The sequence below is a fragment of the Carettochelys insculpta genome, chromosome 3, assembly GCF_033958435.1.
Source record: "Carettochelys insculpta isolate YL-2023 chromosome 3, ASM3395843v1, whole genome shotgun sequence".
Lineage (NCBI taxonomy): Eukaryota > Metazoa > Chordata > Testudines > Carettochelyidae > Carettochelys > Carettochelys insculpta.
Window position 1 is genome coordinate 2,255,859 of NC_134139.1, and position 141,159 is coordinate 2,397,017.

Sequence of the window (141,159 nt, forward strand, 5' to 3'; positions counted from 1 at the left end):
GGCAGTGCCTAGGGACAGTGTGTCCGTCAGTCCCCAGCAGCAGAGCGAGGCAGTGCCTAGGGAGTGTGTCCGTCAGTCCCCAGCAGCAGGGCGAGGCAGTGCCTAGAGGGTGTGTCCGTCAGTCCCCAGCAGCAGGGCGAGGCAGTGCCTAGAGAGTGTGTCCGTCAGTCCCCAGCAGCAGGGCGAGGCAGTGCCTAGAGAGTGTGTCCGTCAGTCCCCAGCAGCAGGGCGAGGCAGTGCCTGGAGACAGTGTGTCCGTCAGTCCCCAGCAGCAGGGCGAGGCAGTGCCTAGAGAGTGTGTCCGTCAGTCCCCACGAGCTGGGCGAGGCAGTGCCGAGAGAGTGTGTCCGTCAGTCCCCAGCAGCAGGGCGAGGCAGTGCCTGGAGACAGTGTGTCCGTCAGTCCCCAGCAGCAGGGCGAGGCAGTGCCTAGAGACAGTGTGTCCGTCAGTCCCCAGCAGCAGGGCGAGGCAGTGCCTAGGGAGTGTGTCCGTCAGTCCCCAGCAGCAGGGCGAGGCAGTGCCTAGGGAGTGTGTCCGTCAGTCCCCAGCAGCAGGGCGAGGCAGTGCCTAGAGGGTGTGTCCGTCAGTCCCCAGCAGCAGGGCGAGGCAGTGCCTAGAGGGTGTGTCCGTCAGTCCCCAGCAGCAGGGCGAGGCAGTGCCTAGAGAGTGTGTCCGTCACTCCCCAGCAGCAGGGCGAGGCAGTGCCTAGAGAGTGTGTCCGTCAGTCCCCAGCAGCAGGGCGAGGCAGTGCCTGGAGACAGTGTGTCCGTCAGTCCCCAGCAGCAGGGCGAGGCAGTGCCTAGAGAGTGTGTCCGTCAGTCCCCACGAGCAGGGCGAGGCAGTGCCGAGAGAGTGTGTCCGTCAGTCCCCAGCAGCAGGGCGAGGCAGTGCCTGGAGACAGTGTGTGCGTCAGTCCCCAGCAGCAGGGCGAGGCAGTGCCTAGAGACAGTGTGTCCGTCAGTCCCAAGCAGCAGGGCGAGGCAGTGCCTAGGGAGTGTGTCCGTCAGTCCCCAGCAGCAGGGCGAGGCAGTGCCTAGGGAGTGTGTCCGTCAGTCCCCAGCAGCAGGGCGAGGCAGTGCCGAGAGACAGTGTGTCCGTCAGTCCCCAGCAGCAGGGCGAGGCAGTGCCTAGAGACAGTGTGTCCGTCAGTCCCCAGCAGCAGGGCGAGGCAGTGCCTAGGGAGTGTGTGTCCGTCAGTCCCCAGCAGCAGGGCGAGGCAGTGCCGAGAGACAGTGTGTCCGTCAGTCCCCAGCAGCAGGGCGAGGCAGTGCCTAGAGAGTGTGTCCGTCAGTCCCCAGCAGCAGGGCGAGGCAGTGCCTAGGGAGTGTGTCCGTCAGTCCCCAGCAGCAGGGCGAGGCAGTTCCTGGAGACAGTGTGTCCGTCAGTCCCCAGCAGCAGGGCGAGGCAGTGCCTAGAGACAGTGTGTCCGTCAGTCCCCAGCAGCAGGGCGAGGCAGTGCCGAGACAGTGTGTCCGTCAGTCCCCAGCAGCAGGGCGAGGCAGTGCCTAGAGACAGTGTGTCCGTCAGTCCCCAGCAGCAGGGCGAGGCAGTGCCTAGGGAGTGTGTCCGTCAGTCCCCAGCAGCAGGGCGAGGCAGTGCCTAGAGAGTGTGTCCGTCAGTCCCCAGCAGCAGGGTGAGGCAGTGCCTAGAGACAGTGTGTCCGTCAGTCCCCAGCAGCAGGGCGAGGCAGTGCCTAGGGAGTGTGTCCGTCAGTCCCCAGCAGCAGGGCGAGGCAGTGCCTAGGGAGTGTGTCCGTCAGTCCCCAGCAGCAGGGTGAGGCAGTGCCTAGAGACAGTGTTTCCGTCAGTCCCCAACAGCAGGGCGAGGCAGTGCCTAGAGACAGTGTGTCCATCAGTCCCCAGCAGCAGGGCGAGGCAGTGCCTAGGGACAGTGTGTCCGTAAGTCCCCAGCAGCAGAGCGAGGCAGTGCCTAGGGAGTGTGTCCGTCAGTCCCCAGCAGCAGGGCGAGGCAGTGCCTAGGGACAGTGTGTCCGTCAGTCCCCAGCAGCAGGGCGATGCAGTGCCTGGAGACAGTGTGTCCGTCAGTCCCCAGCAGCAGGGCGAGGCAGTGCCTAGAGACAGTGTGTCCGTCAGTCCCCAGCAGCAGGGCGAGGCAGTGCCGAGACAGTGTGTCCGTCAGTCCCCAGCAGCAGGGCGAGGCAGTGCCTAGAGACAGTGTGTCCGTCAGTCCCCAGCAGCAGGGCGAGGCAGTGCCTAGGGAGTGTGTCCGTCAGTCCCCAGCAGCAGGGCGAGGCAGTGCCGAGAGACAGTGTGTCCGTCAGTCCCCAGCAGCAGGGCGAGGCAGTGCCTAGGGAGTGTGTCCGTCAGTCCCCAGCAGCAGGGCGAGGCAGTGCCTAGGGAGTGTGTGTCCGTCAGTCCCCAGCAGCAGGGCGAGGCAGTGCCTAGGGAGTGTGTCCGTCAGTCCCCAGCAGCAGGGCGAGGCAGTGCCTAGAGACAGTGTGTCCGTCAGTCCCCAGCAGCAGGGCGAGGCAGTGCCTAGAGAGTGTGTCCGTCAGTCCCCAGCAGCAGGGCGAGGCAGTGCCGAGAGACAGTGTGTCCGTCAGTCCCCAGCAGCAGGGCGAGGCAGTGCCTAGAGAGTGTGTCCGTCAGTCCCCAGCAGCAGGGCGAGGCAGTGCCTAGGGAGTGTGTCCGTCAGTCCCCAGCAGCAGGGCGAGGCAGTGCCTGGAGACAGTGTGTCCGTCAGTCCCCAGCAGCAGGGCGAGGCAGTGCCTAGAGAGTGTGTCCGTCAGTCCCCAGCAGCAGGGCGAGGCAGTGCCTAGAGACAGTGTGTCCGTCAGTCCCCAGCAGCAGGGCGAGGCAGTGCCTAGGGACAGTGTGTCCGTCAGTCCCCAGCAGCAGAGCGAGGCAGTGCCTAGGGAGTGTGTCCGTCAGTCCCCAGCAGCAGGGCGAGGCAGTGCCTAGAGGGTGTGTCCGTCAGTCCCCAGCAGCAGGGCGAGGCAGTGCCTAGAGAGTGTGTCCGTCAGTCCCCAGCAGCAGGGCGAGGCAGTGCCTAGAGAGTGTGTCCGTCAGTCCCCAGCAGCAGGGCGAGGCAGTGCCTGGAGACAGTGTGTCCGTCAGTCCCCAGCAGCAGGGCGAGGCAGTGCCTAGAGAGTGTGTCCGTCAGTCCCCACGAGCTGGGCGAGGCAGTGCCGAGAGAGTGTGTCCGTCAGTCCCCAGCAGCAGGGCGAGGCAGTGCCTGGAGACAGTGTGTCCGTCAGTCCCCAGCAGCAGGGCGAGGCAGTGCCTAGAGACAGTGTGTCCGTCAGTCCCCAGCAGCAGGGCGAGGCAGTGCCTAGGGAGTGTGTCCGTCAGTCCCCAGCAGCAGGGCGAGGCAGTGCCTTGGGAGTGTGTCCGTCAGTCCCCAGCAGCAGGGCGAGGCTGTGCCTAGAGGGTGTGTCCGTCAGTCCCCAGCAGCAGGGCGAGGCAGTGCCTAGAGGGTGTGTCCGTCAGTCCCCAGCAGCAGGGCGAGGCAGTGCCTAGAGAGTGTGTCCGTCAGTCCCCACGAGCAGGGCGAGGCAGTGCCTAGGGAGTGTGTCCGTCAGTCCCCAGCAGCAGGGCGAGGCAGTGCCTAGGGAGTGTGTCCGTCAGTCCCCAGCAGCAGGGCGAGGCAGTGCCGAGAGACAGTGTGTCCGTCAGTCCCCAGCAGCAGGGCGAGGCACTGCCTAGAGACAGTGTGTCCGTCAGTCCCCAGCAGCAGGGCGAGGCAGTGCCTAGGGAGTGTGTGTCCGTCAGTCCCCAGCAGCAGGGCGAGGCAGTGCCGAGAGACAGTGTGTCCGTCAGTCCCCAGCAGCAGGGCGAGGCAGTGCCTAGAGAGTGTGTCCGTCAGTCCCCAGCAGCAGGGCGAGGCAGTGCCTAGGGAGTGTGTCCGTCAGTCCCCAGCAGCAGGGCGAGGCAGTTCCTGGAGACAGTGTGTCCGTCAGTCCCCAGCAGCAGGGCGAGGCAGTGCCTAGAGACAGTGTGTCCGTCAGTCCCCAGCAGCAGGGCGAGGCAGTGCCGAGACAGTGTGTCCGTCAGTCCCCAGCAGCAGGGCGAGGCAGTGCCTAGAGACAGTGTGTCCGTCAGTCCCCAGCAGCAGGGCGAGGCAGTGCCTAGGGAGTGTGTCCGTCAGTCCCCAGCAGCAGGGCGAGGCAGTGCCTAGAGGGTGTGTCCGTCAGTCCCCAGCAGCAGGGCGAGGCAGTGCCTAGAGACAGTGTGTCCGTCAGTCCCAAGCAGCAGGGCGAGGCAGTGCCTAGGGAGTGTGTCCGTCAGTCCCCAGCAGCAGGGCGAGGCAGTGCCTAGGGAGTGTGTCCGTCAGTCCCCAGCAGCAGGGCGAGGCAGTGCCGAGAGACAGTGTGTCCGTCAGTCCCCAGCAGCAGGGCGAGGCAGTGCCTAGAGACAGTGTGTCCGTCAGTCCCCAGCAGCAGGGCGAGGCAGTGCCTAGGGAGTGTGTGTCCGTCAGTCCCCAGCAGCAGGGCGAGGCAGTGCCGAGAGACAGTGTGTCCGTCAGTCCCCAGCAGCAGGGCGAGGCAGTGCCTAGAGAGTGTGTCCGTCAGTCCCCAGCAGCAGGGCGAGGCAGTGCCTAGGGAGTGTGTCCGTCAGTCCCCAGCAGCAGGGCGAGGCAGTTCCTGGAGACAGTGTGTCCGTCAGTCCCCAGCAGCAGGGCGAGGCAGTGCCTAGAGACAGTGTGTCCGTCAGTCCCCAGCAGCAGGGCGAGGCAGTGCCGAGACAGTGTGTCCGTCAGTCCCTAGCAGCAGGGCGAGGCAGTGCCTAGAGACAGTGTGTCCGTCAGTCCCCAGCAGCAGGGCGAGGCAGTGCCTAGGGAGTGTGTCCGTCAGTCCCCAGCAGCAGGGCGAGGCAGTGCCTAGAGAGTGTGTCCGTCAGTCCCCAGCAGCAGGGTGAGGCAGTGCCTAGAGACAGTGTGTCCGTCAGTCCCCAGCAGCAGGGCGAGGCAGTGCCTAGGGAGTGTGTCCGTCAGTCCCCAGCAGCAGGGCGAGGCAGTGCCTAGGGAGTGTGTCCGTCAGTCCCCAGCAGCAGGGTGAGGCAGTGCCTAGAGACAGTGTTTCCGTCAGTCCCCAACAGCAGGGCGAGGCAGTGCCTAGAGACAGTGTGTCCATCAGTCCCCAGCAGCAGGGCGAGGCAGTGCCTAGGGACAGTGTGTCCGTAAGTCCCCAGCAGCAGAGCGAGGCAGTGCCTAGGGAGTGTGTCCGTCAGTCCCCAGCAGCAGGGCGAGGCAGTGCCTAGGGACAGTGTGTCCGTCAGTCCCCAGCAGCAGGGCGATGCAGTGCCTGGAGACAGTGTGTCCGTCAGTCCCCAGCAGCAGGGCGAGGCAGTGCCTAGAGACAGTGTGTCCGTCAGTCCCCAGCAGCAGGGCGAGGCAGTGCCGAGACAGTGTGTCCGTCAGTCCCCAGCAGCAGGGCGAGGCAGTGCCTAGAGACAGTGTGTCCGTCAGTCCCCAGCAGCAGGGCGAGGCAGTGCCTAGGGAGTGTGTCCGTCAGTCCCCAGCAGCAGGGCGAGGCAGTGCCGAGAGACAGTGTGTCCGTCAGTCCCCAGCAGCAGGGCGAGGCAGTGCCTAGGGAGTGTGTCCGTCAGTCCCCAGCAGCAGGGCGAGGCAGTGCCTAGGGAGTGTGTGTCCGTCAGTCCCCAGCAGCAGGGCGAGGCAGTGCCTAGGGAGTGTGTCCGTCAGTCCCCAGCAGCAGGGCGAGGCAGTGCCTAGAGACAGTGTGTCCGTCAGTCCCCAGCAGCAGGGCGAGGCAGTGCCTAGAGAGTGTGTCCGTCAGTCCCCAGCAGCAGGGCGAGGCAGTGCCGAGAGACAGTGTGTCCGTCAGTCCCCAGCAGCAGGGCGAGGCAGTGCCTAGAGAGTGTGTCCGTCAGTCCCCAGCAGCAGGGCGAGGCAGTGCCTAGGGAGTGTGTCCGTCAGTCCCCAGCAGCAGGGCGAGGCAGTGCCTGGAGACAGTGTGTCCGTCAGTCCCCAGCAGCAGGGCGAGGCAGTGCCTAGAGAGTGTGTCCGTCAGTCCCCAGCAGCAGGGCGAGGCAGTGCCTAGAGACAGTGTGTCCGTCAGTCCCCAGCAGCAGGGCGAGGCAGTGCCTAGGGACAGTGTGTCCGTCAGTCCCCAGCAGCAGAGCGAGGCAGTGCCTAGGGAGTGTGTCCGTCAGTCCCCAGCAGCAGGGCGAGGCAGTGCCTAGAGGGTGTGTCCGTCAGTCCCCAGCAGCAGGGCGAGGCAGTGCCTAGAGAGTGTGTCCGTCAGTCCCCAGCAGCAGGGCGAGGCAGTGCCTAGAGAGTGTGTCCGTCAGTCCCCAGCAGCAGGGCGAGGCAGTGCCTGGAGACAGTGTGTCCGTCAGTCCCCAGCAGCAGGGCGAGGCAGTGCCTAGAGAGTGTGTCCGTCAGTCCCCACGAGCTGGGCGAGGCAGTGCCGAGAGAGTGTGTCCGTCAGTCCCCAGCAGCAGGGCGAGGCAGTGCCTGGAGACAGTGTGTCCGTCAGTCCCCAGCAGCAGGGCGAGGCAGTGCCTAGAGACAGTGTGTCCGTCAGTCCCCAGCAGCAGGGCGAGGCAGTGCCTAGGGAGTGTGTCCGTCAGTCCCCAGCAGCAGGGCGAGGCAGTGCCTTGGGAGTGTGTCCGTCAGTCCCCAGCAGCAGGGCGAGGCTGTGCCTAGAGGGTGTGTCCGTCAGTCCCCAGCAGCAGGGCGAGGCAGTGCCTAGAGGGTGTGTCCGTCAGTCCCCAGCAGCAGGGCGAGGCAGTGCCTAGAGAGTGTGTCCGTCAGTCCCCACGAGCAGGGCGAGGCAGTGCCTAGGGAGTGTGTCCGTCAGTCCCCAGCAGCAGGGCGAGGCAGTGCCTAGGGAGTGTGTCCGTCAGTCCCCAGCAGCAGGGCGAGGCAGTGCCGAGAGACAGTGTGTCCGTCAGTCCCCAGCAGCAGGGCGAGGCACTGCCTAGAGACAGTGTGTCCGTCAGTCCCCAGCAGCAGGGCGAGGCAGTGCCTAGGGAGTGTGTGTCTGTCAGTCCCCAGCAGCAGGGCGAGGCAGTGCCGAGAGACAGTGTGTCCGTCAGTCCCCAGCAGCAGGGCGAGGCAGTGCCTAGAGAGTGTGTCCGTCAGTCCCCAGCAGCAGGGCGAGGCAGTGCCTAGGGAGTGTGTCCGTCAGTCCCCAGCAGCAGGGCGAGGCAGTTCCTGGAGACAGTGTGTCCGTCAGTCCCCAGCAGCAGGGCGAGGCAGTGCCTAGAGACAGTGTGTCCGTCAGTCCCCAGCAGCAGGGCGAGGCAGTGCCGAGACAGTGTGTCCGTCAGTCCCCAGCAGCAGGGCGAGGCAGTGCCTAGAGACAGTGTGTCCGTCAGTCCCCAGCAGCAGGGCGAGGCAGTGCCTAGGGAGTGTGTCCGTCAGTCCCCAGCAGCAGGGCGAGGCAGTGCCTAGAGAGTGTGTCCGTCAGTCCCCAGCAGCAGGGTGAGGCAGTGCCTAGAGACAGTGTGTCCGTCAGTCCCCAGCAGCAGGGCGAGGCAGTGCCTAGGGAGTGTGTCCGTCAGTCCCCAGCAGCAGGGCGAGGCAGTGCCTAGGGAGTGTGTCCGTCAGTCCCCAGCAGCAGGGTGAGGCAGTGCCTAGAGACAGTGTTTCCGTCAGTCCCCAACAGCAGGGCGAGGCAGTGCCTAGAGACAGTGTGTCCATCAGTCCCCAGCAGCAGGGCGAGGCAGTGCCTAGGGACAGTGTGTCCGTAAGTCCCCAGCAGCAGAGCGAGGCAGTGCCTAGGGAGTGTGTCCGTCAGTCCCCAGCAGCAGGGCGAGGCAGTGCCTAGGGACAGTGTGTCCGTAAGTCCCCAGCAGCAGAGCGAGGCAGTGCCTAGGGAGTGTGTCCGTCAGTCCCCAGCAACAGGGCGAGGCAGTGCCTAGAGAGTGTGTCCGTCAGTCCCCAGCAGCAGGGTGAGGCAGTGCCTAGAGACAGTGTGTCCGTCAGTCCCCAGCAGCAGGGCGAGGCAGTGCCTAGGGAGTGTGTCCGTCAGTCCCCAGCAGCAGGGCGAGGCAGTGCCTAGAGAGTGTGTCCGTCAGTCCCCAGCAGCAGGGTGAGGCAGTGCCTAGAGACAGTGTGTCCGTCAGTCCCCAGCAGCAGGGCGAGGCAGTGCCTAGGGAGTGTGTCCGTCAGTCCCCAGGAGCAGGGCGAGGCAGTGCCTAGGGAGTGTGTCCGTCAGTCCCCAGCAGCAGGGTGAGGCAGTGCCTAGAGACAGTGTTTACGTCAGTCCCCAACAGCAGGGCGAGGCAGTGCCTAGAGACAGTGTGTCCATCAGTCCCCAGCAGCAGGGCGAGGCAGTGCCTAGGGACAGTGTGTCCGTAAGTCCCCAGCAGCAGAGCGAGGCAGTGCCTAGGGAGTGTGTCCGTCAGTCCCCAGCAGCAGGGCGAGGCAGTGCCTAGGGACAGTGTGTCCGTAAGTCCCCAGCAGCAGAGCGAGGCAGTGCCTAGGGAGTGTGTCCGTCAGTCCCCAGCAACAGGGCGAGGCAGTGCCTAGAGAGTGTGTCCGTCAGTCCCCAGCAGCAGGGTGAGGCAGTGCCTAGAGACAGTGTGTCCGTCAGTCCCCAGCAGCAGGGCGAGGCAGTGCCTAGGGAGTGTGTCCGTCAGTCCCCAGCAGCAGGGCGAGGCAGTGCCGAGAGACAGTGTGTCCGTCAGTTGCCAGCAGCAGGGCGAGGCAGTGCCTAGAGAGTGTGTCCGTCAGTCGCCAGCAGCAGGGCGAGGCAGTGCCTAGGGAGTGTGTCCGTCAGTCCCCAGCAGCAGGGCGAGGCAGTGCCTGGAGACAGTGTGTCCGTCAGTCCCCAGCAGCAGGGCGAGGCAGTGCCTAGAGACAGTGTGTCCGTCAGTCCCCAACAGCAGGGCGAGGCAGTGCTTAGAGACAGTGTGTCCATCAGTCCCCAGCAGCAGGGCGAGGCAGTGCCTAGAGACAGTGTGTCCGTCAGTCCCCAGCAGCAGGGCGAGGCAGTGCCTAGAGACAGTGTGTCCGTCAGTCCCCAACAGCAGGGCGAGGCAGTGCCTAGAGACAGTGTGTCCGTCAGTCCCCAGCAGCAGGGTGAGGCAGTGCCTAGAGACAGTGTGTCCGTCAGTCCCCAACAGCAGGGCGAGGCAGTGCCTAGGGACAGTGTGTCCGTAAGTCCCCAGCAGCAGAGCGAGGCAGTGCCTAGGGAGTGTGTCCGTCAGTCCCCAGCAGCAGGGCGAGGCAGTGCCTAGGGACAGTGTGTCCGTAAGTCCCCAGCAGCAGAGCGAGGCAGTGCCTAGGGAGTGTGTCCGTCAGTCCCCAGCAGCAGGGCGAGGCAGTGCCTAGAGAGTGTGTCCGTCAGTCCCCAGCAGCAGGGTGAGGCACTGCCTAGAGACAGTGTGTCCGTCAGTCCCCAGCAGCAGGGCGAGGCAGTGCCTAGAGAGTGTGTCCGTCAGTCCCCAGCAGCAGGGCGAGGCAGTGCCTAGGGAGTGTGTCCGTCAGTCCCCAGCAGCAGGGCGAGGCAGTGCCTAGAAAGTGTGTCCGTCAGTCCCCAGCAGCAGGGCGAGGCAGTGCCTAGAGAGTGTGTCCGTCAGTCCCCAGCAGCAGGGCGAGGCAGTGCCTAGGGACAGTGTGTCCGTCAGTCCCCAGCAGCAGGGCGAGGCAGTGCCTAGGGAGTGTGTCCGTCAGTCCCCAGCAGCAGGGCGAGGCAGTGCCTAGAGAGTGTGTCCGTCAGTCCCCAGCAGCAGGGTGAGGCAGTGCCTAGAGACAGTGTGTCCGTCAGTCCCCAGCAGCAGGGCGAGGCAGTGCCTAGGGAGTGTGTCCGTCAGTCCCCAGCAGCAGGGCGAGGCAGTGCCGAGAGACAGTGTGTCCGTCAGTCCCCAGCAGCAGGGCGAGGCAGTGCCTAGAGAGTGTGTCCGTCAGTCCCCAGCAGCAGGGCGAGGCAGTGCCTAGGGACAGTGTGTCCGTCAGTCCCCAGCAGCAGGGCGAGGCAGTGCCTAGACAGTGTGTCCGTCAGTCCCCAGCAGCAGGGCGAGGCAGTGCCTAGAGAGTGTGTCCGTCAGTCCCCAGCAGCAGGGCGAGGCAGTGCCTAGAGAGTGTGTCCGTCAGTCCCCAGCAGCAGGGCGAGGCAGTGCCGAGAGACAGTGTGTCCGTCAGTCCCCAGCAGCAGGGCGAGGCAGTGCCTAGATACAGTGTGTCCATCAGTCCCCAGCAGCAGGGCGAGGCAGTGCCTAGAGAGTGTGTCCGTCAGTCCCCAGCAGCAGGGCGAGGCAGTGCCTAGCCAGTGTGTCCGTCAGTCCCCAGCAGCAGGGCGAGGCAGTGCCTAGGGAGTGTGTCCGTCAGTCCCCAGCAGCAGGGCGAGGCAGTGCCTAGGGAGTGTGTCCGTCAGTCCCCAGCAGCAGGGCGAGGCAGTGCCTGGAGACAGTGTGTCCGTCAGTCCCCAGCAGCAGGGCGAGGCAGTGCCTAGAGACAGTGTTTCCGTCAGTCCCCAGCAGCAGGGCGAGGCAGTGCCTAGAGAGTGTGTCCGTCAGTCCCCAGCAGCAGGGCGAGGCAGTGCCTAGAGACAGTGTGTCCGTCAGTCCCCAGCAGCAGGGCGAGGCAGTGCCTAGAGAGTGTGTCCGTCAGTCCCCAGCAGCAGGGCGAGGCAGTGCCTAGGGAGTGTGTCCGTCAGTCCCCAGCAGCAGGGCGAGGCAGTGCCTAGGGAGTGTGTCCGTCAGTCCCCAGCAGCAGGACGAGGCAGTGCCTAGAGGGTGTGTCCGTCAGTCCCCAGCAGCAGGGCGAGGCAGTGCCTAGAGGATGTGTCCGTCAGTCCCCAGCAGCAGGGCGAGGCAGTGCCTAGAGAGTGTGTCCGTCAGTCCCCAGCAGCAGGGCGAGGCAGTGCCTAGAGAGTGTGTCCGTCAGTCCCCAGCAGCAGGGTGAGGCAGTGCCTGGAGACAGTGTGTCCGTCAGTCCCCAGCAGCAGGGCGAGGCAGTGCCTAGAGAGTGTGTCCGTCAGTCCCCACCAGCAGGGCGAGGCAGTGCCTAGAGAGTGTGTCCGTCAGTCCCCAGCAGCAGGGCGAGGCAGTGCCTGGAGACAGTGTGTCCGTCAGTCCCCAGCAGCAGGGCGAGGCAGTGCCGAGACAGTGTGTCCGTCAGTCCCCAGCAGCAGGGCGAGGCAGTGCCTAGGGATTGTGTCCGTCAGTCCCCAGCAGCAGGGCGAGGCAGTGCCTGGAGACAGTGTGTCCGTCAGTCCCCAGCAGCAGGGCGAGGCAGTGCCGAGACAGTGTGTCCGTCAGTCCCCAGCAGCAGGGCGAGGCAGTGCCTAGGGAGTGTGTCCGTCAGTCCCCAGCAGCAGGGCGAGGCAGTGCCTGGAGACAGTGTGTCCGTCAGTCCCCAGCAGCAGGGCGAGGCAGTGCCTAGGGAGTGTGTCCGTCAGTCCCCAGCAGCAGGGCGAGGCAGTGCCTAGGGAGTGTGTCCGTCAGTCCCCAGCAGCAGGGCGAGGCAGTGCCTAGAGACAGTGTGTCCGTCAGTCCCCAGCAGCAGGGCGATGCAGTGCCTAGGGAGTGTGTCCGTCAGTCCCCAGCAGCAGGGCGAGGCAGTGCCTAGGGAGTGTGTCCGTCAGTCCCCAGCAGCAGGGCGAGGCAGTGCCGAGAGACAGTGTGTCCGTCAGTCCCCAGCAGCAGGGCGAGGCAGTGCCTAGAGACAGTGTGTCCGTCAGTGCCCAGCAGCAGGGCGAGGCAGTGCCTAGGGAGTGTGTGTCCGTCAGTCCCCAGCAGCAGGGCGATGCAGTGCCGAGAGACAGTGTGTCCGTCAGTCCCCAGCAGCAGGGCGAGGCAGTGCCTAGAGAGTGTGTCCGTCAGTCCCCAGCAGCAGGGCGAGGCAGTGCCTAGGGAGTGTGTCCGTCAGTCCCCAGCAGCAGGGCGAGGCAGTGCCTGGAGACAGTGTGTCCGTCAGTCCCCAGCAGCAGGGCGAGGCAGTGCCTAGAGACAGTGTGTCCGTCAGTCCCCAGCAGCAGGGCGAGGCAGTGCCGAGACAGTGTGTCCGTCAGTCCCCAGCAGCAGGGCGAGGCAGTGCCTAGGGAGTGTGTCCGTCAGTCCCCAGCAGCAGGGCGAGGCAGTGCCTAGAGAGTGTGTCCGTCAGTCCCCAGCAGCAGGGTGAGGCAGTGCCTAGAGACAGTGTGTCCGTCAGTCCCCAGCAGCAGGGCGAGGCAGTGCCTAGGGAGTGTGTCCGTCAGTCCCCAGCAGCAGGGCGAGGCAGTGCCTAGGGAGTGTGTCCGTCAGTCCCCAGCAGCAGGGTGAGGCAGTGCCTAGAGACAGTGTGTCCGTCAGTCCCCAGCAGCAGGGCGAGGCAGTGCCTAGGGACAGTGTGTCCGTCAGTCCCCAGCAGCAGGGCGAGGCAGTGCCTAGAGACAGTGTGTCCGTCAGTCCCCAGCAGCAGGGCGAGGCAGTGCCTAGAGAGTGTGTCCGTCAGTCCGCAGCAGCAGGGTGAGGCAGTGCCTAGAGACAGTGTGTCCGTCAGTCCCCAGCAGCAGGGCGAGGCAGTGCCTAGGGAGTGTGTCCCTCAGTCCCCAGCAGCAGGGCGAGGCAGTGCCTGGAGACAGTGTGTCCGTCAGTCCCCAGCAGCAGGGCGAGGCAGTGCCTAGGGAGAGTGTGTCCGTCAGTCCCCAGCAGCAGGGCGAGGCAGTGCCTAGACAGTGTGTCCGTCAGTCCCCAGCAGCAGGGCGAGGCAGTGCCTAGAGAGTGTGTCCGTCAGTCCCCAGCAGCAGGGCGAGGCAGTGCCGAGAGACAGTGTGTCTGTCAGTCCCCAGCAGCAGGGCGAGGCACTGCCTAGAAAGTGTGTCCGTCAGTCCCCAGCAGCAGGGCGAGGCAGTGCCTAGAGAGTGTGTCCGTCAGTCCCCAGCAGCAGGGCGAGGCAGTGTCTAGGGACAGTGTGTCCGTCAGTCCCCAGCAGCAGGGCGAGGCAGTGCCTAGGGAGTGTGTCCGTCATTCCCCAGCAGCAGGGCGAGGCAGTGCCTAGAGAGTGTGTCCGTCAGTCCCCAGCAGCAGGGTGAGGCAGTGCCTAGAGACAGTGTGTCCGTCAGTCCCCAGCAGCAGGGCGAGGCAGTGCCTAGGGAGTGTGTCCGTCAGTCCCCAGCAGCAGGGCGAGGCAGTGCCTAGAGAGTGTGTCCGTCAGTCCCCAGCAGCAGGGCGAGGCAGTGCCTAGGGAGTGTGTCCGTCAGTCCCCAACAGCAGGGCGAGGCAGTGCCTAGAGACAGTGTGTCCGTCAGTCCCCAGCAGCAGGGCGAGGCAGTGCCTAGGGAGTGTGTCCGTCAGTCCCCAGCAGCAGGGCGAGGCAGTGCCTAGAGAGTGTGTCCGTCAGTCCCCAGCAGCAGGGCGAGGCAGTGCCTAGAGAGTGTGTCCGTCAGTCCCCAGCAGCAGGGCGAGGCAGTGCCGAGAGACAGTGTGTCCGTCAGTCCCCAGCAGCAGGGCGAGGCACTGCCTAGAAAGTGTGTCCGTCAGTCCCCAGCAGCAGGGCGAGGCAGTGCCTAGGGAGTGTGTCCGTCAGTCCCCAGCAGCAGGGCGAGGCAGTGCCTAGGGAGTGTGTCCGTCAGTCCCCAGCAGCAGGGCAAGGCAGTGCCTAGGGAGTGTGTCCGTCAGTCCCCAGCAGCAGGGCGAGGCAGTGCCTAGGGACAGTGTGTCCGTCAGTCCCCAGCAGCAGGGCGAGGCAGTGCCTAGGGAGTGTGTGTCCGTCAGTCCCCAGCAGCAGGGCGAGGCAGTGCCTAGAGACAGTGCGTCCGTCAGTCCCCAGCAGCAGGGCGAGGCAGTGCCTAGAGACAGTGTGTCCGTCAGTCCCCAGCAGCAGGGCGAGGCAGTGCCTAGGGAGAGTGTGTCCGTCAGTCCCCAGCAGCAGGGTGAGGCAGTGCCTAGAGACAGTGTGTCCGTCAGTCCCCAGCAGCAGGGCGAGGCAGTGCCTAGGGAGTGTGTCCGTCAGTCCCCAGCAGCAGGGCGAGGCAGTGCCGAGAGACAGTGTGTCCGTCAGTCGCCAGCAGCAGGGCGAGGCAGTGCCTAGAGCGTGTGTCCGTCAGTCCCCAGCAGCAGGGCGAGGCAGTGCCTAGGGAGTGTGTCCGTCAGTCCCCAGCAGCAGGGCGAGGCAGTGCCTGGAGACAGTGTGTCCGTCAGTCCCCAGCAGCAGGGCGAGGCAGTGCCTAGAGACAGTGTGTCCGTCAGTCCCCAACAGCAGGGCGAGGCAGTGCCTAGAGACAGTGTGTCCATCAGTCCCCAGCAGCAGGGCGAGGCAGTGCCTAGAGACAGTGTGTCCGTCAGTCCCCAGCAGCAGGGCGAGGCAGTGCCTAGAGAGTGTGTCCGTCAGTCCCCAGCAGCAGGGCGAGGCAGTGCCTAGAGACAGTGTGTCCGTCAGTCCCCAGCAGCAGGGCGAGGCAGTGCCTAGAGAGTGTGTCCGTCAGTCCCCAGCAGCAGGGCGAGGCAGTGCCTAGAGAGTGTGTCCGTCAGTCCCCAGCAGCAGGGCGAGGCAGTGCCTAGAGACAGTGTGTCCGTCAGTCCCCAGCAGCAGGGCGAGGCAGTGCCTAGAGAGTGTGTCCGTCAGTCCCCAGCAGCAGGGCGAGGCAGTGCCTAGGGAGTGTGTCCGTCAGTCCCCAGCAGCAGGGCGAGGCAGTGCCTAGGGAGTGTGTCCGTCAGTCCCCAGCAGCAGGACGAGGCAGTGCCTAGAGGGTGTGTCCGTCAGTCCCCAGCAGCAGGGCGAGGCAGTGCCTAGAGGATGTGTCCGTCAGTCCCCAGCAGCAGGGCGAGGCAGTGCCTAGAGAGTGTGTCCGTCAGTCCCCAGCAGCAGGGCGAGGCAGTGCCTAGAGAGTGTGTCCGTCAGTCCCCAGCAGCAGGGTGAGGCAGTGCCTGGAGACAGTGTGTCCGTCAGTCCCCAGCAGCAGGGCGAGGCAGTGCCTAGAGAGTGTGTCCGTCAGTCCCCACCAGCAGGGCGAGGCAGTGCCTAGAGAGTGTGTCCGTCAGTCCCCAGCAGCAGGGCGAGGCAGTGCCTGGAGACAGTGTGTCCGTCAGTCCCCAGCAGCAGGGCGAGGCAGTGCCGAGACAGTGTGTCCGTCAGTCCCCAGCAGCAGGGCGAGGCAGTGCCTAGGGATTGTGTCCGTCAGTCCCCAGCAGCAGGGCGAGGCAGTGCCTGGAGACAGTGTGTCCGTCAGTCCCCAGCAGCAGGGCGAGGCAGTGCCGAGACAGTGTGTCCGTCAGTCCCCAGCAGCAGGGCGAGGCAGTGCCTAGGGAGTGTGTCCGTCAGTCCCCAGCAGCAGGGCGAGGCAGTGCCTGGAGACAGTGTGTCCGTCAGTCCCCAGCAGCAGGGCGAGGCAGTGCCTAGGGAGTGTGTCCGTCAGTCCCCAGCAGCAGGGCGAGGCAGTGCCTAGGGAGTGTGTCCGTCAGTCCCCAGCAGCAGGGCGAGGCAGTGCCTAGAGACAGTGTGTCCGTCAGTCCCCAGCAGCAGGGCGATGCAGTGCCTAGGGAGTGTGTCCGTCAGTCCCCAGCAGCAGGGCGAGGCAGTGCCTAGGGAGTGTGTCCGTCAGTCCCCAGCAGCAGGGCGAGGCAGTGCCGAGAGACAGTGTGTCCGTCAGTCCCCAGCAGCAGGGCGAGGCAGTGCCTAGAGACAGTGTGTCCGTCAGTGCCCAGCAGCAGGGCGAGGCAGTGCCTAGGGAGTGTGTGTCCGTCAGTCCCCAGCAGCAGGGCGATGCAGTGCCGAGAGACAGTGTGTCCGTCAGTCCCCAGCAGCAGGGCGAGGCAGTGCCTAGAGAGTGTGTCCGTCAGTCCCCAGCAGCAGGGCGAGGCAGTGCCTAGGGAGTGTGTCCGTCAGTCCCCAGCAGCAGGGCGAGGCAGTGCCTGGAGACAGTGTGTCCGTCAGTCCCCAGCAGCAGGGCGAGGCAGTGCCTAGAGACAGTGTGTCCGTCAGTCCCCAGCAGCAGGGCGAGGCAGTGCCGAGACAGTGTGTCCGTCAGTCCCCAGCAGCAGGGCGAGGCAGTGCCTAGGGAGTGTGTCCGTCAGTCCCCAGCAGCAGGGCGAGGCAGTGCCTAGAGAGTGTGTCCGTCAGTCCCCAGCAGCAGGGTGAGGCAGTGCCTAGAGACAGTGTGTCCGTCAGTCCCCAGCAGCAGGGCGAGGCAGTGCCTAGGGAGTGTGTCCGTCAGTCCCCAGCAGCAGGGCGAGGCAGTGCCTAGGGAGTGTGTCCGTCAGTCCCCAGCAGCAGGGTGAGGCAGTGCCTAGAGACAGTGTGTCCGTCAGTCCCCAGCAGCAGGGCGAGGCAGTGCCTAGGGACAGTGTGTCCGTCAGTCCCCAGCAGCAGGGCGAGGCAGTGCCTAGAGACAGTGTGTCCGTCAGTCCCCAGCAGCAGGGCGAGGCAGTGCCTAGAGAGTGTGTCCGTCAGTCCGCAGCAGCAGGGTGAGGCAGTGCCTAGAGACAGTGTGTCCGTCAGTCCCCAGCAGCAGGGCGAGGCAGTGCCTAGGGAGTGTGTCCGTCAGTCCCCAGCAGCAGGGCGAGGCAGTGCCTGGAGACAGTGTGTCCGTCAGTCCCCAGCAGCAGGGCGAGGCAGTGCCTAGGGAGAGTGTGTCCGTCAGTCCCCAGCAGCAGGGCGAGGCAGTGCCTAGACAGTGTGTCCGTCAGTCCCCAGCAGCAGGGCGAGGCAGTGCCTAGAGAGTGTGTCCGTCAGTCCCCAGCAGCAGGGCGAGGCAGTGCCGAGAGACAGTGTGTCTGTCAGTCCCCAGCAGCAGGGCGAGGCACTGCCTAGAAAGTGTGTCCGTCAGTCCCCAGCAGCAGGGCGAGGCAGTGCCTAGAGAGTGTGTCCGTCAGTCCCCAGCAGCAGGGCGAGGCAGTGTCTAGGGACAGTGTGTCCGTCAGTCCCCAGCAGCAGGGCGAGGCAGTGCCTAGGGAGTGTGTCCGTCATTCCCCAGCAGCAGGGCGAGGCAGTGCCTAGAGAGTGTGTCCGTCAGTCCCCAGCAGCAGGGTGAGGCAGTGCCTAGAGACAGTGTGTCCGTCAGTCCCCAGCAGCAGGGCGAGGCAGTGCCTAGGGAGTGTGTCCGTCAGTCCCCAGCAGCAGGGCGAGGCAGTGCCTAGAGAGTGTGTCCGTCAGTCCCCAGCAGCAGGGCGAGGCAGTGCCTAGGGAGTGTGTCCGTCAGTCCCCAACAGCAGGGCGAGGCAGTGCCTAGAGACAGTGTGTCCATCAGTCCCCAGCAGCAGGGCGAGGCAGTGCCTAGGGAGTGTGTCCGTCAGTCCCCAGCAGCAGGGCGAGGCAGTGCCTAGAGAGTGTGTCCGTCAGTCCCCAGCAGCAGGGCGAGGCAGTGCCTAGAGAGTGTGTCCGTCAGTCCCCAGCAGCAGGGCGAGGCAGTGCCGAGAGACAGTGTGTCCGTCAGTCCCCAGCAGCAGGGCGAGGCACTGCCTAGAAAGTGTGTCCGTCAGTCCCCAGCAGCAGGGCGAGGCAGTGCCTAGGGAGTGTGTCCGTCAGTCCCCAGCAGCAGGGCGAGGCAGTGCCTAGGGAGTGTGTCCGTCAGTCCCCAGCAGCAGGGCAAGGCAGTGCCTAGGGAGTGTGTCCGTCAGTCCCCAGCAGCAGGGCGAGGCAGTGCCTAGGGACAGTGTGTCCGTCAGTCCCCAGCAGCAGGGCGAGGCAGTGCCTAGGGAGTGTGTGTCCGTCAGTCCCCAGCAGCAGGGCGAGGCAGTGCCTAGAGACAGTGCGTCCGTCAGTCCCCAGCAGCAGGGCGAGGCAGTGCCTAGAGACAGTGTGTCCGTCAGTCCCCAGCAGCAGGGCGAGGCAGTGCCTAGGGAGAGTGTGTCCGTCAGTCCCCAGCAGCAGGGTGAGGCAGTGCCTAGAGACAGTGTGTCCGTCAGTCCCCAGCAGCAGGGCGAGGCAGTGCCTAGGGAGTGTGTCCGTCAGTCCCCAGCAGCAGGGCGAGGCAGTGCCGAGAGACAGTGTGTCCGTCAGTCGCCAGCAGCAGGGCGAGGCAGTGCCTAGAGCGTGTGTCCGTCAGTCCCCAGCAGCAGGGCGAGGCAGTGCCTAGGGAGTGTGTCCGTCAGTCCCCAGCAGCAGGGCGAGGCAGTGCCTGGAGACAGTGTGTCCGTCAGTCCCCAGCAGCAGGGCGAGGCAGTGCCTAGAGACAGTGTGTCCGTCAGTCCCCAACAGCAGGGCGAGGCAGTGCCTAGAGACAGTGTGTCCATCAGTCCCCAGCAGCAGGGCGAGGCAGTGCCTAGAGACAGTGTGTCCGTCAGTCCCCAGCAGCAGGGCGAGGCAGTGCCTAGAGAGTGTGTCCGTCAGTCCCCAGCAGCAGGGTGAGGCAGTGCCTAGAGACAGTGTGTCCGTCAGTCCCCAGCAGCAGGGCGAGGCAGTGCCTAGAGACAGTGTGTCCGTCAGTCCCCAGCAGCAGGGTGAGGCAGTGCCTAGAGACAGTGTGTCCGTCAGTCCCCAACAGCAGGGCGAGGCAGTGCCTAGAGACAGTGTGTCCATCAGTCCCCAGCAGCAGGGCGAGGCAGTGCCTAGGGACAGTGTGTCCGTAAGTCCCCAGCAGCAGAGCGAGGCAGTGCCTAGGGAGTGTGTCCGTCAGTCCCCAGCAGCAGGGCGAGGCAGTGCCTAGGGACAGTGTGTCCGTCAGTTCCCAGCAGCAGGGCGAGGCAGTGCCTAGACAGTGTGTCCGTCAGTCCCCAGCAGCAGGGCGAGGCAGTGCCGAGAGACAGTGTGTCCGTCAGTCCCCAGCGGCAGGGCGAGGCAGTGCCTAGGGAGTGTGTCCGTCAGTCCCCAGCAGCAGGGCGAGGCAGTGCCTAGAAAGTGTGTCCGTCAGTCCCCAGCAGCAGGGCGAGGCAGTGCCTAGAGAGTGTGTCCGTCAGTCCCCAGCAGCAGGGCGAGGCAGTGCCTAGGGACAGTGTGTCCGTCAGTCCCCAGCAGCAGGGCGAGGCAGTGCCTAGGGAGTGTGTCCGTCAGTCCCCAGCAGCAGGGCGAGGCAGTGCCTAGAGAGTGTGTCCGTCAGTCCCCAGCAGCAGGGTGAGGCAGTGCCTAGAGACAGTGTGTCCGTCAGTCCCCAGCAGCAGGGCGAGGCAGTGCCTAGGGAGTGTGTCCGTCAGTCCCCAGCAGCAGGGCGAGGCAGTGCCGAGAGACAGTGTGTCCGTCAGTCCCCAGCAGCAGGGCGAGGCAGTGCCTAGAGAGTGTGTCCGTCAGTCCCCAGCAGCAGGGCGAGGCAGTGCCTAGAGAGTGTGTCCGTCAGTCCCCAGCAGCAGGGCGAGGCAGTGCCGAGAGACAGTGTGTCCGTCAGTCCCCAGCAGCAGGGCGAGGCAGTGCCTAGAGACAGTGTGTCCATCAGTCCCCAGCAGCAGGGCGAGGCAGTGCCTAGAGAGTGTGTCCGTCAGTCCCCAGCAGCAGGGCGAGGCAGTGCCTAGGGAGTGTGTCCGTCAGTCCCCAGCAGCAGGGCGAGGCAGTGCCTAGGGAGTGTGTCCGTCAGTCCCCAGCAGCAGGGCGAGGCAGTGCCTGGAGACAGTGTGTCCGTCAGTCCCCAGCAGCAGGGCGAGGCACTGCCTAGAGACAGTGTTTCCGTCAGTCCCCAGCAGCAGGGCGAGGCAGTGCCTAGAGAGTGTGTCCGTCAGTCCCCAGCAGCAGGGCGAGGCAGTGCCTAGAGACAGTGTGTCCGTCAGTCCCCAGCAGCAGGGCGAGGCAGTGCCTAGGGAGTGTGTCCGTCAGTCCCCAGCAGCAGGGCGAGGCAGTGCCTAGGGAGTGTGTCCGTCAGTCCCCAGCAGCAGGGCGAGGCAGTGCCTAGAGGGTGTGTCCGTCAGTCCCCAGCAGCAGGGCGAGGCAGTGCCTAGAGGATGTGTCCGTCAGTCCCCAGCAGCAGGGCGAGGCAGTGCCTAGAGAGTGTGTCCGTCAGTCCCCAGCAGCAGGGCGAGGCAGTGCCTAGAGAGTGTGTCCGTCAGTCCCCAGCAGCAGGGTGAGGCAGTGCCTGGAGACAGTGTGTCCGTCAGTCCCCAGCAGCAGGGCGAGGCAGTGCCTAGAGAGTGTGTCCGTCAGTCCCCACCAGCAGGGCGAGGCAGTGCCTAGAGAGTGTGTCCGTCAGTCCCCAGCAGCAGGGCGAGGCAGTGCCTGGAGACAGTGTGTCCATCAGTCCCCAGCATCAGGGCGAGGCAGTGCCGAGACAGTGTGTCCGTCAGTCCCCAGCAGCAGGGCGAGGCAGTGCCTAGGGAGTGTGTCCGTCAGTCCCCAGCAGCAGGGCGAGGCAGTGCCTGGAGACAGTGTGTCCGTCAGTCCCCAGCAGCAGGGCGAGGCAGTGCCTAGGGAGTGTGTCCGTCAGTCCCCAGCAGCAGGGCGAGGCAGTGCCTAGGGAGTGTGTCCGTCAGTCCCCAGCAGCAGGGCGAGGCAGTGCCTAGGGAGTGTGTCCGTCAGTCCCCAGCAGCAGGGCGAGGCAGTGCCGAGAGACAGTGTGTCCGTCAGTCCCCAGCAGCAGGGCGAGGCAGTGCCTAGAGACAGTGTGTCCGTCAGTGCCCAGCAGCAGGGCGAGGCAGTGCCTAGGGAGTGTGTGTCCGTCAGTCCCCAGCAGCAGGGCGATGCAGTGCCGAGAGACAGTGTGTCCGTCAGTCCCCAGCAGCAGGGCGAGGCAGTGCCTAGAGAGTGTGTCCGTCAGTCCCCAGCAGCAGGGCGAGGCAGTGCCTAGGGAGTGTGTCCGTCAGTCCCCAGCAGCAGGGCGAGGCAGTGCCTGGAGACAGTGTGTCCGTCAGTCCCCAGCAGCAGGGCGAGGCAGTGCCTAGAGACAGTGTGTCCGTCAGTCCCCAGCAGCAGGGCGAGGCAGTGCCGAGACAGTGTGTCCGTCAGTCCCCAGCAGCAGGGCGAGGCAGTGCCTAGGGAGTGTGTCCGTCAGTCCCCAGCAGCAGGGCGAGGCAGTGCCTAGAGAGTGTGTCCGTCAGTCCCCAGCAGCAGGGTGAGGCAGTGCCTAGAGACAGTGTGTCCGTCAGTCCCCAGCAGCAGGGCGAGGCAGTGCCTAGGGAGTGTGTCCGTCAGTCCCCAGCAGCAGGGCGAGGCAGTGCCTAGGGAGTGTGTCCGTCAGTCCCCAGCAGCAGGGTGAGGCAGTGCCTAGAGACAGTGTGTCCGTCAGTCCCCAGCAGCAGGGCGAGGCAGTGCCTAGGGAGTGTGTCCGTCAGTCCCCAGCAGCAGGGCGAGGCAGTGCCTAGAGAGTGTGTCCGTCAGTCCCCAGTAGCAGGGTGAGGCAGTGCCTAGAGACAGTGTGTCCGTCAGTCCCCAGCAGCAGGGCGAGGCAGTGCCTAGGGAGTGTGTCCGTCAGTCCCCAGCAGCAGGGCGAGGCAGTGCCTGGAGACAGTGTGTCCGTCAGTCCCCAGCAGCAGGGCGAGGCAGTGCCTAGGGAGAGTGTGTCCGTCAGTCCCCAGCAGCAGGGCGAGGCAGTGCCTAGACAGTGTGTCCGTCAGTCCCCAGCAGCAGGGCGAGGCAGTGCCTAGAGAGTGTGTCCGTCAGTCCCCAGCAGCAGGGCGAGGCAGTGCCGAGAGACAGTGTGTCTGTCAGTCCCCAGCAGCAGGGCGAGGCACTGCCTAGAAAGTGTGTCCGTCAGTCCCCAGCAGCAGGGCGAGGCAGTGCCTAGAGAGTGTGTCCGTCAGTCCCCAGCAGCAGGGCGAGGCAGTGCCTAGGGACAGTGTGTCCGTCAGTCCCCAGCAGCAGGGCGAGGCAGTGCCTAGGGAGTGTGTCCGTCATTCCCCAGCAGCAGGGCGAGGCAGTGCCTAGAGAGTGTGTCCGTCAGTCCCCAGCAGCAGGGCGAGGCAGTGCCTAGAGACAGTGTGTCCGTCAGTCCCCAGCAGCAGGGCGAGGCAGTGCCTAGGGAGTGTGTCCGTCAGTCCCCAGCAGCAGGGCGAGGCAGTGCCTAGAGAGTGTGTCCGTCAGTCCCCAGCAGCAGGGCGAGGCAGTGCCTAGGGAGTGTGTCCGTCAGTCCCCAACAGCAGGGCGAGGCAGTGCCTAGAGACAGTGTGTCCGTCAGTCCCCAGCAGCAGGGCGAGGCAGTGCCTAGGGAGTGTGTCCGTCAGTCCCCAGCAGCAGGGCGAGGCAGTGCCTAGAGAGTGTGTCCGTCAGTCCCCAGCAGCAGGGCGAGGCAGTGCCTAGAGAGTGTGTCCGTCAGTCCCCAGCAGCAGGGCGAGGCAGTGCTGAGAGACAGTGTGTCCGTCAGTCCCCAGCAGCAGGGCGAGGCAGTGCCTAGGGAGTGTGTCCGTCAGTCCCCAGCAGCAGGGCGAGGCAGTGCCTAGGGAGTGTGTCCGTCAGTCCCCAGCAGCAGGGCGAGGCTGTGCCTAGAGGGTGTGTCCGTCAGTCCCCAGCAGCAGGGCGATGCAGTGCCGAGAGACAGTGTGTCCGTCAGTCCCCAGCAGCAGGGCGAGGCAGTGCCTAGAGAGTGTGTCCGTCAGTCCCCAGCAGCAGGGCGAGGCAGTGCCTAGGGAGTGTGTCCGTCAGTCCCCAGCAGCAGGGCGAGGCAGTGCCTGGAGACAGTGTGTCCGTCAGTCCCCAGCAGCAGGGTGAGGCAGTGCCTAGAGACAGTGTGTCCGTCAGTCCCCAGCAGCAGGGCGAGGCAGTGCCTAGGGAGTGTGTCCGTCAGTCCCCAGCAGCAGGGCGAGGCAGTGCCTAGGGAGTGTGTCCGTCAGTCCCCAGCAGCAGGGTGAGGCAGTGCCTAGAGACAGTGTGTCCGTCAGTCCCCAGCAGCAGGGCGAGGCAGTGCCTAGGGACAGTGTGTCCGTCAGTCCCCAGCAGCAGGGCGAGGCAGTGCCTAGGGAGTGTGTCCGTCAGTCCCCAGCAGCAGGGCGAGGCAGTGCCTAGAGAGTGTGTCCGTCAGTCCCCAGCAGCAGGGTGAGGCAGTGCCTAGAGACAGTGTGTCCGTCAGTCCCCAGCAGCAGGGCGAGGCAGTGCCTAGGGAGTGTGTGCGTCAGTCCCCAGCAGCAGGGCGAGGCAGTGCCTGGAGACAGTGTGTCCGTCAGTCCCCAGCAGCAGGGCGAGGCAGTGCCTAGGGAGAGTGTGTCCGTCAGTCCCCAGCAGCAGGGCGAGGCAGTGCCTAGACAGTGTGTCCGTCAGTCCCCAGCAGCAGGGCGAGGCAGTGCCTAGAGAGTGTGTCCGTCAGTCCCCAGCAGCAGGGCGAGGCAGTGCCGAGAGACAGTGTGTCTGTCAGTCCCCAGCAGCAGGGCGAGGCACTGCCTAGAAAGTGTGTCCGTCAGTCCCCAGCAGCAGGGCGAGGCAGTGCCTAGAGAGTGTGTCCGTCAGTCCCCAGCAGCAGGGCGAGGCAGTGCCTAGGGACAGTGTGTCCGTCAGTCCCCAGCAGCAGGGCGAGGCAGTGCCTAGGGAGTGTGTCCGTCATTCCCCAGCAGCAGGGCGAGGCAGTGCCTAGAGAGTGTGTCCGTCAGTCCCCAGCAGCAGGGTGAGGCAGTGCCTAGAGACAGTGTGTCCGTCAGTCCCCAGCAGCAGGGCGAGGCAGTGCCTAGGGAGTGTGTCCGTCAGTCCCCAGCAGCAGGGCGAGGCAGTGCCTAGAGAGTGTGTCCGTCAGTCCCCAGCAGCAGGGCGAGGCAGTGCCTAGGGAGTGTGTCCGTCAGTCCCCAACAGCAGGGCGAGGCAGTGCCTAGAGACAGTGTGTCCGTCAGTCCCCAGCAGCAGGGCGAGGCAGTGCCTAGGGAGTGTGTCCGTCAGTCCCCAGCAGCAGGGCGAGGCAGTGCCTAGAGAGTGTGTCCGTCAGTCCCCAGCAGCAGGGCGAGGCAGTGCCTAGAGAGTGTGTCCGTCAGTCCCCAGCAGCAGGGCGAGGCAGTGCCTAGAGAGTGTGTCCGTCAGTCCCCAGCAGCAGGGCGAGGCAGTGCCGAGAGACAGTGTGTCCGTCAGTCCCCAGGAGCAGGCTCTGGGCCAGCTGGGGTCAGGAGGTCAGGGTGTGGGCCCTGCCACTGGCTCCCATCACCAACCCTCTGCTCAGCAGAACGGGGCAGGTTCCAGCCAGCCCAGAGCAGTGGCAGGGGGGCGCTGGGCTTGGCCTGGCGTGGTAAAGGCAAAGGGCAAGTGTTTGGAGCAGCCCTGCCCTTCTCTCTGGGCATGGCCCTGGCACTAGGCTCTGTCTCCGGGGGTCGTTCGTGCTCACCAGCCCGCTGACCACCGTGAAGCAGCACACGGTGTGTGCCCCACGCCTGTGGTTCAACAAGCCGCGCTCTTGCAGCCCACAGGCTCACTTCGGGCTTGATTCCGCTGCTTGCTGCAGCCACCCAGGGCTTTACCCAGGAAAAGAGCATCAAGCTGCCTCCCTCTCCCAGTGGCTGCTCCTGTGCAGCGGGCGGGAGAGAGCAGAACGCAGGCCTGGGGGACGGAGGACAGCTCACCGCCGCTGAAGGAACGGAAGGGAACGTGGTAGAAGCGGAAAGTGGACAAAACAATTGATGGGAATAAGTCAGCAACGTTAAGAGACAATGGCCCAAACCCTTCCGGGTGTAAATCCAGCTGTTCCCACTGACGGCAGTGGAGCTAGGCTGGTTTTCCTCAGGGAGGATCTTGCCTGGGACGCTTAGCTGGGCCAACAGAGACGTGCAGAGGTGGCGAGGAGGAGCAGCCAGAGTGGACTGTGCGCACTGGGAAGGCCCCGCAGGACTGGGAGGAGGCATCTGGTCCTTTCGTAGGGGAGGATCCAGCCTATGGCAAAGGCCGCTGCTTTCTGTCAGGCCCTTGGAGGCGGCTGTGCTGGGCAGGCCGGCCATGCTGGGGAGAAGGGGGGTGCTGCCCGTGGCGAGCATGGCCCAGAGTGGTGGGAGGGGCTGGCAGAACTGGTAAGAATGGTGGCAGGCACAAGAAAGGTTGCAACCCTTTCTGTTCCCCCTCGTACAGCTGTGGGGCCCCAGCTCAGGGTGGGAATCCAGTCCCTCCCAGCTCTCCCCATCCAAAGTCAGCATTTCCAGTTGCTCGCTGACATCTCAGCCAGGGCTCGTCCTTTGCGCCCTCTCCCCGCCAGCCGGGACCTCCCGGTGAGCCTGGCTGCGATCTGAGCCCCTCGGAGAGCGTGTACGCCACTAGGACAGCTTTGGAGCTGCAGCCCAGTGGGGAGAGACTTACGGAAGCTCCCTGATAAATGACACTGCTACTCCCAGCTGAGCCTTAGGCCCGTGAAAGTGCAGCTTCTTTCCTCTCCTTGATGCTACCAGAGGCTTTTAGCAGGAGAGAATTTATCCTTCCACTGGCATAAAAGTGGCTGTTGCTAGACTGCATTCGGGCCAGGACAGCTGCGTCTCTGTCAGGAGCCTCACGCGATGGGGGCTTGCACAGGTTGGCTTCCAAGTCCCACTGCAGTATAAATATTATAGCATCATCCCCACCACTGACACTCTGCTCTGCCACCCCTCGCATTCCTCCTCTAAATATTGCTTACGGCTGGTTGGAAAAGGTTTCTTTATGCCCCGGAAAACTTGATTTTTGTACTTCCATTTGAGGGCCAGGTCATTCCTTTTGTCAGTAGTTTTTTGGCTGAAAAAATATCTGCTTAGTCAAAAGAAAGAGTTTGCAAATCCAGGTAAAATTCAGCTAAGGGTTTCTGCCAAAGGAACGAGAAAGAAATACATTTAAAAATGGGAAGAAAATATTGGAGAAAGCTGAAATGATTCACCTTGGCATTTTATGAGAGAAAACTTTCAGCTTTGTCTCAGAATGGTGTTCGTTTCAAATTCACATAGACTTGGACGTTTCAAAAGTACCCCAATGAAACTGCCCTCTGCCAGCCTCTTTTCCGGTCAAAGGAAAGGTTAAAGTGTTTGTCTCCCCTAACAAGGCTGCTGCAGCAGCTCACCTATGGCTCTGACTGCAGGGCAGATGCTGCCTCCATCAGCGATGGGATTCTTCCCTTCCCAAAATAAAACCCACCTCCCCCAGAGGCAGTAGCTTGGGTGAGAGGAGAATTCTTTTGCTGTCCTAGCAAATAACAAGCAGGCCAGTGGCACCTTAGAGACTAGGAAACGTATTAGGCCAGGAGCTTTTGTGGGTAAAATCCTCTTCAGAGGTGAGAAACACGTAAGGGTTCTTTCATCTCAGGAAGTGGATTTTTACCCACAAAAGCTCATGACCTAATAAAAGCTTTAGTCTCACAGGTGCCACAGGACTGCTTGTTCTTACAGACTAATGCAGCTGCCCCACTGCAGCTGTTGACTTAGTGCCCAGGTGGGCGTAATTCCGTGTCTCCTGGGTTTGAATGTTTGTGAGTGATGCAGCCAGGTTGGCCTGACTTTCTAGCAAAGGCCAGGCCTCGGGTTAGACTTTAAACAACTGGGGTTTTCCAGTTCAGTAATGAACCGAGGGGACGGGGGAGAAACACTGGTGATTTGCTCAGTTCTAGGACTGTAGAATCTCAGCTGCGGCTGTCTCTGCTGTCCTGGTTGGCTGGGCATCCTCCTTCCCTACTTTAGTCCTGGCCAGGGCTGTCAGCCTGGCTGCGGGGTGGGAGCAGAGCCCAGATGCTCCTCTCTCCCAAGCACCCTCTTGACTCCTCATCTGCTTTTCCATTCTCCTTTTCTCCTCACTACAGCTCTCCACACACCTCCACCTCCTCTCTGTCGCTCTCCTCCCAGCTCCCTTTGCCTCGGCTGCTTTTAAGCCTGCCAGCAGGCGATCACCAGGCTCTCGTAAATTGATTGCCTGATGTCTCGCCCTACTGCCTCCACCTGGGAGCTTAATTAGCTCTTTCTGCTCTTCCCCTAGCCCAGGCTGAGTCCCCAGCTGCCTTCCACCAGGGAGCTGCTGGCCCGACCCTGTGACACAGGACTCAACCCAGCAAGTCAAGAGAAGGTTCTTCTTAGATACGAAATTAAAGAGCCCACTCTGTGACGCACCCCCACTCCCACCAGCACACACCACATATGCAATTTCATACATTTACAGAGCAGCTCTGTCAGAGACACGGGGATCACACATCACCATGGTTCTTTTTCTCAGCCATGACTAGACAAAAAGGTTTGGACGAAATGAAAGAAAACCACAAGATTGGTCCATGCTTGTGTGACACCATGGCCTTGGCAGGAGAATGAACCAACAGGTGACGGCCAAGGAACCTGCTCCTGAAGCTGTCGGGGGCACATGGGTTTGCTCGCTTCCAAAAGCCTGGTGAAGACTCATCCTGATTAAAGAGAGTCTTGCAAGAAAAGAAGAGATTGAGTTTGCGGGCTGATGGCAAAGATTACACGGCCAATCAGCAAAGGAGGTGACTAACGCCAAGCTGGTACCTCGTACATTTCATCCAAAGGTTTCAAATCAGTTTGCATAAGAACTCCCGATTGTTCTTCCTATTTTACAGATGGGGAAACAGAGGCAGTCGTATTGTCTACCCTCTCCCTGGCATTGGCCTGCACTGCTCCATCTCTTCATATGCCCCAGGTCCTGCTGCAGACTCTTAGCCTCCTCCTGACTCTTCTTCTCCTACCCCACACATCCCGCTGCATTAGAGTTGTGTCCCGCAGGCTCTTACTTGGCATTCGAGCCATTGCGGCTCCTGTTTTCAAGTTCTCTCCCCAACCAAAGGGCTGGAAGGTTACTTCTAGATGAAAGAAAGTTGAAATTCTCCTGGTCTCCCCTGGCTCTGGGAGCTGGGGCTCCCCAAGAGAGCCCGGCAGCTGGAGGAGCAGACACCCTGGCAATGCGGTAGCGAAATGCTCTCTGGCTAGGGGGACAGGCATGCTGGAAAGACCAGGAATATTTGATTAGAATTGTGGCTCTGCATTACAAAGGGCTCTCATTAAGCAGTCTCCTGTTGACTAAGTAGCTAGCCTGGAAATTACTACAGACGAATGTGTGTTTCAGTTCTTCAGTCTGTCTGCAAGCCAGTGGAGCAACGCAGAGCTTACCGCAGCTCTGAACTCCCCAGTGAGCCTGCTGGCTGGCGTGCTGCTCGCTCAGCAAGCCCACCCTCTTTGGACGGTTGCCGCCCATGTGGTGAACCGAGCCAGCCACGGGCTGCTGGGAGAAGGCAGCGAGCCCATGTCAGTCCTGTGGCCAAAAACCCATGGTGCATTGCTTCTGGGTGGGAGCGCTGCTGGGAAGCTGAGGCCTGTTCTGTCTCCCAGGGCAACTGCTGCTGGACATGGGGTCTCCTGTCACTGAGTGGGATGCTGTCCTGGGTTCTCTGGCTGGGGGACGCGTCACAGCCCAGACCATGTGGGTGTGGGATGTGGGGATCCCCTGGGCTCACCATGCGGTGAGCAGGGAGGAGCTCGTGTTCTGCCTCTGCGGCAGGAACGGGGCTGAAGGAACGGAAGTTGACTCTGTGTAGATTCAAGCACAAGGCCTTTATTACGCACAGCTGGCGGCATGTCGCTGCACTTGCTAGGCTCAGCGAGACTGACAAACAGCTGATGACAATGAATTATATAGGGTGCCAATGGGCAGAGGGAAGCAAAGCCCCTGGGCAGATGCTAGCAGCAGGACAGAACAAGTGCAAATAAGCCACTCATGTAAAAGGTAACATGAGCGCTCTACCCATGGCTCAGGTTTATGTGTGGCTACAAAGGTATTATCCCTGAAGTTCTCTCTTGTAGATCGGTCAAATTCCAATTCCTAGTCTGTAGGACTGTCAGGTGGCACCTCCTGGCAGGTCTTTTCTGCAGCTACATTCCTATCTGGTCTCAAGACATAAAGCAACAAATAAGCAATATGTATATTGGTACACTTATAAATGCTGCCCCCTTTCTGGGCTCAGATTGGTATCTGGGAAGGGTGAAGTGCTAAGACCTTTTCTTGAACTGGGCTGCAGAAGAGTAGTTCTCTCCCTTTCTGACTGGGATGCGGCTCTGGGACACCTCTCCTGGGACTTACGATGCTATAATTCAGGATAAGCCCCCATTACTGCTTTCACACCCAACGTTTATCCTAAGTAACCACAACAAGCTTTGTGGAAATGGGCCGTGTCTGGCTCACTTCAAATGAAAGGTTTGGGGATGGTTTTTGCAGCTTTATGTTAAAGCTTTTTGAGCAAAGACTGGCCAGAACCTAGCACAATACAACAGCAGGATCTTGGCCCCTCAGGGACGGTCACATTCCTGCATTAACATCTCCCTGCCCAGGCTGCTCCTCACCCCCCAGGTAGTGGAGTCTCATTCTGCCCTCCTCTGGGTCCTGGTGGGGACCAGGGGCCCTGAGGTTCTTAGCACTCCGCAGCTGGCTGCATTCAACACAGGCACCTCCTGAGCTTTGCTGGCCAGGGAAGTTGGACCCATGTGACCAAAACAGGTTTTCACAAAGCTAAACACCAGGTCCTTCCCCAGCTCCAAAGCTTGCAGGTCACCCCTGCAATGGGCAAGCCATGGCTCAGAGAAGGACTTAGGGGTCATGCTGGGCATGCTGCAGTGCAAACAGCTAAAGCCACCCTCGGGCACATGAGCAGAGGGGTGAGCAGGGCAGGCAGGTGACACAGCATCGGTGAAACTGAGCTTGGGCCCTGCTGCCTGGTCTAGGGGCCACATTGTAAGAAGATGTTGAAAAACTGGAGAAGGGGCAGAGGGCTGAAGAAAAACACCTCCCTGGGAGCTCCCAGAAGGAGCCCAGTTGGTTTAGCCTCTGTGAAGGAAGGCTGAGAGGCGACTTCGTCGACGTGGCTGAGTGCCTTCCTGGAGAGAAAGCGTCAGGTACTAACTCGCTGTTTAATGTTGCAGAAAAAGGCAGAATGAGCCCAGTGGCTGGAAGGTGAATGCAGACACATTCGTACTAGGAATGAGGCACCAATATTTCACAGGGAGGATGATTCGCCATTGGAACAAACTATCACAGCAAGAGACAGATTCTCCATTTCGTGCTGTCTTCTGATGAAGACCAGATGCCTTTCTGGTGTGTGACTTGATCAACACTTAGCTTCTGTGATATGCAGGAGGGCTGGGAGATGCGGGGTCAGATTTGAGGCTCTAATAGGTACATCTGACCTTGAAGTCTGCTAACTAATGAAAACCTGAGTGTGGCCTAGGGAGCAGCCTCCTGGGCTTTACTTTGCAGCCAGCTTGCTCCCCAGAATCAACTGTCATTAAGAGGGGTGATACGGAGAAGCCACTCAAACCTCCTGGGAGGCTGGCCAGGGGCAGGACACCAGGCTTAGCAGGGAGGGCTGGGGGTGGCAGTGACACCACAAAGGCCTGGTGCAGGACCTCAGCCTCATGGGGACAGTGGTGGGGCGGTGGTGACCCCACAGAGCGCCCCTGACCTCAGCCAGGCAGGACAGAGGTGCGAGGCAGGACCGACCCCAGAGGACCGCCCCCCTTGGCTTTGTGGGAGGGTGTCCCAAAGAGGTGGCTCTGGAAGTGCTCTGAGAATGATCCCCTGGCAGTGACCTGGGCCATCCTCTGGGACGTCCCACTTCTCAGAGTCTCGATGCTGATTGGCCGATCAGGGGCTAGTGACAGGGCGGAGGCGTTTTCCCAATTTCCCAGCTGTGACCATGGCCGTCCCTTCCTTTGCAGGCTCTGCACGGGGCCTTGTCTGACCTCAGGCCGGCCATGCTGGGGAACCCGCCGGCACAGGCCCCAGCCACAGACGGGCTCCACGCCCCCGGGAGCTGAGCGTGGCCGGGAGGGGCAGCGCAGTTTTACCTTGGTACTGGGGAGAACTGGAAACCCATTTCCCAGTCTGTCCTCCCCGCCTGCACACCCGTGGACCATCCTTGGTCAGGGCGGTGCTGTGCTGGGCCCTTCCTCCTTCAGGGACAGGGGCTTCCTTCACCCCCTGCCTCTGACCACAGGCTATGGAGCCAGGGAGGGGCAAGGGGCCCGTCTCCATCCCGATGGGCTGTTCATGACTCAGGAGTTCAGAAAGGTCGGGGCCAGCCCAGGCACTGACCATTGTCCCCATCTAGAGAGACAAAGACACCTGGTGCCAATCCCATCCTCCAGCCCCACGGCCACTGGATCGGCTATTCCCCACCCCCAGCCCAAACCCGCCCGGGGCCCAACGTCTCAGCCCCAGGGATGGGGGGTGGGCTTGTTTGCACAGTCGTGCACCAGCCTCATCAGGGCAGAAGAGGTTCTCCCGATCCCCAGGGCCAACCACACTCCCAGGTCAATTTCCACCGCAGCTCTGCCCACGGAGCTCGTGCTGCCAGCGCTGCGGAGCTACGATCGGAAAGGGAGGAAGGTTGGCAAAGGAATCAGCTTCCCTCCACCAGCTGCGGGGCCGTGGTGCAGCCTCGCAGCAGTGCTGGCGTAATCTGCTGCCGCAGGCTGAGGCTCTGGAATACACCCTCTGTTAGCGGGTCAGTCCTGGGGAGCTCACTTCATAGCAGAGGCCCTTCAGCGGTGATTGGCCGGATTGAAGACAAGCGGAGGAACCCCCAGGGCCTTCGTTATACCCCTGGCCACGTGGAGGGAATCCCATTGTTCTCGCTGTGTGAACGGACGACTGTCCCAAGGTGGAGTTTGTCACCTGAGCAAGGCTCCATCCATGCCGGCCTCGGGCCGTTTTGCACAGATGCCCTGGCCCGCATCCCAGACAGAGGGTTCGCAGAAAAGTCCATTCAGTGAAGTCGGTGCCTCCCCTGCTCTCTTGTTCGCTGAATGTTCCTTGATGGGCCAAGACGCCGGAGCAGCCCTTTCCGGACTGGCTGGCGAGCTGCCGGCAGGTGGCACTGCCGCGGCTGACATTGGAAGGACAGACACACAGCTCATGTTTGTATGGCGAAGTACAAAAATGACCCATGGACACAAGGAGGATCAGCTGAGTCAGTGAATCCCCAGACACCTCACTTGATCCAAGCTTTGGTGCAAACGTTATAGAACAGTGGCGGCGGCAATGCCCCATTTCCTCACGCCAGACGGCTTCTGATGCGGGGAGAGAGCAGAGGTCAGCGACTGAGCTGGGGAGATGCTCCAGAGGTGCAGCAGGACACCTGGCTGCAGGAGAGCGTCTGCCCACAGCAGCTGCCCCAGGCCTGACAGCAGGGGCCAGCCTTGTCCAAAGACTCAGCCCCCTTTCCTCTCACATCTGAAGGGTCCTGGCTGAGCCATGTGGACATACGCCCAGTAGAGAGGGAGGGCCCAGGCTCCCACCTCAACCACTCATACGATGGGGGACCCAGACCCCTTTTCCCTCCACTGGGGAGGCAGCTGGGAGCGGCACTGCCGGCAGCAGCAGTGCCAGAGGAGGGGTGGCACTGCGTGGTACTGACCCTCTGCCTGCACCACCATTGCTGGTGGCAGCTCTGCCTTTCAAGCTGGGCAGCCAGAAAGTCAGAACTGTTGGCGGTAGCAACAAAGAAGGAGAGTGGCCTGGTGTGGTCTGACCTCCCTTCCGCACCGCTGCTGCTGGCACCATCGCCTTCTAAGGAGGGTGGCCAGGATCCGGTGGTAACGGGTTAGACACCCGGCCTGGATGACAGCCCAGCCGCCAGCAGCCGCGCAGAAGGAAGGGTGCTGTGGGTTGGTATCGCAGCCTTCCCTCTGTGCTGCAGCTGGTGGCATTTGTACATTCCAAGGTGGGTGGCCAGAGTACGAAGGAGCCCGGCCTTGAAATCAGTGTCACCACCAGCAGCAGGGGCACAGGAGGAGGCGTAGCAAGCTGGGGTATTGCTACCCTTTGTTCTGTGCCGCTGCTGGCAGGGGCAGTCCTTGCCGGGCTGGGCAGCTCCAGCACCTGGCTCTGAAGGCCAGGCCTATTTCCTAATCATCAATCAATACTTCACAAAATTCTTAACAAACCCTCCGCTCTACAAGCTCCTCCTCACCAAGCCCTCCACACCCCTGTGTTTGCCTCAGCACAGAACCTGCTAAACCGCCAAACAAACAAACCAAAATATATTTCATTAAGTTTCAACCATCTGTCAGCTGTTACCACTGGCGACGCTTCCTTTTCAGCTGTCTTTCTGGTCGCTTTTGAGCTTGTTAACATCGCAGCTGAAGGAGGAGCACTCTTGTGTTGGCCTTGTTGAGTGGGACGACCTTATTCCAGAGCACACAAGCCAGCCTTATCAAACAGGCAAAGAAAATATTAATCAGGGTGGTTTTCTCCCTTTTAAAGGAGTCATTGCTTTACACACATCCGTGGCAGCTGTGAAACAAACACCTACACAAACCCCACACGGGGGTTGGTTTAGCTCTACCACTAACGTGTCTGCAGAAGAGACATTGTTAATACAAGCCCATGTTTCACTAATGTGTTCAGAAACAAAGTCTGCAACTGAATGTGTCTCAAGCCACACACTTGTGCATCTCCCTTTCCTGCGGGGCCGTGGCGCCACGGGGGGTGGGAAGGCTGTTGAGGCAACAGTCCCTTGAATTTTCGCCATCCGGGGGTGGAATAAATTTTGTTATGTGCACCACCCATAGAAATGCCTGCTGCCAGCAGTGGGCACTCTGTTTATTGGCTGGGCAGCACCTGAAGCTGTCCCGGCCAGCTGCCCAAGCACCCAGCCGACAGGGAACGCTGGCAGGGGACAGGTGGCATATGCCCCTAGATTACAAACAACTCAAACATCAAAGATGCCAACTTTTTTAGCCCTTTTACACACAACCCGCCCCCCAACACACTTCATATAGAGTAAAACGACCCCGGGTTTGACACATTCTGCTCAAGCTGCTGCAACAAAATACTTTTTAAAAAGCCCCCACGCCCAGCCACCTCCTTTCCTGAAGGCGCGTGCTCTGTCCCGGGGGCTGGCGCTACCTTGCCCTGGGGAACAAGCTTGCTGCTGCTGTTTCCATGTTGAGCAGCTCACCCTTCAGTAGCAGCAGGTCTCATTGTTAGCGCGGACACAGTAAGAAGACAGAGCCTGTACTTGTCAGAGTTATAAAACCAGCCATATACCTCGTCCAGCAGCTGCTGCTCTGCTCCAGGCAGCGTCTGTTGTGAAAAGGCGAGTCGTAAGGAAGCTCCAGCTCTTAGCATCCTGCCTCTTCCTCCAACACCACTTCCAGTGTTTGCTGTTGGCAGGTTGATTTGATCACTGCGGCAATTCATGACGCAATAGGTGTGGAAGGTGTATACCCTTCCCCGGCCGCTGCTGCCTTCTGTGCTCTGTGCGTGCCAATGAGATTGGCTTCACAACACGGCAGCTTTAAAATATAGATTTCTGTCTCAATTAAAAGCAGAACTACGGAGCCGTCTCACAGCATTAAATACGGGCCTGAAAGTAACTGTCCCCCTTCCTGACTGCGGAGCTTGCAGAGGTGAATGTGTGACTCTCTTTTTCCATTTTAAATATGCTTCTTTTCTAGCCTAGTTTGTTTCTAAATGAAGGTTGTTGTACCCAGAGAGCCCGACTTAGAGGGTGGCTGTTCTTACAGCAGCCTCTCACTTGACAAACGAGGCAGAGGGCTGGGAACCCTGGCAACATTTCCTTACTGGGTTCCAGCAGTGGTTACTTTGGAAGTTTTTTTGCTTTTAATGCGTTTGAGTTGCTAGAAAGACACACACACACACACACACACACACACACACACACACACCTGCCCCTGAGGGTTTCTTTTTCACACTGTAATATTAACCAGACCTTGCCCCATCCCCTTTACTGTGGGTGAACCCCACCAAACCTAATTAGTGACCATTTTGCCAGCCCTTACCTTATTAGGGGCTGATACTTTTAATGTTGATGGAATGTAAAGGAAGCTTGAGTGAGTGACTGCAGCTGAAGGAAACAGCCCTACCCAGCTCCATTGTTAAACCAACATCTCAGCCAGACATGTCATAGACAAAATACAGGAGATTTTGCTCTGTTGTAAACAGATTTGTTTTGGGTTGTCACGTCCCCTGCACTGTGCTACATGCATCTGGCATCTCACTGAAAACAGGTCTCTTTCCCTCGTGCGAAGTGTGCTTGGGTTCCGCGCAGACAGGCGGAAGCCCTAGGCAGGCTCCTTGGATTTAGGCCTGAACAATCTGGGTGCATTTGTTCTGTGTATGGCAGAAGGTTAAATGCAGTGCTGCAGTTTCAAACAGCCTCTAGCCAGGGAGTGATCACAGGGCTCTGACAGCCTCTCCAGGGCAGGCCACTTCCAGGTTCTCTGGAGAGGAATGGGGAACTCTCCCAGGTTCTCCTAGCGGTCTCCTGCATTCCCAGCCATCCCACCAGCACCAGGGTGTTTATGAACAGGCTGGACAAACCCAGTCAGGGCTGGCCTCAATTTACTGGTCCTGCAGTCAAGACCCATGGCAACTGACTCACCAACTTCCTGACGAAGGAGAAATCAGGACAAAAAGATGGCAAGGGATTGCACACACCCTCAGAGAACCAACCGCCAACATCACCAGACAAGTCTCACACTGGAGCCCACAAGGAAAAAGGAAAAGGAACAGCTGGCACAGAGACCTGAAGGCAGACACTAAAGCTGGGATGCAGCTGGGATGCAGCTGGGATCGCCCAGGACAGGGGATGCTAGTGAATGGTCATCAATGGCCTATGCTCCAAGAGCTCGGAGAGGAAGAGGCTCGATTAGTTTGTTTGCCCCAATGCGGGGAGACACCCCAGAGGACCTCTTGGGATCCCCTACAGCCCCACATTTCTCCGATTCGAAGGCCGATGCTCATCGACACCCACACTCCACCTCCAGGGGCGTGGCCAGCCCCACACCAAGGGCCTTAGTTTGCAAACAGCACAGGAGAGGACACGGTGCAAAGCGTTTCGTGACGGCCAAGCCCTGCTTGCAGCTCACTGCACTCAGCCCACAGGCTAGAGCGACGGGACTCGGGCTTTGTGCAGTGTGCCTGAGAGCAGAGCACTGACTGCTGCCTGAATTCTGCCCCCACGGGAGCTGCAGATGGAAAGCGCTTCCCATCACAGTGTCACCAGGGTTTCCATAGTAACTAATGTACTTCAAACGGCAATGAACAGGAAGGGAAGTGAACGAAGCAAGAGCCAGGTGGCTAGCCAGGTAAGATCACTACACAGTGCCTGCGGCGACCCACGCTCACTGCTCAATTGCTGGGGCTAATGCCGGCCCCCGGACACGTGGCAGCACTACCTGTCACACAGGCTGATCGCCAGAGCAGGATGGAGGCGAAGGATGATGCGTGGAGAGCCAGAGCCGCAGCCCACGGCTCCACTGGCGTGTGGATACCCCTGTAGCAGGCAGCCCAGCCGGGGGCCCGATTCTGCACTTGGAGCTCTGTTGACTTGCAATTAGCGCTGCAGGCTGGCTGCAGGACAAGCACCAGGCAAGCGCTTTACAATAATAACAGAACCTGCCCAGATGCAAATAAGCCACGCAGTGTTAGCACCAGCCCTTACGTGGACTCTGGCTGGAACATCCCGTCACACCCCCAGCCAAGGGGGATGTTTTGAGGCTACTAGCTCAGCACAGTTTCAGCCCAGAACATGCCCCCAGTCTGTCCTACCCCACCCTGAGGATTGGGACCCCCATGGACCAGGGATCCTGTCTGTGGGCTGAATCAGAAAGAAGGTCCTAAGCTCTTTATCCAAAACCCCTTCCTTTGACTCTTGGTCCCTGGGGAAGCCAGTCTGAACCAGTGTACGCACCCCTTACCAGGCGGGTGCCTTGTCCGGAGCGGTTAGTACCCGCCTTATCGTCCCCGGCATTCTCCTGGTCACCCTTGCCATGGCAATACACCCAGCCCCACAATAACATTAGTACAACGCACCCCAGGGATGCTAATTGAGCACAACTCAGCAGTGCTCCTATGGGATGTGGCAGGACATTGTCACTCTGGCACACTGGAGTTTGGCGCCTAAAGACCTGGGTGGGTCTGGGCCTTTGGAAAATGATACCCACACTCCTCCCCAGGCCTTTGTCCCCTCGGCCAGCAGGCTGAAGCCCACTGGAGTGCCAAATAAGAAGCTGCAATTAGAGGCAACTGAGACTAGTGCTACGTCTTCACAACCCCCAGCCGTGCCCTGCTCTTTTGATCAGCAACTTGCACAGATTTATTACCTTTGCTGACCGGTCTGCTGTATGTGCAATCAACCCCCATGGCTTTGGGCCACAGAGCCACCAAACCTTTCATTAGCCGCTGTTGCTAAGCCAGGCCAAGTGGGGAGACATGATGCCTCGCATGTCGTGAGCTGGGTTAATCCCAGCTGTCCACTGAGCACTGCAGTCTGGGAATGACGTGAGCAAATGTCTTGCAGGAGTCGGCTGTAAACAGCTGCGCCCTAATCTGGTGCCATTCCCAGAGCCCTCAGGTCCAATGAAATCGGCACAAGCTGGGGGCGTTCAGCACATAGCATTTCCCAAGGTCAGGGACCTTCCAAGCAAACGGATGTATGCATAGACCCCACTGCACTCAGTGGGAGCTTTCCATTGGCTGGGGTTGGACCTGTCCCTGGGAAATCTGTATTTGTCTCATTGTGATAGAAAATATTTGAGGAAAGTTGTTTATATTGGTGAAAACACTGGGGTGCCATTGGGGTGTTTTTTGTAGTCATTAGTGTGCTTGGTCTTATTTACCCACCAGACATGTCTATATGGCCCCGCTGTTCCAATCATTCAAGTATTTATCCTCACAGCATCCTATGGGGCAGGGCAGTGCTGTTATCCCCATGGCACAGGTGGGGCTCTGAGGCACGGAGAGATTGGGAGAGTTGGCCAAGGTCTCACACACAGGAAATCTAGGCTCCAGGAGTTATTGTGGGGCAGTGTGATGGGGTGGACTAGGCTCCAAAGACCCCTGCTGGAGACTTGTGGCCTTACCACCACGACTCTGGCCCCAGGAAAAGGGCAGTAGAGAGGTCTTGTAAGATTCCTGGAGCCGCGGTGTGAGGGGCAGCCAATCAGGGCTCAGCAAACCAGTATAAAAAAAGCTGCTGGGCCAGCGCCTGGCAGCTCTTGGCGCTCAAGGAGCGAGCCCTGGGTGACAGTACCATGGACAGCTCACTGTGCAGAGCCTATTGACTGCGGACCAGGGCCTGGGTCAGCTACCTTAATGAATGGGAACAGCGGACAACTGCTAGTTACTGGGTCACTGGGCTGGGACCCAGAGTAGTGGGTGGGCTGGGATCCCTCCACCCCCCAGATCTGCATAGCTGTTGTCGGGGAGAAGGAAGCCTGGTCTAAGGCAACCCTGAAGTGGGAGGGAGCTCGGGGACACCGCCCTGTTGCAGAGTGGGAGGAAGTAGCAAGAGCGAGCAGGCACACGGCCTCGCCAAAAGGGGCGCGCACGAGACGAGAGCAAACACGTTGGCTAGAGGCCATTTCTGGCCAGTGCTAGACAGGAGATCCGACCAGAGATCCCAGTGGTCTCTTTTGGCCTTGGAATCTACAGGCAGGGAATTCTCCTTGGGGCTCCAGGAATCCAGTAGGGCCTTTAGTCCTGCTACTGACTTGCAGAGGAAAGTGTGCAGATACTGCGGGGATGGGGAGCAGGATAAAACCCTGAGACAGGCAGACAGCTCTCCCAGGACAGTGCTCTGTCCTTGCTTGCTAGCAGTGCCATGGCCAGGTGCTTGCGGCACTCGGACGCAATAACACCACTGCATGTCATTTCTGCCGTCGCCTTTTAAAGTCGCTTCTCAGGTTCTAATATTTTTCAGCTCTGTCTGTGGGGGAGTCCCCCCGGCTCCATTCTCTACCTCTTTCAGAATAGCTGTGCATTTCTCAACAGCACTTGATTGTTGCTTTTGTAGTGCTATCAAATGGAAACAGCTACCTGTGATGGCAAACGAGCACCAAAAACACAGTCCAGAAGAAGTCTGAGCACAAACCAATTTCCCAGGCAAGAGAGCTTAAAGGGCAGCCTGGTTCTCAGGCTATCAGTCCTCAGGCTCAGACCTCTGTGCAGCTGGGTAAGATCAGTGAGCGTCTAGCTCATAAGGGGCTATTTGTAACACTGCTGATAAGAAATGTTTTCTCTTAGAGAATTGTAAAGCTGACAGCATCCCATGACAAAGTTCTGGCATTAGGATGTGACACTTCCCTGACAGCTACAGTCTTCAGACAAAGAGAAGGAGCTGGATTTTGCCAACTCTCTCACATTAAGGATTGCTGCACTCCACATTTATTCCTATGACATCAAAGGGACTGCTCCCAACGTATGGTGCTGCTCAGCACAAGCCCTTCCAGCACAGCCATAAAAGCGACTCTGAGGCTTTTCCACTGAGAGATGCCTCTTGAATTGCACGTACGTCTCTGATTGCCTTTCTTCGCTAGCTGCCATGAGCTCCAAGAAGAAGTGGGTGCTACAAGGATAAAAATAGCTTTGAAAGAGTTTCCTTGGCCCACGTAATTCCACCCCCAGCGCTTGGTTAATTTCCCACATTTAACGTTGCTGCCTTTGTACTCAGGCAAGGAATGGAATAAGGATATCTGGAGGGTGTGAAGTCACATTTCTGTTTGCATAAGAAATACAGTGCCTCTGGCAAGATTAGTCATGCTAGCGGTAGCAGCTACAGTCTTTGGGGCTCAGGTGGCCCAGTCAACACACATCATGCTGAAATTTCCATTTGGACACACATTGGGCAACACCAGTGACCATTCCTGTTTTCAGTTTCTTTCTCATTCTATCGATGACACCAACATTTTCAACAATTCCAGCATCTTCGATTCCTCTGAGCCGGCTATTCTTATGCTGCGCTCTCAGACTGCAGAAATGGCCCCTAATGGCCAGCCAACGTATGTTTTTCTTCATCTTCCATTCATGACATGCTCTCCTGCTGTGGGTAGCTTTGAAAGCAGTTAATATGATTGGGATAAATAAGTCTTCAGATGAGACAGAGCAGGAGAATGTATGGGTACGTTATTTTACAATATAATTATTGTTATTAATATGAATCGACTAATCTCAATAATCACTATATTTCACAGGGGAAATGTACCCTCAGGTCTACTTCAGAATTCTATTTAAACAGAGCAAAGGGCAGACGTGAAAGAGCAGAGGCTTGAAACTATTAAACCAATTACTATTATTCAGTATTTGTAAAACAAGAAGAAGTCCTGTGGCACCTTATAGACTAACAGATATTTTGGAGCATAAGCTTTCGTGGGCAAAGACCCGCTTCGTCAGATGCATGAGTTGGTGGGGGGTGTTCAGAGGAGGATTTAAAGAGAGGGGGTCTCAGTCAAGGGGAGGGCCAAAGAGGACAAGGTCAGTAGCAGTCCTACAAAAAATAACTTCAAAAATAAACTCCAAAGAGAAATCTCTGAGCTGCAATTCATTTGCAAATTTGCCTCCATCAACCAAAGATTGAACAGAGACTGGGAGTGGCTCCTTACAAAAGCAGTTTCTCCTCTCTTGATGTTCACACCTCCACATTAGCTACTGATAATGGGCCACATCCCTCCTAATGAACTGACCTTGTCAGCTCTGGCCCTCCCCTTGACTGAGACTCCCTCTTTAAACCCTCCTCCCCCCACAAACTCACACATCTGATGAAGTAGGTCTTTGCCCACGAAAGCTTATGCTCCAACATATCTGTTACTCTATAAGGTGCCACAGGACTTGTTGTTGTTTTTGAAGATACAGACTAACTCGGCTACCCCTCTGATACTCAGTGACCAACACCGCCGTCCTCAAGCAAGCTGGAATCCCAACCATGCACACTCTCCTCAGGCAGTGTCGGCTCCGCTGGCTTGGCCACGTCCACAGGATGAATGATGGAAGGATTCCAAAAGACATCCTGTATGGTGAGCTAGCCTCTGGCAAAAGACCCCCCCGGACGCCCCCAGTTGCGCTACAAAGATGTCTGCAAGAGAGACCTCAGAGAGGCAGACATCGAGCTGGACAACTGGGAAGAACTAGCAGACGACCACAGCAGATGGAGGCAGGGGTTACACAAGGGCCTTCAGAAGGGCGAGATGAGGATCAGACAGCTAGCAGAGGAGAAGCGAGCGCACAGAAAGCACAATAAGGACTTGCCAGACACCCACCACATCTGCAAGAGATGCAGCAAGGACTGTCACTCTCGTGTGGGTCTTCATAGTCACAATAGACGCTGTAAATGAAGTCCTCAATTGAAACTATAAAGGGCACGATCCATAGTCTATGCAGACTGAAGGATGCCTACTGTTGGTACTAAAAGGCCCCATGATGGTGGCCAGTCTCAGAAGACCACTTGGGGTGTTCCTTAGTTTGCTAATCATGCCACTGAGGTTCACTTGCTTGCTCTCTGGGGCTCCCCACCACACTGCTAAGCCAGATCCTCTGGTTTCCCCCAGTCAAGCCACAGAGTTGGAGTTACTGTTCACCCCACCGCCGTAGAGCAATGCAGACACTGTTCAACCACAGCTCTCAGCAGATGTAGTTCTAGGGTACAGCACCTGGGAAATCAACCCCTGAAAGGGTCAAAACCCCAGATAAGTTTCCCTCCCTCTGTACAAAAGACCTGCATAGGGAGGGCTCATTAGCCCCTTGCCCATGAATGGGAGAGATGCACAGGGCAGCCCTCCCCAGGTAATACCAATTTACACAGGGCTTTATTATAAACAAAAAGGTTTTTATGAAGCAAAGCAGTGTGACTGAAGTGGTTACAGATAAGCACAAGCAGATCAAAGTCAGTTACCGAATCAAAGACAAGAGAAAATGCATCACTAATTCTATTCTTGCGAGTTCTTATCCTAAACAACTGCCTCTAGATCAAGTGAAATCTTCTGATCAGAATTGCTCTTATCCTGACCTGGATCTCCAGTAAAGTCCTCTGCCTTCCTTAGAGCTGAAGAACTGATGAGAGCTGGTCAGTAAGTTTTCTACTAACCATCTTTTTGCCAAAAAGTGCCAATTAATCAAAACTGAAACTGAGTGAAGCACATTTAATTTTGACAAAACTCTCGAAGCAGAAAAGGTGGGAATTTTTTTCTTCACTATTGTCAAACTGTCTCATTTCTGACAGTTTTAAAAAGAAACATTCTGGTTTTTTTTTGTCAAAATGACTTTTTTGTTTAAATGCTTGAGATTAAAACTAAAAAAAGACAAGAGGCTGAAAGTAAAATTAAATGTTTTATAATGATCACAACAAAACACTGGGATTTACACAAACTGCATTTCTTTTGTCAGTTTGCAAAAATCTTGACATTTCCTCCAAATGGCGAATAGGAACATTTTTCACAATCTCAAAAAGCCTTGTGGACCAGGAAAGCCACATCTCCTCACTCCCCAGAGGGACATGCAGGGACAATGTAACCCAGCCATAATCACACAGGGACAGTCAGCCAGGAGTAGGAACTGAACTCATGTATCTGGAGGGCTGCCTTCAGTACAAGGCCATCCTTCCTCACCCAAAGAAACCTGACAACCACCGTACTGTACACAAATTGCTTGTAGCTCCATAGCTCCCAGGCACGGCTCTTTACAGTTGTAGCCACAGATTGACTGAGGCCCCCCATGTGAATGTGAGGCAGCCTGCCCTTTAGAATGGCAAATTCACCTCCAAAATGTGGAGTCCTTAGCCCTCCCCCAGACCTAACCTGGGCTAGCAAGCAACCAGAATTCTCACCTGCCTGTCCTCTCCCCACCTGCCCCACTGGGAGCAATCACTGGTGCTGTGCTAATTTACGCACAAGGGAGATCAGCCGCAACTCCCTATGTGGCTGGTTGTTTCCAGCTCACAGCTAGGCTATTGTAAGCCCAAGTGAGCGGCGAATAGCTGGGAAGGAGTTGGTCTGAAAGTTGCTGTGAAACAGATGCTTACATCCCAAAGCAACTAAGAGCACCCCCAGCTGCCCACTCCTGGGCTGGCTCATTTGGGCTACGTCTACACGTGAAGCCTACATCGAAGTAGCCTATTCTGATGTGGCGACATCGAAATAGGCTATTTCAATGAATAATGTCTACACGTCCTCCAGTGCTGGCAACGTCGATGTTCAACATCGACGTTGCGCAGCAGCACATCGAAATAGGCGCTGCGAGGGAACGTCTACACGCCAAAGTAGCACACATCGAAATAAGGGTGCCAGGCACAGCTGCAGACAGGGTCACAGGGCAGACTCAACAGCAAGCCGCTCCCTTAAAGGGCCCCTCCCAGACACAGTTGCACTACACAACACAAGATCCAGAGAGCCGACAACTGGTTGCAGACCCTGTGCATGCAGCATGGATCTCCAGCTGCAGCAGCAGCAGCCAGAAGCCCTGGGCTAAGGGCTGCTGGACACGGTGACCATAGAGCCCCGCAGGGGCTGGAGAGAGAGCGTCTCTCAACCCCTCAGCTGATGGCTGCCATGGCGGACCCCGCTATTTAGATGGTGCGGGACGCGCAACGACTACACGGTCCCTACTGCGACGTTGAACGTCGAAGTAGGGCGCTATTCCCATCCCCTCATGGGGTTAGCGGCTTTGACGTCTCGCCACCTAACGTCGATGTTAACATCGAAATAGCGCCCGACGCGTGTAGCCATGACGGGCGCTATTTCAAAGTTAGTGCCGCTACTCCGAAGTCGCGTGCACGTGTAGACGCGGCTTTGATGAGTTACATCCTGTGGTTAATTATATCAATACGTCATCCTAAAACCTGCCGCAGTCATGAGTGAAATGTGACAGCAGAGGTACAGTCTTTGCACTCAACCGCAAGCCAGATTTCCCTCCTGTCTTAAAGGCCAGTCCCAGGGAATATATATGCCTTGCTAATGCATGGCAAACTGTGCTGTAACACCAGCCGATCCCGCGTGCTACACGCATTCCCGATTATTATAGCTCGTTGGCTGCATTGCAAAAACTTTTTATTATAAGCTCAGTAAATGTCAAGCTCTACAATTGCATTCGCTTGATTTTTCTTAAAATCAACATGCAGTGAAAACCCCAAACCTGTAAATAGCCATATATACAAGACAAGTAAGTTTAGATGCTAAGAAAAATTAGCTTGCTTAGAGGGAAGCTGTGGCTCATAACCCCAATCTTGAATTTTTCCGGGGGGGAATATATTGGTAGGAGACAAGGAGCTTATATGGGAATATTTATTTATCTGAATGCAAAAGGAAATTGTTTCCCCATTAATGTCTCCCAATTTACATATTCAAATACTTTTAATCTAGCATTTTACCTTCCAAAATTTATCACCGAACCAAACCATTGGAGCAAAAACTGTACTGCAAACGGCTGCACTTTGTATTAAGCTCTGAGGAAATCATTAGTGTGAGACAAAATGTTTACTTGTTCTGAGGGGAAAGCAGGCAATGGTTTCCAGGAAAGAATAAACAGCAGTTCAGAACTCTGCGGGTTAGATTGTTGCTGGAGTCACACAGCCCTGCATAAACAGCACCACACCAGACTCAGCTGCAGCAAGGAGCACTGCAGAAAGGGATCGAGGGGTCAGAGTGAACCACAAGCTGAGTATGAGTCAGCAGGGTGACACTGCTGCAAAAAAGCCAACCCTCACCTGTGGTGTATGAACAGGAGTGTTGTGTGCAAGAAACGAAATGTCCTTCTTCCGCTCTGCTCAGAGCTAGTTAGACCTCAACTGAGGAGTAGTGTCTCCGGTTCTGGGTGCCACCTTCCAGGAAAGATGTGGGCAAACTGAAAAAGGCCCAGAGAAGAGCAACAAAAATGATGAAGCTTGTAGAATGCATGGCCTTGAAAGAACTGGGTTCATTTACTTTGGGAAAGAGAAGGCTGAGAAGGGGCATGATCACTACCTAAAAGGTTGGTACAGAGGGGAAGGAGAAAAATATTTTCTTTAATGTCTGAGGACAGAACAAGATGCAATTGGCTTAAACTGCAGCAAGAGAGGTGTAGGGTGGACATTAGGAAAAACTTCCTAACTGTCATGTTGAATAGTAACAGAGAGAAGCCGTGCTAGTCTATATACTAACAAAACAAAACAGCAGTCCAGGAGCACTTTAAAGACTAACAGAATAATTTATTAGGTGATGAGCTTTCGTGGGACAGACCCACTTCTTCAGATCGATCTGAAGAAGTGGGTCTGTCCCACAAGCGCTCATCACCTAATAAATTATTCTGTTAGTCTTTAAAGTGCTACTGGTTTGCTCTTTTGTTTTCCTAACTGTCAGGAGCAGTGTCTACACGTGCACGCTACTTCGAAGTAGCGACACCAACTTCGAAATAGCGCCCGTCGCGGCTACACGCGTCGGGCGCTATTTCGAAGCTAACTTCGACGTTAGGCGGCGAGACGTCGAAGTCGCTAACCTCATGAGGGGATCGGAATAGCGCCCTACTTCGACGTTGAACGTCGAAGTAGGGACCGTGTAGACGATCCGCGTCCCGCAACGTCAAAATTGCTGGGTCCTCCATGGCAGCCATCAACTGGGGGGTTGAGAGATGCTCTCTCTCCAGCCCCTGCGGGGCTCTATGGTCACCGTGTCCAGCAGCCCTTAGCCCAGGGCTTCTGGCTGCTGCTGCAGCAGCTGGGGATCCATGCTGCAGGCACAGGGTCTGCAACCAGTTGTCGGCTCTGTGTATCTTGTGTTGTTTAGTGCAACTGTGTCTGGGAGGGGCCCTTTAAGGGAGTGGCTTGCTGTTGAGTCCGCCCTGTGACCCTGTCTGCAGCTGTGCCTGGCACCCTTATTTCGATGTGTGCTACTTTGGCGTGTAGACGTACCCTCGCAGCGCCTATTTCGATGTGGTGCCGCGCAACGTCGAAGTTGAACATCGACGTTGCCAGCCCTGGAGGACGTGTAGACGTTATTCATCGAAATAGCCTATTTCGATGTTGCTACATCGAAATAAGCTATTTCGATGTTGGCTTCACGTGTAGACGTAGCCAGGGTGATTAAACACTGGAATAAATTGCCTAGGGAGGCTGTGGAATCTCCATCACTTGAGATATTTAAGAGGAGGTTAGATAGACATCTATCAGGGATGATCTAGATGGCTCTTGGTCCTGCTGTGAGGGCAGGGGACTGGACTTGATGACCTCTCAAGGTACCTTCCAGTTCTAGTGTTCTACAAGGTCAGACAAGGGCTGGTCCTACACTGAAAAGTTACTTGAACTCAACTACAGCGTTCAAGGGAGTGAAAAAATCTGCCTCCCACCTTGAGATGTAGTAAACCTGACACAACCCACAGTGCAGCCAGCACTGGGGACCTAGTGACCATCTCTGGGAGAGGAGCTTTAACTGCTGTGCTGGAAGAGTCCCCCATCACTGTCGCGAGTGCCTCTGTAGTAGTTTAAACACAGACATAGCCTAAGTAATGGGAATGGTCTTTCTGGCCACATGCCGTCAGGCATGCGTGGGACCTGACAAGAGCCCGTCTCACTGTTAGTGGTGGGTGTCCTGCCACAGAGCTCTAGTATCTATTCAGTGCTATTAATGCACAAAGAGCTTGAAAGAGCTACAGAAAGTGCCTTGCTGTGGACATTTGCTTTTTTCTTTCCAAGAGGGATCCACAAAAGAAGTTAATTTGCTGTAGTCTTTCAAAGGCAGACACCTTATCCTAATGGGCAGCCCAGTCAGTGCTGGAAAAGGAGGAGTGTACTAAGGAGGAGTATAAATATTTGGCTGGAGAATGCAGGGGAACAATCAGGAAAGCGAAAGCACAAATGGAACTGCAGCTGGCAAGGGATGTGAAGGGTAACAAGAAGGGTTTCTACAGGCATGTTAACAATAGGTAGGTGACCATAGGAGGATGAGGGAGGCAAGCTAGTGACAGATGATGTAGGAAAAGCTAAAGTACTCGATGCTTTTTTGCCTCTGTCTTCATGGACAAGGTCAGCTCCCAGACTACTGCACTAGGCTACGCAGTATGGGAAGGAGGTGGGCAGGCTTTGGTGAAGAAAGAACAGGTTAAGAGCTACTTAGAAAAGCTAGTGGTACACAAATCCATGGGTCTGCATTTAATGCATCCAAGAGTACTGAGGGAATTGGCAGAGGTCATTGCTGAACCTTTGGCCATCATCTTTGAAGACGCTTGGAGATTGGGAGAGATACCGGATGACTGGAAAAAGGCAAACGTAGGGCCCATCTTTAAAAAAAGAAAGGAGGACAATCCAGGGAATTATAGACCAGTCAGCCTTACTTCAATCCCTAGGAAAATAATGGAGGGGATCCTCAAGGAATCTATTTTGGAGCATTTGGAAGAGGGGAAAGTGATTAAAAGTAGTCAACATGGATTCACCAGGGGCAAGTCCTGCCTCACCAATCTGATTAGCTTCTATGATGAAGTAACAGGCTCTATGGACATGGGGAAGTCAAAGGATGTGGTATACCTTAACTTTAGCAAAGCTTTTGATACAGTCTCCCACAACGTAATTGCTCACAAATCAAGGAAGTATGGATTGGATACATAAAATGTAAGATGTATAGAAAGTTGGCTCGATGGTCGGGCCCAACAGCTGGTGGTCAATGTCTCAATGTCTGGTTGGCGATCGGTTTCAAGTGGAGTGCCCTAAGGATTGGTTGTAGGGCCATACTGTTCAACGTCTTTATTAATGACCTGGATGAAGGGATGGATTGCACCCTCAGCAACTTTGCAGATGACACTAAGCTAGGAGGAGAGGTAGATACACTGGGGGGTTGGGATAGGCTACAGAGTAACCTGGATAAATTGGAGGATTGGGCCAAAAGAAATCTGATGCGGTTCAACAAGGACAAGTGCAGAGTCCTGCACTTGGGACGGAAGAATCCCAACCACTCTTACAGGCTGGGGACTGACTGGCTAAGTAGCAGTGCAGCAGAAAAAGGCATGGGGATTATAGTGGATGAGAGGCTGGCTATGAGTTGACAGTGTGCCCTTGTAGCCAAGAAGGCTAACGGCATATTGGCGTGCATTTGGAGAAGCATTTCCACCAAATGTAGAGAAGTTGTTATTCCCCTCTGCTCAGCACTGGTGAGGCCACATCTGGAGTATTGCATCCAGTTCTGGGCTTCCCAGTACAGAAAGGATGTGGACACATTGGAGCAGGTTCAGCGGAGGGCAATGAAAATGATTTAGGGGCTGGAGCACATGACCTATGAGGAGAGGCTGAGAGATTTGGGCTTATTTAGTTTGCAGAAGAGAAGACCGAGGGGCAATATGATAGCTGCCTTCAGCTTCCTGAAGGGGAGCTCTAAAGGGGATGGAGAGAAACTGTTCTCAGAGGTGACAGATGGCAGAACAAGGAGCAATGGTCTGAAGTTATAGAAGGAGAGGTGTAGTTGGATATTAGGAAAAACTATTTCCCCAGGAGGGTGGTGAAGCACTGGAATGAGTTACTGAGAGGTGGTGGAATCTCCATCCCTAGAGGTTTTTAAGTCCCATCTTGACAAAGCCCTGGCTGGGATGATTTAGGTGGGGTTGATCCTGCTTTGGGCTGGGGGCTGGACTCGATAACCTCCTGAGGTCCCTTCCAGCCCTAGGAATCTATGATTCTATGAAAGGAAGATACATTTCTGTACTTTACAGAGATCAAACTCACCTGTGAAGCCCACGCTGCTCACTAGTAGGAATTTGCCTTGGTATCTAATATGTCTGATGTGTGCTCATCCAGCTTCCACAGGTAGTGACTTCCCGTTGAAGGCCAGCTCCACCCTGGGAAGGTAAGGCAAGCTAGCTACACTGCTCGGGTTGGGGTAGGGGCAGGTAATGGATGTAGGTGAGCAGCACTAGCCCCCAGTGCAGGCTGCGCAAGGTCAGTGGAGGAGTATGGCTGTCCCCGACTGCGTGGTGTGGCTGACACCACGCTCCTTGGTAAGCTAGTAGGTAAAACCAGAGCTAGGGGCCCCACAGCCCTAGTGATCCGTACAGCCGCTGCTAGTTGGCATTATGGGGCCATAGGAGACTCTCTATGGCCCCGGATGGATTCTGCACATGCATATTTGAGACAGTCCTTGAAGCAGAATCCAAGTTTGAAACTCGCCTAAGGCACCTTCTGGCTGGGAGTTGAAATAGGGTGGAGACAACCTCCTTCCCGGGGCCACAGCTCTCCCTCCAGCTGGGTGGGGAGGGGGGCTGCAAGGAGAGGAAGTGCCCAGGGCTTTAGGCCCTCTCCCTTCCCCTGCAACTAGCTGCAGGAGTCACTGAGAAAGTGCCAAGTAAGCTGCATGCCTCCCTAGGGGCACGGCTGGCATTGACTGGGCTGCCCTGAGCCACAGTCTGGTGGCTGGCTTGCTCCAGGGTGACATGCTTGTGTCTACGGCCACAACTGCGTGCAGAAGGGTGCACCCGCTGGCCCAGGGCTCAATCCCAGATGTCAGGCACAGGACGGTGCCAAGGCCCATCCACAGAAGGGTGAAGGGCTTCTTTACATGTGGGGATGGACAGCTCCAGCTATGCTGGAATAACTCTTCTGTGCTCTCTCACACTGATCATCAGCAAGTCGCTGCCCTACAGATGCCATCGTAGGTCCGACAGCCTTGCCAGGCCTCCTCTGCGACGCTGTGGACAGCATCCTGGTCACCTTTGCATTCATATTTTGGGCGATGCCTTGTGATGGCTTTGATGGTTTGGATGTTCCCACTGAAGTCGGGGTGGGGGTGGGGGGTGCTGGGAAACCCTTCACTTTCTGTGTGTGTCATGTCACCTCATCTTCCATGTTTGCTCAGCGTCTGTGTGGCAGGTTGAAACTGGAAAGGGTCTTGTTGGGTCTGTGATACTATGCTTGTTTGGCCATGTGGCTAGGCCAGATCCAGAGACAAGAGGTGGCCAGGGCTGTTCCAGGTGGTTTGTGTGATTTCAGGCATTGTATCAGTACATTGTCAGGAACCTGCTGCATCGGAATTCCTGGGTAGCCCCTGGTGCCTTTAGTTCCTGTCCTGGGGAGATATCTCAATGGACAGCTGGAGGTTCAGGGTTTGCTAATACAGAAAATCACACTAGCAGTGTAGCTTTTACACTTCCCGCAATGATCTGATTTGGCTGCTGACCCACCAGGTAAGCGTGGGAGCTTCTTGTCCACACCTGTGCACAGTACAGGGCCAGCTCCAATGGGCGTATCTCTGGGCAGCTGATCCTCAGCTTGTTCTGCTAGTTTTTGAACTATGCTGATGTGAATCTTTGCCATGGGGGCTGCAGCCTGGAGGTGGTCATGGCAGGTCATTGTATGGTCGAGTGCAACACCAGGAAACATCGGCTTTGGAACATAGTTTCACCACTAAGCACCACAGAGTGTTTAGTGCAAGGTTCTTGTCCAGATGAAGAGCTGGGGTGTAGCAATATCTTCGTTTAACTATTTTCTCATTGGAATTTTTTAAATATTGTATCAGGTTGTAACCGGGGAAAAGGGAGTTAAGTGAGTAGAACAAGAATGCGGAACGTACGGCCCATATCCGGCTTCACTTCAGTGCTGTGAAACAAACGGCCTCTGGCTTCGCTTCATTGCTATGAAACAAACACGATGTAACCGAGGGTAACCTTTGAATTTCGGGGCCTGGGTCTATTGTCTAAAACGACCACCAAAGGACCCCCAGAGGCCCCCACGCCTGCGTAGTACGAGGAGATTGCATAATGGGAAGGCGGAGTGGATTGTATAACGGGAAGGCGGAGTGTATTACCTGTCTGGGGAGTGACTTTCACTGAACAGCTCTACATGTGTGCCTTCACCCAGACGCTGGGTGCGCAGGCTTTGAGGCGAGATCCCCCTGCGCCTTACTTGGCATGCCAAATAAAGGTTCTTCTTCTACTTTCGGTGTGATGAATTAGCTTTGCGCACCGGCACGAACTACCCCACTGCCATCTCTGGTGGCAACGAGGTCACATAATGTATCATTGTTACATAGCAATTTAGTACCCTTTAGAATGTAGAAACTTCGTGTTGTTTGTTCACATGGGCATTTTGTATCTCTTCATATATAGAATGTAGAAATTTTTATTAAGTATTTTTACATAGAAATTTTATATTTTGTAGAATACTTCCTAGGTCTCAGTAAGGTAAATTAAAACCTCACTGTATTTTGGATTGCTTAATTGATTGCCCTGTTGAGTGAATGGGGTGTGAATGGATAAGGTGTGGAAGGCAGGCACCTGCAGCCATTGCAAGGCTTGGAGAAGGGACAGAAGCTAGATCTAAGACCAAGCAGAAGAACAACAGAGCCTGTGAAGCGGCCCATTGAAAGACGATTGGACATATGGACACCTTGGGAATCACCAGCAAGTGCCTGCCTTTGGAAGCACCACCCAGAAGAAGGTGCCACACATGTCTAACTGCACATCCATAAGGTGCTCTTCCAGATTCTGCATGTCCATGAGATGGCTAACGGGTGTCAACATGCGTGAGAGCCAGGACGCTATAATGGAAAGCATCTTGCACAGGGACTGCGAGCTTTGTCTTGTCAGCGCTGGAGCACCGATTCGGCTCAGCAGAGCCCGGCTCCATCCCTCCCCAGGTAACTCACCTGGCCAGTGCAGTTAGGGGAGCAACTATTGGTAACAGGAACAAGACAGAAGTGTGCGTGTGCGTGTGCGTGTGCATGTGCGTGTGCATAATATATCATGCATATGATAAGTGTTGAGTGTTATACCATGTATGACAATAAATAAGGCATTTGCCTCCCCACCCCCCCGGAAAGACCCCCGTACAGGACTGTTCAGCATAACAGGGGCCACCGAATTGCTCCACTTTAGTCCTGGGCGCCACTTCTGGAAGTGCTGCTCCCTGCCTGGAAGGGCAGATAGAAGAAGGGTCGCGCCCAATTCCTTAAAGCTGCAGCCTGGGGCTGGCAAACCATCTGCACACGCACCCTGCTGCACAGACGCTCCAGACACATTGATTGTGCACAGGCTGCAGCCCATTGGTGCGACTACAGAACCCTGCAGTAGCCCATTGGTGAGGCAGCGTGGCTGGTGGGCTTGTCTGCCAAGGAACACGGGCCCCTTCACCCACCACGCAGCGTTCAGCTGCCAGGGAGCCTGCAAGCAGGGGAGCCTTTGGCCAGTGTCAGGACCTGTCCATCCTTCCAGACTGTGCTAATGGGCTGAAGAAAGTGGGACCAGTCTTGAGTGTTTGCTTGACTCCTGCCTCAGGGTAAGGCCCCACATGGACACTCTCATTCCAGAGGAGCTGGGACGCTTGGACGCTTCATTCACACCCTATGCTCACCGGGACTAACGTCCCAGACAAGCCCCAGGGCGGAGCACTCTCTGACCCCTGGCAATATTGACAGCAGGAGTGTGATTTGAAATAGAGGAGTTCTAACCCCTGAGACTCAGCAGAGATCCTAAGTACAGCAACAGCCTAACCCACCAGAGCCTGAGCAGCGAGACACTCGAGACAACTCATCTTCCTTTGGTTTTAATATCGCAGCTGCTGTTTGTGCTGGCAGCACAGAAGTCAGAAAACAACTTGCCTGGCTGCAGGGGCCTGGAGCCAAGGGAGTCATCATATGAAATGCAGAAAGAATTCAGCAGCAGAGCTAGCAGCATGCAAAATACACCCCCATGTTCATTAATTAAAACCCTTTACTGTAAACCTGCGCTGGTCTCTGCTCAGCCTTGGTTATACTTCCTTGCTCAGCTGCATTTCAACTTTGTCCCACTGAAGATGGGCTCTACTTGCAATTAGAGCTGGTCGGAAAATGGATTTTATGTCTTGCAGGAAATTAAGAGCGTGAGAACAGCCACACTGGGTCAGACCACAGGTCCATCCACCCAGTGTCCTGTGTCCATCCAGCCACATGCCCAGAGGGAGTGGACAGAACAGGGAATCACCAAGTGATCCCTCTCCCGTCATCCATTTCCAGCCTCTGACAAACAGGCTAGTGACACCATCCCTGCCCATCCTGGGTAACAGCCTTTGAAGGACCTGACCTCCATGAATGTACCCAGTTCTTCTTTGAACCCTGTCGAAGTCCGGTCTTCACAGCCTCCTGTGGCGAGGAGTTCCACAGGCCGACCGTGCGCTGCGTGAAGAAAAACTTCCTTTTGCTAGTTTTAAACCCGCTCCCCCTTAATTTCATTTGGGCTACGTCTACACGTGCACGCTACATCGAAATAGCTAATTTCGAAGTAGAGACATCGAAATAGACTATTTCGATGAATAACGTCTACACGTCCTCCAGGGCCGGCAATGTCGATGTTCAACTTCGACGTTGCTCAGCCCAACATCGAAATAGGCGCAGCGAGGGAACGTCTACACGCCAAAGTAGCACACATCGAAATAAGGGAGCCAGGCACAGCTGCAGAGAAGGTCACGGGGCAGACTGAACAGCAAGTCGCTCCCTTAAAGGGCCCCTCCCAGACACGCTTTCATTAAACAGTGCAAGATACACAGAGCCAACAACTAGTTGCAGACCCTGTATATGCAGCACGGACCCCCACCTGCAGCAGCAGCAGCCAGAAGCCCTGGGCTAAGGGCTGCTGGACACGGTGACCACAGAGCCCCGCAAGGGCTGGAGAGAGAGTATCTCTCAACCCCCCAGCTGATGGCCGCCATGGAGGACCCCGCTATTTCGATGTTGCGGGACGCGGATCGTCTACACGTCCCTACTTCGATGTTGAACGTCGAAGTAGGGCGCTATTCCCATCCCCTCATGGGGTTAGCGACTTCGACTTCTCGCCGCCTAACGTCGATTTCAACTTCGAAATAGCGCCCAACACGTGTAGCCGCGACGGGCGCTATTTCGAAGTTACTGCCGCTACTTCGAAGTAGCGTGCACGTGTAGACGCAGCTTTGGTGACCCCCAGTTCTTATGTTATGGGAATAGGTAAATAATGTTTCTGTAGGAGTGTGAGAGGGAGGCCAGGCAAGGCAAGGGTTAAATAAGGCATGTTAGCCCAACCAGCCCCACCCTGGTTCACCTGCGGCCAGTGTCAGGCCTGGAGGGGTATAAAGGGAGGGAGGCCAGCTCAGTCTGGGGCTGAGCAGCTAAAAGCTGGCTCTGAGGCAGGAGGCCCCAGGCCAGAGCTGCTACCTGGTCGGCTGCCAGAGGGTGCAGCCCAGGACGCTCTCCCAGGTCCTGAGGGGAGCAGGGAGCCCCCACCCCAGAACCCCTCTCCTGCCAAAAGAGGGGACTAGCTCCTCAGGGCCACACCCCAAACTCAAGCCATAGACTCTCAGGTGGGGCTGTGGACCCACCCAACGGGCCCTGGCCAGGGCGCTGAGCTACTAAGTCGCCTGGGCCCAGGTGTGAACCGCTCCCAGTTTCCTTATTCACGTTTTCCTCACCAGCCATGATTTTATAGAGCTCTGTCATGTCCCCCTACACACGCTCAGTCTCCTCATTTCTAAGCTGGACAGTCCCAGTCTTTTTAATTTCCCTTCGCATGGCCCTGTACCAAGCCCCTGTACCCTTTTCTGACCCCTTTCCAATGCCACGATATCTGGTTGAGCTGACGCCACCTCTGTGCACAGCATTCCAGCCGTGGGCGTACCAGGGCGTTGTACAGCGGCAGTGAGATATTCTGTCTCCCGTTTCTAATGATTCCCAAGGCGTGCTTGCAGAAGAGGCTGCCCAGGGCAGGCAGAGAATGGATGCAACACGTGAATCCAGGCAGTAAAATGGGCACCTCCAGGGGAGCCGAGTCCAGGTTTGCAGCTGCCCCTTAGATTCTGGAGTGACCCAGAGGAGGCTGAGGACCCAGGTCTGGGGTGTGTGGGCCTGGTACAGGCCTCGCTATGCCCCTACAAGCAGGGGGCCAGCCTGTCAGGGTAGCATTATAATTCGGCCCAGCCTAGGGGGTGTGTCAATGTCAATGTCAGTGTCATGGCAAAAGAGCAGAGGGGCTGGCTGGCTGCCACTGGGGCACGCCAGGCATCAGGCTTCCCTGGCCCCACCACACCGGAGCTCGACAATCAGAGAGGCATGAAATGGGGGGGTGGCTAACCCGCGGCTCTCGAGCCTTTAAGTGCCGCCCCTCCTCAGAGCCGCACGTGGGCAGTGCTGGTCAGCTGCTGGCTTCGAATTAGAGTGCGGGGGCAGGAGCTGGGGGTGCCTGGCTCTGGGGGAGGGGATCATTGAGTGAGAGCGGGGGATGGGGGTGCCTGGCTCTGGGGGAGGGGATCATTGAGTGAGAGTGGGGGATGGGGGTGCCTGGCTCTGGGGGAGGGCAGCATTGAGTGAGAGCGGGGGATGGGGGTGCCTGGCTCTGGGGAAGGGGAGCATTGAGTGAGAGCGGGGGACGGGGGTGCCTGGCTCTGGGGGAGGGGAGCATTGAGTGAGAGCGAGGGATGGGGGTGCCTGGCTCTGGGGAAGGGGAGCATTGAGTTAGAGTGGGGGATGGGGGTGCCTGGCTCTGGGGGAGGGGAGCATTGAGTGAGAGCGGGGGATGGGGGTGTCTGGCTCTGGGGGAGGGGAGCATTGAGTGAGAGCAGGGGATGGGGGTGCCTGGCTCTGGGGAAGGGGAGCACTGAGTGAGAGCAGGGGATGGGGGTGCCTGGCTCTGGGGAAGGGGAGCATTGAGTGAGAGTGGGGGATGGGGGTGCCTGGCTGTGGGGAAGGGGAGCATTGAGTGAGAGCAGGGGATGGGGGTGCCTGGCTCTGGGGAAGGGGAGCATTGAGTGAGAGCGAGGGATGGGGGTGCCTGGCTCTGGGGGAGGGGATCATTGAGTGAGAGTGGGGGATGGGGGTGCCTGGCTCTGGGGAAGGGGAGCATTGAGTGAGAGCGGGGGATGGGGGTGCCTGGCTCTGGGGGAGGGGAGCATTGAGTGAGAGCAGGGGACGGGGGTGCCTGGCTCTGGGGGAGGGCAGCATTGAGTGAGAGCGGGGGATGGGGGTGCCTGGCTCTGGGGAAGGGGAGCATTGAGTTAGAGTGGGGGATGGGGGTGCCTGGCTCTGGGGGAGGGGAGCATTGAGTTAGAGTGGGGGATGGGGGTGCCTGGCTCTGGGGGAGGGCAGCATTGAGTGAGAGCAGGGGATGGGGGTGCCTGGCTCTGGGGGAGGGGAGCATTGAGTGAGAGCGGGGGATGGGGGTGCCTGGCTCTGGGGGAGGGGAGCATTGAGTGAGAGTGGGGGATGGGGGTGCCTGGCTCTGGGGAAGGGGAGCATTGAGTTAGAGTGGGGGATGGGGGTGCCTGGCTCTGGGGGAGGGGAGCATTGAGTTAGAGTGGGGGATGGGGGTGCCTGGCTCTGGGGGAGGGCAGCATTGAGTGAGAGCAGGGGATGGGGGTGCCTGGCTCTGGGGGAGGGGAGCATTGAGTGAGAGCGGGGGATGGGGGTGCCTGGCTCTGGGGGAGGGGAGCATTGAGTGAGAGCGGGGGATGGGGGTGCCTGGCTCTGGGGGAGGGGAGCATTGAGTGAGAGCGGGGGATGGGGGTGCCTGGCTCTGGGGAAGGGGAGCATTGAGTGAGAGCCGGGGACGGGGGTGCCTGGCTCTGGGGGAGGGGAGCATTGAGTGAGAGCGGGGGACAGGGGTGCCTGGCTCTGGGGGAGGGGAGCATTGAGTGAGAGCAGGGGACGGGGGTGCCTGGCTCTGGGGGAGGGGAGCATTGAGTTAGAGTGGGGGATGGGGGTGCCTGGCTCTGGGAAGGGGAGCATTGAGTTAGAGTGGGGGACGGGGGTGCCTGGCTCTGGGGAAGGGGAGCATTGAGTTAGAGTGGGGGACGGGGGTGCCTGGCTCTGGGGAAGGGGAGCATTGAGTTAGAGTGGGGGATAGGGGTGCCTGGCTCTGGGGCAGGGGAGCATTGAGTGAGAGCGAGGGATGGGGGTGCCTGGCTCTGGGGGAGGGGAGCATTGAGTGAGAGTGGGGGATGCGGGTGCCTGGCTCTGGGGGAGGGGAGCATTGAGTGAGAGCAGGGGACGGGGGTGCCTGGCTCTGGGGAAGGGGAGCATTGAGTTAGAGTGGGGGATGGGGGTGCCTGGCTCTGGGGAAGGGGAGCATTGAGTTAGAGTGGGGGACGGGGGTGCCTGGCTCTGGGGAAGGGGAGCATTGAGTTAGAGTGGGGGATGGGGGTGCCTGGCTCTGGGGGAGGGGAGCATTGAGTGAGAGTGGGGGATGGGGTTGCCTGGCTCTGGGGGAGGGGAGCACTGAGTGAGAGCAGGGGACGGGGGTGCCTGGCTCTGGGGGAGGGGAGCATTGAGTGAGAGTGGGGGATGGGGGTGCCTGGCTCTGGGGGAGGGGAGCATTGAGTGAGAGTGGGGGACGGGGGTGCCTGGCTCTGGGGCAGGGGAGCATTGAGTGAGAGCGGGGTACGGGGGTGCCTGGCTCTGGGGGAGGGGAGCATTGAGTGAGAGCGGGGGATGGGGGTGCCTGGCTCTGGGGGAGGGGAGCATTAAGTTAGAGTGGGGGATGGGGGTGCCTGCCTCTGGGGGAGGGGAGCATTGAGTTAGAGCGGGGGATGGCGGTGCCTGGCTCTGGGGCAGGGGAGCATTGAGTGAGAGCGAGGGATGGGGGTGCCTGGCTCTGGGGAAGGGGAGCATTGAGTTAGAGTGGGGTATGGGGGTGCCTGGCTCTGGGGGAGGGGAGCATTGAGTGAGAGCGAGGGATGGGGGTGCCTGGCTCTGGGGCAGGGGAGCATTGAGTTAGAGTGGGGTATGGGGGTGCCTGGCTCTGGGGAAGGGGAGCATTGAGTGAGAGTGGGGGATGGGGGTGCCTGGCTCTGGGGGAGGGGAGCATTGAGTGAGAGCAGGGGACGGGGGTGCCTGGCTCTGGGGGAGGGGAGCATTAAGTTAGAGTGGGGGATGGGGGTGCCTGGCTCTGGGGGAGGGGAGCATTGAGTTAGAGCGGGGGATGGGGGTGCCTGGCTCTGGGGAAGGGGAGCATTGAGTGAGAGCGAGGGACGGGGGTGCCTGGCTCTGGGGGAGGGGAGCATTGAGTGAGAGCAGGGGACGGGGGTGCCTGGCTCTGGGGAAGGGGAGCATTGAGTGAGAGCGAGGGATGGGGGTGCCTGGCTCTGGGGGAGGGGAGCATTAAGTTAGAGTCGGGGACGGGGGTGCCTGGCTCTGGGGGAGGGGGAGGGCATTGAGTGAGAGCGGGGGACGGGGGTTCCTGGCTCTGGGGGAGGGGGAAGGGAGGGGAGGGAGAGGGTATTGAGCCACACATTATCTATCTATCTATCTATAGCTGGATGATAAAAATAAATATGTAATAATGGCTCTTTACACACTATCCACCTCTAGTTTGGCTCTTCATCTCAAACTGGTTGGCCACCCCTGGGCTAGAAAGACCCTTGGGAGGTCACTAAGTCCAGCCCCTGGAGCTGAGGCAGGGCTGAGAGAACCCAGACCAGTCCCGGGAGGTGTTTGTCTTACCTGCTTTTAAACGTCTCCAGTGACGGGGATGCCACCGCCTTGCTCGGAAGCCTGGTCCAGAATTTAACAAAAAAGTGTTTCCTGGTATCTAACCACATTCTGCCTGGGTGCAGATGGACCCCGTTTCCTCTGTACTTCATCGGCACCGAGCACCCAATGTGCTGGTGAGCTCTTAGGAAAATCTGCCCCGTTAATCTGAGCCCTAAATCGGATCTCGGCTCTTTGGAAAGGTGGACCCATGAGGCGTGAGCCAAAGCGCACTGACATCAGTGGTGAGATTCGTGTTGACTTCAGTGAGCTCCAGTTCAGCCGCAGAGCGTCTCTTCCCATAGCGTGTCACCACTTTCCTACAGACAGCAATGAAAAATGCACACATACGTCTTTCCTGTTGAGGTGGAGATGAAACTTGCAGCCCAAGGGATAAGGAACGTCACATGCTCTCTTCTTAATTTACTTTAATTGGGGACTTTAAAGAGAAAACAATTTCATTAGCAGCCCCAGCATGAGAACCTGAGTCCTCGGATGGGCCGCACTCTATTCCTTCATCAGCTGTATGTCAAACAAAGCGGCTGTGGGGGAAATCAAGTGTATTACAGCGGTGGGAAAAGCCCCATAATGAGAATGGAATGGTATTGAATATGTTCAAGGCTGCTTCTCAGCCACATGGGTTAGAATCTGTAACTGAATCATTGATAATGAATGTAGGGGTGTAATAAGACAGTGTAGTTTAAGCGTAACATCCTTACATGCCTCGCAGGAAGCCAAGGTGCACGCTGCAGAAGCAAAAATCGACATCTGTGAATTGTCCAGGTCAGTTCTTCTGCTGCTTTCAATTGCCCTGTGCCAGCTGTGGAGCTGGGTTATAACATAACTGTCGTTGTACACTTAGGCCTAATCTACACTGCTGTGGGCCATCCAGCTAAGTTCCCCAGCTTCAGCTCCATGAGGAGCGGAGCTGACGCCAGCGTCCCGAGATGTACTTGCTATGGCACCTTCGCTGCACCGAGACAGTGGCTGATGTTCTCCCAGTGACTCCACCCAAGCTGCTCATTCCAGTGGCACACGGGACTCAAGAGAAGAGTGCTGGGTGGTCAATTTATTGTGTCTGTGCTAGACACAATAAATCAGCCCCCGCTGGATTGATCCCTACTTGTCAGGCAGGGTGGTCATGCCCTGATTCATCTGAACACCAGCTCTCCCGGATGTCCCTCCTGCTTTCTCCCGCACCAGCAGTGTAAAGCTTTGTCTAGACTAAGGGGTAAGGATGTCTTTTAGATCGTGCTAGTCAATGTAATGTAGCTTAGTGAAATGAACACCTTATAAAATTCCTGGAGACGAACAAACTGTACATTAGCACCTGCTAGTTAAGTTAAACCCTCGGCTCCCTGCCGGGCCCTGGGCAGAGGGAAATTGCTTGGTGGTACAAGGCCCACCCTAAGGCTGGGGAGGAAGCACAGCTGTGCTCTGGCTCATCTCAGATGTTAGCACAGCCGCTATGGGGTCACTGCAGTTGAGCGTAACTCGGGGCAGCCTTCTGGGCTGCTCAGGCTTATAACCCACACTAGAGCCGTCTGTGGCATCAAGTCTCCCCCCGTTACACCTGGAAGAAATGTGTTTTGATTGCTGGCACTTGTGAGGTGGAGCTGGAGCATCTCAGGCCTGAGATAGGCAGAGATTAACCTGCTTTGCAGGAGAGGGAACTGCTAATCAAAGCACTCCTTCCACTAACGCAAGCCACAAAATGCGTAATAACTCTGCTAAATGGAAATTAATTGGTGTTATATCGAGAGGTGCTGAACCGTACAGCATAATTCAAATGGTTTCCTTCTCAAACTCCGAGGACAAATGAAGGTTCATGTCATTATTATGCAGTGAGATACATTTGCTTCAGACAGGCCCTAGCTGACATGCCATTTGAATATTCATCCGCAGCATTCAAGGGGGTGTTTTATCACGTACTTCAATGTGAGCAGAACAGTTTCAGTCTCCATCACGTTACACAGCACCTCCTCACCACAGTGGTGAATGAAATCACCTCGGCAGAGCCCTCGCTGAGACCCTGGAGCCCCTTAACCCGTTTGTAACAGAAATGAACCTACCCCGACGTGCTGCAGAGCCCTGTAAAAGCACAGTACTGTAAGCCAGGGGCTCTTTGCAGCTGTCTTCCCTTGCAGAACACATCACGCCTCGTGCGAGACCGGAGGTATATTCCCTTGCTGGGGCAGAGGGTAGTCCTCGTGTCTGTGAAATCCTGAAGTCTTTAGGGTGGGATAGTCCTTGGCTGAATTCGGCTCCTGTGGAAATCAAAGGGAGTTTTACAGCTGATGTCAACCGGAGGAGTGTTAGGCCAATGAAAATCCCACCCTAGAGAATTTTGGAACGTTCTTTAGAAGTGCCAAGGCTCAGAGGAGGGGAATTCAAACCATTCTCCGACATTCCAGTCCAGGCTGCGTGGGGCTGACCATTCCAAGCAGGAGAACACTGTCCTGACTTCCGCTGCTCTGTGGGAAAAAGCAGCCATGTGAGCTTCAGAAGAGGTAACTGATTTTCCCCTTTAACTCCTAGGCTGGTGTAAACCGGCACACCTCACGATGTCAGACACCCACCGACACACGCCAGCTGAGCATCCGGCCTGTCTGTCGTCACTAGTGCCCAGTAGTAACTTCCCCGGCTACGGAGTGAAGGGTGGGGAAATAGCAATACGCTGATGCTTATACTCACTGGCTTTTTTAGGGCTTTCTTGAGATCATTCGCAGCGTATGGTGCAGCTAGAAATACCCCTTGAACCCAATGGTGAAAACGCTGCAAAGCACCTTGGTGAGTTAGGCTCCGGCTGGACAACAGACCTGACAGCAGCAGCACTGCCTGCTGGAAGGTCTCCCGTGTAGCTGCTCCAGGCTGGACAGAGAGCTGGCGGGAGAGAGAGAGACCTCTGCCAGCAGCATAATAAAGCCACCCCAAGGAGCAGTGTAGGGTGCAACATTCCTGCTGTCGCTGTGCTGTCACTGACGTTTACGTCAACCAGGTCAGTGCTTTTTCCCACCCTGACAGAAGCTCTACCAGCTAGAGTGCGAGTGTAGACGCCGCCTTCGGAGTAAACCTCCCCTTTACACCAGGGACTCAGGAACATACTAGGCTAAGAGCTGGGCTGAGCTGAAAACCTACATCGTCATAGCTACAGCTCTCTGGGTGTGACTGCCGCACCACAGGGACACTGAGGCTGATCTAAACCAGGTGGCATTTACAGCCCCAGGCTGAACTAGACCTACCTTTGTCGACTCTCGGGGAGCTGGATTCCAGTCAGCAACGGGAAAGTTCTCCCATTGCTGCAATGCATGTCTAGGCTGTGGTGATCTTCGTGTAGCAGAGCCGGTCTCCTCCTAAGCCAACGGAACTCAGAAGGCCAAATCAGGCCCGTTGAAAAGTTTCCACCAACACTGTTTTTTGGTGGAAAACCGGGGCTTTGACTGAATGCAGTTATTCACAAATGGCACCAGCTTTCCTGGGAAACCGGAGATTTTCTCTGTCAAGGAACTGAAGGAATTTGATTCTGATGTGTTGCAACGGTGTCCCATTGGAGTTGGAGCTCAAGTACCTTACGGTCTGCTTCTACCTCATGGGCCGAGCTCCCCGACTGGACTTCGTCTCCCATGATGCACTGAGCCACTGGACTGCCATCACTCTCTAAAGGAGGAGAGAACAGTGCATGGTGGGAGATGTGCGCTGACCAGGAGCTCTGGTTTATGGAGAAGAGCCACGTGTCACCCAAATTACAATTTGCACAAAGCCTTACAGTGGCAGTTCAGAATTAAACTAGCTCAATAATTTAGCAGACATATTTTGGATTTGGATTTTTAGACAAAATCTCAATTTTTTGACTGAAAAGTTTGGGGAGAAGAAACAAATTTCACTTCTAGGTCATTTAGGTGGTTTGGGACCTCCCCTACAGCCTTTAAGCAGGTCTCCACGAGCCAGGGAGCATCCGAAGGGAGCAGCAACCTCCGAGTGAGACAGCAGAGACAAAGTCTCCCAGAAATAATCAGTGGGGGAGCCTCGATGTTCACATATCCAACTGGCGTCCCCGTCCCCAGGGCAGCTCTCCAGGCAGGCCGAGCGCCTGCTCCCAGCACGTCAGGGAGGGTGGCAGAAAGGGCTGAGCGCAGAGGGCTGGGGCGTACGCCTGCGATGGAGAGTGAGCTCTGGACTGGAGGCCATGCTCACGCATTCACTAGTGCACTCACGTCCTGAGCTTGCGCCTTGTGTTAATCGCCTGGCCCGGCGACCCCCACGAGGCGCCTCGGTGGGTTTGCTGGACCAAGCGGGCAGCGCGTTTGGATTTGCTGTGACTACTTCATCGCTGGCGGGGCTGCTTTCAGCCGCGCAGAGGCCACCTTCAGCAGGCACACGCAGCGCTGCCAGGGCTTCCCATTCAGCGCCTTGGCAGCGCGGTGGGTAACGCGCGCCGTGGCAGTGCTGGCCAACCAAACGGAAGCACCACGGGCCAGGACTGGGGCCCGCTCCCGGCCCTTGGGGAGAAGTGGTTCCTCTAACACCCCGAGTTGAAAGGACACCTGTGCTTCGGAAGAACCCACTGCATTTCTCACCAGCCCTCCAAGACCAGTCAGACCTCTACGTCCTGCCGCCGACCTCGGCAGGAAGCACGTTTTCAGCTGGTTGGTTGGGCTTTGCCATAGACCATGGTGCAATCTGGTGCAGCTGGGGGCATGGGGATCTAACAGCTGTGCTCTTCCACCCACCCAGGGGCACTACAGAAGCCAGCAAGCCCCTCCACTGAGCTCTAGGAGGGGTCACTGTTTTATCCCAGGGCCCAGCCTTCTCGCCAGGTGCTCATTAAAGGGAGCAACCCCCTGTAGGCAGTGAATGGACCTGAGAAAAGCCCATCTGGGTTCAGATGCAAGGATTGTGTCCCAGGAAGACCACATGATAGCGACAATGACAGCAATGTGGGGGGCTAGGAGACCGGCTGCCCCTCACGGGGAGCGCTTCGATGGTAAGAGCAAGTATGTCAGGCCATAGGAAAGGGGGAACATTGTCTAAAGAGCCTGGCTGGCCAGGAGTTGTTTCTTTCTCAACCTGGAGATGGCCTCAGGGGCCCCAGGAAATGGCCCTCTCCACCCAGTGTCTGACCTTTCTCACTGACCAGCCAGCTTACAAGTGGGTAGGTCTAGCTCGCCCCATACACCCCCCTCCTCATGCACCCAGCCAGCCCCGACCCACTCTTCCCTCTGGCGTCTTACTTCGGTGCCCATCACCTGAGCCTCCAGCTGTGCTGGCACAAGGCTACCTCCGCCAGCTGTGCTGGCCAGCAGCGTCTTAGGGCATCTGGCACGCAGGGGAGACCCCATGAGTGTCGACTCTCCTCCTCCCTGTGACACCTCCCATGCCCCAGGGCCCACGATGAGAACACCGTAGGCACAGTGGGCCTGTCTGTGTTTGGGAGCAGGCCACAGGCAGGAGGGGAAGGACTGAAGGCTCAGCCAGAGCCAAGGACTCAGTTCCCTGCCCCAGGTTCTGAGGGGAACCTGGTGGGAAGCAAATGCTGGCTGAGAGAACCAGAACTTTTCCTTGGCCTCCAGGAGCCCCTCCTAGTCTGAGTGGCTGGGGGCTGCTCTCGGGCCAGGTCCTTCTCAAGGGGAAGGAGGGAGGGACAATTGGGCCAGATGGAATCACGATGAATGGGACTGGTTATAAGGAAGCGCTGCTTTAGTGAAAGCTCTCCAGCCTCTAGTGAGCTCCGCAGGGGACAGCCTGGGCAGTGACATTTGCTGGAGTCGTTCCCCTCCAAGCAAGCTAACCAGCCTAAGGGACAGCACGTGTTTCCCTCAGCACATCCCGTCAAACACACCTCCAGGAATCTACGTTCCCTACTGCCAGCCAGGCCCTGGAGCTCCTCTCAGAGCGGAGGGGCCATCTCAAGGCTGACTGCTTTCTGCAGCACCGTGCTTCTTTGCATCATCTGGCATTACGCTACCTACGTAACAAAAGAGCATTTCCCTCTGAGTAAAAGACCGTTTCCTGGCCCATCTCCTCGCAGGGGTGGGCTTTTTCATCTGCTGCTTCACCCAACTGCTAACTCTGACTCAGGTACAATTCACGAATCGGGTCAAACTCCTGATGGCGTTTCGTTTGCTGGTGACAGACTCAGCTCTTTCTGAGCAGAACGAGCGATGCGTTGCTTGTCGATCCCTTCTGGGTCCTTGGCGTGCTGAGCGGGGAGCTGGGTCACGTTAAGGGTTTCTGTGCTTTCCACTTACGTTGTTTCCTAAGGAGTGAAATTCCATTTTCTTTACTGGTTAGCAGTTGTAATAGCCGGGAACGTACATGAGTGCGGAGCCAAAGGGACAAGTCAGCCCTCAAACCGAAGCAGAAGTGGACTAGAGTAAAAGAAATGGTCACCTTCTCTCGGTGTGCTTAACCAGGGGAGGGGCTGGCCTCGCAGAGAAGGCCTTGACAGCAAGGGGCTATTCGACCACGGGGAGTTACTGACCAGCGGCGTGCCTGTGAGGGCTCTGTCACAGAACTGCTGGAGTTAGGAAGGGCCACGTCACCAGGGCCAATGCTGCTGCTGTTTCCTCTGTTTGCAAATGTATCCAGAGAGAGAATGTGCTCGTAGACGCCTCTGCCCAGATCGTGGTGTGGCTTTGCAGAGACTGGCTTGCACCTCCCAGTTACAGAAATCCAGGCTGAGCAAGGCGGCTGCTGGTGGATTCCCTCAGGACGCAGGTGGGAGAGCAACAGGAGGAGGTGGCGAGGCTGAGGAGCCTCTGTGCCCATCAGGCAGTCGTTGAGCACGCGCATGTAGAGACATAGGAGGCTGAGGTCTGGCCCAGGTACGGCGGGGCTGCTCGCAGACCACAGGTGGAGGAGGAGAGGGCTCTGCCACAGAGAGGACTTCTGGCAGCAGACCATGCTCCACCTCTGCTCCTAGGCCTCCCGCTGTGGTTCTGGAGAGCCATTATGCTGCCCTGGCAGCAAACCGATGCGCATCACCTGCTAAGGCAGCGGAGGAGAAGCCATGAACCCCAAGGCCGGGAGCTCTGCAGCTGCCACTCCCAGGAGGAAAAACAGGGTAGTGGTGGTAGCAGGCTCCTTTCTGAGGGGGATGGAGGCACCCATCCGTTGCCCGGACATGACGGCCCAGGAGGTGTGTTGCCTGCCAGAGGCTCCTAGCCAAGAGTGTTACAGAGAGACTGTCAAGGATCACCCGGCCGGCTGACAACTAACCCCTGCTGCCTAGGCACTTGGACTTGTGTGACCTGCGAGGTGTGACCCTGAGCCCGGCAGATGCACTGGCCACCTGAAGGTTTGGGTAAACAGCCCAGGAACCAGTTCTCAGCTGCTCCTTGCCTGGCTCACCACTAGGTCACAGGAGTGAGCACCCTGCTCGCTAGAGCAGCACGTGCCTTCCCTGGCCTGCCCTGTGTCCCAGGGCAGAAGGGAGCGAGAGGAAGCAGATGTGGGGAGGAACAAGAGGCGTAATACAAGAGTGGTCTGAGTCTGCAGCCCTGGGTCCCAATGCAGACAGTGAGGGAGGTTAGACTCCTCCAAGTGCCTGCCTCCTGGCTCTCCAACTCATTTCTGCAGCTCCCTTGACAGAGCCGTCGTGGGGTGGAAAGGTAGAAGCGGGCAGTGGTGCGCCTGGCGCTGCGGGGAAGGAAGGTGGTACTGCCTGCAGCTTGCTGGAGCTGTGGTGGGGCCAGTCGAGAGGCAAGGAGGCTAGTTTGCCAGCCCCTGGGGATAGCAGAGTGACTCCTGGAGGAGGCTGATGGGTGAAGACACCCAGCTTTGAAAACAAAAGCATCAACTTCATCTTGTCACCAACTTGGTTGCAAGAATCACAGAATCCCAAGGCTGGAAGGAACCTCAGGAGGTCATCGAGTCCAGCCCCCTGCCCAAAGCACAATCAACCCCCACTAAGTCATCCCAGCCAGGACCTTGTCCAGCCAAGACTTAACCTCTAGGGATGGAGAATCCACCACCTCGCTAGGCAACGCATCCCAGTGCTTCACCAGCCGCCTGGGGAAGTAGTGTTTCCTAATATCCAGCCTACACCTTCCCCTCTGTAACTTCAGACCATTGCTCCTTGTTCTGCCATCTGGCACCACTGACAACAGTCTCTCTCCATCTTCTTTAGAGCCTCCCTTCAGGAAGTTGAAGGCTGCTATCAAATTGCTCCTCAGTCTTCTCTTCTGCAAACTAAATAGGACTAAATCCCTCAGCCTCTTCTCATTGGTCACGTGCTCCAGCCTCTTGATCATTTTTGTTGCCCTCTGCTGAACCTGCTCCAGCACATCCACATCCTTTTCTGTACTGAGGGGCCCAGAACTGGACACGATATTCCAGATGTGGCCTCACCAGTGCCGAAGAGAGGGGAACAAGAAGCTGTTGGCTCCTGTGTCATTGACTGCAGCACATGATTAGCAAGAAGGGGCTAGAGGAAATCAGGGGCTGTCTGTGCACAGTGTAAGCCCAGGCGTGGCCGAGCTCCACTGAGCAGACTCTGGGTTCATTGATCACGGGCTGGAGCAGCTCCACCCACTTGTAACCCAGTGAGGGCGGGGCAGGACACAGAGCCGTGGTGGAGGAACACAGTCTCTGGGTGACAGCCTGAGTCCCGTGGGGAAACAACCCCCCCCCCGCAGCTCTTGGGTATCTCCAGCAGGCTTGGGCCTCGCTAGACCCACCGCTCTCTCCTTAGCCTGGGCCTAGGCTGCCCTGAGGGGAAGAGTTTCAGGGCCCCCAGTCAGGCATCCATCTCCTTCGCAGCTTTGCGAGCTTCCGCTTTAACTCCTTGTGCTCCAGGCACAGTGTCTCAGCAAGGAGCTGGGTTAAACTCTACCACCACCCCGGTGCCCAGAACAGCCAGCGGACGGCCTGTGCCTGCCCCCTCCCCAAGAAGCCTTGGGTTGGTAATGTGCTCGCGGCCAGAGATGGGGGGTGGGTTCTGGGCAGCAGCCATGTGGCCTGCGAGTGGTAAACGTCTCGGTGCCCTGGCCTGCAACAGCTGCTGCCAGCGACCTGAGCAGCATCAAACAGAGCACACAAAGCCCTGCAGCCTGGCACTAACCCTCAGCTCAAGGCCTGGGCCATTGTCCCACCGATCAGCACTGACGCCTGTGTGCTGGACCGGCTAATCGCATTACACTGGGCTGGACCACTGCCCAGCGCCGGGGCTGCGTAAACCAAACCAGGCTCAGCTCTGCCCAAGGGCTCCCTGCCGTGGCCAGCTCCCCTCCCAGGGGACCTGCTGCCAGTTCCCATCAGCAGCGTCCTTCACAGCTCGTTTGCAATTGCTCAGCACACGTGGCTCATTCGGCCAATTTTTCATGGCACTGTCTGCAGTCCCAGAGTACGGCGCCCATCCAGGGCATGGAGCTGGAGGCGGGGACCTCTCCTTTCAAACCTGGAGGCTGCTCGTGCAGATACTAGTGTCTCTCACCGTTTCCTTCTATATGCCCAGCGCCCTGGGTCCTCGCCTGCTGACCTGCCTTACACCTGGTTAATAACCACTTTGGGGCAGGACAATGTTCCCACTAATCTTTTCCATCCCTGTGTGGAGTTAGGTTTGTGTGTGTGTGTGTGTGGCAGTAGGTGGGAATGTGCAGCACCAATAGAAACAAAAAGCCGAGCTCTGGGCACGCTGCTAATCAGCTGGGCAGCATCTGAAACACAAAGAAACACTCCCTGTCCAGCCACGCTACACAGCTCCTCTGGGGGCGGTGGGGAGGGTTGAGCCAATGGATTTGCATAATTTGCAGGCCCACTGGCTTAATCCCCTGCCTTTCTACGCCCACACGGCCATGGAAGAAAGACACAGCCTATGATGCACAGGTAGCAGCTGGTTTGCACAGGCGCTCCATGAGCTGATCGAAGCACTGACTGTGACGGGACTGGCCAAGCAGTGGGCCGAGCTGTGTGAAAAGGCAATGTCTTTGTTTGGTTTAGTGGCTGAACCAACGAATAGTTTTGGGCTGAACAATAGTTTTGTTTCCTTTTGGTTTGCGTCTTTCCTCTTGCTTAGAAAATGCACAGAAAACACTCCAAACAGAAAGCCATGGAGGAGCGAACCTGGCACAGAAAGGCTCCGTGTCATCCAGGCTGGTCCAGCCAGCTGAAACAAGTGCCCTGGAGCACCCCGAGCCCCAGCCATCTGGATTTTGTTGCTAGCACGTGCAGAGGAATGGCTGGTCAGTGTGGGGCAGCAGTGTGTTCTCAGGGCACTGCCGGCCTCTGGCCAGGGGAAGTCTGTCAGTCAGGCTGTGCAGCTGAGGCAGGGCGGAGGGGGCGTGCACACCTCATTCCGTTCTATGGTTCGAGACCAGGATACATTGGCGTGTACATCCACACAGTGGCACAGTGCTCCTCCATTCACCTGTCATCAGCTCAGCCTCCCCGTGGCACCATCACCCTCTGCTGCACACTGAACAGGTGACTTAACGAAGGGAAGGAGTAACGAGTGCTCCTCCTAGGGCTCAAGCACCAGCTTTCTACAGAGGAGCACAAAAGCCCGAGTAGTATATGGCCAAGATCAAAAGCCTAACCCTAAATGCCACCCACAAAGTAGGCAGCACCAGCTAATCCCTGTGCGCTCAAAGGACCTTGCTCAGGGAAGTGGTAGAGGAGAAAACATCCTGTCGCTGGTGGGGGACACCCCTTTTACTGAGCAGTCGCCCTGGTGTGATCGCTCAGACCTTGTCCTCAAAGGGAACCTGCCCACCACCTGCCAGTGACCAGCCTGGGAGCTCACTTTCCTAGCTCCCCTCGACACTAAAAGCCAGGGGCTGGACAGGAATGCTACAGTTAGGGCTAACTGCAACCGTCTGTAACCCAGAAACCCCCTTTTGTCCTATGACTGCAGGGGTGTTAATGGGCCACACGACCCTGACTGGTCTCTTGGATCATGTGCTGGCTACTGATGCGTTATTACTTAAACAACTATGTACAGTTATGCCAGGGGTCAGCAACCGCCCCCAGCACAGGTGCCAAGAGCAGCACAAGTCGATTTTCATCAGCATATGAGGTGGGAGCCCAGCCCGCCTCTCCTCCCCCAGGCATCCCGGAGCTTGCTCAAAGCCAGGCTGCCTGCAGATTAACGAAAGACCAGCCAATGCTACCGACCAGCTAAACGGTAAAGATCTGCAGCTTAATTTGTTTATTAATGAAGCTGTTGCACTGGGACTGTCTATAGAGGTCAAAAGGTCAAATTTCGGCACTCTGCCTCACAAAGGTTGCCGACCTCCAGGTTAAAGCATCCTAGGTAGCAAAACGCTGCCTAAAATCTAACCTGAAGGCTCTGTTTAGTTGTAAATGACCATGTCTGTAATTATGTCAACCAGTGAAAATGCACCTTTCTATGGAAAGCTGAAGTGCAAATGGAAATGATTAAAATTGATTATGTAAGGTGAAGAAAAACCTACTGACGCTGAAGAATCTGTCCCAGCTGGTATTTAGCTGCGAGGCTTCACCACACAGCTTTCAGCAGCGCAGCCATGTCCACACAGCCGGTCACTGGTGTAAGTGCTCTTTGTTAGCACTTTTGCCAACATATAACTTCCAACCCTGTGAGGGGTGGGTGAAGCTGCTGCTCAGGGAGGCAGGCTCCCCTGCCTGGCGCCCTGCACGTGCCCCCCACTGCTTTGCCCAGGTCCTGCCATCACTCTGCCCAGGCTGCCTTCCCTCCCCACTCTTTCCCTCTTCTCTTCCCTCCAGCCCCTGAATCCAAATGTAGCAAGTATTTGACAAGAACGCTCTCCTACCACCCGTTTCTGAGGAACACAGAGCATGTTTCCTGCGGCAGGCCAGACTGCGAGGAGCAGGCCTGCAGAGGGTACCTCATGAAAAGCACTAAACTCGGGAATACAAAAGGTCAGGCACAGGTTTTTTGTACAGCTTGAAGTTTGCCAGAGTTTTATTTGCAAAAACTTTGTAGTAAGGGCAAGTCAGTTGTCTGCTGAACACAAGAAATATTACAGCACACAAGGTACAGCCCTTCTCTATTTTACACTGTACATGGGGTGGAGGGTGGGACCACTCAGTGGTTAGAGCTCTGACCTTGAGGGTTGTGAGCTCAGTCCCTGAGGGGGCCTTCCCAGTGTCTGGGGCAGGTCAGGTTTTTTTGTTTTTTTGTTTTTTTTTAAAACCTGTCAGGACTGGTGATAGGCCCTGCTGTGAAAGCAGGGGACTAGACTCTGACCTCCAAAGGTCTCTTCCAGTTCTATGACATATGTTTTCTTAATCACTATTTCTAAGATGATTTTATGTGTTAAATGTACTCTTAAGCCTTCATAAACTAATCGTTTCAGATTACTACATCCTTAGCACACTGAAACAAAGATTATTTTAAATTAATCAGAGCAGTTTAGTGTGTTCCTAACAAAGTTCATTGCTTGAGCAAATGGGAACGCTAATTTCCTCTGTATGATCTCTGCAGCAAAAGACATGTTTATGAAATTCACCATGTGTTTATGTTAAAAATACATTTCCAAAGACTGTATCTCTTAGGAAGGTACTGACTTTGTGGAAGAGTCCCTTAAAACTAGTTTACCAAACAGAAGTAAAGAAAGGGAAACTCACGGCCCCAGCTTTCTGAAAGAAAAGCAATGTGGTCCCCTTAGGGCTCTCATCAGCAGAGACTGGGTGAAAGGAGAGGAGGCTGGATAGAAAAGACGGGAAGATTTTGAGACCAAGTTTTTCTCCTATAGTAACTAGAAGGCTTATTTTAGATCCAGGTGGTCTTTTGAAGAGTTTATTTGAAAGCTAGTGGAAGATCCAAACATGGAAGGCTAAAGCTGAATACCGAGCTCATCCAGCAAAAAAATCTCTGCAAGGTTTTTTTTTTTTTTTAAGAGCTGTGATTTTATAAACTGCAGCAACAAACTAATGAAATATTTAAAGCAAATGTTACGCGAAAGGCCTGTCTGCATAGTAATGCGGAGCAGTTTTGTCAGTAAATTCAGGGTTGACACATGACTGTTAAATGACTTCATTACCGCTTGGCGGTTCTTCCACAGCTTCTGTGCTGTACCAGTAGGCCTGGTATGCTGGACAGCTTTTTACTTTACAGATCCACTTCTGGGGAAGAGTCACCAGTCTCCAAGCTGCACCCACCTGCTGTGGGAGCCTTCAGAGATGGTCAGAACAGGGACAGAAAGGGGTGGGGGAGGTTGGGTGAGCACTAAGACCCTGGGGAGGCATTGCCCCCTCTTGCCCATGGCTGCAGAGGAGTTCTGCTCTGGCAGAAAGCGAAGACTGGAGGAGAGGAGGCTCTGGGGACTGCCTGCTGTGAGATTTGCAGGGAAACCAATGCACTGTAAAATACAAACTCTCATTGCTTAGAACCACAATGGCATTACCCCAGCTCCAGCTGGCCCATCAAGACACAGTCTAAGAGGTGTCTACGCTGCACTCAGAGGTGGGATTGACGCATACGCAGATATATTCTATCAGTGAGCATCAATCTTGCTAGCCCAAGTACAGCTAGCTGTGAGGCTCTGGCAGCACAGGCTTGCTGAGGACCCTGGGAAATGGCTCGGGCAGCTTGGCCACCCTGAAGCACAAGCTGCCAGTGTCATGTCAAGAGCAAAACTAGCTTGGGTACGTCTGCAGGAGCCGCCATCCCATCCAGAGACTGCAACGCACGTGATGTCCTGACTCTCCGATTCTGTTGTCGGTCTGAGAGAGAAAGGAGGTGCTCACTTTTAACAACACTCTCTCCCAAATGTTTTAATGCAGGGTTCCCCAAACTTTATGTAGTTGGGACTCAGGCTTTTTTTTTCCTGCACCTTTTTTCATGGCCCAAAAATATAAACACACAAAAAAAATGAAAAACGAATACATTTTTACTGCTTATTATTTATTCACAATAATAATAGTACATAAAATATAAATCTGGATATAAAATACTTAAGTGCCTAACTTACTGTTATTGCCTTAATTAGAGTCTGACCAATAGAATTTTAACAGTAGTAAAGTTTAGTTATAATTTAAGGAGTTGAATGTAAGTGATTTATTACGTGTACTTTATAGTTTTTAAATAACTAAAAAGAGAACTAATGGGAAAGGAGATGTAGTTTTGCATCACATCGCAACTTTACGTCAGGAGCAAAAGCAGAAAGCTTTCCCCTCAAATCTGGTTCGACGTTCAATCTATTTCTACATTTATTTTTGAAGAAAACCAAAGATGAGAAACTAGTTTCGCACTTACATGTGGTGACGAAAGGCATTAAGAAGTTGCTTTCTCAGATAAATATGAATATTCATTTCTACAACTCAACCAAAAATCAATCAAGAGAGAGAGTTTCCGAGTCTGTCACACGGAGGGAACCCTGGCCTGCAGTTGCCTCTTCTGAGTGCTAAGAATAAGCTCCAGGCTGCAGAGGAGCTGGTGAATGGGCGCCTTTGAAATCCTGTAATTTCTTCTCAGCTCCGTGGGAGGCCTCTCCTCAAATGATTGGCCAAGGCCCTCAAGGGGAAAGCAGCAACTAACCCTTCCAGTCCTGGGGAAGAATATGAAAGGGGATGGAGAGATTTCAGCTTCCTTTCACTGGCGCCGGCACGGATCTCTCCCCCGCTTCGCTAGAGCTGTCTGATGAAAACAAACTCATGACTCCCCCCAGCCACAGCTTTAAAACTAGACATCAATGAGAATTTGAAATGCTTTGGACCCAGCGAGAGAGTCACATCATTTCTGCAGCAGCAGGGGTCTGCCTGGTTACATTTCACTTCAACACGCTTCCAAGAATTGGATTTCACTTCTCTCTGCTGGAAGTGCCTGTCCCTGACCCTGCAGGTACTGGCTTGAGAGCCCTGAGGTGGCACTCAGCTCTGATATCACTCAGAAAACCGCCACACAGCCTGAGCCAGAGCCGCAGGTGGTGCAAAGCACGACAGGCTTTGCACCAGCGGAGCAGCTGGCACTAGAAATGTAACTGAAGGTTCGTATTAGGATCTCCCCAAATGTACCTATGAGTGACTAGATCCCGACTTCTCTAGGGCATGCAGTAGCACACAGGGCTACTCAGCGCCTTGGGACATCTCGCTTAAAGTTATGGCTCAGCCACAAGACGGGGGCACCAGAGATCAGAGCTCATTCCCCAGCTCTGCCCCAGGCCTGGTGCAGCCCCCTTGGGCCCGCTGCTGCTCCTAATGACATCGGCCAATGCTGCCATTGGCCTCAGGCTGCAAGGCTGAGCTCTTCCTTTCCCCGAGCCTTTGCTCCTCATTCGCTGCCCCATGGAGATGCAAATCAGCCCTCTCCTGCCCTGTGTCTGGCTCAGCTGTGTAGTTTGTCAGGGACTGTGGAGACAGACCCTCTTATGCACATGAGCTGCACTTAGCGCGATGGGGCCCTGAGCACAGCTGGACTCTTTCGGTACCACCATAGAACCACTATGCTAATGTCAGTGGCTGCTGTGCAGTCAGGGGAGAGCAGTGCCCGTGTCCAGATGTTACTGACAAATTGCAGATTCAAAACAGCAACAGCTTATGGAGAACTCAGAGTCACAGCTTTTGCCTTAGCCTTGCAGCTGTCAGATTTATGGCTGAACACAGGAACGAACGCAGAGCAGTCTAGTCAAGGAGGGCTGGTAGCCCTCTTATTAATGATCTAGGAGAGGGGATGGATTACACCCTCCTCCAGTTCGTCTTCTCGAATTCAGACTGGTTCTCCAATTGGTCAAGGCTATTTTGAATTCTAATCCCATGCTTCAAGTATCGGAGGGGTGGCCGTGTTAGTCTGGATCTGTAACAGCAACGAAGGGGCCTGTGGCACCTTATAGACTAACAGAAAAGTTTTGAGCATGAGCTTTTGTGAGCACAGACTCACTCATCACAGTGCATCTGATGAAGTGAGTCTGTGCTCACGAAAGCTCATGCTCAAAACTTTTGTTAGTCTACAAGGTGCCACAGGACCCTTCGTTGCTGTTACAAATCCCGTGCTTGTGAATGCTTGAAACCTCTACCACCTTGTTTTCCTCTGTAAGTATTATACTTGTACTCGCCGCTCCATTATCCAAGTCATTAATAAAAGTAGTGACTAGCGCCAGACCCTGGAGTGACCCCCACAGGATCCCACTGGATGTGCCCTCTCAGTTTGACAGTGAGCCACTGATAACTACCCTTCGAGTAAAGTCTTTCAGCCAGTTGTTCACATACCTTATAGTAATTTCATCTGACCCCATTTCCTTGTTTAATTATGAGCATGTCATACAACACTGTTGCAAAAGTCTTACTAAAATCAAGATATATCATATCTACAGCTTCCCCCACACCCACTAAGCCAATTAACCTGGTCAAAAAGGACATCAGGTTGGTTTAGCATGAGTGGTTCATGATAAATCCACATTGGCTATTCCTTCCAGCTGTATCTGACTAGGTACTTACAAATTGCTTCATAGCTTGTTCCAGTATCTTTCCAGGTATCAAAGCTAGGCTGGCTGGTCTATAAGTCTAGTGTTCTTATAAAAAGAAAATATCAGACTTACTTTACTTATGAATAATGAAAATAAACATACTCTCAGGAGTCTAGTTGAAAAAATTCTGTCTACCCTGTTTGTCAATGTAGTTTTTGTCAACAAAAAAAACAAAAAAACACATCCCCCAAAGTTTCAAGTCAGAAATGCAGCTGTGGTGTCTCATGGAAGTTGTAGTTCAGGTGTGGCATGCTGCTGTTTTCCTTTATGGGACAGAGGCCTGAGCCAAACTACATTTCCCATGATGCGTCACAATCAGGGACTCCCATAATACACCTGTTAGAGCATCTGACCCATAGGTAAAATTAAGAATATGTAACAGGTGTGACTCACCACTGTGGCAACTCCTTCTGGGCACAAGGGGATTAGCTGTTCAAGCCTCCAGCATGCCCTCTTCTGGACAATGTCTCACCCCACTGTCGCACATGAGGTTGTTCTCCACCTTATTTCAGGAGCTGCACCCCTTCCTGACCATGGAGCCCTTCTCCCAGAATACTGCCCTGCCGTTGTGCCCCACAGTCTGGGATTCTCCTCTCCTAGGGAACTCCAGGCCCCAATACCCACCTTGCCTTAGTGACCCACTGCCAGCCTTCATCTAGCCCCTTACTTCAGGGGCAAACTGCAGTCTGAGATGGCCACTCATCACTGGCCAGGGGATGGACCTGCTGCCTTCTGCTGCCCTGGCTGCCTCTCTGCCACCGTAGCACCCTAAGGCCTTGTCTCAGGCCCTGCAGTCTTGTTCTTGCCTGGCCAGAGCTCCCCAGTTCACCTTGCCTTTCCCCAGCACTGCTCTGTCTGTGGTACCCAACCCTAGCAAACAGCTAGGTTCCTCTCTCTCCAGGGCTGAAGCAAGAGTGTGCTCACCCTGGCCAGCCATTTCATTTATACAGCCCTCCTGGCTCTGATTGGCTGCCACCATCTTTCGTCCTGATTGGCTCTGAGGAGAGCCCTCTCTCAGGGCTGTTTTTAACCTTTTCTGTACCAGGACACGTCAACAACTGCCCTCTCACAGGGCATCTGAGCAATAAGATGCATGAGGAAATTTAGGCAGTAGTATTTAACCAAAATGTTGGAGGTGAAGAGTATTTTTTTGAAAAGGTGATTTATCTTTCCACAGAAAAACAAAACAAAACAACAGCAGCAAAACATTATTAGATGCTCACCGGTTCTCCGGCATGGAATGTAGACGTACTTTTCTTAAACTGAAATATGCTCCTGCATAAATATATCAACTCAGAAGGAATTGATGGGTGTGTCTATTTCCTCAGGCGTAAGAGGCTGCCAACGAAGGGGAGGGGTTCGCCAGCAGAACCAGGTTCACACAGCTTTTTTTGTGCTGGAGGCAGCATCTGCCAGTGAGCAAATATGCAAACGAGTGGCCATTTGCATTTTCAAGGCCATCCATTTGCATACTGCTGCCAGTGGTTTGGATCAGTGTAACCGTAGCCTATATTACTCTACAGCTGCGCCACAGTAAGGTCTACGGTGTAGTCACTGAACAACAGCGCTGGTGTGGGTTACGCAATGTCTGTGGAAGATACTCTGCCATCAACACAGCTATCATGGCGCCATTCACGGGGGGTGTTTCATTATGCTGGTGGGAGAGCTTTCATAATCAGCATCATGAAAACACCCGCCACAAGTGGCGCCTCAGTAGCGATGTTGATGGCAGCGTATCTCCCACCGACAACGTGCTACCACCCCAGTGCTACGCTCGGTGAAAGCTGTCTGTCAGGGAGCATTTTTCCACACCCCTGGCAGACAGAAGTCCTTCTGCAGACAGCCTGGGAATTGTACAGGCCGTCTGAACTGCCCGTCCGGGTGAGCGCCGCTGACAGGCACGAGGGTTTGCTGGAGCGCTGTGATCCTGTCCTCATGGACATGGAATGAGATGAAAGGGCATTAATGGACAGCTGCTGCACAGGATCCATGTGCTTACCCTACACAGGCTGTCTGACACCCAGCTTCCAGCAAACCAGACACTTGCACAGGCAAACCTAAAGCAACTGTGCAAAGTACATGCGCGAAGGTGACTGTAGAGCAAAGAATTGAACTCAGACCTCCTGCAACCCAACCCAGTACCGTAACCATGAGGTCAGCTCTGCTTTTGGTCATCCTAACCTGTATTATACAGCATGATGTCTGTGCAACTGCCGGCTCAAAGACGACTTCTTCAAATTCTGCATGCGCATAAAATTGCAAGAAAACTAACATACGCAAAACGACCCCCTGGGAAAATGCCTCCTAGGTTTTTACAGGGGTGGGGACACACTGTTGTTTGGAAAAGGTAAGAGACGCTGACCCCTTCCCTTCTTCGTCCGCCTGGCACAGGAAGGAACGGCGATGTGAGAAGCAGCAGAAGGGCAAGCAGAGAAGCATCTTGAGGAAGAGGAGCACACAGAACACCTGGATGCCCAGCAGCAGGTCATAGGAGGCTGTCAATCTTCCAATCTCGCAGCAAGCCAAGTGCAGCTATGTATGATGAGCAATGAAGCTGGTTGCCAGCAGACAGATCAATCTATTCTAAGGCTACAAGAGACCTCTGCGGTCATGTAGTCTGACTTGTGGAACACAGGCCAGAGCACATCCCTGAATTACCAGCCCCAGACAGTTGTCTCCATCCACCAAACAAACAAATATCCTTCCCCACACACAGCATCCTGATCAGGCCCTATCCAAAGGGAGTCCAGGAGGGCCGTTTGGCCCAGGCCTCAGGAGACAAAGGGACTTCACATTTTGACATTTTCTACCATGTCGTTTCCTTTTACGAGACACCTCACAGTTATAACAGAGACAACAAAACAAGCTACACATACCTGCAGAAACAGATTTAAATCATTGTGGGACCACGGGCCTTTGCCAATTTTTTGGTCACATACATATTTTCATCGGTGTGACTGGAGACCGGAATAGCTTCTGTGATTAGTGATTCTATGTTATGAAACTCCATTTACAGGCTTAACATTAACAGTGACATTTCACGTAAATTAAGATTTTTTCTCCAATTATAAACAAGATTGCACACAACAAAGCCAGGAAAGCATTCCTCAAATGAAGAGTTTTGCCAGCAGTAGAAATTAACACTCAAAGCATGCATTTTTAATATACATGCTATTGGTATAATGACTTAAATGTTTGTAAAGAAATGTCTCAAGTGTTCATTTTCATACGTTCTCTTGGTTTTAGTATGACCATGTGGATGAATCACGGGCACATTCTCATGTGTCTCAACTAATATCATATATGCCATCATGTGCCAACAATGCCCACATGCTTTGTATATTGGACAGACTTCAAACTCTCTCAGACAATTAATGGGCATAAAACAGACATAAAAACACTTCTGATTCACAAACCTGTCAGCCAGTGCTTTAATGGAGTGGGCCATTCTGTTAATGACCTGAAAGTCTGCATGTTACTGAAGAGGAATTTTCACAGCCATTTCGAAAGAGAGGCTGCTGAATACTCTTTTATATTCAAATTTGACACATTAACATGTGGTTTGAACCAGGATGACAATTTTCTAGGTCATTACAAGGGCTCTTTTACATACTTTGCTTTAGCTAATTCTTGACTCGCTGCTCCTCCCCTTCTGCCCCTCTGCTCTCTGATTTGCTCACCTCGATGATAATTTTTCTGATTGGTCTACCTTGATTACTATGTTTGATTCTCTGTGCCTTAAATATTGAGTCTGTTCTGGTATGGCTATGGTCAGAAGAAGTGGGTCTGTCCCACAAAAGCTCATCACCTAATAAATTATTTTGTTAGTCTTTAAACTGCTACTGGACTGGTTTTTCATGTGGATGAGAAGTTAGATACATCAGGGGCTTGGGGCTTCTAAACTCAAAATGGCCTGGCCTCCCCCATTCTCTGAGAAGGCCTGACTCCACTGCTGCTGCACTCAACGAGGCTCCTGGGACTTTTTGTAGGGCTCCCAGTGCAACAAATGCAGAACTCCCATTCTCTTCCTTCCCAGAATGGACTGGTTAGCTGCTGAACAGCCTTGCATCTTCATTCTGCTAAAGCAAGGGGCCTGTGCAAGGCCAGATAAGGTCAATGGGAGTCTTTTCATTGACTTCCTTGGCCACTGGTTAATGGCCAGGCTGTTTGGCATTCACACTGTGTACTTTATGACAATGACTTAATCCTTTTATGATTCCTGTATTTCAGTTGTTCATGCAGCCGTACTCACTCTGTTGCTTGGCAGACAAAAGGGGAGCTTTAAAATAAGAACATGATGAATTAATTAGCTAACGTCAAGTACCCTGAAGATGAAAAAGGCCATAAAATACTAAATATGATTCTTATCACAGTAAAGATTAAAACAGTGAAGAAATTCTGTGAGCCTTTCAAGATCTTTCTTGTTTGTTCCACATGCAGAAGATTTTGCTGATATTGAAGAAACCTTTCACCTCACAAACTATTATGTATTTGACACAAATTTGAACCTGATTCCTATGTGGGTGCCAAATTAATCTCAGAAACAATCCTGAGATTAATTTCCACAAATATTTTTAAAAAAGCAAGCAAAACGTGTGTCTACCAGATGCAAATATGATCGAGAGCTCTAATGCCCATTGTGCCTACTGTGCGTATTTTTCAAATCAGATTTTCAAATGTCCTTGAATCACTTTATTCTTTGCCCTTTGTGCAAAATATTGCTTATGATGACAACTTCATTGTTGCTCAAGTGGTTACTGATTTTCAGATCATAATAACCTCGTTGTCCTCTTGAGTTTTACTTACTATGTTTTTCTCCCTATGATAATCATATTCATTATTTCTCTCTTTTGAAAAAATTTCTGTAATGATGTCTTCTTGACTGCAAGAGGCAAATTAATTAAAGGTATGGATTGCCTCTTGATGTGTGAAATACTGAGAATTATTAAAGAACAAGTTTGGCTGGTTTAATATGTCTTTGAAAACGTAGACAGAAATTAAGTCCTGGATGCTTTTCTTTCACTCATTATTTATACAGCCTCTCTCAACATTGCCGCCTTTTCCAATATATTCCCACACTAGTCCCGTTCTGATTGTTAGAATAGTGCTGTAGATGGCAACTTGCTGGAGTCATACTGGCCTTGCAGCCAGCAGGATTATATTCACTATGTAAATATTTTGGAAGCACCATAAGAAAGTCAGCTGTGTCAGCCATATCCTCAGATGGTGTAAATCAGCAATGTTTCATACAGCATTTCATCTTAGAGAAGCTGACAATCTGGCTCTGAGTCATTAAATTATTAAGCTGTTTTGTCTCTTTGTTCCAAGCTGTTTCCTTTGAGTTTTGTTGTGGATTTCATTAATAAAATGAGCTTGCTTCCCTTGTCCTTCTAGTGAGAGGTTTTGATTGGTTTACACTCCTACAAACAAATACGAGCTGTATTTGTATTTCCAGGAAGAAATTACCTGCAGAGGTGACATTGCTTCACACAAGGTACGTCTACACGTGTATGCGACATAGAAATAGTTTATTTCGATGTAGCGACATCGAAATATGCTATTTCGATGAATAGCGTTTACACGTCCCCCAGGGCTGGTGCCGTCGACATTCAACGTCGACGTTGGGCAGCACCACATCGAAATAGGCGCTGCGAGGGAACGTCTACGCGCCAAAGTAGCACACATCGAAATAAGGGTGCCAGGAACAGCTGCAGACAGGGTCACAGGGCGGACTAGCACTTCCGGGGCAACAGCTAGCCGCTCCCTTAAAGGGCCCCTCCCAGACGCACTCAGCCTCCACAGCACGCGGTCTGCAGAGCCATAGGCACGCACACCTTGGGCGACACAGTCATGGACCCCCAGCAGCAGCACCCGCCAGAGGTCCAAACAGCCGCCCCTGCAGGAGCAGTGCTCGCCCTGCTCGATGCCATGCAGGAGGCAGCTGACCACCTTTTATTCACAGAAGAGGAACTGCCCCCAGGGGAGGAGGAAGCAACCCCAGACCTTGCTGCCCTCCAACACCGCCCCCCCCCCCCCCCGCCGCACACGCCGCCAGCTGTGGAGCTACCCTACAAGCACCGACTGGTGGGAGCGGCTGGTGCTCGGCGAGTGGGACGACGACCACTGGCTCAGGAACTTTCGTATGAGCCGGCAGACATTTCTGGAGCTCTGCCAGTGGCTCACCCCCGCACTGAGGCACCAGGACACCGCCATGCGGCGTGCCCTCACGGTGGAGAAACGGGTCGGCATCGCTGTCTGGAAGCTGGCCACTCCAGACAGCTACCGATCCGTGGGGCAGCAGTTTGGCGTCGGCAAGGCCACCGTCGGGGCCATCCTCATGGAGGTAAGAGGACCCACGGGGGGGGAGCCCTGGGGGGATGGGCAGCCCTGGGGGGGAGGGAGCCCTGGGGGAGAGGGCCAGACACACCCTGCGCACCCCTCACTGGTGCTCTCCCATGTCCTTCCCCTGCAGGTCGTCCGCGCTATCAACGCCCTGCTCCTCCACAGGCTCATGCGGCCTGGGGACCCGGATGCCACCATCGCGGGGTTTGCCAGCCTGGGCTTCCCAAATTGCTCTGGGGCTCTGGATGGGACCCATATCCCCATCTGTGCTCTGGAGCACAGCGGAGGACACTTCCTCAACAGGAAGGGCTACCATTCGGTGGTCCTCCAGGCCTTGGTGGACAGCCGGGGCCGCTTCCTGGACATTTATGTTGGGTGGCCTGGCAGCACCCACGATGCCTGGGTATTCTGGAACTCGGGCCTGTGCCGCCGGCTGGAGGCAGGGACCTACATCCCCCAGCGGGAGATCCCTGTGGGGGACACCACCATGCCCCTCTGCGTTGTCGCAGATGCAGCGTACCCACTCCGGCCCTGGCTCATGGACCCTTACACGGGCCACCTGTCAGCCAGCCAGGAGCGCTTCAACCAGCGCCTGAACCACGCGCGCCAGGTGGTAGAGCGCACATTTGGCTGCCTCAAAAGGTGCTGGAGGTGTCTCCTCACCCGCCTTGATGCAGGCCCCACCAACATCCCCCAGATTGTGGGCGCGTGCAGCGCCCTCCACAACCTGGTCGAGAGCAAGGGGGAGGCCTTCTTTCAGGGCTGGGCTGTGGAGGCCGGCAGGGCCAACGTGCAGCCACCCGCTGCCCCCAGTCGCCAGGTGGACCCCGAGGGGATCTGAGTCCGGGAGGCACTGCGGGGCCATTTCGACCAGGCCGCGGGGTGAACACTGGCAGGCCCCCCACTGCACCCCCCCCATCCTCCACAACACTCCCTGCCCCCACGCCCACACCACAGAGCACCCAAGAGCACCCCCCACACACACTTTTCTTGCAAATAAAAATGGAGCTGTTGTTTTTGAAACAAAAAAAAAAACAGTGGATTCTCTTATATTAATACTAACAATATATATATATATAGTAAGAACAAAAGGGGGGAACTATTTACATGGGGGGCAGGTACCATAAAAGAACAGGGGTCTTTAACAAACTATATACACAAATATATGATGGGGAATATGTACAAAGGGAGAGGGGGGCCACGTCCTGGGCCCTGCACCCCTCTACTGTCTGGTGCCCGGGGTTGGTGGGCGTGACCCTCGCCTCGGCCTCAGCCCTGGCCGAGGCTGGCTGGGGGCCAGGCGAACCGGCAGGTATGGCCGGCGGGTGTCAGCAGGCCCCAGGCCCCCCTCGGCGGAAGGCCCCGGGGTGGCGGACGGCGGTGGGACGGCGGTCAGAGCAGCGGGTGGAGCAGCGGGCAGGGCGGCGGGCGGCACAGCATGGGGGGCCAGGTAGTCCGCTATGCACTCGAAAGTGCGCATAAAGGCCCCCCATGCCTCCTGGCGCCAGGCCAGCACCCGCTCTTGCAGTTCCAGCTGCCGCTCGTCCACCCGCAGGCGCTGCTCCGACACCTCCAGCTGACGCCGGAGGGTTGCGAGCAGCTGGGGGTCCGTCGCCGTCCGGTGGTGGTGCTGGGTCCGCTGTCGTCCCCGCCCTGGGGCTGGTCGGTGCTCCGCCGAGGGGCTGGCCTGGAGTGATGGCCCCAGTAGGCTCTCTGGGACTACTGACACCTCGCTGGCGCTCTCTGGGCCCTCCGATGGTGCAGCTGCGGAACACAGGGGGGGGAAGAAGAGTGGAGACAGCCGTGAGTGTGGGCCCCGAGCCGTGGTCCTTGTCCCCCCACCCCTCTGCTGCTGGTTCCCCATCCCCGTCCCCGGGAGATGCTGCTGTTGCTGCTGATGGGTGTCTCTCCCCCTCCCCCCGGGGGACCCTAGGTTCCTCTCCCCCCATCCCCAGGGATCGGCCATGGCGCTGTCCTGCTCGGGGGGGCAGGGGCTGATGCACTCTTCTGAGGGACATGCCACTGCTGTCCTTGGGGCCATGGTCATCTGGGCATGTGGAGGGCCCTGGTAATGTCTCTTGTCCCCGCCCCTGAACCCCGGGGGTGCGCACCGGGGGGGGTACATACATACCTGACTGTCCGCTCCCACGGTCGGGGGACACCCTCTGGGCGGACGCCCTGCTGGAGCTCCGGGACGGCAGGATGATGTGCAGCCCCCCGTCACTGGAGGAGGATTCCCCCTCCTCCTCCTCCGGCACCCCAGGGGTGGGATGCTAGGGGGGCCCTGGGGTGCAGGGCTTGCCTCCGGGGCGGACTCCGCCTCCGGGGCCTGCTGGGGCTCGTCGGCTGAGGTGTCAATAGTGGCCGGCGAGGAGGAGGTGTGCCGGGGGCCCAGGAGGGACCTGAGCTCCCTGTAAAAGGGGCAAGTGACGGGGGCGGCCCCAGATCGGCTGGCCGCATCCCGGGCCCGGGCGTAACCCTGCCACAGCTCCTTCACCTTACTGCTGACGTGGTCAGGAGTGCGGGCAGGGTGACCCCGGGTGGCCAGGCCCTTGGCCAGCTGAGCGAACGCATCTGCGTTCCTCCTCTTGCTCCCCATTACCTGGAGCACCTCGTCCTCGCTCCAGAGCCTCAGCAGGTCCCGGATCTCGGCCTCTATCCAGGAGGGGCCCCACTGCCTTTTCCCAGGCTGGCTGGATGCCTGGGAGCCCTGGTTCCCCTTGCGGGGGGGCCCTGGGGGCGCTTGGGGGGCTGGCAGGAGGCCATCGCAGCGGGGGAGTGTCTTGGGGCTGCAGGGAGGCATGCAGGCAGGCCACGTGTCAGTGCTGCCGCCAGCACGCACTCTCAGCTTCCTGCACAGGAAGGCAGGGGGCAGGGAGCTTTAAGGGGCTGCTGCACGCAGCAACCATAGAGCTCGGGCTGGAGAGAGAGCGTCTCTCAACCCCTCAGCTGATGGCCACCATGGCGGACCCCACTCTTTCAATGTTGCGGGACGCAGATCAGCTACACGTGCCCTACTTCGACGATCAACGTCGAAGTAAGGCGCTATTCCCATCCCCTGATGGGGATAGCGACTTCGACGTCTCGCCGCCTTATGTCAATGTCAACTTCGAAATAGCGCTCGCCCCGTGTAGATGTGGAGGGCGCTATTTCGAAGTTGGCGCGGCTACTTCGAAATAGCCGGCACGTGTAGATGCGGCTATGGACTGGGAACTGCACACTGAAGCATGTACAAGAGCTTTGGGGAGCAACCTCAGTCTAGCCTAGGCTGACTGGAAAAGAGACGCTGGCTTTATGCAAAAACATCCAAGAGGGAACATAGAATCATAGACTTCTAGGGCGGAAAGATATCTTGGGAGGTCATCCAGTCCAGCCCCCTGCCCAAAGCTGGATCAACCTCAACTAAATCATCCCAGTCAGGATTTTGTCAAGCCAGGACTCAAACACCTCTAGGGATGGAGATTCCACCACCATTCTTGGTAACACATTCCAGTGCTTCACCACCCTCCTGGTGAAATAGTTTTCCCTAATATCCAACCTACAACCCCCAACCCCCCTGCAACTTGTCCTGCTCTCAGTCACTACTGAGAACAACCTCTCTCCATCCTCTTTAGAAACCCCTCTTCAGGACGTTGAAGGCTGCTATCAAATTGCCCCTCAGTCTTCTCTTCTGCAAACTAAATCAGCCCAGATCCCTCAGCCTCTCCTCGTAGGTCATGTGCTCCAGCCCCTTAATCGATTTTGTTGCCCTCCACTGAACCCCCTCCAGTGCATCCACATTGTTTTTTTACTGGGGGGAGTAGGGCCAGAACTGGATGCAATACTCCAGATGTGGCCTCACCAGTGCTGAATAGAGCAGAACAGCAACTTCTCTAGATCTGCTGGAAATGCTCCTCCTAATGCACCCCAATATGCCATTAGCCCGCTTGGCTACAAGGGCGCCCATTATGTGCAGCTAGTTGTGGGGCTCTGATGTGACACATCAGGGTATGAAAGACCCTCTCTAGAGCCGTGTAGTGTCTGGAGATGTCTGGAAATGAGGCATAATTTTTTGACGGCGAGAGCAATTATCTGCTGAAACAATTTATCATTCACCAAGGTGGGTTCTCCATCCCTGAGCGTTTGAAACCAAGGCAGAGTTGTGCTCTCAAAGCGCTGCTCTAGGACTTGCTCTGAAGCAGGTCTCTGTCCTGTGCTGGGCAGGTCAGACTAGACGGTCACAACGGTGCCTTCTGGCCATGGGATCTCGGAAGGAAGTTAAATCAAAGGGAGGCGAAGTGACAGTAGTGGAGGTCGCAAGGGACGTGACTTGGGGCCCTCTGCTGCCACCCTGCGACCACAGCATCACTGCCAATCCAGGCTGTGATTTCGGGAGGGCAGACGGCAGCAGCTTCCCGACTTACTACTCCTCTGCCCTCCCCAGCCAGGAGCGAGGCCGCACACACGCCATGCACGTGCCCCTGTCTCCCGGATAGCTGGGAATGGGAAGAAGAGCGAGTGGTGTCCTGGGACACACACCTGCTGCCCCCCCTTCCCCCCAGTAGCGCTCACGCCGCTCTCATTACTGGAGCAAGTGCTGATTGAGCCAGACTGGCGTTAGCTCAGCTTCACCTGCACACGCTGCAGCCTCCCTCCAGTTCACAGCCTAGACCTACCTACCCTGTGCGCCTCACACCCCGCACAATGGGGCCCTGGTCTCACCTGGGGCACCTCCTCATGACTCATCTGGGGATTAGCCCTGGACCAGCCTGTAACTCCCTCCTTGGGCTGCTACCCTGGGGCCTCCCAGTCTCTGAACCTTGGTCACTTCTTTGTGACTCAGCCTTCCCTCATGGTCACCGCAGGCCTCCCCCGTCAGGGTGTCAAAGCCAAACTCTGGGTCTCCCTTCCCAGCAGCCACAGTCTGCGCTAGCTCTGAGCTTGGGGCTGTTTCCTTGGATTCTTCTTCTCTGGCCCCACTTCAGCTTACTGCTGCAGCTGCATCCGCTTCCTGGGCCTGGTTCACCCCTTCTCTGGGGATTACCAGAGTCCAGAGCAGGCACCTAGGTGCTATCTCCCTGGTCTCTTGCCTCGTCCCCCAGGAGACACTGCAGAGGTCCTCACTGCTACTTGCTCTCTACTCCTGGCTTTATGCGTGCTCCGTCTGACCTGGCTCACTTCAGCTGCATCGTCTGTTAGACTTTACCAGCCCTGTCTCTCCTCCAGCTGCAGTCTGTCAGGTTAATTGCCCTTTGTTACCTGCTTGGGCCCTGTGCGGGGGGTGGGGGGGGACGGGACACCTCATCCCAGGCCCTCTCACTGCTGTAAAACCTCAGGAATCCTTCATCTTAACCCATCAACACTAAGACTTGGCTTGGGCTGTTTTTAACACAAGAAAGTATCTTGTGAAGTGGCCCCGTTCCTGCCCTGAACTGATTGCAGGATAGTGCTCAGCCAATGCACTCATCGACCTAGGGAAGTGTGTGTTAAAAGCTTAGCCAATGACATATGATCTGTTCTGACAGCACTCAGTGAAAGCTGTGGAAGTGACTCTCGATCCCTTGGAACAAGCAGACTCTGCCAGGCCTAATGGACCCATTCCTGCCTCCCTGCATTAAGAACGGAGCCAGGCTGGAACAGCTAGCAGCTGGGATTTGTCACTGAGCTTTACAGGCATGCCGGGAGTTGCAGGTGTTGCCGCAGCAGCAGGCGACTGACGTGGGATTCCTGTGACAGTGTGGTCTAACAGCTAGCGAACTAGCTGGGAAACCAGGACACCTGGGCTCTGATACAACCATTGTGACCTCAGGCAAGACCTCTTGGCCCACATCCTCAAACCTGCAGGCACTAACTCCCAGTGCCAGACTTCCAAGGACCCAGCCCTTGCAGGAGCTGTTTGGCCCCTGCCATTTGTCAGGTCTCTCTCTCTAAGTATGTGTAGCACCCAGCCCAGTTGGACCCCAGCCTCTGCTGGGATCTGTCACAATAATTCCTGTGTTATGGCATGTAATGATTACTAGAGCAAGGGCTTCTAGCTCAGCCAATTATTCAAGGGGCCAAACACTTCCCAACATAAAACCCCATTTTTGGTTCCTCTTAGCTGTGCCAGATGTTAACCCTTTGGCTGAAAATAATTCACGTGGGCTGACTGACCCAGGTGACTAATTCTTTGGAAAATTTCAGCCAAGACAAGTCAGCTATTTCTAAGAATGAGGCTCTGGGGAAATATGGAGCTAAACATTTTAGAGAACCTTCCCTCTCAGAGGCCTCACACCACCTGGCTTTGGAAAAAGGACTTGAAAATGAGCAGGGGTGTGCCTTTCGCCAGGCCTCGGAAAGTCTGCCCCACTCTGGCCAACTTTTATGCCACAGCTTGCACATGCTCAGCACAGGCTTGTTAGACCTCTGCTAAGCCTCTTCTCCTCGCCCCCATTCCCACACAGGGCCTAGGCAGTGTGGGGAGGAACCTGCTGGAAGCAAATGCAGAGGGGAGAACTGGTCCTGCCGGGAGTAGATTCGAACAAGCAGCAGATGGGGACTGCCTGGGTAAGGAGAGTTGGAGCTGGAGGGATGCAGAAGAAACTGCAATTGGTTGGAGGGACTGGGACCAAGTGATGCTGGAGGTGGGGGACTGAGCCTAAGAGGGGCTGGGCAAGGAGGCAGACTGGGAACTGGTGAAGCAGGGAGACAGAGGGAGGTGAGTGGGAGGGGAAACAGATCTGATGGGGAGCCAGGATGCGGAGGGAGAACTGGTGCTGGCTGGGCAAAGAGGCTGGAGATACAGTATGCGATCAGGTGATTACCATTCAGCGGTACTGGGGGGGCTGAATTAAAGATGCACAGGCAGCCTTAACCTTGGTATTTCCCAGCGTTGGAAAGACCCACTGCCACCTTACCAGGGTCCTTTAATGTCGGCGTTCTGCGAGTATTCCATCCTGAGTCGTGTCTGGTGTTCACGTGCAGTGTGTAGCAGGGGCCCCATCCTCGGCTTTGGCCGCCTACTGCCAGGGCCATACGAAGAAGTGATCACATCACACAGACAATACATAAAAACAATTCCCATAGCCAGATATGTGCTCAGTGACCACCACTCCCCACCCCCCCCGAGCTGGCAAATTGCTGTGGACTCTGCTAGTCCCTAACTTTGCTGCACATAATGGTTAGTTGTGGCTGACAACTGAAGTTATCTCACTATTATGGTACATCATCTAATAAATCATACGTAGGCTTAGAAGGTTTAGATTTTTAGCTGTAGATGTTTGGTAAACAGACCTCACTGCACACACTCAGTGATGAAAAGATATTTTCTTCAATAATAATAAAGATGTATAGACAGGTAAAGCTGATAAGAAAAGTGGACTTGAAAAATGTATTGTATTTTAAAGTTATTTACTTTGTGAATTTTGACAAATGGTACAATTAATTTAGGTTTAAAGGGTTATACAGCTTTAATGGTTAGAATCTCAGAATTGACTGTCATTAAATCATTATTGTCTGACCCCTCCAATTGTCTGACTTCCCCATAATTTGTCACAACTGCATGAAAATTTAAGTTGATACAAATTAGTATGAAAATGGTTAAACATGCTAATTTTGCAAAACTGTGTAAATTGAAAATGGATGCAAATCTTTAAAAGTGCTCAAAATAAGCACACACAAATCAAATCCTTCCGGGCCTGGCCATGCTACAGAGATGTGGTATTGCATTTGAACCATTTAAAGAACACAATCAAATTATATTGCTGTAATAAAAGGATTTGTTCCTTCTATGTGGTAATTAGTAGTAATGTCTAGCAATGCTCCTTAAACAGGAAGTAATTGATTTATTTCATTTCTTTTTACTAAGTAATTGATTTACTTCGTATTTTCAATTAGAGTAATTCAGTTAAGTAAAAATAATGCTAAATAATTCATTCACCTGCTATTTAACTGCTACAAATTACCATGAATGCCTGCAAATTACTTACAGAAAAGGCAAATTCTCTCTTTGCTGGAAGGAAGGGTTCTTTTAACAATTAACGACAGCAGTACTTGTGGTGGTGTGCCATTGCCATGTTAGCTGCTCTGCAATGCCAAGGACAAGCAAGGGAAGGTTGCTGACACTCAATGAACGATGACCCTTTTTGACCTGCCCCCTAAACATAATACCTTGAGTTAGAGTCCCACTGTGAAGTAAGGGGATAAGACCACGTCTGAACCACGTGTGCTCACATCACGGGTTATCGATTTTGGAACCTCTTTGGAACAGCCTTTGGCTCCGGGACTGCAGCAGGGTGGGGCATCATCCTACTGGCAGACGCCAAAGAGGCACGGCCTCCATGCTAAGTGAGCTTCACCAGGACTGACCTCTAGCTGGACAGTCGGATCACAGCCAGCCCTGGTGATCTTAGCACTCCACCCAAACTTTTGGCGCCCATGCAATTGCCAGCGATGGAGCCACATTCATTCCCTGGGACGCTGCACTGGAGTGCGTTGCGTGAGCGCATTCTGTCCCAAGAAACCTGCAAAACAAACCGAGCTGCTGGAGGCAGTTGTTGGGGAGGGCTTTGAACAGGCTCATTTCTGATCTTGTCCCAAGACCGCCAAAGGCAGAGGAGTGTTGGCTTTTAAAACTCTCATTCCAAGAAGTACAGAGCACTTGGTTAGTTCTTTGAGACCATGATACAGCAACTTGCTGAAGGGCCTGCTCAAGCCCCACTGATTTTGACAAGACCAAAGCATGAGCAGGCATGCTTTGCCATTCCAGGGCTCTCTACCACAAATCAAGTGCTGACTGATGCCCTGACCCTGCAACCTATGCAGTCCCACTCAATTCACTGGGCTCATCACACGTGTCCCTTACCCATGCGAGTGTGCTGCCATGTGCTCTTCGAGAACGTCCCCCAACTGCGTGCAAGAGCTGCAGGGGGAAGCATTGCTAGTTTTCAGCAGGGCACGAAGGCAACTTACCACGAAGAGGTGAAATTTTTCAGCAAAGTCTTCCCCTGAAAAATAGGGATAGCAATGCTGTTTGAAGGGCGATTTGTGCTGTGATAGCACCTCAGATCCCCAGGGTGCCCTGGGGCAAGGCGCTGTGGGCACACAGAACAAGAGGACAGTTCCTAACCCAAAGCACTGCTGCAGTCTTAAAGGTTGGTCTGCACTAAAGACTTAGGTCAACAAAGTGCTCAGGCGCTGTAAAAACCCATCTCGAGTGCCGCAGCTATGATGACCTAAGTCCCATAAAGATGCTGCCGGGTTGAGGGCCCATCGCTCGAGGAGGTGATATTGCTACAGCAAAGGAAAAAGCTCTTCCACTGCCGTAGGCTGCGTCTAACATGCCGTGTTACGTGAGCATAGGTCTGGCCCCACAGTTACTCCATTAAAATCCTCATAGAGTAGGCTTGGCCTGAGTAAACGCTTCCTTCCTCCACTCTGTCTAGACCTGGAGCCCTCTTCTCTGCATCTGGGCAGTGATTAGCACAAAAGGGCCCAGATCTCGCATAGAGCTTCCAGGCGATACGAGCACGCGCTGCTGATAAAGAAACCAAACAACGAGCACTGGCTGGGTGCAATGTTAACCACCAAGGAGAATGCACAGCACAGGGGAAAGGTTCAGTATGATCCCAGGCACCAGAAGGTCAGGTTGTGCAGTATCGTTACCATCCCCTGGTGCAGAAGGTATGCGCCCAAGTTACACACTTCAGCTATGACCTTTTATAGGAGGAAAAGTGACAGGACTCTTTACACGTTACTAAAATCCAACCCAGGCATTTGTCCCACCCCCCACCCTTAGTGTTCTGCTCCTTAGCTAGCTTCATTTTGGACACTAGCATCTCAGGTGCTCATCTGCGTCTGCAAAGGTCCTTCCCTAGCTTGTGTTAAGCCATAGATCAAACCTATCTCCTTTTGCCAAATGCTGATTTCAGCAAACTCAAGGAGCTACGGGATACTTAGTACGAGTGATTTGGATTATTGTACGGACCGAATCACGGGTACAATATTTGTGCTTAATCCTCTGGCTGCTTAATGCATGCTAGTCAGCAACATGTAAGAGTGTGGCCTTATTCTTTCTGGTTTTTTAAATTAAAGGACATATGCTTATCCTGTGGCTAAATTCTATTAGGAAGCTAGTCTTTCACTGAGTCACTAAAACAGACATTAAAGCAGTGAGTTACTAGAGATGCTAGCTGATAATGAGTCCATTTGCCAGCAGAATTCCGCACAGCCTAACACAAAACTGTTTTTGTGCTGCACTTTCTAGATCCACTAAGAATTTTTGAATGTAAGTGACTAAACCCCAAGGCCATGCACGCTGAAGGTCCTCTTCTCTGTGTATCACTCTGCTCCCGCCCATTGCCAAATGGCCAAAACAGTTAGGAAGGAGATGCTATGAAATGCTGATTCTTCACATAAAAATAAGCATCAGCTCTTTTGCATTGAGGGAAAGGGAGCTGCATTGCAGCAGCAGAATTAAGAGTGTCAAGTTTAGAAGCTCTGTCCTACCCCTGGTGCTAGCGCACCGCCTCAATTTCCCCACATGTGAGGCGTGGAAAAGAATACATAGGGCTACCTGCCAAGCCTGCCTGTTGGGAGTCCAGCACAGTGAAAAATTGGGTTTTTTTGGTTCATTTTTGGTTCATTGGTAATCATTTTTGGTTCATTTTTTTTGGTTCATTGGTAATTATTTCTTCTTTTTTTTTTTTTTTTAAACTTTTCAAAAACGTAAAGTCAGACTGAAAAATAATGTTAACCATTTTGAGTGAATGTAAAAATATTATTTTGGATCAAATGGTTTGATTTTGTCTACACAAACAAGTGGTTTGCAGAAAGAGAGAGTCACAAGAGCTGCCACATTTTGGGCTCAGCCCAGCAAAGCACTTAAGGACGTGCATAGCTTTGAGCATGTGAGCTGTGCTGCACCAACTGCTGCGGGGGTCCAGTGTGCTGAGGGCTCAGCACGGATGCAGGTGGTTTGCTGGATGGAGGCCAGAAAGCGCTCAGCACTTTGAAGAATGAAGCTTTCAGACTCCAGCCTCTGGCACCCTTGCTTGATTCAGACCTGTTCTGGTACTTGGTTCCCCTAAAAGGTTTAAAACTTCCCTGGGACACTTATGAAATCCTGAGCCTTCGTCTGCTTTGTACTTCTCGGCAGGACCAGCCAGTTCAGAGGGAGCCTTTCAGCTGGTATTTTGCCCCTGAGGACCAGGAAAATGAACGTTGCTTTCAGATAACAGGCCCCGACTGTGCCTGTTTGATCTTCCTGTCTGTGAGGTATCTGGCAAGAGCAGCAGAGGGATGCTGCAGGCAGCCACCACACTGTTGATATGCAGCTCTCTGCTTTGAGCGTTTGTTGTAAATGTGTCCAAGGCATTGGGGCACATGCGTGGAGGTGCCATGTGTGGCCTCTCTGCCCCGGTGGCTTCTCCTGACACTTGGTACAGATGCTTCCGTTGGTGACCAGTGCAGACATCCAGCCGGGAGACTCGCACCAGGAGTGCCCCTCACTGCACAACCTGCACATCTCTGATCACAGAAATCCCCATTTCTGGCACATGCTCTTTGTGAGTGTAACTCGAACCACTCCAGAGGAGGCAGGCCAACCTGAACCCAGTGTGTGTTTCAGTAGCTCTTTCTTGCCTATCTTGGTTGTATTTGTTTTCACTGGCACACACAATCTATCTGAGATATATCAATAGATCTAGATATTAACAGCCCCAGCCATGGGATTGGCTGGATAGGGGTAGGGAAGGGAACAGGGATCTGATAGAGTACCAGCTCCTCTCTTTTCACCAAAAAGGCACCAGATATTAACACCAATATAGATGAAACAACACAACTATATTTACAGCAAAGCCATCTACCTGAAACTTCACGGGCACGTATAGGTGTCACTGGAGCCCTTGGCTTAGCTGTCAGTGCGAAACACTAAGTGTCAGTCAGCTAATCAAGTTAGCACATCACTGACTGGAGAGGATGGTCTAAGAACATCTAGGGTCCTCAAGTAAGTGTAAATAAATTCCCGAGGCCCTCATAGGAGAAGACGGGGATGACAGGAGAGTGGATGAAAATGCTTTATTTGAGCTTACAGGCTCAAGAGTGGTAGCAAAATGTGGAGTATGTTACGGAATGTGTTTATATCTCAATATAAAAGGAGAAATCGGGGAGAGGCATTGTTGTACTAGTACAGACAACTGCATCCGGATGTGCTGATAGAAGCACCATTGTCACACCCGTGTTACTCTATCTGTAACCAGTGTGCAGGTGTGCTAGTCCAATTTTGCCACTGAACTGAAATATTTATGCCAATTTCATCAAAATTGCATCTGTAAGCAGGATCTGAAGGAATGCTTCCCTTACAGCTAGCTGTAAGAGAGAAAGGCTTTGGGTGTGTATATGTAAATGAAGTTTGCTCCTGCTTTGTTTAGATTTATTAGGTATTCAGCAGATGGAGTGGTATTCTGCTCATTATAATCAACTTTATTTGTGTCTTGACACCAGTTATGCTTGTATTACATGCAGGAAGAGCTAAAATATGGTTACCAAAGTTTGTAATTTTGTAGGAATACGGAAAAGTAGCACTGTACTAAATTGTTTCAAAGGAAAGGACTCATGTTTAGCAGAGAGAACCTGGTTAAACAGGGGCTTGGCTTTCAGAGCTCTGTAAGAGAGGCGGGGTGGGAAAAGGTTATTTTGTCAAGAGTCAACATATCCTCCCTTGCTCTGGCTTGGTTTGACCTTCTTCCCCATCCTCTGTTCAAAGAACAGAGCTAGATAGGCATCACTAAAAGCCTCTTTCGTACTGTGTTGCCGCTGAGACACTAACAAATGTATTAGGTCATGAGCTTTCCTGGGTAGGCCTGCTTTTTAAGATGACTCATCATCAACAACAACCATGGACTCAGCACCCCTTCGTGTCCCATGCCTCCCTCATCATTTCCTTCCATCTTTCCCTGTCCAGTGCACAGTGAGTTAGTTTCCATAGTCTAGCTCCACATCAACCTACTATGTCATCTACCCATTCTCTGTGGGGTCTGCCTCTCCTATTCAAACAGTCCATTATGCCGAATGCCAGGGTCTTGATTTTTCACTTGTTGTTCATTCTGCAGGTATGCCCACATAGCTGTAATTTCCATTGTATAACCTTCTGCAGCAGGTTCTCTTTTGTATTTGTCTTCCTATGTAATTCCTCCTTGGTGACCTTCTGTGTCCATCCCATTCTCAGGATCTTTCTATAACAGCTCCTCTCAAACACCAATATTCTTCTCTTCAAATCTATCACCCCTGTTTCACATCTGTACAACATGCTGCTGAATACACATTTTCAAGATGCTCAGCTTCTTTTATTCCAAGAAATTGGGTCCAGCTGTGCTTTGTACAGATCGGTGCAATATCTGGTCCATCGCTGCACAACCTTCTCCTTGTTCAGGATCACCTTGTCAGTCTCATCTTTGATCACCATCTGCTTCAGCTACCACTTCCTACTAATATTCCTGATCATCTTATGCACGTCCCTGGTCTCCCACTCACCATAATATCTCTCTGTATTGTCTCACTGCTCCTCTAACCATTTTGCTTTATCCCTTCTGGCCGCTTTCCTTCTCTCATGGCAATTTACTCTATATTGCTGTTTTGTCCCCTTGGAAACATCCCTTCTGATCTTCAACGCTTTCTTCTCTTGGACCAACTTCAGTGTCTCCTGCGTAATCCACTTCTTATTGATCTTCTCCTCTTCCAGAGTAGTCTGCTCAATTGCCTCCTTTATCACTGTGGCTATCCCTTGGACTCTCTTATCTAGGTCTTTCTCTGTGCCCACATTCCTGATCTGCTCTTTGAGCGCTGCTCTGTACACATTCCCTCTTTCTTCCTCACCTCACCACATCTGTTCTCTTCTTGAACTGCGTCTTATACTTTTTCTTGAGTTTCATCTTGATGTTTACAATCAGTAGACTGTGGTCTGAGTCTATGTCCGCTCTTTGGAAAATTCGGCACTGCTGTACTGATGTTACCCATCTTCTTCTTATCAGGATCATATCTATCATGTTGTTCGACTTCCCATCATTCGATGGCCATGTCCACTTTCTACAGTCCTTTTGCTGGAATCTCATGTTGCAGACCACCATCTCATGCTCCATAGCAAACTTGAGTATCCAAACCTTCCCACGACTCTCTCCCAACCTTCATCATCTGTTCCAACTTTCACATCTCAATCTCCTCTGATAAGCAACACATCTCTCTTCGCTATCTCCCCAGTGTCTTTGTTGAGTCTTTATAGAACAGCTCAGTCTCTTCCTCTGTACTGTCCGACATGGGTACATACACCTGAATGACTGAGATGTTAAACGGTTTTGCTTCAAATCTTGCTACCATCATTCTCACACTCACTGGTTTGTACCTTAACAATGCTCTTTTAGCTCTTTTGCTAATAAGGAATCCAACTTCTGCCGCATGCTTCATTTTGTTCCCTGACCAAATGGCTTTGCAACCTCACATCTCGCCCAATATCGTCCAACTCATCTTCGCCAGTTCAAGTATATCGCATCAGTATCACTCCATCTCCTTTTGAAGCAGCTCTAACTTTCCAGTAGCTCACAGTGTTTGGACATTCCATGTTCCAATGGATAGCAGGTGTGTTACTTGTAATCTTCTTTTGGTAGCCAACTTATCGATCCAACCCTGACCACTTGATTGGTGTTGCAAACCTTGTTTATCTGGGCAACGTCCAAGCTGGCATCAGATTTCATTCATATTGTTGTTTCACAATCAGCACATCATCACTTATCTGACCAACCCTCCTCCTTTATCCAGGCTTGGGACTGGCATAGAACCCCCAGAGGCTTCACAGTGGAATTTTAAAATACCTGGAGTAGAAAAAATTAAAACCCAGGGTTTATATAGCAGGGAGGGCAGGAAGGGGGAAGGGAAAAAGGGTTACCTGTCACAAGTAGAAACAGTTGATGAAGCAAATTAAGTAGGTTGTAGCCATTTCCTGAGAATATCAAAGGTGGGGAAATGGCCCTTGTAAAGCTCCATATGGTTGAGTCTATCAAAACAAAAAAACAGTCAAGTAGCACTTTGAAGACTAACAAAATAATTTATTAGGTGAGGTTTTGTGGGATAGACCCACTTCTTCAGACCATAGCCATACCAGAACAGACTCAGTATTTAAGGCATAGAGAACCAAAAACAATAATCAAGGTTGACAAATCAGAAAAAAATTATCAAGGTGAGCAAATCAGAGAGCAGAGAGGCGGGGTGGGGGGGGAGTCAAGAATTAGATTAAGCCAAGTATGCAAAGAGCCCCTATAATGTCCCAGAAAATTTGCATCCTGGTTCAAACCATGTGTTAATGTGTTGAATTTGAATATGAAAGAGAATTCAGCAGTTTCTCTTTCCAAAGCAGATTGAAAATTCTTCTTCAATAAGGCGCAAACTCTTAAGTCATTAACAGAATGGCCCACTCCATTAAAATGTAGACTAACTGATTTGTGGATCAGGAATGTTTTGATGTCTGTTTTGTGCCCATTAACTCTTTGTCTAAGAGAGTTTGAAGTCTGTCCAATATACAAAGCATCTGGGTAGAGATCTTGTAGTTTTTGGTCTCTGTCAGTTGGATCAGAGCAAATGCTATTGTACCTAAGGGCTTGACTGTAAATAATGGGTCTAGTTGTGTGTGCAGGATGGAAGCTAGAAGGGTGTAGATAAGTATAGCGATCAGTGGGTTTCCGGTACAGTGTGGTACCAATCAGGCCATCCTTGATTTGTACTGTAGTGTCCAGGAAATGTATCTCTTGCATAGAGTAATCGAGGCATAAGTTGATGGTGGGGTGCAGATTGTTAAAGTCTCTGTGGAATTCTTCTAGAGCCTCTGTACCATGGGTCCAAATCATAAAGATGTCATCAATGTATCTTAGGTAGAGGAGGGGTAATAGGGGACGAGAGCTGAGGAATCGTTGTTCCAGGTCAGCCATAAATATATTAGCATATTGTGGGGCCATGTGGGTGCCCATAGCAGTTCCACTAATCTGGAGGTATAAATTGTCCCCAAATCAGAAATAATTTTGCTTAAGAACAAAGTTGCATGCATCTAATGAAGCGGGTCTTTGTCCATAAAAGCTTATACTCCAACATATCTGTTAGTCTATTAGGTGCCACAAGACTTCTTGTTCTCGAAGCTACAGGCTAACAGCTACCTCTCTGATACTTGTCAGGATGAAGGACAGACGACATCGCAAACAACAAGCAGCACAGAGTGAGTGATATGAAGGAAAAGAGGAGGATGCGGAACCTTAGACAATGGACATCAAGTTGCTATAGAAAATTGTCACATACAAACCAGACCCCAGGAACAGCATGCAGTGTGGTGCTCTGTCCCTCTCTGGTGGTGGCTGGGCCAGAGACTGAGAGAAATGAGCCTGCTGTATCCTTAGCTAGCAGTGCTAAGAGACGCCAGCATAAAAGCTTGTACTCTAGGATCCTGAGCAAAGTGTTAGTTGTTCAGCAGCTGTTTTCAGGCCAGTGCGGGATAAAACTCTTTCTTGGGAAGCAGCACATTCTTGCACTTCTCAGCCAAATGACCTCTGCTTGCTTCAGCCAGCTTCTCTCTTTATCTAGCTCAAGGATACCCACAGCTTTGTTTGCAGTCCAGGTACCGGGTGGCTAGCTGCCTGCCACTTCTTTAGTCTCTTGTCTGAGAGGCCTTGCCTTGAAAGAAGGGTGAACCCTAAGATGCGGCAGGAGAGAAGGCCCAAGAGACGCTGAGTCAGAAGAAGTTCAAGAAAAGTGGCAGCTAGGGGCTGTATGTGGTGAAGCTTGACTGCCTCTTGTAGGGTGGCTGGCCTGGCAGAGAAGGACCTGAGTTCTCCTACCAGCCCCAGGGAGGTGGCTTGAGGCCAGACAACGACTACCATGAGAAAGATGGGAGACCACAGGTCGCAGGGCTGGGGCTGAGGACCCCAAAAGGACACTTTTACTCTGCTACCCCAAAAGAGTTGGAGTTTGTGACCTGGAACAAGTGACAGGAACCCTGGGCAGTGGCACCTGGAGAGATACAGCCTGCTACATCACACCCCGCCATGAGGAGGTGCTCAAGCAGGGAGCTTGTGCTTCCACCCTGTGTAGTGAAATGACCTGCTCACCAAGCGCCATTCCCAGAAGCAAGTGGGGCTGCTGGCAGTTGGGTGTCAGGAACACTCCATGGAGAAAGCTCTGGGGCCCATCCCATAATTAGGGCCCCAGTTTTTCGTATTGTTCCTGCTGACAGGCTATGTGGAGAGAGTGAACAAAAGAAACTTTAACAGCATCCCTGTCCCTAAAAATGGAACCTGTTTTTTCAAATCTCTGTCCTCCAGTGTGCTTGCGACAGCTGGACACAATGCAGAATGGCCAATTACCATAATGAGCTAGGTATCCCACAGCCAGTATTTCCCACTAATTAAAGCAAACAGAAAAAAGTTTCAGCTGAATTTGCATGACCATCCAGCCTGTAATTACCCCACAGGTGATTCCCGAAGTGAAATAAAAATGAAGCTAACCAACATGGCACGCAAAGAACACCACATGGAGATGGTGTGAATAAGTGCTCTGCAATATTGGTTTCATAAGGAATTGGGAGAGACTGGGCTTGGGCTTTGTGTATCTCAGAACAGCAAACAATTCAATTTCCAGCCACGCCAAAACAGGCTGTGCTGCAACTCTCAGAGCCTGGCAAATTTCACAGCAGCAGTTGCACTACATTGATTGCTTTGACTTTTATGAAGGGACTAACGCTTTTAAATTATAGGCTGAAGTCAAAGCATTCAAAGGCATATATTTTTGCCAGACGGGCATGCAATGGTTTACTTTGCCAGGTCAAATCAAAGTAGGCTTGGAAGTAAAATTACTTGCTGCAGCAAAACACAATTTGATTTGATTTTAGGAGAAAAATGTCCTCTCTCCCCCATTCCCTGTTACAGACATATAATTGCCAGCCAAAGCAAACAAGAGATGTCTTCAAACAATCATGGCTGCAATAGCATTTCCTTCCAATTTACTTGAGAATGACATCACAATCTAAAAATTCATTTCTTCCGACACAACTGCATTGGCAGACTCATTTGCCTGTGGGAAAGTGATCAAGAGCATTTTTCCTAGACTGCAGCAGTTAAATGATTAACATTCAACTGATGGGTAGTTATGAAGGATTCTGTGGGTAAATAAATGTTGTTGCATTAATTGAGTTCATGTTCCCCATGTGTTGGGACAGGGTATTGTCCTGCTCCTTGGCAACATTATGTTTCCAGGAGGGCCATGGCCTGTCATTTGACATATGATTATATTTACTGGAAGTCTATTATCAGCCACTAGATGTCTCTATGTACTATCTTTAATAAACACCAGAGACAAGATCAGAGAGGCAATATCTTTTACTGGACCACGTCTATGAGAGAAACCAGTTTTCCAGCCACACAGACCTCTTCTTCAGGTCTGTAATGCAGCAAAGGTAACCAACCTCCCTGAAACGCAGGTGGAAGAATTCTTCTGGGAACCTAGCACTGTAAGAGAATGTCAAAGTGGAGTGTGGATTTCGAAGCTGCCCCCATCTACACTGTCAGTCTGCAATTCGAAGTCTTCATTTCGAAATTCACGTGGCTGCCATTATGCTAATGTGATGCTGAATAGGCATATTATCCTGCTTCAAATTGCCTCATTACTGTGCCACCTCCAACAGGAGGGGGCAAGTGTAGAAGTAGCCTAAGAGCCTTTCATACTATCAGGGCTGGTATGTCAGAATCGAGCTGCCGTGTGAAAAAATGGATGAACTATTGAATACAGATCTGGACTGAAGCGTTGCCCTGCCCCGGCACAGAGCTGAGGTGACAGCTCTTGGTCCTCATATCTTTACTCGTTCTGAAGATCAGAACTCTGCATCACCCCTGTTCATGGTGCAGATTCCTCCCCGCTGCCAGCCAGGCCAAGGGATGCATTACATGGATGAATCTGCCCACTTTCTGCCCCTGCCCAAATGCCTCCCGCGTAGGCTGGCAGAGTAGTAGCCCCATGGAAGCTGTTCTTCTGGTGCCTGTCATAGATGTAGCCAGTGCAGAAGAGCCAGGTAACATAGCATGGAAGACACTGATCACTCTGGAGGAGAGAAAAAGTGGCCCTTGAGCCCTCTGTGCTGATATATGATGTTAATCCATATCTGGCCCAATATGCAAGGAAAAACTTCAGCTGCACTGAAGTCAATACACAGAAAAATCAACACACAATGGTCACGTTCTGATCCTTTCACTCAAGCTAAATGGTGCTTCTCTCCACAAGCAACTTCAGTGAGACTGCAGCAGGGAATGGGAAAGGAATCCAGGAGATTCACAGAATCACAGGGCTGGAAGGGACCTCAGGAGGTCATCTAGTCCAGCCCCCTGCTTCAAGCAGGATCAACCCCCACTAAGTCGTCCCAGCCAGGACCTTGTCCAGCCGGGACTTAAAACCCTCGAGGGATGGAGAATCCACCACCTCTCTAGGCAACGCATTCCAGTGCTTCACCAGCCGCCTGGGGAAGAAGCTTTTCCTAATATCTAATCTGCACCTCTCCCTCTTCAGCTTCAGACCATTACTCCTTGTTCTGCCATCTGACACCACTGAGAACAGTTTCTCACCCTCCTTTTTAGAGCTCCCCTTCAGGAAGTTGAAGGCTGCTATTAAATCACCCCTAAGTCTTCTCTTCTGTAAACTAAACAAGCCCAAATCCCTCAGCCTCTCCTCATAGGTCTTGTGCTCCAGACCCTTAATCATTTTTGTTGCCCTCCACTGAACCTGCTCCAGCACATCCACAGCCTTTTTATACTGGGGGGGTCCAAAACTGGACACACTATTCCAGATGTGGCCTCACCAGTGCCGAATAAAGAGGAATAACTACTTCTCTAGATCTGCTCAAAATGCTCCTCCTAATGCACCCAAGTATGCCATTAGCCTTCTTGGCTACAAGGGCACACTGTTTACTCATATCCAGCCTTTCATCCACCATAACCCCAAGGTCCCTTTCCATCATACTGCTGCTGAGCCAGTTGGTCCCCAGCCTGTAACAATGCTTGGGACTCTTCCGTCCCAGATGCAGGACTCTACACTTCTCCTTATTGAACTGCATCAGATTTCTTTTGGCCCAGTCCTCCAATTTATCCAGGTCCCTCTGGATTCTCTCTCTACCCTCCAATGAATCTACCTCTCCCCCTAGTTTTGTGTCATCCGCAAACTTGCTGATGGTACAACCCAGTCCCTCATCCAGGTCATTAATAAAGATGTTGAATAACACGGGCCCCAGAACTGAGCCTTGAGACACTCTGCTTGAAACAGACCACTATCCAGATAGTGAGCCATTGACCACTCTCCGTTGGGCCCGACCACCAAGCCAGCTTTCTATCCATCTGATAGTCCAAGGATCCAATCCATATTTCCTTAACTTATGAACAAGAATATTGTGGGAGACCGTATCAAAAGCCTTGCTGAAGTCAAGGTATATCACATCCACTGACTTCCCCATGTCCACAGAGCTTCTTACCTCGTCATAGAAGCTAATCAGATTGGTCAGGCAGGACTTGCCCCTGGTGAATCCATGTTGGCTACTTTTGATCACTTTCTCCTCTTCCAAGTGCTCCAAAATGGATTCCTTGAGGATTCCCTCCATTATTTCCCCAGGGTTTGAGTTAAGGCTGATGGGTCTATAGTTCCCTGGATTGTCCTTCTTTCCTTTTTTAAAGATGGGCACTACGTTTGCCTTCTTCCAGTCATCTAGTATCTCCCCTGATCTCCAAGAGTCTTCAAGGATAATGGCCAAAGGTTCTGCAATGACCTCTGCCAATTCCCTCAGTTCCCTAGGGTGCATTAAATCCAGACCCATGGACTTGTGCACATCTAGTTTTTCTAGATAGCTCAGAACTTGTTCCTTCCCCACAGATGGCTGCCCTCCACCTTCCCATACTGCATCGCCTAGGACCGTCATGTGGAAGTTGACTTTGTCCGTGAAGACTGAGGCAAAAAAAGCATTGAATACTTCAGCTTTTCCTGTATTATCTGTCACTAGGTTACCTCCCTCATCCAGTAATGGCCCCACACCTTCTCTGATCACCTGTTTATTGTTCACATGTCTGTAGAAACCCTTCTTGTTACTCTTCACATCCCTTGCCAGCTGCAGTTCCAATTGTGCTTTCGCTTTCCCGATTACTGCCTGGAGATTGTCAGCTTTTGATAATAGATTCAAATCAAGGCTGTTTTGAACACAGATGTTGTCAACTAGTGTATCATAAATAGCACTCCTTCAACGGTGTTGTCTGTCCAATGCCTAGTGGCTACACCCCCAAATAAGAAAAACAATGGTAACACATGAGATTAATCTTTACCATCCAAGAGCCCAGGGAATACAGGGTCACAGAAGCTGAACTGATCCACCCCATCATCAACCTCAGTCTGGTACAGTCCACACAAGAAATCCACTTCCTGGACACTACTGTACAAATAAGTGATGGTCACATAAATACCACCCTATACCAAAAACCCACAAACTGCTATGCTTATCTACCCGCCTCCAGTTTCTATCCAGGGCACTACGCGATCCATTGTATACAGCCAGGCACTAAGGTACGACTGCATTTGTTCCAATCCCTTAGACAGAGACAAAGATCTACAAGACCTTTACCAAACTTTCCTGAAACTACAATACCCACTTCAGGAAGTGAAGAAACAGACTGACAGAGCCAGACGGGTACTCAGAAGCCACCAGCTACAAGACAGGCCCAACAAGGAAAACAACAGAACACCACTCGCCATGACATACAGCCCCCAGCTAAAACCTCTCCACTGCATCATCAGTGATCTATAACCCATCCTGGACAAACTCTCACAGACTTTGGGAGGCAGGCCAGTCCTTGCCTACAGACAGCCTGCCAACCTTAAACAAATCCTCACCAGCAACTATAGACCACACCACAGTAACTCTAAATCTGGAACCAATCCTTGCAACAAACCTCGCTGCCAACTCTGCTCACATATCTACACTTATGATGTAAACACAGGACGTAACCACATTGACCACACCATCACCGGCTCTTTCACCTGCACATCTACTAATATAATATATGCCATCATGTGCCAGCAATGCCCCACTGCAATTTACATTGGCCAAACTGGACAGTCTCTACCTAAAAGAATAAACGGACACAAATCAGACATCAGGAATGGTAACATAAAAAAAAACTTGTAGGAGAACACTGCAATATCCCTGGACACTCAATAACAGACTTAAAAGTAGCCATCCTACTACAAAAAAACTTCAAAAACAGACTTCAAAGAGAAACTGCAGAGCTGCAATTCATTTGCAAATTTGACACCACCAACCAAGGACTGAACAGAGTCTGGGCGTGGTTGGTCAATTACAAAAGCAGTTTCTCCTCTCTTGATGTTCACAGCTCCACATTAACTGCTGATAATGGGCCATATCTTCTGCGACTGAACAGACTTTGTCAACTCTGGCCCTCCCCTTGACTGGGACTCCCTCCTTTTCATAAACCCATATATTTAAACCCTGCTCTGGAACCCCCACTCAAGCATCTGGCAAAGCGGGTCTTTGCCCACAAAAGCTCATGCTCCAAAATATCTGTTAGTCTATAAGGTGCCACAGGACTTCTTGTTGTTTTTGAAGATACAGACTAACTCGGCTGCCCCTGTGACCCTGATTAGTGTATGTCCTAGTAAGGAGCTTCAGGTATCGAAGCTGGGCCCCTCGCTTCCCTGAGATCTCCAGGCTTTGCATCCCCCCCTCTGTGCTTTGTCCGTTACTTACTTTCCATTACTAGGCACCAGAGTAGTAAAAGAACACAAAAAGTAACCCCGCTTTTGGTCTGGCAGCAGGCTCTGGCATGCGCTGGGTTCTAAGTATGTGGCATACATGTACAGGTTGCACCTCTCTAGTCCTTTGCCCTCGGGACCCAACCGTTACTGAAGGAGAGAATTTGCCGAACAATGGGAGGTCAATATTGTCTAGCACGTTACTAACACTGCTACTGTCTACTGGGCTCTTAAAAGACATTTGGGCATAAATTAGAGCTAAATAACAGCACAGAACACCAAGAGCCTGGACTGTGGCTGTATACACACTTAGCCAGTTTTTTAACCTTTTCTCACAGGTCAGGTGTTCTAACCTTAGCTGTATGCGCCTTAGCTGCCCCATTGAATTTCATGGGCTCATTGGTACGATTAAAACTAAGTGCATGTTTCTGTACTTTGCTGGGTCAGGGCCAATAGTAGCAAGATCTGGTTCAGCAAGTTCATGATACCCTCTTAGTATCTCCTCAGGTTATACCCTAATCATCAGCTGCTCAACAGAGAAACAATTAGGGTCAGTGCAACTGGAAAATATAACCACTCTCAGATCTGTCCACTCTTCGAACAAGGTCACCCACTGCAGCATACCTATGTCTGAAATGAAAATGGATTGCCACAGAGACAGGCCGGATTAGGCCCAGTTCTTGCAGCTGTAACCCCAGTCACTCCAGCGGTATCTGACTCTAACTGAGAACAGAACTCTGGCTTGATGGCTGTCATGTGAAGCAGCAGAGACTTTGTCCGGTGTTAGTCTGGGAACAGCACCCTCCTCATCTCCATTCGCTTTCAGCAGTGCCTGAGGAAAACGTGTTATGATGCTCCCTTGCAGGCAGCTCCACGCTGCTTGCAAAAGCCACACTAGGATGCTTGACATGAGCACAAGGAGATGTCTCTCCATGGGGGGCCTTCTGTTCCAGGACAGTCCTCCAGCATAGCTCTGCTGGCAGGTGAAAGTGCCCAGCCTGCTGGTACCAGCTCCACTGATTATTCCCACAGCCTGACCTAATCATTGGCCACTGAGACAATAGACCTGTTCCCCTGATTAGATGCTTGGAGAGAGAATCCATTTGAAAGAAATTTCAAAGCACCTCCTCCTACTAGGCCAGAAAGGAGGCCGTCACAATGCAGGCACCTGATATTAGAGTGCACAGGAATCAGACTGTGAGAAACAGGAGAGAGAGACTCGCTTGGCACAAAAAAGTTCTGTCAGACATAGGCAGGGCAGTTACTGCTGGCCTCCAGGCCGAGCAATTCTGGGCCACTAACAATTGTGAGCTTGTTGGGATGGACCTGGCTCAGAGCCTGTTCTGCACGGTGGGCTGCAGGGAGGGAGGTGTAGGACCTGCACTATGTCCTCTACCTCAGGATTCTGCTTAACTCGCAGGCACCTGGAGTATGTAGAGTAGAATGGAGCCAATCTCACTAAGCTTATTATTGCCTTCCTTCTAATTCAGCGTGGGAGGGCTGACGCTGTGACTGCTTCTACACTCTCACGCTCCTGTCAGAGGTGAAACGGTAATGAGGCAATTCAAAGCAGATAATGAGGCTCTAACGTGCATATTCAGCACCTCATTAGCATAACGGCAGCCGCCTGAATTTCAAAGTGCAGACTTCGAATTGCAGATTGGCAGTGTAGATGGGGGCAGTTTCGAAACCAGAGCCCCACTTCAACATTCCCTTACTCCCACAGAACTAGATTGAAGTGGGGTTCTTATTTCAAAGCTGCCCCTATCTTCACTGTCAGTCTGCAATTTAAAGTCTGTAATTCACACGGCCGCCATTATACTAATGAAGTACTGAATATGCACATTTGCCTGCTTCGAATTGCCTCATTACAATGCCACCTCCAATGGAAGAGTGAAAGTGTAGAAGCAGCCTGTGTCTGAAGGCCTAAGTGCTGTATGAGGCTTGAGCATGCCTGTAGATTCGAATGAATAATGAGTGCTAGAGTTTACAATAAACTGTATTATATTTCCAGCACATTCCAGTCCATGATCTAAGATACTATGCAATATGAGTAGGGGAGTCAGAGCTGTCTTTGTGTGAAGACATCGAGATTTGACCCCTGGGGCCTTGTTCCAACGAGAGAACCATTTACATGACCTGGGTAATGTAAAGTGGCCAAGAAGAGGGCTTTCTTGTATTGTTCCTTCCATTATTTTACTGCTGAAAGATGTTAGACTTAAGGAACTGCAGTTACCAGGATTACTCTTCTTTGCTTTTTAGAAAACCGGTGCTTCACTGACTTGTCTTCAGTCATTTGTTATTTCTCCAGTGCCATCAGACTTTCAGAGGAACTGGCAGTGCTGGAGTTAGCTTGTTTGCCAGTTCCACTGATATCCTGGAAGACTCACTGTCCAGTTCACCTAGTTAGATGAACACTAGCATTTAGGACAGTGAGCTAAATTCAGACCTGGTGCCAAGCACGTGTAATTCTGCCAAGGCAGTATGTGTTGCCATAGCTCTGTTGAAGCCAATGGAGTTATGCTAATTCCCACCAGATGAGGATCTAGCCCAGTGTACATAAATACAACATAAGATTACTTAATTGCTATGAAAAGGAGCAACGAGAAGTGCGTTTTTATGCTTTGTGATTGCAAACTCTCTGATGACCACGGACAGGCACAAAACAGGGATCTCTGATCTATTTTCTTCTTCCAGGGAGAGGAGTGATAATTTAGTCGTAAATCTGAAGTCAGTCAGCATTTTCCTAAAAGCCTTCTGATCATAATCCAAGAAAGGGTACATTTCAAAACCTCTTAAATGTTGTGTCCCAGTGGATGGAGAAATGAATGACACCATGAAAGGCTGCAAAAAGTCAGTCAGGAAAGCCAGGTTTTCTCCCTGCACTTTTTTCAGAAGCAGCTCCCTACATGATACTCAACCCTCCAGTACTTCCTCCTGTGCCCAGGGACAGCAATGGGTGACTCACACTATTCACTAACCCGGAGAAAGATCTAGCACTGTGGTGTTCTATGACAGCGGGAGCCCTGATCGAGAACACGGACCCTGGAGTCTTTCTGGGTCTACATCAACTCATCTAGACATTCACTTGGTTTTACAACAGGCTATATAAAAGCACTGGTGAAGTCAGTACAAACTAAGATTTCATACCAACAATGACTTGTTTATACTGACCTAAATACTGTATACTAAAATGTAGGTACAATATTTGTGTTCCAGTCGGTTTTCCTATATGGTCAAAGATCAATTTTTCAGTAATAACGTACTATGTATTCTTATGACTTTTTATACTGTATGTCTAATTTTGTAAGCAAGTAGTTTTTCAGTGAGGTGAAACTCAGAAGTGCACAAGACAAATCAGACTCCTGAAAAGGGTAGAATAGGCTGGAAAAGCCACTGTTCTATGGAACAGCTTGCTGCAGCTGGGAGGAATGAAATGCCAGCCTTCCAAACAAAGGCTCACTCATGTTGTATCTACCCTTAGCACTCAACAGCAGAGCCTGTAAAGTGCAGCTCCATCTGTGCTCTTGTCCTTCCCCTCAGATGTCAGACTGAGAGCAGAAGATGCGGCAGCTCATAAAAAAGCAAATACCAGTACGCCCTGCCTTTTCAGTTTGGAAGACGGCAGTGAATGGCACTTGGTAGGCAAGGTCAATCTCTGTGCTGGAGAACTGTCTCTTGCATCCATGACCCCCTCCAAACACATCAGCCCTGGACCTGGTGGAAGCTGCATCCCACTGTCAGGGCTGGAATGATGTTTTTAAGGAGACCTGCAAGGGTAACTCAGGAGTCAGCGGCTGAAAGAAAGAAGCAGTCGACAGCCCTGCAGGAAGACTTAATTTCCACTGTTCTGTCATAAAGTCATTAAGGATTTCAATTTAGATTTTGCAAGCCTCTGGCCCTGCCCTCCCCTTACAGTGAAGCATGGCTGGAAGAAGACAAATGTATACTAGGCATTTAACAGAGACAATTAATACCTGGATGCAGCAAAGGGAATCACATTCAAGTTGTTTGGGGCAGTGCCTGTCTTCTGAAGTTATCTTTCTGAGCTGAATTCTGATGGTGGAACTCCACTTAACTCAACCCCAGCCAGAAATATGGCCCTGGTGAGTATTTGTGCAGGCATGTATTGATAGTGGGCCTTGTGCATATATGGGTAAGGCCAGGGCCAAAGTCTTCTGTGAGCATAGGTCAACCACCTTCCTGAGAGGTGGGAGCTAAGTTGATGGAAGAATTCTAGCACTGTCTACACAAGCGCCAACTTAGCAAAACTGCTTGCGAGGGGTGGATTTTTCATACTCCAAACAATATTTTTAAACTAATCTAGTGTAAATCAGTCTTAGGTGCTCAGAAATGGGACCCTTAGAAACCAGCACATGAATGGAGAGCTGTGTAAAACCTGGTCTGTTCCAGACACTTAGCTCAGCATGGCAATGTCCTGGGGGATGAAATCCACTGCCCCGAGAGACATAGCGACATGGCCTAACCCCGTCTAGACAGCGCGAGGTCAATGGAAGAATTCTTAGCTGCTGCCCCTTGAGTGGGGTGGGGGGATTGGTTGCCAGCGCTGGTGCCACTTGGGCATCTGAGAGGCAGATGTAACCAAGTCAGATGAAAGGACAGAGTGTAGGGCCCCTAATCACAAACATGCCTCATCCCTGTTGGCGTGGGCCCCTCCCACCTCTGCGGGATTCCCAGCCACACGCTCTTCCCCTCTGTATCAATACCTGGCTAGGAAGTGGAGCACAGGAGTAACCCTCAGCCTGCCACCTCCCCAGCAAGGGCCCCAACCACCAGACTTTGGGCAGTCTGGGCACAGTCACATGCCTGAGCCAGAAAACTTCCACCACATGCTCACTTCCAGCTGCCTTCTGCGCATGGCCTGATCCGGTAGGCAGGCTGGGGAACCCCACTGGGAAGGAAAAAACGTTACTCACTGTTGTAACTGTTGCTCTTCGAGATGTGTTGCTCATATCCATTCAAGCTGCGTGCACATTGTATGGCTGTCAGAAAGTTTTCCCTAGCAACTGCCAGTCGGGTCGGCTGGGGAGCCCCCAGGAGTGGCACCTTGGCAGAGCCTATATACGACCCCACCAACCCGACAGTCCCTCATCTCTTTCTTGCCAGCCACTCCAACAGTGGGGCAGGAGGGTGGGCTTCAAATATATCAGTGCAACGCATCTCAAAGAACAACAGTTACAATGGTGAGTAACCGTTTTTCTTTGTGTGCGCTTGCTCAAATCTATTCGAGTCAGGTCAGCCACAAGCCAAAGCCAGGAGCGGGGGTCGGAGTCAACCCCTGGCTGACTCCAGGACAGCGGCTCTGGAAGCTGCGTCTCATCTAGATTGCTGCACAACAGCCCAGCGAGACGTGAAGGTGTGCACAGAAGGCCATGAAGCAGGACAGCAGAGCTCCGGGCAAGGCACATGCACCAGGAAGGAAGGCGGATGAGGAGGCCTAAGCTTGCACATCATCATCACCAGCAGCAGGAAACCTCTGTGAGGTCAGAACATGCCCGTACACAGGATGTGATCCAGGAGGAAATGCACTGCAATGAAACCATAAGTCCCTTCACGCACTCAGCAATAGCCGCGAAGAGCTGCGAGGTCTTGCGGAAGCGTTTGGTCCGGTCAGTATAGAAGGCAAGCGCCCACCTCTCATCCACAGAGTACAGGTGTGGCCTCCACTGTGAGATATAAGGTTCTTGCTAAATAGGGAGCTGTGGCATGGCACCCAATACTAACAGCCTCACAGGCAGTAAGCAAGGCACTGGAGGGAGTCCGGTTGGTGGGGCCATATACCGGTTTCACAAAGGCGCCACTCCAGGCGGCTCTAAAGCCAGGGCTTTATCTAGTCTGCAGGGAACTGCCTGATCATTTATTCTCTCACTGGCAAACACACTAGTCCCATTCAAATGGGGTAGCACTCTGCACCCTGCTAGCAAGAGCAGATGAAGAACACATTTAGAAACCTTCAGCATGTACAGTAAACTCTTTCATATCTGGCATTCTATCATTCAGAACTCTCAAGTTAGTGGCATTTTAACCAGAAGTAAATTTTAGTTACGTTTTCCAGAAGTTCAGTAAAGTGAAAGTAAATACAAATAAATACAGCAAATACAGCATAAAATTACAGTGTACAATACTCCTGTTGTTGGTAAATAAAGTGCTCTGTATACATTTCTGTTTGTTTCTTAATATCCAATCTTGCTTTTCTTTAGTGTTATGCATTGCTAGGTTTACCTTTCTAGTATCCAGAATATTTCAATATCTGGCAAACTCCCAGTCCTGGGGCTGCTGGATACAAAAGCATTAACTGTAATACTAAAAGATTTCCCTGATGTTGCTCGGGTTTCTTCAGACTGGGAGTATGGAGGGTGTGGAAGTCAGGGCAGAGGTTTGGGGATATGTGGGGGGGGGGTCAGAGCTGAGGGCTAGGTGGGGGGAGTGCAGGAGCCAGGGTTTGAGAGTTGTAGGGGCTTCAGGAGAGGGAGTGGGGTGCAGGACTCAGAGCAGGATGCTGGGTGTGTAAGACCCAGAAAGTAACTATCCTGCTTTACATGGCAAAGGTGAGGCCCTAGCTGGCGGAGTGGGCCCCATTCTGGGTCCCACACTCTCAGAAAGATGTGGACAGACTGGAGAGCCTCCAGAGAACAACAACAAAAATGACAATAGGTTTAGAACATCTGACCTGTAAGAAAAGGTCAGGAAACCTGGCATATTTAGTGTTGAGAACAGAAGACTGGGGAGGCAGGGTCGAGGGAGAGCTGGTAACAGTCTGCAAATGTGTGAAGGAGGAAGTTGCTCAGCTAATGCAGTAACAATGGTTCTTCGAGATGTGCCTCCCCACAGGTGCTCCTTTCTGGGTGTTGGTGAGTCCTGGAGACGGCACTTGGAGTGTCTTCTCTAACTGTGGTTTCCCGCACTGCACAGGCGCAGTAGCGCCTCCACGTGCCAAGGCGAGGTGAGGCAAAGGTTGCATTAGTACCCAAAGATCAATGGGGCTCAGCACAGTGTGTGTGTGTGAATTGTGTGGTACCACGAATCCCATGTGTGTCACGCTGTGACTGAACCCGGGGCAGTGGCGTCCCTCCTACGCTTTTCCATCCATGTGTGGAATGAATTTTTTATGTGCTTCGTGGGCAGGGGAATAGCTAAGTGGTTTGGGCATTGGCTGCCAAACCCAGTGTTCAGAGCTCAGCCCTTGGGGTGGGGGTGGGGGGGCATTTAGGGATGTTGGGCAAACAGAGTTTAAAAAAATGGGGGCTGGACTTGATGACCTCCTGAGGTCCCTTCCAGACCTTGAATTCTATGAGTCTACGCTCTGGCTTGTGTGCAGCTCAGGCCCCTCCCTTCCTTCTCCACCCTAGCAAATAGCGCAGGATGCTCCGAAGGAGAGACAGAAGCGGAGCACCCACCAGGACACACATCTTGAAGAGCCATTGTTACCACACAAGGTGAGTAACTTCCTCTGATTCGAGTAGGGTCCCCGTGGGTGCTCCACTCTGGGTGACTGTAAAGCAGTAGTCAAGATTTGGAGCCCAGTAGATATTACTGTCGACAAAACTGCGTGGCCCATTTGAATGGAGGAAGCAATCAAAGATGAAAGAGTTTAGTGCTGTGCAAATGTGTTGCTCAAAGACCACATTGCCACCTTGCATATGTCTGAAGGGGGTATATTCTTGAGAAACACAGTGGTGGAAAATAGAGCCTGGGTAGAATCAGTGGTGACAGCACCCTGAAGGTCTTTCCAGTGAAGAGTATAACAGGTGTGAATACAGGTGGAGATCCCCTTGGACAGCCATTGAGATGAAAGGGGATGGCCCTTTGATCACTCTGCAGAAAAGAGGAAGAGCCTAGGAGACTTGCAATCGATGTAGAAGGCCAACTCCCGAAGAGCACCCAAGGCGCACCACGTCGCATGCCCAGGGTCAGAGTGCAGCTTCAGGAAGAATGTCGGTAAGTGGATAGGGTCACTGACGTGAAATGGAGAGGGAATCTTAGGGAGGAACTCAGGATGAGGGTGAAGAGTGCCTCTACCCTTAGTAAACGCCATATAAGGAGGTTCAGCCATGAGAGTGACAAGCTCCCCCAACCCTCCTTGCCCACATGATAGTGACTGAAAATGAGACTTTCATCAACAGATGGAGCCAGGAACATGTCACCACCGGTGCAAAGGGCAGCTTCAGAGACAGCTGAACACATGATGAAGGTCCCAGATAGGGACTGGAGGACATACTGTCGGAAAAGTGTTTTGCAGACCCATCAAAAAATGTTGGTGATAGGGTGGGCAAGGAAGGAGACCCCTTCCCCCAGCTGGTGGAACGAAGCCAATGCCATGGCACGCGCGCCCCGACGGTACTGAGGCTAGGCCTGACTCTCACAGGTGCAGCAGGTAGTCAAGGAGGACAGGAAGGGGTGCGTTGTGAGGGAGCATAGGGTGGTTAGCGCCCAACCACTGAGAGAACCATGTCCACTTGAAGAGGTACGACTTGCAGGTGGACTCCAGTCTGCTGTTAATGAGAACCCTTTTCACCCCTCAAGATCACGCGATTTTGGCATCCTGGAACCATGAAGGAGCCATGCGTGAAGGTGCAGCCTGAGTGGATTGGAGTGTGGGTGTGGTCGAAGTCCTGGGACAGAAGGTTGCAGCAAGGAGAAAAAGGATACGCAGGTGCCACTGACAGCTGGTACAGGCGAAGATACCAAGTTTGTCTTGGGCACACCAGGGCTGTCAGGCTGAGGTGAGCCCGACCCAGTCTGACCTTGATCAGAAGTGTGTGAATCAAGGGCAAGGGAGAAAATACATAAAGAAGGGGCACATCCCATTCAATGGAGAGAGCATCTCTGAGGGAGCGCCTGGAGCAGTACTGATGGCACTTGCTGTTGACTTGGGTTGCAAACAGGTCTATGCATGGCTAGCCCCAAAGCTGGAACACACGGTTGAGGGCCACTGGGCTGATTTCCCACTCCTGGTGACCTCTGAACAATCAACTGAGCGTGTCCACAGTCCGGGGAGATTTATGTCCACTGGAGTGATGTGGTACTGAAGGCACCAAGCCCACAGTTTTATGGCTTCCGTGCGCAGGTATGGGGACCAAGCCCTGCCCTGACAGTTGATAAAATACATGCATGTGGTGCTGTCTGTTAGAATGTTGACAGTTCTTCGTGCGAGGTGCTGCCAGAAATGCTGACAAGCGTAGCAGACCGCCATGAGCTCCGGCAGATTTATGTGGAGTGCTTGCTTGATGAAGGACCACTTGCCCTGGACCGTAAGGGAACCCAAATGCTCCCCACCCCCCATGAGGGTGGAGTCCATAGTGAGGGTAATAGAAGGGGGCAGTTGGTGGAACAGCACCCTGGTGAGATTGCTGTCTGGACATGTCCACTACTGAAGGGAGGCAAGGATGCACAGCAGGACGGCTACTGATTTGGATAGAGGTCCCTGGCTGGGGCATAGCATGTGGCCAAACAGGACTGGAGGCACTGCATATGCAGTGTGGCCAGCTTGACCATGTACGTGGTGGCAGCCATGTGACCCAGCAGCGTGAGGCACACGCACACCATGATGGTGGGAGGCAGTTGCACCACAAGGAGGAGGTCACACAGGGACTGGAATCTTTGAACAGAGAGAGACCCTGGCACTGGTAGTGTTTATGTGGGCCTTGATGAACTCTGGAGATTGGGGGGATTGAAGCGTGGACTTCTTGTAGTTTATATGGAAGTCAAGGCTGAGCAGGATGTCAGTGCTGACTCCTGCCACATGAAGGGCCTCTGGAAATGAGGGCCCTTTCATGAGACAATCATTGTAGGCGGGCAGCAACGACCACCAGTCTGGGAGAACACCTTGGGTGCAGTGGATAGCCCAAACGGCAGGACCCCACTACGAGTTCAATGGCTATAGACCATGGGCTATGGCTCATCGAGCAGGTTCTGGAGGGAGTTATCACTTCCATTTCAGTAAGGAGAATGGATGATTTGAGACTTACAATGAAAAGATGGAAATGCCTAATGAAAAGCCATATGAAATTGCTCTAATAAAAGCCGTGAATCGTAACCAGAAATGACGTGCATACAGCGTGACTTATCGCACCACTCTTCTGATGACATGGCCAACAGAAATAATTTGCTTTCACCTGGGTACAATGCAGTTAAATTGCTATACAGATAGATTTGTGCAGCTACATAATATAAAAGGCGTATTTTAATGAGACGCTTTCTTTCACCTGAAAGCATTTTAGGGAACCCATTAGATATGGTAGGAAAGCTGTGGCTAGTTGATGCTGAAGTCTAACAGTGAAGTGCAAAGAACAAACTCTTGAATCAGCCATACCCAGGGGTCTAGATCCTCAGCTGATAAAATCAGCTTAGCTCCAGTGACTGGCACCAGCTGGAGACCTGGCCCACTTGCACAAATGAAACTACGCTGATTTACCCCAGAACTCATGTAACTTGGATCCAGCAGATAATGTTGTGTACTGAACTCTGTAATCAGCTGACAGGACCCTATTCTGGGATTAACCCCAGTCACGTCACAGGGGCTATTTGAAAGGCTGTAAACCAGGGGTGTCCAACCTTTTGGTTTGCCTGGGACTCACTGGTGAAGAGAGTCTTGGGCCACGTACAAAATATATAATATAGTTAATGTATATAAATCACATAATAACGTTAAAAGTTTACGATCTTGTGGGGCCGCATTACTAGCTGTCCAGGGCCGTGTGTGACCCTCGGGCCGTGGGTTGGACACGCCTGCTGTAAACTATTCCGGTGAGAGTGGCAGACTCTGCCCTTCTGAGAAGTGGCAGATCTAGGGTGCCTGTTGTGAATCTCCCTGCCTCAGAAGCTCCCTGTATCTAACTGCTTTGGTGGGGGTTTAGCAGCTGTTGCTGGCAATACCACTGCTTCCCCCAATGCCAGATCTATCCACTTCCTCATGCCCCAGAAAGTGAACCCACGCGGAAGTCAGGACTCTGACATTGCTCAAGGTGCCAAGTGGCCTTTACTTCTCAGAGGCAATGTTAAGGGCTGAATCCAGGCCCGACAGGCATCCACACACACAGGCTGTGACTTTGGGTCCAGGTGAGGAAGGAAAGGGCTCTCTGCTGTGCTGACCACAAGCACTGCTTCTGTGGACCCACCACCCCTGCCTTAGGGCTGTGCACACCTCCCTTGGGGGTGGCCAGACACACTCCGTCTCCACCTTCAGAATCAGGAAGCCACCCCGTGCCCAGCTGCTGGCGGTGCTGCTCTGCAAACCAGACACGAGCACGGCGGTGCCCAGGGCTGACCACATTGCGCTCTCTTTCCAGGGAGAGACCAAGCCCTCCAGCCAAACACGACCCATCCTCCTGCTGCTGCTGGGACAGAGGCGGGACGCACGCTGCACTGATGCGCCAATTGTTGCCACGAGCACGTTCCACCATCTCCATTGGAGGGAGATATGTCAGGCAGCATGCCTGTCAGGGAGGCCATCTGACCTGCTGAGTGATGTCACGCAAATCGTTTCCCCCTCCCGTGCCTCAGTGTCCCCTCCCACCTCGCATCCACCTTGTCTGCTTAGACTATGAATTCCTCAGGGCACAGCCCCTCCCAACACAGAGCACACATGGGCCCTGCTCCTGGCTCGAGGGTTCATACCGTAATAGCAGTGAGTATTTTTCAGTCAATAGTAGAAACATCTGGAGACGTGCAGTTCCATTATGCCAATTTCCTACCCTTAATTTCCATGGCAGGGGGATTGTAATACAGTAGGGTCTCAACATTTGCGAACTTAAGGTTCGCAAATTCAATTATTCATGAGTGGCCGCTTCCCCGGAGCTTTGGGGCAGGGAGCACCAGCAGCTGCTGCTTCCCCGGGGCTCCGTGAAGGAACCCAGGCAGCCGGGCTCCACTTGGCAGCAGCTGCCATATTTGCAAAATTCAACATTTGTGAGGGTTCTCAACACGGAGCCCTCGTGAATGTTGAGATCTTACTGCACTTACGTGCCTCTCCCTAGCTTGTGGCTAATTGCAGTGCATGTTTGGTATGCCTTGTACAGTGCAGTCTCAAAAAAGCCATGAAATAGTCATGACAAAATGTATGTGCTACATATCTTCAACCATTAAGTGTGGAGTAACTCCTGGCACTGAGGAGACATTGATTAATGAATCTGATAGTAAAAACAATGAACAGCACCAGGAGATAGTCTCACAGTGACAGCAATTGAATGCATCACGCTTGATTTAACAGTCAGGATGATATCTATATGATTTCACCATGCTAGAAGGGCTTCGGGCTTGATTCATCTCTTACTAACACTAGTGTAAATCAGAAGTCACTCCATTTTAATGGATAAGATTACACCAGCACATACCAGTTCAAGAAGAGAATTGGATCCTTTGTGTTCCTAGCTAACAGCTAAGCAATACCATGGGAAAACAGTTATCCTGACAGGTCATCCCATGCTTGCTGATGTAAACCAGGAGTAAATCCACTGCAGTCATTGGAATTAGATGGAGTCCTTTTGATTTGGCCCATTTTCCACCAGAGATTCCTGCACTGTTTAGTTATCTTGATTGCCTGTTTCTGCAGCTCATGTGACAACCTATCCCTGTCTCAAGTGGGTCACAGGAGAGGCTAAATTTAGCTTGGTGAATGAAACTCAGCTCTATTCTCAACATCCTTGCGATTGGTGTGGCTGTTTACCACCGTGCAACCGACTCCTGTTGCATTGTGATAACACAGAGGTTTCTCAGCTGGGAGGGAGTGGGAAGAGAATACATTTCTTTTTTGGAGAAAACTGACTGGTCACTCTGGTTTGCAGCCGGTGTTCCCTGCACGTGGAGCACTTGGGAGGCCACCCAGGAGAGACTCAGGTGCCACGCAGCTGACTAGTAGAGTGCCCACACCTATCCACAGTGCTACTATGGGTGGTACACATCTGCACATGCCTGGGTGCACATGAAATCTGTCCCACCCATGGATGGAAAAAATTAGTGGGAACTCTGGTTGCAACATCACTCAGATTTGGCCTGGCTCTCCCCGAGACAAGTGATGACGTCATTTGTTTTTCACAAAGACTGAATGCCTGGCTGCTGCAACCCAAGTAACTATTTGGTCTCAGAACACAACAGCCAAGGGACGGTTGACGAAATTAAATACCAGCAAACTGAAAAATGACCGACGATACTTTTGACATAATGCACAGTTGACCTGTGCGACTCAATGCCACAAGTTATCACGGAGGCTAAGATTTCAGTCTGGTTCGGAAGATGCTTTAGCCGTTTTTGCAGAGAATGTGAATGTGTATTCACAGTTACAGTCAGTGTTAACTTTTTATCTAAGGGACAGGAGGCTTTATGGTCTAAGGCATAAGTCAGGCTCTGACAGAAGGAATTCTCCTGTGGGCCAATGGGAGATTTTGTGTCTTCCTCTGTCGTATTGTGTCACTATTGGTGCCCCAGTGATCCGAGCCTCTCACAAGGCATACCTCTCCCCTGCCTATCACCATCAAGAGCTTCATATCAGCCTCCAGCTGACCTATCATCCCAGTTCACCCACCTGTTACATTATCAAACCAGACCCTTTGTGCTTGCTCACAGCCTGCCCCTCACGCTTGGCAGGTGCTCCTATAAAGTCACAACATGAACTCATTCTCCACCTTCAAAATTATATTCCTTTGCCAGCATGCCTATGAAAAACTCAACAACAGTTAAGCTGCCAGTACACTAAGCCAAGGAGAGCCACATTGATGGATGCCTTCTACCACTGACACAGCGCTGAGGCGTGTTATTTCAAAGCCTGGACCAATGTAGCTATGTCAATCTGCTTGTATGTGCAGATCAAACCATAGCCAATTACTGAAAAAACCAGACAGTAACAAGGTTACCCTGTTCTGTGACATGACTGTGTTGTTAGAATGATATACCAGAGTATACAGACCTGCCGAGTCCCACTGTCATGGTATCTGCACCTCGGCATTGGTGCCTAGCTCATATCACTCCTTTCAATCCTAGATCAGCATGGCCCTTTGCTCAGCACCATTTCTTCTTTATGCTGTAAAATAGAGAAAGTACATCAGTGCAGAAATAACACCAAACCTGACATAAACGCACCACAAATAGATATGTTGTCAACATAAGAACATAAGAATGGCCATACTGGGTCAGACCAAAGGTCCATCCAGCCCAGCATCCCATCTGCCGACGGTGGCCAATGCCAGGTGCCCCAGACAAGGAGAACAGAAGACAATGATCAAGTGATTTATCTCCTGTCACTCCTTGTTCCTTTGCAAAGAGAGTTAGAGCTGGAGGAGAACAAAATTAGATGATTTAAAGGAATCTTTCCATGGGTCTGAGGATTTGGTGCAGTTTCTTGTGAACAAGGCTAATAGATTGGTAGAGGTCTCCCTGGGCAGAAAGAAAACAACATTAAGCTCAAGCAGGGGTACTTAAGCTCAGTGGTTTGAGCATTTGCCTTGTAAACCCAGAGGTGTAAATTCAGTTCTTGAGGGGGCCATTTAGGGGAAATTGGCAAACAGATCAGGGATGGTGCTTGGTCCTGGCAGGAGGGCAAGAGACTAGACTCAATGACCTCCCAAGGTTCCTTCCAGCTCTACAGGGGGAAGGACAGCTCAGTGGTTTGACCATTAGCCTGCCAGACCCAGCACTGTGAGCTCAATCTTTGAGGGGCCATTTAGGGATCTGGGGCAAATAGATTTAAAAGAAAAAATAGATTTAAAATAGATTCAGGGTTGCTGATAGGTCCTGCTGTGAGCGCAGGGGACTGGTCTTGGTGACCTCTGAGGTCCCTTCCAGTTCTATGAGACAGAAGGTTTTTTTAACCTAAGAATAAAACAGAACAGTGTTATGTTGGGAGGGGAGCTTTGTGAAGGGTGCTTTCTTAACATACTACACTGACTACAGCGAGCATCTGTGCAACACGCTGTCTAAGAAACTGAGGAACCACTTGATCAAAATCCTTTACAATAAACAAAAGATGATTAAAGATGAACTCTCTTAACTTGAAATTATCATCAACAATCAGGCGTCCATTCAACACCCCACAGAATGAGGCTATTTATAAAACACACTTCCACTTCCTACAAAAAGAAAAGAGAATACATTTTCTACATTATTTCATACCTCAGGATACTACAACTACAATAACAACAGCTCGACTAACAATATTGTTAACCTTTCCAGCTACCAGCTCGGCCCAGCAGAAGAGTCTCTCTTATCCAGGGGTCTTTCCTTCTGCCCTACCTCCTCCACAAACTTAATACAATTCTGTGGTGACCTTGAAGCCTTCTTTCGCTGCCTCCGTCTAAAGGAATTCTTCCAGCACACCTATGAACAACAGAATGACTCTCTCGACCCCCCCTACCAACACCAAAAGAAGAAGAACTCTATGCGGACTCCCCCTGACGGTCGTAGTGAAAGTCTGGACTTCTACGTACAGTGCTTCTGCAACCGTGCTCAGGCTGACATTATACACAAACAATGCCAAATGAGACACAATCTCAACTATGCTGAGTGCTATGTTGTCCAGAGTCTCAAAAATAACCCAGACATCATAATCAAACCAGCTGACAAAGGGGGTGCTGTTGTCACCATGAATAAGTCACACTATGAACAGGAGGCAGCCAGACAACTCTCCAACACCACATTTTACAGACCTCTCTCCACTGATGCCACTTAAGAATTCCAAAAGAAATTACAGTAACTACTTAAGGAACTTCCTGCCGCTACTGGGGACCTTCTTCACTCAGACACACCATCTGAGCCACAACCTGGATTATTCTATTTACTTCCCAAAATTCACAAACCTGGAAACCCCGGAAGCCCTAGCATTTTGGGTATTGGCACCCTTACCACCAGACTATCCCGTTACGTAGAGTCCCTCCTCAAACCCTATGCCACCAACACTCCCAGCTATCTCCGAGATACCACCGACTTCCTGAGGAAATTACAAAACATCGGAAAAGTCCCTGACAATTCCATCCTTGCCACAATAGATGTAGAGGTTCTGTACACTAATATTCCACATAAAGACGGATTACAAGCGATCAGGAACACCATCCCTGATGTTACCAGAGCCAATCTGGTGTCTGACCTCTGTAACTTTGTTCTCACCCACAATTATTTCCGATTTGGGGACAATTTATACCTCCAGATTAGTGGAACTGCTATGGGCACCCACATGGCCCCACAATATGCTAACATATTTACGGCTGACCTGGAACAACGATTCCTCAGCTCTCGTCCGCTATTACCCCTCCTCTACCTAAGATACATTGATGACATCTTTATGATTTGGACCCATGGTATAGAGACTCTAGAAGAATTCCACAGGGACTTTAACAATCTGCACCCCACCATCAACTTATGCCTTGCTTACTCCATGCAAGAGATACATTTCCTGGACACTACAGTACAAATCAAGGATGGCCTGATCGGTACCACGCTGTACCGGAAACCCACTGATCACTATACTTACCTACACCCTTCTAGCTTCCATCCCGCATGCATAACTAGATCCATTGTTTACAGTCAAGCCCTTAGGTACAATCGCATTTGCTCTGAACCTACTGACAGAGACCAAAAACTACTAGATCTTTACCAAATATTCATACATCTTTGAATTACCCAGCAGGAGACATAAAAAAACAAATTGACAGGGGTAGATGAATACCTAGAGACCAGCAACTCCAAGATAGGCCCAAAAAAGCCAAAAACAGAACACCAGTGGTCATTACCTACAGCCCCCAACTGAAACCACTGCAACAAATTATTAAAGACCTACAACCTATCCTTAATCAGGATGCCACACTCCAGAAGGTCCGAGGTGACAGGCCTGTTCTCTCCTGCAGACAACCTCCCAGCCTTATGAGGATTCACACCAACAGCCATTGTCTATACTGCAGAAACACCAGTCCTGGGACTTTTCCTTGCAATAAAGCCCGCTGCCAGCTTTGTCCACATTTCTTTTCTGGAGATACCATCACTGGACCTAACCAGGTTACTCACAGAATCACGGGCGCATTCTCATGTTCCCCAACTCACATCATATATGCCAACAATGCCCAGATACTTTGTATATTGGACACACTTCAAACTCTCTTAGACAAAGAGTTAATGGGCACAAAACAGACATAAAAACACTCCTGATCCACAAACCTGTTAGCTGGCATTTTAATGGAGTGGGCCATTCTGTTAATGACTTAGGAGTTCGCATGTTACAGAAGAGGAATTTTCACAACACTCTTGAAAGAGAGGCTGTTGAACTCTCTCTTATATTCAAATTCAATACATTAACACTTGGTTTGAACCAGGATGGGAATTTTCTGGGTCACTATGGGGGCTTGTTTGCATACTTGGCTTAATTTAATTCTTGACTTCCCCGCTGCCCCACTTCTGCCCTCTACTCTCCGATTTGCTCACCTTGATAATTTTTTTTTGATTTGTGCACCTTGATTACTGTTTTTTGGTTCTCCGTGCCTTGAATATTGAGTCTGTTCTGATCTGGCTATGGTCTGAAGAAATGGGTCTGTCCCACAAAAGCTCACCTAATAAACCATTTTGCTAGTCTTTAAAGTGCTACTTGACTGCTCTTTTGTTTTCTTAGTAAAATGTAGGGTGTTGGAAGCTGCTTTTCAAACAGAGCAATTATATGAACAATCGTACAGAAACAAATGGGACTCTCTCTTTTCCCTGTGGAAACAAAGGGGATTGAAACAATATCAGTGATTCAAAACTAATTGCTGGCCATGCAGCAACAATGAAAGAGCAAATGGCAAGCATTTGGCTTTGCAATAGCATGTTTACTTGCAGTGATAGTGAGCTGCCACAAAGGGCAACTAAGTTAAGCATAACAAAAACAAGAAGTCCTGTGGCACTTTATAGACTAACCGCTATTTTGGAGCATGAGCTTCCATGGTCAAAGAACCTCTTAGTCAGATGTATGCGGGGGGGTGGGGTTCCAGAGGAGGGTTTAAATATATAGTCTTATGAAAAGGAGGGTGTTCCAGTAAAGAGGAGGGCCAGAGTTGACAAGGTCTGTTCAGTCACAAGGATGTGGCCCATTATCAGCAGTTAATATGTATTTGTGAACATTAAGAGGGGAGAAATCAGGTCAATTAAGTCAGGGAGTATGTGACCCATTATCAGTAGTTAGTGTGGAGGTGTGATCATCAAGAGCAGGGAAACCGCTTTCGTAATTGGCCAGCCACTCCCAGTCTCTGTTCAATCCTTGGCTAATGGTGTTAAATTTGCAAATGAATTGCAGCTCTGCAGCTTCTCTTTGGAGTTCGTTTTTGAAATTTTTTTATTGTAGGATGGCTACTTTTCAACCTGTTACTGAGTGTCCAGGAAGATTGAAGTGTTGTCCTACACTCTTCAGACAGAGACAAACACCTGCAAGACCTTTACTAAGCCTTTCTGAAACTACATTACCCACCTCAGGACAAAGAAATTGCTCACCTTCTTGCAGTAGTGATGATTCTTCGAGATGTGTCCCTATGAGTGCTACACCTTCAGTGTCAAGCTTGTCCTGGTGCTGCAGCTCTGAGATCTTCATAGTTGTTTTCAGCTGGACTGCGCATGCGTGGGCTCCGACAGACCGTTTTACACCCTTTCTATCACATGCATGGTCCAGACTCAGCCAGTTCCTTTGAAACTGCTTCTAACCTGAAACAGGAAGACACAGAGAAGTATCCGAAGTGGGGAGGAAGGGTGGGTAGTGGAGTACCCCCAGGGACACATCTCGAAGAGCCATCATTACTGCATGAAGGCGCGTAACTTCTTTTTCTTCTTCCAGTGTCCCCATGGGTGCTCCACCTTAAGTGACTGAGTAGCAGTACATCCACCCACCCCCAAAAAAACGAGGTGGGTACCAGATTCAAGTCTTGTCCAGGACAGACAGCACTGCTGTGGACAAGAAGGTATCCTCAGTCATCTATCATTAGATGGCATAGTGCCTAACAAACGTGTTGTAGGATGCCCAGGTCACTGCCCTGCAGATGTCACGAAGGGGGACTCTGGTTGAGAGTGCCCCTGTTGGCATGGTAAGGACACACCCTGCAGGGAGTAGCAAGTCGTGATGCAGGATGTGATAAGTTTAGAGAGTCTCTACCAAGATATTGCCTTGCCTTTAGAGCTACAGGCTACAGACACCATCAGCCTCTCGGTCCTCCGAAAGGGTTTGGCTCTGTCAGTGCAGAAGGGTAGAGCCCTTCTAACATCCAATAAGTGCAGGGGCACCTCGCGTGCCAAGGCGTGTGGTTTAGGGTAAAACGCAGGCAGCACGATTGGCTCGTTAACGTGGAATTTTGAGGGGATCTTGGGGATGAATCAGGGATGTAATCTGAGTATCAGCCCATCCTTGTAGAAGATCGTATGTGGCGGGGTTGCCATCAGGGCAGACAGCTTGCTAACCCTTTGGGCGGATGTAATCACCAAGAGAAACACAGTCTAACATTAATGGTCTGAGCGGGACTGTTGCCATAGGCTCGAATAGGTCTCTCATCAGCTTCTCTAGAACCAAGTCCAAACTCCACGGGGGCATGACAGGCTGCCTTAGGGGCTAGAGATTAGCCAGACCCTTAAGGAAACGTGCTGTAATTAGGTAAGAAAAAACCGACGTGCTGTCAGTTGTGTGTCTGAACACTGGTATGGCAGCCAGGTGCACTTTCAAAAATGCCAACACTAGACCTTGTTGCTTCAGGTCCAGCAAGTAGTCCAAAAACAGAGTGGATCTGTGCTTCACATGGAGACAGTTGCCTGGAGGAGCACCAGATTGTGAACTGCTTCCACTTAGAAAGGTAAGTCTTACGTGTATTCTGTTGTCTGCTCTACCTGAGGACCCCTTTCACCTGGTCCGAGCAGTGGTCCTCAGCGCTGTCAAGCCAGTAATGAGCCAGGCCATGAGGTGAAGAGTCCGAGGTTGTGGGTGCACAATCACCCCCTGATTGAGTCAACAGATCTCCGGGAGAAGCCAGGAGTTGCGGCATGTGCAATGACATCCTGCGCAGGACAGGGAACCAGTGCTGGCGTGCCCATGCAGATGCTATCAGTATGAGCTTGGCTGTCTCTGTTGACTTTCTCCAGCACTCTGGGAATAAGCACTGTTGGGGGACGTGAGAGTAGCAGACCACTCCAATTGATCAAGAATGCATTGCCCAGGGGGATCAGCTCCAGACCCACTCTGGAGCAGTATCGTTCGCATTGGAGATTCAGATGGTGGCAAATACGTCTATGACCAGAAATCCCCACCGGTGTAACACAGGAAGAATGTCATGGTGGATCTCCCATTTGTGGTCTGGTGCAAAGTGACTGCTCAAGGCATCTGCTTTCGTATTGTTGCCGCCCAGTACGTACGAAGCTCCCAGCGCTACGTACGAAGCTCCCAGCGCTACATCATTGCAAATGCACTAGTTCCATGGGTGGATCACCTCTGCACAGAGAGACTGGGAGCATGCTCCTCCTTGACGATTAATGTAATAGATCGTAATCATATTGTCATATGTAGGGAAAGCTGAAGTACTCAATGCTTTCTTTGCCTCTGTCTTCACAGACAAGGACAGCTCCCGGACTAATGCGATAAGTGATGCATTGTGGGAGGAAGGTGGACAGCCTTTGGTAGGGAAAGAACAGGTAAGGAGCTATCTAAAAAAGCTAAACATACATAAATCCATGGGCCCGGACCTAATTCATCCGAGGGTTTTGAGGGAGTTGGCATATGTCGTTGACAAACCCTTGGCTGTTATCTTTGAAAAGTCGTGGAGATTGGGAGAGATCCCAGATGACTGGAAAAAGGCAAATGTAGTGCCCATCTTAAAAAAGGATGATCCGGGAACTATAGGTCAGTCAGTCTAACAGCAGTCCCTGGAAAAATCATGGAGGGGCTCCTCAAGGAAGTCATTTTGAGGCACTTGGAGGAGGGGAAAGTGATCAGGAATAGTCAGCATGGATTCGTGAAGGGCAAGTCATGCCTGACGACTGATTTTCCCCTATCCACAAAGCCAGTTATTTCATCGTAGAAACTAATCAATGGATGTGATTTATCTGGACTTTAGCAAAGCTTTTGACACAATCTCCCACAATATTCTTGTCAGCAAGTTAAAGGAATGTGGATTGGATAAATGGACAGTAAGATGGATAGAAAGCTGGTGAGAAGGTTGGGCCCAGTGGGTAGTGATCAACAGCTCGATGTCGGGATGGTGGTCAGTTTCTAGTGGAGTGCCCCAAGGTTCGGTTTTGGGTCCTGTTCTGTTCAACATATTTATCAATGACCTGGATGAGGGGTTGGATTGCACCCTCAGCAAGTTTGCAAATAACACTAAACTAGATGGAGAGGTAGATACACTGAAGGGTAGGGACAGGGTCCAGACTGACTTAGAGAAATTGGAGGACTGGGCTGCAAGAAATCTGATGAGGTTCAATAAGGGCAAGTGCAGAGTCCTGCACTTGGGCCAGAAGAATCCCAAGCATTGTTACAGGCTGGGGTCCGACTGGCTCAGTAGTAGTTCTGCAGAAAAGGACCTAGGAGTTGTAGTGGACGAGAAGCTGGACATGAGTCAACAATGTGCCGTTGTAGCCAAGAAGGCTAATGGCATATTAGGTTGCATCAAGAGGAGCGTTGCCCATAGATCCAAAGAAGTAATTGTTCCTCTTTATTTGGCTTTGGTGAGGCCGCATCTGGAGTACTGTGTCCAGTTCTGGGCCCTCAGTTATAGGAAGGATGTGGATACCCTGGAGAGGGTCCAGCGGAGGGTGACCAGAATAATTAGGGGGCTAGAACATATCACCTATGAAGAAAGGTTGAGGGAATTGGGACTGTTTAGTCTGCAGAAGAGAAGACTGAGGGGGGACTTGATAACAGCCTTCAGCTTACTGAAGAGAAGTTGCAAAGAAGCTGGAGAGAGGCTGTTCACAGTGGTCACGGATGGCAGAACACAGAACAATGGTCTCAAGTTGCGGTTGGGAAGGTCCAGGTCGAACATTAGGAAAAACTTCTTCACTAGGAGGGCGGTGAAGAATTGGAATGGTCTACCCAGGGAAGTAGTGGAGTCTCCATCCCTGGAAGTGTTTAAGTCTCGCCTCGACAAAGCCGTGGCTGGGCTGATCTGATGGGTTTGGTCCTGCTTAGAGCAGGGGCTGGACTCGATGGCTTTTTTAGGTCTCTTCCAGCTCTATTGTTCTATGATTCTGTGATTCTATGTCTGTAAGTATTTTGACAGGCATGCCATGATCTCAGATGAAGAACATCTAGCTGGTGAGCAGGCAGGATTCAGGAAAGACAGGAGTACCATACAGTAGATATTGGCACGAATATTGATAGTGGAGAAAATTCAAAGGAAAAGCAAGAATGTCTACAATTGCTTCATAAATTTGCAGAAGGCATTTGACAGTATAGCCTGAAAGCTAAGTCTAAGGTGCAGGAAGTCCTCATCAGAGACATGCTGTTTGCAAACGATGCTGCTGTAGTGTCTCACACAGAAGACCAGCTTCAAAAACTGCTGGATCAGTTCTCCAAAGCGTGCAAGGACTTTGGGCTTACCATCAGCCTAAAGAAGACAAACGTACTCGGTCAGGATGTTGCTGAATCCCCATCAATCAGCATTGACAACTATATGTTAGAGGTTGTCCACGAGTTCGTTTACCTCGGGTCCACCATCACTGACACCCTGTCGTTGGACACTGAGCTAAATAGGAGGATCGGAAAAGCGGCCACATCTCTGTCCAGACTCAGCAAGAGAATGTGGAATAACAACAAGCTGTACACTCAAACCAAAATGCAAGTCTACAGAGCCTGCATCCTCAGCACCCTCCTTTATGGCAGCGAGACTTGGACCCTGTATGCCCGCCAGGAAAAGAGGCTGAACGTCTTCCACTTGCACTGCCTCAGGTGCATCCTTGGAATATCATGGAAGGACAGAGTGACCAACACCGCTGTCCTCGAGCAAGCTGGAATCCCAACCATGCACGCCCTCCCCAGGCAGCGTTGGCTCCGCTGGCTTGGCCACGTCCACAGGATGAATGATAGAAAGGTTCCAAAAGACATCCTGTATGGTGAGCTAGTCTCTGGCAAAAGACCTCCCGGGCGCTCCCAGTTGCACTACAAAGATGTCTGCAAGAGAGACCTCAGAGAGGTATACATCGAGCTGGACAACTGCGAAGAACTAGCAGACGACTGCGGCAGATGGAGGCAGGGGTAACACAAGGGCCTTCAGAAGGGCGAGATGAGGATCAGACAGCTAGCAGAGGAGAAGCGAACGCACAGAAAGCGCACTAAGGACTTGCCAGACACCCAGCACATCTGCAAGAGATGCAGCAAGGACTGTCACTCTCGTGTGGGTCTTCATAGTCACAGTAGACGCTCTAAATGAAGTCCTCAATTGAAACTATAAAGGGTGCGATCCATAGTCTATGCAGACTGAAGGATGCCTACTACTACTGTGGTGTTGGAGTCATATGGAGTCAATAATAGATTGAAACAGTTGTTGAAGGACATCAACAACAATGTGGAGACAGCAATGAGAAGATGTAGAGTTGGGAAGTTGGTTTAGAACAAGTAAAGGTACGAGACAGAGAGATCCAATATCACAAAGTATCTTCATCATGCACCTAGGGATAGTGATGGACGAGATCAAGGAAGAGGTAGAAGGGATATCTCTGCATGGGATGAGAATCAACAACTTGAGGTTCACGGATGATATAGTTATCATCAAGGAAGATGAAGAGAAGCTAGCGAGAATGGAGCAGGTGTTAAATGAGGAAGGGAAGCGGCATGGACTAATTATGAACAATCGATAAAACAAAGACAATGGTATTTGGAGATAAGGAAATAGGAAGGAAGGTCAGTGTAGATGGAATTGAATAGGAGAAGTTCATGTATCTGGAGAGCAACATGACATATGATCTAGACTGTAAGGAGGAATATAGCTACTAGAATAGCGAAAGCAAGAGCAAGTTTGAAGGCAATACGTAAGACCTGGAAAAGCAAAGTAATTAGCTTAGGAATGAAGCTGAGCATCTTGAAAACATGTGTATTCAGCAGCATGTTGAGAGGATGTGAGACACAGGTGACAACGAATAATTTGAAGAGAAGGATATTGATGTTCAAGAGGAGCTGTTATAGAAAGATCCTGAGAATAGGATGGATGAAGAAGGTCACCAACGAGGAATCATATAGGAAGATACAGATGAAAGAGAACCTACTGGAGAAGGTTACACAACAGAAGTTACAGCTATTTGGGTGTATCTGCAGAATGAACAAGGAATGAAAAGTCAAGACCCTGGTATTCAGCATAATGGACTGTTTGAATAAGGGAGGCAGAGCCCACAGAGAATGGGTAGATGTATAGTAGATTGGTCCAGAGCTAGTCTACAGATACTACGCCACTCTGCACTGGACAGGGAAAGGGGGAAGTAAATAGCGAGGGAGGCATCAGACACGAACGGGTGCTAAGCTCCTGGTTGTTGATGACGATGACACTTGCAGATAAGAAGGCATGTACACAGAAAAAGTAGGTGAATTGAATTGTCTTGGCTTAAATGCTGCATAAGGTTTCATTTACCTCAGGGTAAATAGCTCTTTCCAGAAGTTATTTCAGAAAGTGCAGCTGCACAGTACACTCATCAACTCTCCTGGCATGGCAATCATGATACAGATTTACAAAGACTTGCCACTAGCGACTAAAATAGTGCTAGATGTGCTTTACCTGGGGCTTTACAAACAACACATGGCTCCTGCTCAAGTTTGTGGCATTTGGCAGATGTTAGTAGTTGACCTAACTAGATGATTTCTTACAGTCAGATTAGATTGCTCAAGTGCAATTTAGAATACTATATTGCTAGTGAAAGCACCTAACTGTCTACATCAAGCCAAATGGATGGCTCACATTTGGTAATGCTAGTCTTCAGTTGTATACAATCTTCTGTTAGAATTAGAAAACTACCCATTCTGCCTCAATCTCGTTTTTCCCTTTGTGGCTTAAGAGTGAGGTGAAAACAATATATCTAGGAGGTTGTGGAAGAAATTGCCCCTGACAGGACAGAGAAAGTGCCTCTGCAGGAGAACACAACTATAGAATAAAGTATTCTTTAAACTCTTCTTCAGACTTTTCCCATGACGAGTTCTGACTGAAATATCTCAGAACATAGACTATATTGCAAAGCAAGAAGTTACAGATGGTCCCCAATTTACAAAGGGGTTATGTTCCAAACACTTGGTTGTAACACGATTTGGTTGTAAGTTGGAAATACCCTTATACTGTAATTTCTCGAGGTACCTTGAATTTTGCCTAAGTCAGGAAGGGCTTGGGTTGGGGCCCTGGGAAGGGGTAGGAGGTTAAGCCTGGGGTGGGTTAAGATGGTGGGGTGGTGGGAGGGTGCAGCTGAGTTGGGGCTTGCAGGCGGTTGGATTCATGCAGCAGAGGTTGGGGTGGGAGTAGAGCTCAGCCAGGAGGTTGGAGCTGAGGCTGCGCGAGTGGTGGTAGGGGGGATGGAGCTGGAGCCCTGGTTGCAGATTGAAGCCAGAGCCCTGCATGCTGGGGAATGTGAGCTGGGGGTCCTGGGGGTTTTGGGGGTTGAATGGGGTGAACTGGGGCAGAGGGGTTAGCTGGGGGCAGGTAGAGCCTTACGCTCTTGCAGCAGCTGACAGCTGGAGTCCAGCTCATGCTGGGGGCGGAGGTCAGCTGGGGGCAGGGGGCCTTGAGCCAGGTGAGGGGAGATTGAAAGGGGGTGAACCAGGGCAGAGGTGGGATAAACTGGCAGAGAGGATAAAGCCTGTATGCACACCGGCCACAGCTGGCAGCCAGAGCCTCAAGTGCAGTGGTGGGGGGGTGTGATCTGGGGCCGTGGGATGGAGAAGTTGAGCTGGGCGGTGGAGGTTGGTGAGTGGAGGGGGGTTGGACCTCTGCCAGGGACTGGGAGCCAGAGGCCCATGCATGGGGGGTGAGGTGGGACTGTAGGGGGTTGAGCCAGGCAGGGGAGGAGTTGAATGGGGGTGCACCAGGGTGGGGTGCAGCCCTGCACATGCTGAGCCAGCCATGTGGGGGGCGTGTAATCTGGGGCCACATAGAGTTGGGGGGGTGGGACCAAGTCTGTGGAGATTGGGGGGGACCCCAGGTGTGCAGTTGGAGCCCCCTACTGGGGGAGATGAGCTGGGGCACGCAGGCTGGGGGTGAGCTAGAGGTTGGTCGTAAGCATGAATGGTCATAAGTTGATGTATTTGTAAGCCAGGGACCGCCTTTACTCACCAGGTGCACTAAAAATGGTTTTCCCAGACGCATCCCTGCGGGTGCTTCACTCAGGTCTTGGTGTGTCCTGGCATTGCATATCGGAACATTTTCAGAGCACTGCCTCCCCAACCCCAGTGTCTCAAGCTGCTGTCACTCTGTGGAGTGCGTGCGTGGCACTGTGCCTGTCTGTTCCTTTTCGACCTCAAGTCGCCATACGCTCCAAGCAGAGGGGAGGGCGGGAGGGTGGTGGAGCACCCACAGGGTCACATCTCGGAAAAAAGACAGTTACCTGTTCTGTAATGGTGTTCTTCGGGATGTGTTGCTCGTGTCCATTCCAAGCTGGGTGTGCGCCGGTGCATGCCCAGTTGCCGGAAGCTTTTTGCCCTAGCCAGTAGCCATTGGGTTGGTGCAGCGAACCCCCTAGAGTAGCGCCCATATAGCCACCCATATATACAGCGCCCGCCCCGGCCCCCGCTCAGTTCCTTCTTGCCGGCTACTCTGACAGAGGGGAAGGCGGGAGGGTTTTGGAATAGACATGAGCAACGCATCTCGAAGAACACCAGTTACAGAACAGGCAACTGTCTTTTCTTCTTCGAGTGATTGCGCATGGGCATTCCAAGCTGGGTGCATGCCAGCCAGCACCTGGGAGGTGGGGTCGGAGCCCCGAAAGGAGTGCAGGACAGCCCTGCCCACCGCAGCATCTTCCCATGCGTGCTGCGTAACGCGCTGCGAACGTTTTGAATGGAGGACCAAGTGGCCGCCATGCTGATGTCCTGGATAGGGACCCTGGCCAAGTACGCCGCAGAGGATGCCTGTGACCTGGTGGAGTGAGCCCTGATCAGGGGAGGGGGAACCCCTGCCAGTTTGTAGCACTCTGTGATACAGGCCACTGTCCAGGAGGAGACTGGGTGCCCCTTCATCCTGTCTGCCACTGCAACAAACAACTGTTGAGACTTCCAGAAGGGATTGGTCCTGTCCCTATAGAAGGCCAGCATCCTCCGGCCATCCAAAGTGTGCAAGCCCTGATCCCTAGTGGAGGCACGGGGCTTTGGATGGAACACTGGTAAGGTGATGTGGAACACCGTATAAAGCGGGGCCACTGTCAGGGCCCTAACCTCTGACACCCTTCTGGCTGAGATAATGGCCACCGGGAATGCTGCCTTGTAACTAAGGAATAACATGGAAGAGGTGGCAAGGGGTTCAAATGGGGGAGCCATAAGCTTAGCCAATACCAAATTAAGGTCCAATGTGGCGGGGGGGCCTGAACCTGCGGTTTGAGCCTTTCCATTCCTTTCATGAACCTTTTCACCACCAGGTCTGAGCAGACTGATGACATCCTGGGCCCTGGGTGAAACGCCGAAATGGCTGCCAAGTGCACTTTCAGGGAGCATAGTGCCAGCCCTGCCTGGCTTAAGGCCAGCAAGTAGTCTTGGATATGAGGTATTGGAGCCTCCCCCGGGGATAATCCACTTTGAGTGGCCCATATACTAAACCTCTTCCATTTGGCCATGTTACCCTCGTGGAGGGCTTCCTGCTGTTTAACAATACTTCTCTGACAGGTTCAGAGCAGGCCAGCTTGATCGGTCTCAGCTGTGGAGCCTCCATGCTGTGAGATGTAGTGCCTGGAGACTGGGGTGCCACAGTCTCCCCTTCTCCTGTGTCAGTAGATCCAGGCATAATGGAAGCACCTCTGGGTCGCAAACAGACATCTTCAAGAGGGTCGAGTACCAGTGTTGTCGAGCCCAAGCTGGAGCCACCAGGATAACTGATGCTCAGCCCAACCGAATTTTCAGCAGTGTTCGGGGGATGAACGGTATCGGTGGGAAGGCGTAAAGCAAGGATCCCGACCAACAAATGCTGAAGGCATCTGCCCAACAGCCCGGGCTTTGGTTCTGGTAACAGCAGAACGTCCTGCACTTTGCGTTGGGGGTTGGTGGAGGGGGAGAGGTCTACCTGGGGACATCCCCACCTCCAGAAAATTGAACTCAGTACTTCTGTGTGTAATGACCACTCCTGGTCCATGAAGGACCTGCTGAGGCAGTCTGCTAGGGAGTTGCAAGCCCCAGGAAGGTAGAACGCCCTCAGGAGAATCTGGTGCTGGATGCGGAAGTCCCAAAGCGCGAGGGCCTCAAGACACGGGCGACGAGCGTGCACCCGGTTTGTTTACATAGTACATTGCCGTAGTATTGTCTGTGCTGACTGCAACACACTGCCCCTTCAGGTCGCTCTGAAACACTTTGCACACCAGCCAAACCGCTCTGAGCTCCTGCACGTTCATGTGGAGCTGAGCATTGGTCTTGCTCCACAGAGCCTGAGTCTGTTGGTCCCCCAAGTGTGCCCCCAGCCCAGGTCTGAGGCATCTGTTACCAGGGAGAGGGAGGGTTGTGGGGGATTGAAGGGCACTCCCATGCAGACCGAACAGGCCTCTTGCCACCAGAGTAATGCTGTTAACACTGTTGGGGGGACTGTGACTAACTTGTCTATGTTGTCCCTGACAGGTCTGTATACTGAGGCGAGCCACAGCTGGAAGGGGTGCATTTGCAACCTGGCATGCTGGACTATGAATGTGCATGCTGCCATGTAGTCCAACAGTCTGAGGCATCCCTGGCCGTTGTGGTTGGGAACCTGATTAGACCTTGGATGCAAGACGCCATGGCTTGGACCCTGCTCTGGAGCAGGAAGGCCCTGGCTTGCTCTGCATCTAGTTGAGAACCCACAAACTCCATGACCTGAGTTAGGCCTAGTATGGACTTTGCCTCATTTACTAGGAGGCCTAACATGTCAAACGTCTCTTGTATCAGCTGCACGTATCGCGCCACCTGTCGTGGCAACTGACCTCAGATCAGCCAGTCATCTAGATGGGGAAGAGGTGCAGCCCCGGCATGCGTAAGAAGGCTGCCACTACTGACATACATTTGGTAAAGACTCTTTGGGCCATGAGGCCAAACAGAAGGACTTTGAATTGGTAATGGTCCTTCTCTAGCACAAACCAGAGGACCCTCCTGTGAGGTGGATAGATTGCTATATGGAAATACGCGTCCAGTAAGTCGAAGGCGGCAAACCAGTCCCCTCACTCCAGGCTTGGGGTGATTATGCCCAGGGATGTCGTATGAAACCTTAGCTTTTTCACAAATTTGTTCAGGTTTCACAGGTCCAAGATTGGCCATAATCCCCCTTTCACTTTCAGGATTAGGAAATAACGTGAATAAAACCCCTGCCCCCAGAATTCTTGGGGAACTTCCTCTATAACCCCCATTTTATAGGAGGGCCTTCACCTCTTGCCTGAGAAGCGTCTCGTGGGAGGGGTCCCTGAAGAGGGACAGGAAGGCGGGTAGGAAGAGAGGGTAGAAAGAAAATTGGATAGCGTATCCCTTTTCTACCATGCGTAGGACCCACTGGTTCAAAGTTATGCTGCCCCATGCATGGTAGAATGGAAATAGGCGGGATGAAAATAAATACTGAGCTGGAACTGTGGGGGTGGCTGGTGTGTTTCTCCTGACCACCCCATCAAAACTGGTGTTTAGACCCTGGTGGGGGTTTTTGGTGGCTCTGATCCTGTGTCTGGCAGCCCTGATGTCTCCTACTATGGCGGCCCCTTCTTTTGTTCCCAGCCCAATGCTGCGGGAACTGTTTAAACTGGGGTCTCATGGTAAACTGTCTCTGAGCCACCAGTATACATAGACCCAGTGAGCATAGGGTGGTCCGTGAGTCCTTCATGCTATGAAGCCTCTGATCAGTCTTTTCTGAAAATAGGGAGAGGCCCTTAAAGGGGACGTTGTGTATGGACTGCTGCACTTCCCGCAAGAGTCCCGAGACCTGAAGCCACACGCCCCCCTTCTCATGGCTATACACGAGGCCACAACCCTGGTGGCCGCATCCGCTGCATCTAGCACGGCCCATAGTGCCGCTCTAGATCTAAGTCTCTGTTTCTCCACCAGGGCTGTAAAGTCAGACTTGGTCTCTGGTGGAAGCAGCTCAGTGAAACGGTCCATGGAGCTGGCCGTATTATACGCATATCTGCTAACCATGGCGTGCTGGTTAGCAATTCTCAACTGGAGGCCACCTGTAGAATAAACTTTTCTACCATACAGGTCTAAGTGTTTGGCCTCTTTGTTTTTAGGGGAGGGCTCCTGGACCCCCTGCCTCTCCCTATTCACAGCATCCACGACCAGGGAGTTGCGGGAGGGTGGGTGAACAGATGTTCATTGCCCTGGGCTAGGACGAAATACCGGCTCTCGCTCTTTCTAGCCAGGGATAAGGCTGAGGCTGGGGTCAGCCACACTAGTCTTTGCTGTGCTGGCAATTGTCTTTATAATGGGCAGTGCCACCCTGGTAGGTCCAGATGTTGAGAGAATGTTAGTAACAGGGTCTATTTCATCCCTGACCTCTTCTGCCTGCAGCCCCAGACTCTAGGCCACTCTTCTCAATAACTGCTGGTACGCTCCTCCATCCTCCATTACCAGGGATGCAGAGGATCCAGCCAACGCCTCATCTGGGGAGGACGAGGACAAGGGCATCGCACTCTCCAAGCCCATTGGTGGGTGCAGTTCATGCACCTCCATTTGAGTCCCCGGCCCTGTGGTTTGCTGTGTGGTGCTTGGTGCCTGGGGCGAAGGGCCCCCTATTGGCCTATGGTGAGGTGCCGTGATGACAGGGCCACTCGGCACGTGGGACGGCACTGGTTCTGTCAGTGCCAGTGCCCACTGCACCACAGACCCCAGTACCTGCAGGGGCGGTGCCCACGTTTGGGTCAGTGCCGACTGCACTGGTACTGGTGTCAGCGCTGGTACCAACGACTCTACTTGCTCTCTTGCGGGAGCCGGGGGGGCTCCCACCGAAGAGGTCAGTGCTGATCTCGGCAGCTGGGGAGTGCCGGGCGCCCTAGCCGGGAGTCTCACAGCCCACCCCTGTGCCCACGGGGTCCAGAAAGGCCATTGTGGGGGTATTTGCCACTCCCCCTCCAAGGGGCGTCAAGGCTGGTGTCAATGCCCATTGCGTCAGGATGACCATGTACTCCCGCTCCGAGTTGAGCTGGAGTAACAAGAGTCCAGCTCCAATGCTGACTCTGATGCTGCTGACCATGGTGGTGCTGAGGGTCATGTGGTGCCCACTGGCTCCTGCGTGCCCTGCACCATTTGATGTGGGGACCTCACCAGTGTCAGGAACCGTGCCGGGGCCCTATAGACTGTTCAGACACCTGTATCTGGGGCAATGAAGGCTCCCGGCGCAGCGTCTGCAGCAGCATTGTGATCTGCAGGAGGCCTTGCGCTGCGCTGCGCTAAAGGCCTCCGGCGTCTAGGGCTGCCTGGGAGAGTGTGGGCTCCTGCCTCACGCTGGAGTCGACGCCCACACTTCATGACCCCGGTCACAGTGCAATCTGGAGGACTCTCCTGAGGATTGCCATCGCCTCCTCCTCTCCTGGGACTGACCGCAGGCCCACCTCCTCTTCTTGCGAGGCACCACGGACTGGCTTTTATGGCACCAGGAGATGCTAGGCACCGAGTCCTGCTCTCATCGCTGGGAGCTTTCTGACGGCACCGACAATGCAGCACTCTGAGCTCCCCCTGGGGAAATGTCCGGGCGCAAGGCTGATTCCATTAGTAGTACCTTCAGCTGTTGAGCTCTGTCTTTGAAAGTCCTAGGCTTGAAGGCCTTGCAAATAGAGCAGCTTTGCTGGAGGTGAGCCTCACGGAGGCAGCTCAGGTAAGCCCCATGGGGGTAAATTTTGGGCATCTGTTTGCCACATTTTGAACAGGTTTTAAATCCCGGGAAGCCACGCATCCCCTGGCACCAAAGTGACTTAAAGTTCCGCCTCGGCTCACTAAGCGCTATGTGGAAATGTTTACAGATGAAAGACAACTATCTAAACTATTCACAACTGTTTTCACTAACTATCAACTAATTTAACAATAAAGGCTATCAGTGAAGGCTCAACAATGAGGGAGCTCCAGCAACTGACAGCGTGGCAAGAAGGAACTGAGCAGGGGGCGGGTCAGGTGGTGTATATATGTGTGGCCATAAGGGTGCCACTCCAGGGGGCACCGCACCAACCCTAGGGCTACCGGCTAGGACAAAAAGCTTCCAGCAACCGGGCACACGCCAACGCACACCCAACTTGGAATGCACATGAGCAATCACTCAAAGAAGAACCGTCATTACTGCACCAGGTGAGTAACTACTACTTCTCCTTCAAGTGGTCCCTGTGGTTGATCCACTCAGGTGACTACATAGCAGTATCCATTTGGTGGAGGTGGGTATTGGAGTCTTTTATGTAGATGGAGGAAGGACTGCATCAGTCAGAGCTTTGGCAGGTGTTAGCCCTTTTTGTAAAGCATAGTGGTGTGTGAACATATGGTGTGAAGACCACATGGCTGCCCTACAGATGTCCATGAATGGTACATTATTCAGGAAGGCTGTCATAGGGGTCATCTCCCACGTGGAGTGAACCCTGATAGTCTGTGGCAGCTGTTTCTCTCTGAGTTGGTACGCAGTGTGTATGGAACCTGCAATCCACTTGGATAAGTGCTGTGCCAAAACAGCTGTTCTTGGGCAAGGCCCTGACCACATCAAAGTCTTTCCAATTTTCTAGTTACTCTAGCTCTCAAGAAAGAATGCAACTGCCTGCTTTGCAGCAAGGTATGTAATATTGCCTCTTTGGAGGAGGTATGAGGTTTAGTGAAATAAGCAGGTAAATAAGTGGGCTCGTTTACATGAAAGTTGGGGAGGAATTTTTGTGCACAATAACTTTTGTGCACAATTGTTGAAAGTGTGCCAATTTGTTTTGGTAGGTGCACTTTGGTGGAGGGACAACAGCTGTTTAGGACATGTTTGACCCTGTCCCAGCAGGTAAGTGCTTCATTCTAGAACCATGCGGAAGCCATGCCATAAGTTTAACGGTTTTGATGTTGAGGTAGCATGTGTTGCTACAGGGCTGTGTCAGGAGATTTGGCACCCTTGGAAGAGTGATCAGCTGATCTATCAATAATGTAGATAAGGGAGCCAAGGTTGTCTGGCCCAGGCTGGGACTATTAAGATTACAGTGGCCCAATCAGATCAGATCCTGTTGCTCACTCTGGCAATGAGCAGGATTGGAGGAAAGACAGTAGGGGAGCTGTCCAGCGGATGGCGAAGGCACCCCCTTATGATCTCTTGTCCAGTCTTGCTCGGGAGTGGAATCTGTAACATTTGTAGTTGTAGGCTGTTGCAACAAGGTCTATCGTTGGGAAACCCCATTTGTGGAAGACTAAGAGGTGTATATTGGTATTAATCTCTCACTCATGTTAATCTGAAAAATATCTGCTCAGTCTGTTGGCTGCTCTGAAAAGTATCTCCTCACATTCTGTTGTCCCGGTATTTACACTGCTGTCAGGGTCATTTGATTTCTGATGCACCAGTTCCAGAATCTCAGAACTTTGACACCTAGAGAGAGTGATTGGGCACCCCTCTGCCAGTTGACACAAAACACTGTGGGTGTGTTGTCCAGGAGGACATGGATAGTTTTACCTCTTATCAGAGGAAGAAAATGGGTGCAAGCCCTGCAAATGGCCCTGTGCTCTAGGATACCTCGATTGACGTTGTGCCACAGTGGGCCCCTTGTCCCCAGTCCATGATTGACACATCTGCTATAGTCACTGAAGTGTCTGGCCGGTGGAAGGGTATACTGCCAAGAAGGCTGGCTGGAGACATGCACCATTCCGGGGTAGGGAGTGGGAAAGAGTGAGGCACTTTGAGAGGCTGTGTGAGGTTGGTATATAATTGCAAATGAGCCACTGATGGGGGCAGCGCCAGTGTAATCTCACAAATAAAATTACAAATGTTGGGGCAGCCATAAGCCCAAATAATTGGAGGCACATCTGAATCGTCGGGAAAGGCACCTGCCTAATCAAATGAACACAATCGCAGGTTGCCTGCAATCTCTGCAACAGTAGGCAGTCTCTTGCTATGACCAAGTTTAGCAATGCTCCAATGAATTCTATCTTTTGCATGGGTTTTAAGGTGGCCTTTGGTAAGTTGTCAAGGCGGCCAAATTGGGAAAACCATTTCGGGGTAGTAGCTGTCATGAAAATAGCTTGTTGGCAGTTAGAGTCCTTTACTAGACCATCGTCAGGTAAGGGAAAAACAACATTTTTGTCTTCTGAGAAACGCCGTAACTACAGTGAGTGTGTCTTGGAGGTTGAGGGCTGAGAACCCAGTCCCCTTTGTCCAGGGCCAGTATGATGGTTGCCAAGGTCACCACTCTGAACTTTGTGTTGCAAATAAATCTGTCCAGTTTCCTGAGATCTAAGACTGGTCCCTCTCCCCTTCTCTTTTTAGCTGTGAGGAAATAGTTGGAGTAGAACCCCTTGCCCCCATTTTCTTTGGGGATGGATTCTATTGTCCCTAAGGTGAGCAAGTTTTGCATCTCTCCTTGTAAATAGGGGCTCATGAGATGGGCCTTTAAAAGGGGATGGGGTAGGGTAACAGGTAGGAGACCTGGAAGTAAAGTGGATTGTGTAACCAAGAGCTTATAATTTCTAGGACCTATGTGTCTGTCGTAATTTTGGTCTATTATTAGTAAAAAAGCTCTCAGGAGGTGACAAAAAGTAGCTTAGGGATACACAGGATTGGTGGGATGGTCACTCTGACCCTGACCAAAACCTCAGATTTGTGGTTTAAGAGAGGTAGAGTGAGTCGGAGAGGAGTGGTTTTGCTGCATCCTCCCTCCTGTTGGAACACTGATTGGGCCTATCATCACATGGCCGCTACTGTTGGCTGTAATAGCTACAGTTACGCTCCCTGGGCCCATAGTAGGACGTATATTTGCATTTTTTTAATTTGGTAGGGTATACATCCCCAAGGTACGGAGTGGCGCTAGAGAGTCCATCAAGCATAGGATCTCACCCACATTGTTAGCAAAAAGATGCTTTCTGTCGATGGGGAGATCCTCCGCCTTCACTTGTAATTTTCTCAGGATGCCAGCTGACTATACCGTATGATTGTATACATTACCATGGCTATAGCTACAGTTTCTGTGACATCCATGACTGTGTGGAAAAATGTCTTGGCTACTGCCAAACCCTCCTTAATAGACTGGAGGAGAGGTTGTTTGTTACCAGGGAGGTCTTATATCAGGTCCTGTAATTCAGCATAATTAGCATGATCATAATTGGCTAGAAGGACTGTAGAGTTCAATACATGGAACTGAAGCATAGCAGAAGACTACACTCTATGGCCAAAGTGTCCAGTTGTTTATATTTTTTTTTCCACTGGATGTAGATTTGAATTGTGGGTTCTTAGCCTGATTCAGAGTCCACAACCAGTGAATTTGGTTCTGGAAGGGGGGGAAAAAAAAGGAAGTCCATGTCTTTTGCAGGGACAAAATATCTTCTATCCAATCTGTGGTTTGTGGGTGGAACAGAAGCTGGATTTTGCCAGAACATCTGGAGAAGAGCCTTGTTGCTGGGTAATACTATTTTCGACACTACTGTGGATGGTAATATAGTGAGTAGTCTATATTGTTTGTCCTGAACCTCTTGTGATGTGATATTTTGTGTGATTAGGCTGCACATTTAAATAATTCTTGGAAGAGTTTCATATGATCAGCTGGTGCAGAGGACAAGATCTGCAACAGTTTCATCCTGCCTGGATGGTAGGAGAGACTTTTCCCAGAGTACGGCCTTGAGCCACACTTTGCAGTCTTTTCTTGCCGTTGCTGACTTGGTCAGGCAATGCAGGAACTTGTTAGATGCATGAGGCAGAGATTTCACTCAGAGGCATGGCCATCAGAAAAAGGCAGAGTCTCTCCATGAGTCACATCTCTTTACTCCTGGGGAGCCTGGCATGTTTGTAAGAAAAAAAGCTGCTGCCACTTTTTTTCATAGTAGTGTTAAAAAGGTAAAATTATTAAAAATGAGGTAAAAAGTCAAAGCTAACAATGAATTTCTATTATTTCCAGTCAGAAAGAAGAGCTGCTCTGTAGTCCATCTTCAGCCAGGGACAGTTGAAAAGGAATTGATGAGGACTGTGCTGTGCGCATGCCCCACAGAGCAACAGCAGCTTGACATGGTGAGTGTGCAGGTGTGGTGAGGGAGTGGGGGTGAGGAAGCTGATCTGAAAACATTCCAGCACCAGGACACACCAAGACCTGAGTGGAGCACCCACAGGGACTACTTGAAGGAGAAGCACAGGTTATTTTTAATTGCTTTTGAGCTTTATCACTTGTCTGTTAAGTCTTACCTTTGAGGTCTCTGGACATGCATGTTTTGTTATAGCTGGATTTTTGGAGTTTTGTGTCATTTTCCCTTAAGGATCAGATCCATTTTTTGCATTTATAATTCAGATTCTTACATATACTGCAAAGGTCACGTGGATGCTTTAGAAACTGGTTTCAGTTACTTACTGCAATCACTGTCAACTTTACTGCAGAAACAAAAATGAGCAATCTTCCCAAAAATTCCTGCTCCACACAAAGGTAAAAATGACTTCTATAACTTCTTTGTATATGCATAAGAAGTGGCGCCTTTTGTCCTATGCTGGCAACGTATTCCAATTCAGGTAACAATCTTAGTAAATAATACTGAGCAAGCAATAATCTTTGGCTAAAGCATGATTTAAGAATCCAACACAATAGTCCACAAAGCAATCTGTGTACACTTACATATCCAAAAGTGATGCTCGGCTACACCAGTGCAAGTCGTATGCATTTATATTGTTGTGCTAGCAAACTGGTAATCTTTGTAATTTGCCCCTTAGTAAAGCAATGATTTCTAAGTTCTATGTTCTAAGTACAAGCTGCAAGGGAATTTTTACTATAAATAATTAAGTTTTAATTTGCAAACTCCACAATACAATGGAAAATGAGGTGATCAGAGAGGCTCCTAAATAGAACACTAGTCTTAAAGATAGAAAACAAATCAAATCGACAAGAACAAACAAAAGGGACAAAAGATAAATAGCGATGAGGATGGAATGCAAATCCTTTGAACAGTTTCCTAAGAAAATAGTGAAACCCTGATTTCTGGAGGCATTTCAGACTAGACCTGCTAAAATGCTAGCAAAATTCTGTAGGTCGCTCTTTCTTGTGTCAACAGAATCAAATGTTTTGAACAAAGCAAGTAATGGAGGACTGGGGTGTTGGTAAAGGAAGAGGGTGTCCCAGAGGTTGGGTTAGATGTGAAATAGATTACCTTTTAAATATCCAGTTAAGATGCTGTGACTAATTGTTTCTCAAGGCTTTCTGTGAGATTGGCAAGACAAGATTGCTAAAATAAGTATTCAATCTGAGCCAGGTTGATGCATAATAGTTAAATGTGATAAATTTCTACAGAATTCTAAGCTATAAATTAGCATCCTGTATCCATTATGTTCTCCTCTCCCCAGTCCATATTGGCACCATCCCTACTTCCCTCTAAAAGTATAGGAAGCCTTCTGCTTTGCTAATTCTTCTTCAGTCCAGTAAAGCCGAAGGTGTCTGTTGGTGAATGGCTAGCTCAATCAAGTCTTCTTAACCCTGCCAATCACTGACTGGGCAATGCCCTCCTGTGAGGTCACTGTTCTATGCTGAAGCACACAAGTGATAATGTGTACCACAGGTATCAGAGAGGTAGCCGTGTTAGTCTGTATCT

General features: G+C 53.1%; 1 protein-coding gene and 1 long non-coding RNA gene across 3 annotated transcripts; both read right to left on the bottom strand.

Annotated features, from left to right (window-relative positions):
- Nucleotides 1-58,237: 58,237 nt before the first annotated feature.
- LOC142010781 (uncharacterized) lies at nucleotides 58,238-118,723 on the bottom strand. 2 transcript variants are annotated; one of them, XR_012644883.1, is made up of 5 exons: nucleotides 118,458-118,723; nucleotides 117,256-117,369; nucleotides 61,053-61,467; nucleotides 60,505-60,693; nucleotides 58,238-60,284 (listed from the first exon to the last, which is right to left on the bottom strand). It is a non-coding gene; the product is annotated as an uncharacterized LOC142010781 (long non-coding RNA). The 2 variants fall into 2 exon arrangements; XR_012644882.1 differs by having other exon boundaries at nucleotides 60,505-61,467.
- LOC142010763 (uncharacterized) lies at nucleotides 81,578-85,280 on the bottom strand. The gene is made up of 3 exons (XM_074989173.1): nucleotides 85,257-85,280; nucleotides 82,687-82,828; nucleotides 81,578-82,319 (listed from the first exon to the last, which is right to left on the bottom strand). Exons 1-3 carry the CDS (start codon nucleotides 85,278-85,280, stop codon nucleotides 81,778-81,780), a joined length of 708 nt encoding a protein of 235 aa, XP_074845274.1. The 3' UTR covers nucleotides 81,578-81,777.
- Nucleotides 118,724-141,159: the final 22,436 nt, after the last annotated feature.

What these genes read in the sequence shown, in the direction of transcription:
- LOC142010763 (XM_074989173.1), bottom strand. Translation starts at nt 85,280, where the DNA reads ATGAGTCATGAGGAGGTGCCCCAG. An exon ending in GTCATGAGGAGGTGCCCCAG is followed by an intron (nt 82,829 to 85,256) that starts GTGAGACCAGGG and finishes GGGCCCCCCTAG; the next exon opens with CATCCCACCCCTGGGGTGCC. An exon ending in CCGTGGGAGCGGACAGTCAG is followed by an intron (nt 82,320 to 82,686) that starts GTATGTATGTAC and finishes TGTGTTCCGCAG; the next exon opens with CTGCACCATCGGAGGGCCCA.